Source organism: Bemisia tabaci, chromosome 4 (assembly GCF_918797505.1).
Source record: "Bemisia tabaci chromosome 4, PGI_BMITA_v3".
In the NCBI taxonomy this organism is placed as follows: Eukaryota; Metazoa; Arthropoda; class Insecta; order Hemiptera; family Aleyrodidae; genus Bemisia; species Bemisia tabaci.
The window spans coordinates 52,473,406-52,593,382 of record NC_092796.1 but is presented as its reverse complement, the minus strand read 5'-3'; the positions used below and the strand labels follow the sequence as shown (position 1 = coordinate 52,593,382).

Here is a 119,977-nt window from a genome sequence, read left to right as displayed (position 1 = left end):
CCGTCTTGGATTTTGCGAGATTTTCAGTTGGATTCACATGACGAGTGTGATCTACTGATGAGGTATAAAAAGACCCAAAATTATAGATCTCTTGACGTTACCTTACCTTAATATTCCAATGCAAACTGCCTGAGCTGAAATCTCTCCCCCCTCAGTTCTGTACTGATACTCATTGGAACTCACAATAATTGTTGACTCTGATCGAAAATTTTTGACCTCTTTGGCTTTGTTCCACCCCCCCCCCCCCAAAGTGTGGACCCAGTACTATTTTGCCACCTTTTTACACAGTTCGGGTCACGTGTTCAGAGTTTTTTCTCTTTTTATCGTGATTCTAGGGAAAATGGTAGAAAAAATCACATTTTAAGGGCGGAGCTGATAAACTGCTGTTTCACAGGATTAAATCAAGTCTAGGAACAAATGACATATGTTTTCTAGCAGTAAATTTTACGTTCTTTTCAATGAGCATGACAGTTTTTTTCTCAGATAATTGTGGCTGGAGGTATGAAGCAAAGTTTCTCCTAAAATCAGCAAAAATACGCCTTTTTTAAGCTAATTTTTGAAGAAAACGTTAATTTCACGACCAAAAAATTAAGTTAGAAAAAATAAAAGAGAATGATTTCTATAGGAAATTTTATGCTCTTTCCACTGGTTTTTTGGTTTTTTCGTGAGATGAACCGTTGAGGAGATATTTGCAAATATCTAATCATGAGTTTTCTTAATTTTGCAAAATTCAAAATGGCGGCGCCCTGAGGACCAGCCAATTTTCCTGAAGTTAATATGGCCATTTTCGGGCTTCTGTAGTACCTAGGAATCGAAAAAAATTGGTTTGGTTCGAAGGACGGAACCCATGTTGACCGGTGTTATCGGTGTACAAATAGTTAAAAACTCTAGACAAAATTGTTTAAAAAATAATTTGGTTTATGCCTCTCGTTATTGATGGGATGTTCAGAAAAAATTAGTTATCAGACATTTAAAAGATAATTTAGTTCAATTTTGAAAGTTCATGTTGCTTAACTGTTTACAAGCCCGGTTTTTTTCTTCTTCTTGCTTTGTTTTTTGTTCCTTTCCTTGGTAACAGCTAATTAGCAATATTCGCGTTACCAAGAATATCTTACATTTCTACGAATAGCTAGGTGCTACAAAATGCAATTGATTGTTTAGTGTTAGTGCTCTTGTTTATGAATGATAAGTTTATTACAAAGGATAAGTTGCGAGGCATCCTGAAAGGATCCTCTTCTAGTATTCTCCTTTGAACTATTTTCCTAATGCCCATTGAAAAGACTGAACCCAGAGAAAAACCAAAAACGCCCTAAATTCTTATCAAAAACCTGTGCTTGCTTCGTTTTTTTCCAAAAATGTACACCTTTGATGTGTGTATCATGTCGCTTTATAAACCTTTTCTCCTTTTGTTACTTTGTCTGTAAATAAAACCTCATTTTTATTTCTGCCAAAAAAAAGACAATCCTATCTCGTTTAGTGTAATCTTCCTAAAGCTACATAATCCTTTATTCATTATGATTTGCTATCTTGCCCATTAAATTTATGCTGAAGGGGGGGGGGGGTTCTTAATAGTTTGAAAGGTTGATTTAACCTTCATTTATGAATTCTACGACCCAATAAACCTGTAAATGGATACATATCTTGCTATTCTAAGGTCAAGGCTGACTGTATGATCCTGTAAGGGATAATTTCGGCGGCCATCTTGGATTTTGGACATCCCAAGGGGCCGGGGTGAGTTTTGAATTCAAGATTTGGATTCTACGACCAGAAATCTATGGGGTTCGATACGTCACATGATATGAGAAGCTATTATAGAATTTTTGGTTCCAAAATTTCAGCAATTTTGGCCGCCATCTTGTAATTTGAGGCCTTAAATGAATCGCAAAGGATTTTTTAAAATCATTTTTCGATTTTACGGCCCAAAAAATGGTATGAAAGATACCTCACATGCCATATAGGAGCACACGTGGCCGTTTGACTTTCAGGAGGGGAAATTTGGCCGCCATCTTGGATTTAAGGGTCTTTAAGAAGTCGGAGTACATTTTTAAGCATATATTTGAAATTTTCGACCAAAAATACATAGGAATCGACATACATGTCGACCATGGGAGTCACTTTCACCCACTTCACCCCCGTGGCGGCCATTTTGGGCGCCATCTTGAATTTAAGGGTGTTCCGGGAAAAATTGAGCCTGGCAGCATCGAAATTCTGTTTCAGGACATCAAGACGAAGAGATCAAGCCATCTCGCCAACTTGTATCATTGACGGTCCCACGGGACTACATGTGCTCCCGGACTATGGTTACCGAGGAAGACATGCATTCAAGTAGGCTCTAATACCTTTCGGTTTTTCAAATCAAAATTTTCAGTTCATGTGATCCAACTTAAGCCCAACTCACACCGTCAAACTTTTCATTCAACTCTTGAATGCAAGTTGTCGTCATGAAAAGTTGGGCAGTGCGATACTGACGCTAGAAAACGTCAATTTGATGGAAATTGAACGGAAACTTGAATGTGACGTCACATCCAACTTTTCGTTCAACTTTCACTGGCGGCGCTAATTGGGTGGAAATTTGAACGGAGAGTATTTGAATCAAACTTTTTTGCGTTCAACTTTCCATCTAACTTTTCATTCAATTATCTCGGCTGAAAAGTTTGATAGTGTGAACTAAGCTTCATGAACTGAAAATGAAGATTCAGTTACATGAATCAAATTTTCGGTCTATATGATCCAATTTATGAACCGAACTGAAAATGAAGGTCAGTGGCGTGGCGTGAATTGCGATAGATCGATTGTTATGCCATTTAAACCTATGAAAAAAGATCGATTATCAGGGTGTTCGCAACGAACACCTTCGTAATCGATTCTTTACCATAGCTTCAAATGGCGAGATATCGATAATCGATTATTCACGCCACTGATGAAGGTTCGGTCGAAAGTTCGGTTATGAAGAACCGAATCGTTCGATCATAGAAAACCGCGAACTCCGTTTCATATAACGGTTGTAGAGCTTTCCGATATCGAGTCGAAACCGGCGGGGAAAACAGACTCGCTCTTGGACCCATTCCGGCCCATCAATGCCAAATATTTCCTCTCCTAGATCCACCCATCCACGCGCTATTTATAGCGGAAGGCTACCAGAGCGCGTGAAAAAGTGAAAAACTGACAAATGTGCTGCCTCTCACTACATCGTCACTTCTTGCTTGTCGATGGCTATTTTTAAAGTCCACAATCTATTACTGTGTCACTGGGTTTCAGAAAAATTTTATCAAGCACGCTGATCAGCATAGCATTTTTCTAATGGATTCACGTCATCAAATATCGATGGTTAAAATCGAAAAATGTGCATCCTAATTGCAACGCTTAAAATTCGCCGATCGTGTTTCAGTATTTTTAAAGTGAACAAGCAAAATATACTTTGAAAGTTCCCGTAAATATTTTACCAGAGCGTGTGGAGAGACTTATTTCCAAAAAATTTCAGAAAAATCGCTCGTTAAGTTCTCTTTTCAACAAAAATAAAATAAAAGACAAGCGGAGATTTGCGATGTCAGAATCGGAGAAACGCATTATTCGACCTTTTGACAAAATTATGGTGCTCGGAATTTTTTAATTGATTCACGTGATCGATTACCTACACATTCTCCCCCAAAGCCTTAATCAGTTCAAGGTACAATAAACGTTGTCTGGTACCTGGGAAAACCAAGAAACACAAAGGTTCATCAAGAAATGAAAAATACGCGGAAAAACAAGGGAGCGACCCCTATTGGCTATTTTTCAAGTCATATTTAACTCTTGGTGAAATTTACTTCTCTACGGAAGAATTTTGTAAAAAAGTTTTTTTTTCTAAAAAAGGGCTATTTTTTTTTTACTAATTTTTGACACTTTTCAATCAATTTTAGTCTTTCTTCACAAATTATGCAGTTGAAACTTCAAGTTTTCTAACTTTCCCTACTTAAATTTTACCGCTCGCAAATGTGAATCTAAAATTAGGGATTTTTCACAGACTATTTCCGTAGTTTTTCAAAAGCTGCTTTTTTAAAATTTACGAGCCCCCCCCCCCCCCTTCAACAGTTGTTGCTACTAGCGTCTTCTTTGACACGGCGTCGTAGATCCGCCCATTTTGGGCACAGCTCAAAAGCCGATCGGTTCCTCTTGATGGATGCGTTCGGATGTGGAAACGAGGCGTCGTCGTATCGGACGTTCATGGCCTCATCGAGGGCCATTAATTTCGGACAAAATCGTGGAGTCACGGGACGTGGGTGGCGCAGGAATGGAGAGAATGAAAATCCAGGTTAATTTAATTTGGCACACCATCCGGCTCGACGCTCGCTCATTCCGAACCGCCGCGCGCCGCGCCGCCGTCTTCGAGCCCGTACAGTCGGCGAATAGTTGCTGTGATTGGCCCCCGAAGTCGGGAAGTCTTCGTAGAAAAAAGTGAGAAACAAATATATCGTCACCCCCCGGCCAAAGTATCTTAAGCGCCATGCGACGTATCAGAATTCCCACCGCCATTTTATTTTTTACAGAGAAATTGGACTGCATTTTGCAATTTGGACCTATAAATTCTGGCTCATCTGAAAAAACACTTATGTGCATAAGGAAACTAATGGCACATACATTGTTTTTAAACCGGGCCGGAATTTATAGGTCCAATTTGCCAAATGCAGTCCAATTGTTCAACGAAGCTGACCGAAAATTTCACCGAATGTTTTGCGTTGCTGATAAAAATCAGTGAAATTTTCAAACAGATTCAACCAACAATTTCTCTATAAAAAAATAAATGGCGGCGGAAATTTTGATTTCACATGGCGCTTGTGATACTTTGGCCAGAAGGTGACGATTATGTGGACTCAAGAGGGCTGTTCCCTCTGGCCACCACGCTGCCTGTCAGCCGGCCGGAGGACCGCTTAGCAGGGGCGGCACCCGATTCCCTCCCGAGATTCCCTCCCGGGTCCGATTCCCTCCCGCTAATGACCCCCGACCAAATCCGTTTCCGATTCCCTCCCGCTAATGACCTTCAATAAAATGAAGCGGCAACGTCGCATTAATCATTCAACTTACCATTTTCAGAGAGGTGCGCTGTTTCCCGTGAGTGTTTCAGGAAAATTAGTGTATATTCACAAAATTATGATGATTTGATGGAGATTTGCCATTTGCCGCCATTTTGTATGTTTTGATCATTTTGATTTATTATGTTCGGTTTATCGTTCGTCAAAATTTTGTGGGATTTTTTGCACAATTTTGATAATGCGATATTAATTTTAACGTTTAAACGCACAAACGTTTGAATGTCAATTTGATTGTAATTTAATTGAAAAACGGGCCCCTTAACCTATGTCACGTAGTCATGTGACACGTACTGAGGCTCATCGGAAATTTTCAACTTGTCCATACCTGTGTAAATCTACCTTGAAACTGGCCAAGTAGAACGAACACGCTTACGGCGTATTTTCAGACTTCAGGTCTGAATAAACAGGTTCAAAGTGCAGGTCAGGTGCTCCGTGATTATTATCAGCGCAATGGTATCAACGCACATCTGCTCGCTTTGATGAGGAGACAAAATAAATGCGACGTTGCCGCTTCATTTTATTGAAGGTCATTAGCGGGAGGGAATCGGAAACGGATTTTGTCGGGGGTCATTAGCGGGAGGGAATCGGACCCGGGAGGGAATCTCGGGAGGGAATCGGGTGCCGCCCCTTAGCAGACCCCCGTGAGCTTTTCTGAATAGCACGGGGGTATAGGCAGTGGTGTGGCGTGAATTGCGATGTATCGATTGTTATGCCATTTAAACCTATGGTTAAGAATCGATTATTAAGGTGTTCGCTACGAATACCCTGTTCATCGATCCTTTTCCGTAGGTTTAAATGGCGTAACAATCGATATATCGCAGTTCACGCGCCATGCCACTGATAACAGGGAGGGTCAGTACCGCAAAATTTGGGTTAGTAACCTACTTTATTGAGACTCTGCCACAATTGATTGGAAATGCCCATATCATCGATATCATGAGGGCGCGAGGCACCCTCTGGGGGGTTGGGCCGCGTAGCGGTCAGGGGGCAGGGCCCCCTAGTTGTGTACATCGACGATGTAAGTCGGCAATCACATAACTCGGTTTGCGACGTCGCAGACTTCCTGTCATACTTAATGTTTTAAGCGGAAAACTACTCGACGGCAATTCTTTGAATTTGCCGTGATTTTTCTTCTCCGTGCGAAGAAAATTCTGCATAAACTTCAAGGAATGATGTCAATTTGTTCTCCTTTAAAAAAATAATATAGAGGCGTAGATTTTCAGACAACACAAACGAGTTTTGTGATAACCGAATCACCGTCGATATGTTATCTTTTCACTATAACTAATACTACACATACTACATTTGAACAATGTCTTCGAAAAAACTCACCACTTTTTAAGGAGTTTCCAACATTTCAGCATTTATACTATTGAAAAACTACATTTATTTTATAAGAGTTTAATACCATTTTAAGAGCGTTTTACTTACTTTTTCACCTCCCTTCAAATGTACTTTAAAAATACTTAAGAAACGGGTTCCTAATACGAGCATTTTAACAATTTCTCCATGTTTTATTAAAACGTATATGAGCGTTTAACGATTTGTTAACAGTCGTTGCTTTCGGAATTACCACCTTACATTATACTGCCGTGCTCAGCAAGAACGCCGTAAATCTATCAAGATTATCCGGCGCTTTTTGGAACTTGACACTTTTTAAAATAAAACCTGTTTTACCCATGCACCTCACATTCTCAGGTTAAGCTCTTAATAGTATTTGCGAAATAATTATGTGTGAAAACATTGTTCTAAGGTGCTAACGTTTTTCTGATATGATAAATTGTTTCCAAAAAAATTAAAATGGCGTTTACGGCATTTTTGCGTTGTACGGCAGTATAGTTCCTAGCTTTTTCCGAGGAAAAGGTGCGTTTCGTCAACTGTGCGCTGTTGCCGTGCCGCAAGGTCGCCGAGCCAATGAAGCGCCGCCGAAAGTTTGTTTTTGTGGCGCTCTGTCAAGTTATTGTCGGCATGACAATACGCTCCACTGGGGAATTAGTAAGGGGAAAGTGAGGTAGGTCACGGGCGGCGGATTTAAATATCAGCTGGCACTCGAGCTATTCCTTTGAAGGTGCAAAAAAAGTTCATTCTAATTTACCCTCTAGATATGGAGGGGTTGGAGGGGTGTTCTGCATTGACGCCAGAGAAGAACCTCTTCCCCACAAAAATTTGGCAGTCAATTTTTATGATTATTTCGTGTATTCTTTGGAAAAAAAACACATTGGATCTAGAGTCCAGACTCTTGAAAACATTGACAAGAAAAAATACTCTTGATTCAATCGGATTTTAGCTTGAATCAAAACGAAATCCGCTTAAATTAAGAGGCTTGGTCCTTGATTTAAGCTAGATTCTGATTGAATCAAGAGTACTTTTTCCTGTCTATGTTTTTAAGAGTCTGGACTCTAGATCCAATGTGTTTTTCTTCCAGTGTTTTTTTTTTTTTTTTTTTTTTTTTTTTTTTTTTTTTTTTTTCAAATTAAAACTACAGAGACTGAATAAAAGAACAGAACTAACATCAAGATCTTTGGGATGGTGTTAGATATTACTCACCGCGGAGTGATATTAGTTGGAGGAGCACAAGAGCTTAATTGCATCACAACGTTTCAAAGTTGTCCCCGGCAACTTGATCTCGTCTGCTGTTTCATTAATTGTTGCATATTTATTTCAGCGACAACGACGGGAAATTTTCATAAAGTGACCTACAAAGCACTTGGCGATTCTTTTTAATAAAACATACTCCAACTACTCTTGAGTTAACGAACTAATTTTCAGATGATAATTTGCAAAAGTGTAATGCAATGGAGATGTTGCATGTGTGAGGAATTTGCGATTTGACTGTTGATTCTTTTATGAAAGTTCGCGAGAAACACGATGGTGCCACTGGTTTTCTTTAAAATCAACTCCCAAGCTCAAAAAAAGCTCTCAAGTTGAGGGGATATCCCACGCTATCCTGAGAGTCCACCTCTGCATCAAGACAAACTCTCCATGCAAAGATAGGGAGCAAATACATTGACAGGGCTGCCACTTTATTTGGGGACTCCAAAACTGAAAACACGGCGACCCTGTCAATGTATTTACCTACTCCCTATCTTTGCATGGAGAGTTTGCCTTTATGTAGAAGTGGACTCTCAGGATAGTGTAGGATATCCCCTCCATTTTGGCCTCAACTTGAGAGCTTTTTTTGAGCTTGGGAGTTGATTTCAGAGAAAACCAGAGGCACCATCGTGTTTCTCGCGAACTGTTACATAAGAATCAACAGTCAAATCGCAAATTCCTCACACATGCAACATCTCCATTGGGTAAGGTTCTCTGACTGTGGTTTCTCACCCCTTCGAATGACATACCTACGACAATAAACCTCGAGTAGAATTCGCTGTGGGGCGCTTGGTTTCGGGCCTAACTCAAAAATTGAAGGCGAAATATGAATGTACGAAACTCTCACACCCCTATCATGTTCCTTCCTCATGTTTTATTTGAAATTTAAGCAACTCTGAGTCACTTCCATCCGATAAGCAATATATTGCGTAGTGGGATTTAAAAAGCCAGGTAAGCAACAAAGCCAAAGATTGGAGAGACGTTTTTTTAATTGTCTCCCGAAATGGAACGACACTTTCAGTAGCAACATAGAGCGGAGCATTGCGAGTGCACGCCTCACGTCATCGCGCCTTCAATTGTTGCGTATACAATACGGACATCCATCGAGTACGAACAGTTGTATCTCTGCGCCTACAAACCTAAGTGGATACGTCACGCATTGCACAATGCATGAAGTATCCACTTAGGTTTGTAGGCGCCAATGCGCGGTTCGCGCTGGCCGCCGCAGGCGCGGCCGAATCAACTGTTTCACAACAGAGGTGTTGCACAGTATTATACGAAAATGAACGTGTTAAGAATGACAGGCATCCATTAAAAGTACAGATCTTTCCTCTCAAAACAAATCAAGATACTTATCGTACACTGGAAAAATCTAAGAGCCTTTAGCTGAGGCAAATATAGAGGTTCATCCGGTTCAGATATAACAAGGTGAGAAAATCTTGAATGATAGTTAGGTAAGTCCTGTTACACCAAAGAGGTGTACAGAGTTTTAGTGAATTTTGTCTTATGGAATTGACGCTCCCCCATTTTTACCAAAACTCTCAACTATATAATATTCTCCGTTGGACCAAACAGACAATACAAAAAAATGTAAAAATGTATGGTTAAAAATGTATAGAGCATAAAAAAGCTGAGAGTAGTGGTGTAGGTATGTGTATTAACGCTGCGTTCGATTTATTATTCGATATTAACGATTTTGCCTCATTCACCGCAGTGTAGAAATACTGTGAAATTCAAAATGTTTTTTGAAGTTTCTTTTTTTGGAGTTTCATTGCAAGGCCAACAAGTTGGTCATAAAGAGGAAAAATCTTTTTTCTCTTTTTTTTCATGTGAGAACCATTACCTACCATCAATGGTTCAATAATGACCTCTGAACATTGTTGAAAAGAACTAATGAAATCACTCTTGTAAGTTTATTTTCCACACTTTTATTAAAAAAAAATCTTATTCAAAAGTATAAAAATAATCCGAATCTTTGAAAAGTATTTCTTAAAAATGTATCTTAAAACTATTGAAAAAAATTTAAATGGAAAGAAAGGACAGTGGAATACGTATCCGTATATCCAAGTGTATCCGCTCCGCAACGCGTTTTGATCCTACGGGCGAACACGTTATGTCTATTTTTATTTATTGAAAATCTATGGCTTACATCTAATGAAGGTGAAAGACATGCTTGCTACCGTTTTAAATAGCTTCCAGTTCTGAGGGTAAAATTTTATTGAAGAAGAAAAAAAAACTCATCCTCAATGTATTAAAAATTGAGTTATGAAGTGGTTGAATTTTTAATGAAGATCCTAAATTCTTCCCTGACAACTTCATAAAGGAAACCTAAACTGTAATATGAACTCTAAAGCATGTAGAAACCTTCGAAAAAAAGTCCAATAAAAATCAGTAAGTACCACTAAATCAAAACCCTTTGTTGTTCTCAATCATTTACGGGGCACGCTTATGGCTCATGAGTATCATCACGCATCTATACAGGGATGATTCATAACTTCAGGTCAAAAGGTCTGATAATAAATGTTGTCAAACTACGCTTGATTTTTGTCAATCGGGGGACTCAATGCGTCATTTAATGCCGATGATAAAGCTCTTTTCAAAAACTTCAAAGTGTTCTGCTCAAGATTTCGATCGAGGAACATTTCCTGGTGCTGCTTTTAATTCTTACTCTGACTTGTGGTTCATTTCTTGGCACTATTTCCGCCAATGCTGCAGCAACCTCCCTCCCCCCTCCCCCTCAAAAAGATGTGCATGATTTTAATTCACTTCATATATAAGACAAAACATAAAAAAAAAAAAAAAAAAAAAAAAATGATAACATGGGTATATAAGAAGCCTGGGAAATAGTTAAGAAAATAGCCAGGACAATTCGGTCCAATTACATGTCCATTTTGAATTGGAAAAAACCTAGAAAATTATAGACATTGAAACATGATGTGAGGATACAACTAAACGAGGAAAGAATCAGCGCAAACTCACAATCAGATTCAGTTGCATGCTCATTTCTTTTTCTTTATATTTTTGAAACTTCTATCCTTTCTTCTCGTTGGAAAAGGGCCCAGTTGTTAATTGACCCGGCGAAACGTCCTCAGTGTAATTTCACCATTCTTTAGTCTTGTCATACTCATATTTGGATATAGTTTATCAGAGAGGAACCAACCCACATTTTCGAAAAAATTGAGTTAAGGATGTTTTTGAGTTCCCCCAGTCGTATATTTGCTCCTGCCAAAATCTCAAGGTCGAAAATAAAATCAGTTCGTGAAAAGAGGGTTGAAGTTGATTTTCTACATTGAGTTTTATGGAGGAATAACACTTCAAACCTCTTTTTCTCAGTTTCAACATTATGTGGGTTGGTTCCTTTCTGTTAAACTCGGTCCAATTTTCCCTTGGATTTTACCGTTGAACAGGACTGATTCAGTGACTACGACATTCGATACATCGGTATATTCGATGCATGGTTCAGTTGTAAACAGAAACATAATCTCAATCTCAAAAAATTCGACCCTCTGATTCAGTGGCGTGGCGTAAATGATCGACTATCGATACCTCCCCATTTGAAGCTGTGGTAAAGAATCGATTATCAAGGCGTTCGCTGCGAACACCCTGTTTATCGATCCTTTTCCATGGGTTTTAATAGCAGATGAATCGATCTATCGCAAAGCACGCCACGCCACTGCTCGGATTGGCCATTTTAATTTTTACCGCACTGTCAAAGGGCGGCCAATTTGAACGCGAGCCGATTGGATTTCGATTATTCTATCGCGATGAATCGAACGACGTCCACTAAATGAGTCTATCCACTGGATTCTTGAGACTGGAGTCGATGCGTCATATCGAATGGACGCAGGAGTTGGATCCGGAGACGGCAGAGCGGGAGACGGTGGTGGAGCAGACGACGATGCGGGACTTGTGACTCCGCTCGGCGTAGATGAGGATGATGGCCAGGAGGAGGAGCAGCTGGATGGTGAGCTTCCCGATCCCGGCCAACATGAGACTGCTCACCCGCTCCACGATCCACTCGTTCAACGGCTCGAAGCATCCCTGAAAAAGGACATAGCCCATTAGGTCAACCAATCAAGACCACGAGAAAGCCACGTTAAAGAGCTCAGCGGCTGATTGTTGGAATTGATAGACAAAGCTATAGACAAAGAAGACATATAAAGTATGGAGCGATCCTATTGGTTCATTAGGGTGGTTCTTATAGACTAAAGGAGAAAATGATGGACTAGCTTTTCACTGGAAAAAAAACACATTGGATCTAGAGTTCAGACTCTTAAAAACATTGACAAGAAAAAATACTCTTGATTCAATCAGATTTAAGCTTAAATCAAGAACCAAGCCTCTTAATTTGAGCGGATTTCCTTTTGATTTAAGCTTAAATCTGATTGAATCGAGAGTATTTTTTCTTGTCGATGTTTTCAAAAGTCTGGACTCTAGATCCAATGTGTTTTTTTTTTCCAGTGTTGGGTCCCTTGTGAGCTGCCGTTAGTTAGTCTATTACCTACCTTCTTTGTCCATTGCAATCACTCGCTTCCACCAATAGAGTCTCTCCATATCCTTTCTACCTTCTTTGTCTATAGCTTTGTCTATCAGTTTCAAAAATCAGCCCGCTGGCTGAATGTTGAAATTGATAGACAAAGCAATAGACAAAGGAGATGAAAGGTATATGGAGGGATCCTAAAAGGTCCCTTAGCAGGGGATCCTTTAGGAAGGGTTAAAACACGATATGGGACCGGTACGCACGAACTTTAGATATAGGTCAAAATGTTCATCCGAAAAAAAGAATCAGATGTCAAGTTGATAAACGGTGGAAGAACAAATTGAATGTCGATTACAACGGAACATATAGGAGGATCGTAATCGAGCTTCGTTTTTAAAATCTTCTTCCGAATCTGACTAACAACTCATCGGGAGTACTAAGCGGAGCGTTACGAGTTCACGCCTTGCGCCATCGCGCCTTCAATTTTGCAGATGCAACACGGACATCCATCAAGCACGAATAGTTGTATCTCTACGCCGTTACAACCCGCGTTAGTTTCTTTGCTCTATTTCCATAAATAATTATTGTGCTCGTTTCCGTTCGTCTTATTTGTAGAGATGCTTCAAGGGTTACGTGAGAAACACAACCGAGGGTAGGAGGTACATAATTGGGCCTCGTTTTTCAACTTTTCTCCCGAATCTGAGCGATGCAACCTCATTGATTATGTAGAGCGGAGCATTGAGAGATTGGACAAATTAGGTACCTAAAGAAGGGAAAATCCTCCCTTTGGTTTAAACACAAAGATTATATGATAGCACAAAGATAACACAAAGATATTTATACTAGGTATATATTGAAACATTTGAGAAAACAAAGTTCGTTCAAAAGGACCAAACTGTTAAAATGGAATGAGTGAACTGAATGTACCGGAGATTGTCGGTCGAGATAAGTCTTCAATGGTGCTAAACATTAGCGATCTTGATTGAATGATTGTTCAAAACCACCCAGAGGCACGCAAATTAGAGGACTTTATTTAGCCTTGATAAATGGTTAACCTATTTTATTGTCTTTTTCAACGATTTTTCCGTTGATACGAAATTTTGAGCTATTTCGTGTACTACATTCCTATCAAAAATACAAGTTCAGAGACTGAGATGTTGACATTATGTCAACGTCAATGCCATATTAGTGCTTGTTCTTGTGAAAAAAGAACACCCATTACAAAGAAAAAAAAACTCATAATTTAGGGAAAATTATTGTTAGAGTTACACTGTTTCACTGTTTGAAGCAACACTAGTCACAATCAATAGGAAATCCTAATTCCAGATTGGTCAATATGACCAAAAATTCCTGATATGTTTTAACCAGTATTTTTCCAACAGAGTATCTAAATGATTAAGTTTGATCTTAACTGGTTATTTTTCAAAAATCCTGATTACCGAATGGTCGATTTGACATAAATCCCTAATTGGTCGTAACTATTGTTGCTCTAAACAGCGCAACTGTGAAAGGGAAAATTGACTCTTAACGAGTCATGTCCCTTTGTTCGATTAGTCTCCACCATTCTTAATTGGACGTATTTCTATCAAACGGACCTAAGCGCCATAGGGTGAGGAAGGTAGAGGGGGCTTGGATTGGCGGCGGAATCGGGCGTCCGGCTTATTCCGTCCTATACTCGCAATGCTTTTCCATGGCGCTTAGGTCCGTTTGACAGAACGCGCTATCCGGGATTCTAAATTCCTCAAAAGGAACTCAAATTAGCGCTTAGTTCCGTTTTATTGAAACACGTCCAATTTAATTTATGGTTTTATTGAAAACATCATAAGTTTAATTCGGCCCTGATCTTTAAGAATTCGAATTATATCCAACATAATTTCTGGTGAGTCTTCTGGGGGATTTTGGGGCTGTTTCACAGGAACAGTCATCGATGGCTGTGCCATAAAAGTCATAACATTTCTAAGTCTAACCCGAGAGGGGCTTTATGTACATTCTGGTTCACCATAACGAAAAAGTTTGGTTATGACCAACAAGCCAATGATGGCGCGCTCAGTTCGGGCTTTTCAGCGGAACGAGCCGGCGTTTTTCCTTGTACGTTCAGCGATGACCCGTTAGATAGGACGGTGCGTTGACAATGAATTGCGTTCACCTGAGAATGCCTGAACTCGCGGTAGTCCTCGAGGTGCTGTTTCTGGCAGACGCTCGTGTCCAGAGGTTGAGGGTCAAGGTAGGCCTCGGGGTCCGTGACGTTGGTGACGCAGCAGGACAGGGGCACCAGGAGCGAGGGGGGCGCCAACTCCCGGAGCCGCCACCAGGACGCCTGGAAGTCATTCCCGCTGTTGATCCCGCAGCACTCGAACTGAAATCATCGACGACAACCGAGTATGAAACATACTGCCATGCAAAGGAAAAACGCCGCACGAACCTTCAGGCGTTGCCAAGTTTCCTCTGATAAAATACGAATTTACAGAGAAAGTTTTGAATACTTTGCCTCCAATTTTTCAGATAATTTCATTCGCATCCTGATCTAAATCATTGAAATTATTGCAATCATTGACGACAACCGTAGTATGAAACATACTGCCATGTAAAGAAAAAACGTCGTACGAACCTTCAGGCGTTGCCAAATTTCCTTCGATAAAATACGAATTTACAGAGAAATGGAGATGTTGCATGTGTGAGGAATTTTCGATTTGACCGATGATTCTCATGCAAAAGTTCGCGAGAAACACGATGGATGGTGCCACTGGTTTTCTCTGAAATCAACTCCCAAGCTCAAAAAAAGCTCTCAAGTTGAGACCAAAATGGAGGGGATATCCCACGCTATCCTGCGAGTCCACCTCTACATCAAGACGAACTCTCCACGCAAAGATAGGGAGCAAATACATTAGCAGTGCAGTGATGCCGTGTTTTCAGTTTTAGAGTCCCCAAATAAAGTAGCAGCCCTGTCAATGTATTTGCTCCCTATCTTTGCATGGAGAGTTCGTCTTGATGTAGAGGTGGACTCTCAGGATAGCGTGAGATATCCCCTCCATTTTGGCCTCAACTTGAGAGCTTTTTGTGAGCTTGAGAGTTAATTTCAGGAAAAACCAGTGGCACCATCGTGCTTCTCACGAACTTTTACATGAGAATCAAACACGTCAAATCGCAAATTCCTCACACATGCAACATCTCCATTTTTGAATACTTTGCCTCCAATTTTTCAGATAATTTCACTAGCAGCCAGATCTAAATCATCTGCAAATTTCGAGAGAAAATATTCATAACTTTCCTCCAAAATGATACTTTTATCGGAGGAACTTTGGTAACTCTCGAATGTTCGTGCGGCGTTCTTCCTTAGCACGGCAACATATCTGTTAGTGCTTAAAAATGTATTAAAACAAAAGGCCTTGGATTGGATCTTATGAAGCAACCCTCTCTCTCTTCTTCTCGTCACGGTCATGTATTGGAGGATATTTTTTTCAATGTCGTGAAGAGTCAGACAAATATTGAGCGGTTCGAAGTTGCTTTTGCAGAGACCAACGATAATCAGAAACACTAGAAATTTGATAAAACTGAGATCTTCTTATCAAATTTTGGTGAACTGTCATGGTGGTGGAACATTGCCAAATGAATTTCTTAGCTCTCGATCTGGCGGCATTTTAGTAAACTAATATCATGGTTCTTGGTATCGACAGAAGACATCGGAAATATCCGAAAAAAACGAGCAAAATGGAATAAAAATCATGTAATTTTTCGTAAAAAAAAACCCGGTTGAATCATAGACATGCAGTGCGGCTTCCAAACTTTGGATAGTATCGACTTACAATTAGGTCAAACGGAATGGGTAAAACTTATTGCAGCTGCATTTTTTCACAAAAGCACCTTTTTTAAATACGCTACACTACATTTATGTTTATAAGGGGTTTCAACGACAAAAATATGCAGTTGTTTTTTTTTCCATGTGAAGCCTTGTTCCTGCATTTTGGGGCATTTTGCGAAAATATGTTGAAATGAAGTTGCAATTTTTTTTTACAATGAAAAAATGCAATTTTTTATATTATTTATGCCAATTTCAAAAATGTATTACATGATCAGATGGAAGAAAGTCAATGCAGTACAAAGAAATATATTTCAATTCTATGTATCACCTTTCAACAAGGGAAGCCCCTTCAATTAGTAGAGAAGCAACATGCATAACGCTCCGATCCGCAGGATCAATTTTACCATGTAATCGCTCATTTTCTTTAAATTCTGCCTTTGCTTCTCGGACATTTATCAAATCATTTCCTTTACATCAAAACTTTTTTTGTTAAAATGTTTTAATATCTTCTTTGCAAAAGCTTACATGGCCATTTACAAAAACAGAAGTTTTTAGGAGAAACTTTGAGACCTTGTAATTGAACTGCTGCGGCTCGGAGCCTTTTATTTGGACTGCATTTTGCAATTTGGAGCTATAAACTTCAACTCATCTGAAAAAACACTTATGTGCATAGGGAAACTAATGGCACATACGTTGTTTTTAAACCGGGCCGAAATTTATAGTCCTTAATTGCAGAATGTAGTCCATTTGTGGTAAGGGTTTAAGGAAGCAGCCTGAGATTTCAGTGGAGTGAACTTACTCTTGTTTGTACGAGGTCAATGGAAGCCGTGAACTGCTCTTTGCCAGGCACCCCGTAGGTTCGTTGCCAGAGGCTCATCAAAGCATCCCTGCTCAAGTTCACGCCGAGATACTCAGGGAATATGACCGTAAGAATTCCGATCACACTCTCAGCCAACAGAAGCACCAAAAGCGCAAACAGGTACTGAAAATATTTAAAGTTTGGAATAAAACTTGGGAGCGTTTGTGACGAGATGGCAGAGAAAAATACTTACATATCTAAAAACTAATATTTATAAGTACAATCCAATGATGCACACTAGCGTTCGGTATACAGTGCAAATTTTATATTCTCACCGCTCATCGATGAGACCACTCCACGCTGCCGGTAAGGGATACCATGGCAGCAGTAGCGTGGCGTGAATTGCGATTTATCGATTTTTATGCCATTTAAACCTATGGTAAAGAATCGATTATAAAGGTGTTTGCTGCGAACACCCTGTTTATCGATCCTTTTCCATAGGTTTAAATGGCGTAACATTCAATATATCGCAAAGCACGCCACGCCACTGCATGGCAGATTACTACGATGATCATGGCAGTCATTACCTGTTCTTCAAAAAAATGATTGGTATATCCGCTCACATATTTAACTTCGATTTTCGGCGTATGGAAAGTTCTTATATTATTTCTTCTTGTTTGCCAAACTAAGCATACAGCTACAAATATTCAACAAACGCACGCTTTACTACAAAGTTCCTACCCGGAAATGACTTTGGTTTTTCTGTATTATGCATAAATGTTTCAGAGAGGAAATCATTGAAACCTAAAACATGAATTTTCCCCGAAAAATCCCCATTTTAGGAGAAATTTTAAGTTTTCCGTCAAAACCGTGTTTTTCCGCCAAGGTGCAGCGCTAAAGCAAAACAGACACATCTAAATAACAGTGTTCATCTCCTTTGGATGTAAACCAATACACATTTTCGCCTAAAATTATGTGGGAATAATCGCCCAACGACAGGGCCGGATTAAGGGGGTGGCACATGGGCCGCGGCCCATGGTGGCAAATTTTGCAATTTTTTTAAAAAAAATCGAGTTTTGAAAAAAAAATTACAAACGAGAAAATCTCTCATTTCCTGAGAGTATAGTAATTTCTAATTTTGTCGTCTTTTTAGTGGTACAAGAGACAGCACCTTTTATTAATCGAGTTAAGAGAGAAACCAAACACGCAATTTGGCCTGGAACGCTGGAACGGTGCGACTTAGAGAGAGATGATGACGAGGGCTTGAGATGACAAGGAGAAGCCCTCGGCAAGGCGGTCGGCATGTAACACATATTTCAAAAAAAAAAAAAAATGTAACACATATTAGCGCCTACAAGACTGCACGAATACTTCACGCATTGCGCCAAAGACAGTGCGGTCAGCGTGAAACGCTTATCGCCTACAAGACTGCGTGAATACTTCACGCATTGTGCCAAACACAGTGCAGTCTGCGCGGCGCGGCGGCGGAAGTTAAAATCATTAAACTACATTTATGTTTGTTCTCTCATAATTTGTTCGTTCATTTCTTATGAATGGAAGGCCTTGTCCACACAGAGATAGGTTTACGGAACTTAACTTTCGCGCAAAGTTCCGTGAACTTTTGCTAGTAGTGCGTTAACAGGGCTTTCCCAAAAAATATGTCCAACACGAGTAAACGAGTCTTATGCATCCCTCCCCCAATGGCACGTTTACTTGATGGTTTTTATTGGTATTTCAAAACGAATGAGAAGGGGGCGGAAAAATACAGGCGGCCCATGGGCGGCAAGTAGGTAAATCGGGCCCTGCCCAACGGGCAAGAAAAATTGCAACAATTTTCGAACTGGGATGAAGGTTGATTCTCCTCCAAAAAATTAAAATAGGAAATGAGATTTTGAAACACCGTTAACTGTTTTGCTATCCAACTCTCAAACGATGGAGGTCATTTTCGGAAGCAGCAGTGCTTTTGACACCCCTTGATATCAAATTAAAGGCTGTATCCTAATCATTTTAATAATCTAAAATTCTAAACTATCTCCTGCCTTCCTTTTTTCCATCCTTTTTTATATCATAATGCAGCTGAGGAATGACTCTGAAAAGAAATTATGAAACTCCTTACGAATGCGAGAAAACAGTAATTATCCAAATGAGTTGCCCAGCATCCGAGAATCGAGATGGAAACTATGACCAAGCCGATGCTCATCAAAACCAGAGCGACGTAGTAGAAAATAGGTTGCACCGATGACGGTTGGATCAGACGGGATATCAGTATGTAGTGGGTGTTGGACAGAAGCAAGATGCCGCCTGTGATCAGTAGTAAACCGCACAGCTGAAAGAAAACAAATGCTAAATTTAGAAAGAAGACAATCCCATGCTTATGTCATGTAGAGACACGATTCAGCGAATGCGATGAGCTAATCTCAACTGAATTTACACTAATCTGAGTGTGTGAACTAGGCAGGAGGCACGCTGTGCAAGACAGGGGGCTTGTCAGGGAAATGAAGGCGCCGTTATAGTACGCTCGGCAAGCGGCAACTGGCAAGGTGACGCGGCGGCACACAGTGGATCGAGTCAATGGACCACTAGACAAGGAACGAATTTAAACAATCTGATACATGTTCCTTAACAGGAATTTCACGTATATGTAGAACACGATTTGCGCAACGGAAATTACTGAAACCGACTCCTAACGAAGATATTAACCTTTTTATTTCACATTGGTTACGCGGATTTTGAACTGCCCGCTCACAAGAAACTCAAAGCTCTACGTGAGTCAAATCGAGCACTACAACGGTTTCAGCAATTTTCTCAATCGAGCAATGTTCATTTCCCACCAAGTGTTGCTCAAACTATAAGCAATTTGCTATAGCTGAGCCAAAGCGGCAAGATTGAGGTTGCCAGATTTGTATATCGCAGAGACTGTCATGATAACATTTAGCGCGCGATGTGAATTACGTAGAGCATTGAGTTTTCATGAGCGGGTGGTTTGAATTCACTCATCAGGAATCATTAAATATCTTCGTAAGGAGTTGATTCCGGTATTTTTCGTTGTGTGCATCGTGTTCAGCGTGATATTTTGGTTAAGAATAATGTATCTGAATGCTTGAATTCGTATCTTGTCTAGTGGTCCATTAAATCGGTGACAAAAACTGCAAATTTTTATGTTAATATCGTCACATTTTACATTTCAAAGGTGCTTTTGAAAAAAAAAATTACGAGGAAACGGTCGGAACCACATTTAGAACTTCAAAGTTTCATTTAAACGGAATTATAAGCGTTTGAAGTTTCCAAATTTTGTCCGACCTTCCTATTGACTCGATCCACTGTGCGGCAGTCTATGTGTGTTATAGTGCTTCTAGTTGGGTTCTTTATCGATTGTATGACCAAAAAACATTCCTTTTCGATTTCGTTTATTTAGAATCCACACTTCCGTCTTATTTTCTTAAAATTGGCCTTTCAGTTCCATCAATAATTTATTCATTCATTCCTTATTTTTAACGTCATTCTTTTCAATTAATATTACCACAGAAGGCTCCTCACAATAAGAATAAAAATCACTAACAATATTGATGCGTGCTTTGACATTAGATTCCTGTGTAGAAAATAAAGCATGAGATAGATCGTAATTTAAGATAAGGTTTTTTTCTTCATCGATGGATCGATGGGTACCTACTAGTCCCGGAATTTGATATCGAACTTGAATTTGACTGGAACCCCAATTCGTGCCCAGATCTAAACATCAGCGTTTTTTTTTTTTTTTTTTTTTTTTTTTTTTAGGAGAGTGCATGTACTTTTCAGTGATTTCACGATAATCACAGGGAACTACACAACAATAAAATCGCTTAAATTACCGAATCACATTTTAGCGGCTCTGGTGCTTGCACTAGAGCTGCTATTCCGGACGGTCCCAGCTGGGGAGTATCAATGGACCATGTTACATTGGAGAGACCGCGCGTTGGTTAATGGGAATCGGCGCCATTTTCGACTATGTACCTTGTCATGACTTTATTTTATTGCATATTGTTTTATTGTTAGCCAATGCTATGTTGTGTAGTGTATTTTTGGAATCATGGTGATACAGTCAATAATTCAAAACTTGTCTGTGCTTTAATCTCGTGATGGAAAAAATGTACTTTACGTTCAAAATTTGAAATTTTGAATTTTAAAGTTTTCGCGGTTTTTTGGAAGAATGCAGTGGTTGGAGCTTCCTAGGCATATTACTCGATATCAGCTGATAGCAAACAAAGGTTACCAAGGAAACCGACAAACGTCTGATGACGTTTGAGTCGTCATGGAGTATGGATGGATTTACTAGTTTTTTTTCTTCTTTTTCCGAAAACTAGGGATTTTTCCTTGACTAGGTTTGGTACTATGATGGATCTTCCCTTCGAATTTATAGGTTGGCAACGACTGAATTTTTCATGTGGGGAGGTTGGCAGCCCTTTCAAGCCCTACACGGCCTCCAAATAACGATTTTACTTATGAAAGTCTTCGAACCTATACTAGGTGTACTCTTGTTTCACTTCAATGGGTCAAGTAAAGGTTGGCAACAACTACAATTCGGTTTCGAATATTTCGTGGAGAAAAGTTGGCGGCCCTTTCAGGCTCTAAGACCTCCAAGAGCAAACTCAATCGTGATAGGCTCCCAACCCCGGTGCTTTATTTTCACTTCGATGTTTTTTTTTTCAACACATTTGATTGGTTTACGGTGATAGCCAACGTGACGTCACAGCTGAAAATGCTCCCGGGCTTTATTTGCACCACGCCGTACGTTATAAATATAGGCACCAGCGGGTGGATCGGGCAGTCCCTGGCCAGGACTCGTTGGTAAAGGTATTATGTGTTGCATGTGTGTTATATGTTTTATATGTGTTATTTGTGTGTTATATGTTATTTATGTGTTATATGTTTTTTATGTGTTATATTTGTTATCTATGTGTTATATGTTTCTACTGATGCGTGTTGCGTATGTGTGTTGCGTATGCGTGTTGCGCATGTGCGTTGCGGGTTGCTTGTGTGTGTTGCGTGTTGCTTGTGTGTGTTGCGTGTTGCTTGTGTGTTACATGTTCCTTGCGTGTTACGTGTTGCTTGTGTGCTATATGTTGCTTTTATATGTTACGTGTTGCTTTTAAACGTTACATGTTGCTCGTGTGTGTTATGTGTTGCTTATCGCATGCTAGTTCTAATTTGTTGTTCTTTTTTATTTTTTGAGGTTTCTTTTCTCTTTGTCTTTTAGCGATTTAACGCACTTCCCGGTGTTGGTTCCTCCTCTTTTTCTACTAACTTTTTTTTTTTTTTGCTTTCTAAAAGACAAAGAGCAAAGAAAACCAGTAAGTACTTGTAGATTCGCGTTTTAAAGTAGAGTCCCCCAACCCCTCCCGCGTAGTAACATAATTTCAATTATGTTACTTTTTTCTTTTTTTCTTTGTCTTTTGAAGCGTGCCAGTAGGGCTCGCTCTTTTTCTTTTCATTCTTTTTCTTTGTCTCCCCTCCCCTAACAGAGAGTGGGTCTAGGAATTTTAAATATTCTAACGCCTCGTAAATTTATAACAGGGGGCGTACGATACCGTAGCTTTGGTTCGAAGGATGCAGTGGTGTTTCGGCACTTCGTTCAGTCGGCCGGCGGCCATCGCTTTCCAATGACGGCTGAATCCATAACCAGGACCCGGTATGGTGCAAGTTAGAGGGCGGTAAAAGAAACCCTCGGCCATTTCGGCGAAAAAAAAAAAAAAAAAAAGATGGTCCATTAGTATAGGCGGGAGGATACGTAAAACTCCTTCATCCCTCTCTGTTTTTTCCGTAATTAGTCATGAAGTGGATTGGTAGGCCTACGGGGGAAGCAACCACTATAAAAAAAGAAATAGTGTATTTTCCGAAGAAAATACACTAGCAACGCGCCACTGAACTTACCTCCTGAGAAATTAAGTGTTTATAAAAGTCGGTCTTTCCCTGGTAAAAATAATCTGATGGCTATCACCAAAACACAGTGATGTCATGAGTTTTGACTAACATAAATTGTGTTTTGGTGATGGCCAACTGATTATCTTAACGAGGGTTTCTCTAAGGTGGTGTGGAAAGAGTTCCAATGATAAGAATCAAGTTTTCTCGTCGGTTTTTCCCAGTTCAAATTGATGAGTTAGCCGTCACCAAAACAAACATTAATTGAAGTCATATGTGTTTTGGTAACGGTTAAATCTTAATTTTGAAAAGGGGTTCTCTAAGGTGGTGTGGAAAGAGTTCTTCTGAGGATAAACCAGCAAATGGCAGGAAGTAATTGTAAGTCGCGAAATAGCTTTCTGAGATATTATGTAACACGTTACTTTCATTGAAGCGAAATAATAATATGGAAAACAGCTTTTTCTAGTTTCACACGCAGAAAATTCACTTGTCCTCAGTGTTTCAAAAAAAAAAAAAAAAAAAAAAAAAAAAAAAAAAACAAGAAATTAGAAAGCACATTGAATTGAACGTCTTTATATTAAAAGGAACCATATTCATTCTGACATAATCCCTAAGATCCATAAGAATGCATGCTTGGCAAGGCTTATGTCCCAACGGATGTAGTTTCTTTTGAGTCAAATGCGTCCAATTTTGGTAGAAGAAAGATTACTTTCGTTATAGAGCGAAATTGCTCGCTTACAGACAATCAGCAGCGATATACAAATAGCGGGAACGCAATAACCCGAAGCCCGAATGTGAATAACATCTAGCCCGAAATGTGACGAAGACAAAAAGCGCAAAAATGGGTAATCAAGGCTAAAAATTTGAATTTTATTGATCCTTTCTTACTCAATTTCTTTGATTTTTTATCCGTGTGACAGAAGGGGTTAATGTCGTACTGATCTCCAGACTTACTGGCCAAACGTAAGTCCTGAAAAAACGCGTTTTCACGTCGGTCTCTCTTTTATAAAAAACCGTACTTCGCATCTAATCCGGATCAGGGCGCATGGTGGAGACTCAACTCTGCCGTGCTTAATAAAAGGTCTTATCATTATTTGTAATTTTCCGAATTTCAGCTGATAGAGCGAGAATTTTCTAGAAAACTTAAGAATATTAGCGGCTCTGGTGCTTGCACTAGAGCTGCTATTCCGGACGGTCCCAGCTGGGGAGTATCAATGGACCATGTTACATTGGAGAGACCGCGCGTTGGTTAATGGGAATCGGCGCCATTTTCGACTATGTACCTTGTCATGACTTTATTTTATTGCATATTGTTTTATTGTTAGCCAATGCTATGTTGTGTAGTGTATTTTTGGAATCATGGTGATACAGTCAATAATTCAAAACTTGTCTGTGCTTTAATCTCGTGATGGAAAAAATGTACTTTACGTTCAAAATTTGAAATTTTGAATTTTAAAGTTTTCGCGGTTTTTTGGAAGAATGCAGTGGTTGGAGCTTCCTAGGCATATTACTCGATATCAGCTGATAGCAAACAAAGGTTACCAAGGAAACCGTAAACGTTTAACAACACTATCGTGGCCATCGGGGCGATTATTGACAAAATGTGTCTAGGCCCTCATTCTTGACTACAACTACCGTCGCCAGAGCCGCTTTCCGACGCGAATGCGTTGGAGCTTACTACTTGTTTTAATTGTAAGGTATTACACGTAATTTCTATCCTGCTTTGGCACGAAAAACATTGATCTAATACCGAGTTATAATTGTTAACAAACATGATATTAATTCAGATCTCGACAATTCTCTGACCGGCAATTCCGTCAAAAACGGCGACACTGATAAGTGCCAGTCAGGTGCGTTACCGAAGCTTTAAAATAGGTTATGAGATACGCTGTAATTGATTACTTGCTATAAAGGATGAAAGCTGTCTTGAAATTTTTCCTTCCCTTGAAATTTCTGGCTTGAAATTCTTCCCTGGTATGGCAGCGACACCTATACAGTTCATTATTACCTTGAGCATGTTTTCACAGCCTTTCTTCTGGCTTCGATATTGACTGAAAATGAATAGCTTCTGTAGGCTCCTTTCTAAAATTTTTCCTGAGTAATTAGAGTCAACCACTAGACCGCACAAGAGATCTCGCCGAAGAAACAGTTTCCATACAGATTAACTTTTGAGGCATTTTTTACCGCAACACCGAATGGTTATTGGTTCGCCTTCAAAATCAGACGATACAATTGTATGTACTCGGGAGTTTAATTTTTACCCATTCGTCCATTCCATTGTTCCAATGTTGATCCGCCTAATTTCCTTCGATTTGTATTCACCTTGTTAAGCTCATCAATGTTCCTTAAAATTGAACGGTAAACGCATGTAGGCATCGCATTACAATATGAGGGGTTCCACGTGGTCGTGATCCAGCCGCTAACAGCAACCATGCGTGATAGCACTGTCCACAGTCGCATCGTACATTTACGCAATGTCTTTGTTTGGAGATTCTCTTTGTTTACGCTTTATGCCGTTGTCACGGAAGTCTGATTTCTAGCCCATTCAAACTGACCATTAAAAATGGATCAAATTCATTCTTCTGCTTGAGGTTTGATAAATATGTATAGAACGTATACATTTTTAACGTATACAGGGTGGCGCAGACCTACACCGTACCAGGCCTTTTTTTCGGTTAATTTGGGTCGTACGAAGTCCAGGATCACGGGGATGAAGAGGGAATCGACCCCAAGGAATCCGAATTTCATAGTCCCAGAGCCCCCCTGGCGGCCCTCGGGGGAAAAAGGGGGGTCCGTACTTCAAAAGTCAGGGTTAATGTCAAAATTTTGAAATTATTTTATCGGAATCAGAACGTACGGAAGTTTTTAGCTTAAATTGACACCAAGAAATCCAAAATCGGCCCATCCGTGTCCAAAATACCGACCCCTAAAGGTAGGGAACAGAGCCCTCTTTCAAAAAAATTCAAGTTCGTTAAATTGACGTGGAGACTCGGAAAAAATGTGTATTCATGGGTAATCGATCCCAAGGAATCAACGTTTGACGGTCCCGTTATCCTCTGAGACTTTTCTGATGGGGCACAAGGACCTCCACACCGGTTAAATTTGAAAGTTCAGAGTCCCCATCAAAAAATTTCAACTTTTTTTTTCTCTCTTTCTTGGACGAAGACAATATTTTCTCTACCCGCGAGCGCGAGGGGAGCGAGAAAGTAAAAACATAAGCGGGAGTTTTCGAACACCTTAATCGAGATCGGTGCTCTGTTAGTTCCACCATCCGCAACCATTTAGAAGCTACCAATGCAGCTTTCAGTGCCACCGATCTGCGCAAAAGTCCACCAGCCTTGGTTTCAGACAATCATATTGAAATATATCCGACATTTTTATCGAAAATCATGTCATTGACATATGGGTGGATTTCTGTAGATTTTCATTTTGGGAATTTTTTTTCCTTCAAAAAAAATTTTACAGTAGGTAATCCACAAAGCATTTTTTAGAAGTAGTATACTATGTAGAATCATATTTAAGTGGAGGGGTCAACTTCTGTAGGGCCAATTTTTTTTTTTTTGCTAGTAAGTGAACGGAAAAAGTCTACTTTGTCAACTCCAGCCAGTCTCATTTCACATCCTGTATTTAGTACTTGCAAGGCTTCTTTCCTTCAACTTAAGGTTTTTTATTGCTTTTTCAAGTAAGAGAAGTCAAGTGAATAAAAAAATGATGAGGATAATACTTTAAAATGACTTACAAATGGTCATTTTTGGAATTTCAGTACGGAAAAGGCTTAATATTCTGAAAAACACACTTTTATTTTAATCCTCCTAAGAAAAAAAACCAATCGAAGATACTGAAAATGCATTAAAACTCTCAATGATACCCTTAATTAAACTAATCTTCTCATAAAACCGATTTGATTCTTAAAAAATTAGTCTTTACAGTCGTTTTTTCACCGATGGCCGGAGTTGACAGGTAGTACGGAGTTGACATGGATGAAATTACTAAACGAAGTTATTTGAAAAAATAACGAATATTTAACTAAAGACTAAAATCTGATGAACTGGAACAAACAATTGAACAAAAATATTACACGAATGTCAAATAAAGCTCAGTTTTACAACGTTAAACGTCATTGGGCCGGAGTCGACAAGGTCGGAGTTGACATAGACGAAATTAAAAAACAAAGTTATTTGAAAAAATAACGAATGTTCAACTAAAGACTGAAATCTAATGAACTGGAACAAACAATTGAACAAAAATATTACACGAATGTCAAATAAAGCTCAGTTTTACAACATTAAACGCCATTGGTCCGGAATCGATAAGGTTGGAGTTGACAGAAATGAAATTACAAAATAAAGTTATTTGAAAAAATAACAAATATTTTACTAAAGACTGAACTCTAATGAACTGGGACAAACAATTGAACAAAAATATTACACGAATGTCAAGTAAGAGCTATGTTTTACAATGTTAAACGTCATTGGGCCGGAGTTGACATAGGTGAAATTATAAGACAAAGTTTTTTGAAAAAATAACGAATATTTAACTAAAGACTGAAATCTAATGAACTGGAACAAACAATTGAACAAAAATATTACACGAATGTCGAATAAAGTTCAGCTTAATAACGTTAAACGTCATTGGGCCGGAGTTGACAAGGTCGGAGTTGACGCGGCCGGAGTTGACATTTGAGTGTTTTTCGCGGGAAAGAAAGTGTCCACGATGCAGAATACAAACAAAACCGATTGTTTTGAGGTTCGATCGTGCAGGTACATCATATACTGAATTATATCACTGGCGCCACTTCCCCAGTATGAAATTTTAACATAAATGGAGTTGACAGTTTCAAATTACCATTTTTAGAAATCTAAATATTTGATGCAGAAAAGGTTTACTTATGTTTATCAAAGCAGTGTTTCCGATAGCCCGGGACCTCCAACTCTTGAAAAAACACAATCACGATGGCTACCCTGCGCGCGCACTATCAGCTATTTGCTCCGGAATGCGCGAAAATAGCTCCGCCGGAGTTGACACCAAAGCTAGCGACACAACTTTCTATGTATGGTGCACGTTCCCCTGACTTTTAAATAGTTTTCTAACAATTTTTCAGTAGACCCCATCTATTCAACAATTTAAATAAAGCATCAAAATTGTGCAGGACTCCGCCAAAAAGTCAGCAGAACAGTTCTTGTGTTCGAATTTAGCCTGGCGACATTAGCCGGAGTTGACATTTGCACTATTAAAAAAATTCCCGAAAGTATGCTTCGGCATTTAAAGTAGATTTAACAATTTTTTAAGATTGCCAAGACCTACCGAAGTGTAAAAAAAAATAAGTTAGACATATTCCGTAGATTACCGCCTCGAAATCATCCGGCGACAGCAAAATGAAAATCTACAGAAATCCACCCATATTAATTAAACACCTGCCCTTAAAGTTCTATACTCGTGTGCGCCACTATCATGGCTTTATGCAATAAGTGCAATGGACCACTGAGGAGAATATGACACCTGCGGGCCGATTGTTGAAATTGATAGACAAAGTTATAGATAAAGAAGACAAAAGGGAGGGAGGAATCCTATTAGTTGAAGCGGGAGGTTGCAATGGACAGAGGAGGTATAGGTAACGGCAACCCACAAGAGGCCCTATGATTAGTCCATCATCTCCTCCCTAACTCTATAGGAACCATTCATTTCAATCAACAGGATCGCTCCATACACCCTATGTCTTCCTTGTCTATAGTATCTATTGTCTATCAATTTCAACAATCAGCCCGCTCAGGCACCACAATACACGTTTCCTTATCATTAAATTTTGCGTGGAGTATAGTGGACATTTTCAAATTTAAATTGAAAAACTTTCCGCTCAAAAAAAACAAGAAACAAAAAACAAAAAACAAAGTCTGTTTGAGTCACGCACCATCCTACTCGGAGAAAAAAATTGTACGTGGGACTTGGGTGCAAACTTCTATGGAGTCAACCACTGAACTGAAGTACATACTTCAGATGTGGAACCCGAACTTCGGCAGCTGGGCCTTCAGTTTTTGGTCGCACGATTCGAAAAACTTCAGAGCTTCAGAGCCATATAACATTAACTTCAGGTCCTATGCACGAAGTTGATTTCCCAGTGTCATTTCAGTGTGTTTTACGATGGAATTTTCCTTTCGTCCGTAAGCAGAATTGAAATTCTTCTCGATTAGTACAAAATTTCCATAGACTAGTGGAGGGAAACTTTTTTGTCAGACCATTTTTTTTTTTTCCCATTAAACGGAGTAGACTATTTTCATGGGCTGATTTGACGTGAGTTGATTTTGGGTTTTTTTCAAGCGGGAGGTTTGAATTTACCGATTCTAGCGTGAACTACAAAAATGTAGTTTTCTCACTGTAGGAAGTTTTTGATAAATGTGATCCGCGAGAAATTTTGATAAGGTAACGTGTATCGTGGTTAAGGAAGTTCAATTCTTACCCTATCATGTGGTCCATGGCTTGAGAAATGAACTCACCAGATACAGAAGGTTCATGAGGAAGAGAGCAAACTTGGTAAACTGGACTTTGGAAAAGCACCGCATGTTTGTTGCAGAGCACACATCTCCCGACTTGCTGAGAGGGGGGCAGACAGAACACTGGAACACCGACTCGGAAGGTATGAGCCGAATAGAAAGAGGAAATGGCCATTTCCACTCGGGTGGATTTCCGCTTCGGTGGACCTAACAGGTGGGGTGAGCTTCAGAGCTCAATGCTAGATGCTAGACATATCTCGCACGCACGCACACACAGGCTCACGTAAGTGCGTCAGTATTTTTGTCAAAGTACCATACTTCACTGAAAAAAAATTCTCGGCGTTTTTACCAAGGTCCGTTGGTACCTTTACCATCTCACTTTTTTTTTACCAATTTGTAATTTTACCAAGACAGACTGGTAAGCTTACCTAAAAACCGGCATTTTTACTGTTTTTTTTCAGGTTGAGAATACTACTTTTATTGGTAATCAATTCCCCGTAACTTTGCCATTTTATCTCGGTAATTCTACCACAGTCGATAAAAAATATTGGCGTTTTTACCACGGTCTAGTAAAATTACCGAGAAAGTTCAATTTCAATACAATTCCATACATTTTCAACAATTCCATAAATGGTAATTTTACCAAGAAAAAACTGGGATCAAATAGAACCCTGAATTCTTGGTAATTTTACTCTTTTCTTAGTAAAGATACCGAGATTTTTTTTTTCAGTGACACACAGGCTCACGTAAGTGCGTCATTATTTTTGTCAAAGTACCTACCATACTTTATGCAATCCATTTCATTATAAACCATGCGGGAAGGATTGACTGTCATGTCCGTTTTTGTCCATTGCATTGGGCATCTACCCCACGATGTAGCCACCCTGTTATCAACGTCTCATATAGTGGATCGAGTTAATAGGAGAGGTCGGACAAAATTTGGAAACTTTAAACGCTTATAACTCCGCTTATACAAAACTGTAAGGTTCTAAAAGAGGTTCCATTGGTTTCCTCGTGAAATTTTCTGCTAGGAGCACCCCTTAAATTTAAAATAGGACGAAATAAACTTCAGATATTGCAGTTTTAGTCAAAAAGTTCATGCCCGACCTCTCTTATTGCCTCGATCCACTGTGCGTCTGTCCAAAAATATTCGTTTCGATCTCATTAAGTTTTTAATTTTCTGGGTATGAAGTTTTCGATTTTTTTAAAAATTTCTGAATAAAGCATTCTCGTTGACCTCTCTACTTAATTTCACCACTTTTTCGTCCATTTTATCTTGTAATTTTTCATGAAAGGAATATTTGCGTAACGGCTGGCGAAATTAGGTCCTTTAATTCAACACGAAAGGAGGCTTTTTTTAAATCCAAAATTTAGCTCGATTGGAGCACTTTTCGAAGTGCCGAAATTGATTAGAGTATTTAAGATATCAATTCGCTGAAAACCGTAATCTCATAGAAAATGTTCATTTTCTCATCCACTTTCGCTTACCAAAAATCGATCAGCGTTCAACACATTTCTTAGGATGTGTTTTAAGCTCATGAAAAAACCCGACGAATAATTTTGATTTTTAGAGGTTCCAAGCAAATCAATGTGTGTTTTTCAAACAGATTACAACTCTTCGCGCTCTTTGGTACTTATGTTGCCTACGGATCAAAATTGAAGGCGAACTTTTAACAAACGATACTCATTAATAAGGTCATAAAAAAACAAGAACAAACTATTAGGTACAGAAAATTTTAGGAGAAAACTTTGCTTGCGTGTCTATTTCCACACATTTTCAACAAATTTTTGACGTGAAAAAACGAGTGGATAAAAGCGAAAAGCCTATTGCAAATGTAGAGAAGCTCGTAAACAAACCTCCTGTTACAGTAACTAACTTTTTCCCCCGGTTTTACAAGCACGCACAATAATAAGGTGTCCATGCGTTGAGCAACTCGCATTTGTCGCGGCACGCCTACTTTTCTGTGTTGCGTTTAAGTCTTTGAGCTGATTCCTACATTTTGCCCTCTTGATCTTATTCTTTAAAAGTTTTCTCATGCCATGAACAACATCAGCAGGGCCGTGGTGTGAACTTTTAGCACCTGGGGCAAGGATGTTGTCGGCGCCCCCCCCCCCCTCCCACCCCCTGAGGGAAGATTGTGAGGGGGGGGGGGCTCCCCAAAAAAATTTTGAATTTTAAGGAAGCATTTTTTTCTCTTTTTCGTTTTCTTCCGTCCTTTTTCCTCTTTGACTTTTTGGCGCCCCCCTCTCCAACCAAGCAACCGCTCCATCCGCCCATAGGACCCCACGGTCCTGCACATAAGAGATTTTTAGTTCTCCAGTGGCATACATTCGTTCATTGCCTGTAACTTCGATCAGAGGCGGATTCAGCAATTTGATGGCAACACCGGATTCTCACCATTTAAACCTATGTTAAATAATCGATTCTTGTCGGAGCACCTGGCCCCTCCAAGAATCGATGTAATTCCATAGGTTTTAATGGAGGAAAACAATGTTGCCGATTTGCGACTGCCTAAGCGGCAAAATTGAAGGCGAACCTCAACTGGATGATATCTGGCCATAAGTTCACACGTGGTCTATTGCCGAAAGACGAAAAAAAGTTTTTCAGCATCACCCGGCAAGAATGCAATACCTGACATCAGGCATCGGATATCGACGGTGTAAGTCGGCAATCACATAACTCGATTTGCGACGTCGCAGACTTCCTGTCATACTTTATTTTTACTCGACGGAAATTCTTTGAAACTGCCGTGATTTTTCTTCTCTGTGCGAAGAAGATTCTGTATTCGAGGAGTTATGTCAATTTTTTTTCCTTTAAAAAAATAACATAGAGGTGGAGATTTTCAGACACCGCAAACAAGTTATGTGATTGCGGACTTACACCGTCGATATTCGATTTAAGGGGAAAATAAGTAAATCGACAATAAAACGCCTGTACCACGCGTCTCGGTTTGCGACGTTGCAAGACTTCTTGTCACACTTTATTTTTAAAATGTTTTTAAATGGAAAGCTACCTCAACAGCAATACTATTCTGAAAAGCTTCAGTGATTTTACCAATCTGTCTGAAGCAGATTTTGATGAAATGTTAAGGAATGACAATGATTTATGTGTTAAAAAATAAAATAGGGAAAATTTTTAAGCACTGCAAACGAGATACGTGGTTTGAGAATTTCAACGTCGAAATGTTCTCGTATTCTAGCGCCGCGCTGATAGGCAATCCTCCCTGAATGTACGACAAATTGTCTATATAAAACCCGTCTGGCTGTGACATGTTCAATACTGACTGTGCTGCGATCTCGAGGCAAAAAATGTGTTTTCGCTTGTCCCTCCCACCTTCCCTTCCCCCTCTTCCCTCGTGCCCGTTAGCCGTGTTTACAGTGATTTTCTTTGGCCGAGTGAAATGTGAAATGTGTAAAAATGGCCGAGAATGTGGAGTTATTATTTTTTGATACGTTTTCGCACGAAAGTTGTGAGGTAACGGAATACCAGACAGTTTTTATTTTATGATTGTGCCCTTATTTTATTCCTTTTTTACCCTACGAAGGCTCGGCTAGTGAAGGCCCGACGTATAGGTTATGTTTATCATCAAATGGTTTTTTCCATTATTTGTCCGATTTTATTTTAGTCGAGTTTACAGAGTTTCCCGTGAGATGCTTTAATACTTTCCGGCTCATTGTTAAAGCCATTAGTGACCGGTATAGCGCAGTTAATGTAACTTTAGCTGCAGCCACTTCTTACCGTGAATCCCCTCGCTTGAAGTGGACAAAACAGCAGCGGGACGTAATAAATGACGATCATCCTTCCAAGATTATGAATATAATAACTGTCGCCAATGAGCAAACAATCATTTGCTAGTTTTTTTCTTGTCCACTAGATGTAGACCATCAGACTGTTAAGTGAACTATCTCACTAGGGTAATGCCAAGTCCAATTGATATGCCCCATGCCAAAAGAATGAAATCCTGTTTTGGCGATTTTAGGGCTTTACTCTGCTGCTTTATGTAGCTATTTTAATTACGTTTGGGGAATAAATTCTATCACCCCTCATGATTTCAACTATTTCTTCTGATAGGATGTTGTCTTTCCTTGACGCCATGAAACTATCTTAAACATGTTAAGCTCCTAGTTTTTTGTTCCTCTATTGATGAAGCACTTGGGCCTTCATTTGTTAAAGCAGAGCTGATCCAAATAGAAATCATATCCCATCCGGTAACGGTCCCATCAATGTTATTCATCTCTAACATTTAGGTTGCCCCCTATGAAATAGCTAAAATCTAAAAGTTGCTGCTCTAACGCCAAATCACTCTCGCTTGAAATTATACTTCATCATGTTTTCAACCATGTCAACTGGAGAGGTGTAAGTTTCTCTGCCTAACAACTTGTGGAGAAATGCCAAACCATTGCGTCGCATTAATATTTCTTCTGGAATGTTTTTCTGTGCAGGAAATAAATTTGGACCTAGTACAATTTCCCAAGCCAGTACTTCTGAGTGAATTAAGAATTATTCCATTGGGTGCCAGAGTTCAAGCTGATTTTCCTGGTGGAGTGCGACTTGGGTAAGCTTTGATCTATATTTTTGGCACTAAAAAAATTCATTTTCTGCAAAGGAGTTAGGGAACTTTCTCTCAATTCTTCTACATATTAATCTCCTACTAAGCAATTGAAAATTCACACCTTCATTTCATTGTTTCATGTACTCATTAATGACGAAACTACCAAATCATGAAATTCGGTTTGCCATTTTTGAAGAATGGATTTAAAAGAGAGTAAATATTGTCAAGATGCACAGTAAACATGCACGCAGTAAACATACGTTTTATGTCATTGGTAATCTGATTCAATCAAAATTTGAACATTTTTCCTCGCATGACCTGGAGGAATGCACGAGGTCTTTTGCTGATACTGCATCAGTTCCTTTTTAAATGTAATTTATTTTGAAATTTTCGGCAACATAGTTTCTAGGCTTAGATAGCTCTCCTGCTATTCTGCCTGTTCCTTTGGTCATCAAGAATAATCCCTAAAATTTTAATAAAAGGATGTGCAAAAGTGTTTTTAAAAAATTAAAACAATATTGAGATGTTTGGGGGTAGCGACGAAGCGCAAATAGTGCTCGCAAGATACTTTGGCAGGAGGGCGACTACTTGATACAATTCAGATGTGTGCAAAATTACTTTAGCTTATTGCCTTTGATTTTATCAAATTCCTTTTTATTATCTTTTATGTCCCCACAATTGTGCACCATAACTATTCCTTCTCTTCATTTCAGAGCTACAAATCCTTCGCAGTTCCGGATTGAATTTTTTGTCAACGATCTTAGTAAGGCTCCTGGGGCTGCTGTCTTTGAAGCTCTCGGAGCTTTAGATTATAATCAAAATGGAAATATTAGAATGGAACTATCCCATCGAGTAAGTGTCTCCAATAAATCAGTACTCACTTTCTAAGTTTGATCCTGTATCGCAACTCCATCATCTATGCATGCACTTTTAAGTAATTTGTCAAAATTTTCTTGGAGCCAACTTTATTCATGTCTTGTCAACCATCAAAATTAAAATGAGTTTTCTTGGTGATGTCAGTCTAGCACATAACCATGACTAGGAACTGAGAAACTTTTAAAGAAAGGGCAAATAATGCCACAAGTATCAAGTCTTATCTGATTCAGTACTCATAGTGTAGTCAATACATTGTCTTAAAAGTGCACTTCCACACAGTTACAGAGCATGGTGTTGTCTTGAATTTTAGCCTCTCTTACTGTAAAATTTTTGCCTCTGTGACTGTAAAATCAACAGTAATCAATTTGCAAAGCTAAACATTAAAAAAAAAGCTTTTTTCGATTCTTGACCTCTCCCCCCCCCCCCCCATTCCAGGTTTCTTCTTGCTCAGGGGTTTGTTAAGCAATCTTTGACCCTCCTCCCTCTAAGTAACTGAGACCAATTATAGGAATATCTTTAGTGCCACTTAAAAAAAAAATACTTCATCTACCCACAAGAGGAACAAGAAAGTAAGATTCTGTCACTGCCAAGATTTCTTCGTAGCTAAAACAAATTATAGATGTAAAGTGAGCCACAGAGTTTGCAGCGAAATATAAATGTCAAGCTTACCTACCCCTTCTTGTCAGCCTACCTCTTCAGCTCCCAGGTAATGGTCTAGCAAGGGGCAGATATTGCTGATAATACATTTTTACATCTAGATTGTGAAAGAAATTAACTGACCAAGTGCCTTTTCTTTTTTTTGCAGCCAATTCCAACAGATGGCTTGGTTCTCAGGGGTTGGTATTCGACAATCACGCTTGCAGTCTATGGCTGCCTTACGAAAACAATTCAAGAACAAGCAACTGTCAATCAAAGTGCTCTTCCATCATCAACGATATCCACTAACTCTCGAGCACCCGGGCCAGAGGTTACGACCTCAGCAACTGCTGAATGGGTTCAGCAGCATGCCCAGGTGAGAAGTCAATCATTGCTAGTTAATATTTGAGTATGAAATCATACTGTCAATTTTCTTTATTTTGCATGATAATTTGTCATGTTAAGTTGAGATTTTCGCCCACAAAGTTAATGGAGGACTGATAAAATAACGTCAGAATAACCTGAACTCAGCAATTTCTTTCTCCAATAGAATCACTTAATTGATTACAAAATTCGTTTTTGGAGGGGGAGGGGGGGAGTGCAAAATCGAGTTAATTTAATAATTTTAGATGTGTCAATTTTTCCCGATTTTTATTCCTTAAAAATATGTAAGTATAAGAGGATGGTGAGTTTCCCTGTAAAGTTACTCACTACCAATTAGCTGCAAAGGTTTTTTTCTGATGGCTCACACATATTCCTGAATTGCTGTGGTTACACAATTCATCCAAACTGGACATTACTTTTATTATTCTGCAAATTTTTTATTGTATTTTGATAATGAAAGATTGTGTTAAAGAAAGAAACGTTTCATTCTTTTTCCAGGTGGGGACAACACCAGCTGATCACAATGTATCCACTGAAAATGAAGAATTTGAAGGGAAGTACCCAAATCCACCAACCACGCATTATCCGTATCAAGAAGATTGGCCATCATCTGCTCCTGCATCTGTAAGTTCCAAAGTCCTTTATTTTGCTGCAACATATGTAATGAATTTTATGTTGACGATCGGAATTCTAAAATTAAATAATTGAGATTTTTGTGTCCTTTTTCACAACATAAGTAACAAATCGTCATCTGCTCTTGAAATGAGTTGGTTATCCCTGTCCTCAAATGTCTTTTCATAGTTTATTCTTTTCGATTAATAACCGATCAACAATCAGACATCTACAGAAACTCAATTTTGAAAGTATTTTCTGATCTTAAAATTTTAGATTAACTGTGTGTTCTAAAAATTTCCAACCAAGGAATGCTCAAAATTTTTAGCCTTCTCATTTTGTAAACTTCTCATTTTTTTCTCCCTCTCCCAACCTGCGATTTTGCGGACAATGGAAAAATTTTGCAATCACATGGATTGTTCTACCTTATCCGCATGCCCCCTTTGCATGGCCTCAAGGCTTTATTTTCATCCAAACTGCAGAGGATTGTGATAAACCAAAAATTTTCTCCATGGAATTCAAAAGGCAGAAGGAAAAATTTCTGTTCTCAATATGGTTAAGAATGTGACAAGTTAAAATAAACTTCACGGCCACAACATTAATTCTTTTTTTAAGGTTGTCAACCTGAGTGACGGATATAATCACGTAAAAAATGAGCCACCATATGAAAACTCACAAGCAGAGTGGAGTGAGGATAAAGGATTTTGGGATGAGGATAAAGACAAAGAAGCACGTCATCGTGACAGGATATCCCCTCCAATGGAAATTAGTCGTGACCTAACTACAGACTTCCGAGAAAGAGGGTCTGACGATGGAAGGCTTCGAGGTAAGTCAGGACATTTTTTTTTTACAGTTTCCTGTCTCAAGAAATAAGGGTACGGGTTATATATGTACCATGTTTTTTAAACTGTCTAATATGGCATGAGTGATTATTTCAAGTGATTTCTCCAGGTAAAAATACCTTTAAATCTCATGCGTTGTTATCTGTGGTCATTATTTTTCAATATTTCTACACAGTGTTCTTTTCCAATGTACATTCCAGAATCACAATGATTAAACCATCTTTGTTGTATATAAAGCAGTCATTCCACTTGGTGCCTAGTTATTAGTAAGAGTATTCATGCTCCTTGAGCAGGGTTTTTTCTGCTTAGCATCCTGGCTTCCTGCTACACAGCTCATAAATCAATGGTCATTAGTCTGTTGCGTCAACACTGAAAAGTAGTGTGAAATGAAGCCAAAAAAAAAAAAAAATCTGATAAAACTTGTGTATCTCTCTGAAATTGAAGTGAGTTTTGAAGATGGTTGCCGAAATGAACTTGAAGCTGTGTGCCGGCTTCTTCAAAATCTGTTACTATTTCCTGAATTAGATCATTATTGACAAAATATTTATCGTTCCAGATAGGGAATACTATTCAAGTAAGTCAAGTTCATCACAGTTCGCACAAGTTCACAGTTCGTGGATGGAATGGGAGGGTTTGAGTAGTAGGAAACGGCCAAGATCTCCACCAGTGCAACCTCGCACTCCGCCTCCTGAAGATAGTAACTCAGGCTCCGTCAAGAAAGGTAATACTTACTATTTTACATCATTGAATATGAATGCTGGTTACAAAATGTTTTTTGGCTTATTTTATATTTTAACCCCTTTCCTTTCATGCAGGGTGTCTACCTGTCCCCTAAAGTCCCCAATGTCCCTGATTATCTCCGATTCTGGAAGGGTGTCCCCGATGCTCCTGAAAGTCCCCAATTTTCTTGTTCAGGTCCCCAAAAAATGACAAAAATCGTCCTAAACACTGGCATTTTCAAATTTTCCCGCCAGGAAAAATTTTTGCAGCGCGGTATAACCAGGAATAAAAAAAGTGTCACTTGGTTTTTTATGTTTTCATCGGTTCAACATAACTTGTAAAATTAGTCGTATAAAATATGCTTTTTAATGCTCCTAGTAGCTCCCTTTCTCTTACTAAGTATTTCGGGGAGAAATGTCCCGGATTTTCTTGAAAAAACACCCCTGAAAGTCCCTGAAAATCACTTAGTGAGATATCTGTCTAATCCATAGGAGAGCTATTCTATCTCTTTAATATTCCCTACTTGGATGTAGTTTTTTATGTTTTTGAAAGTGGCTCATTGTTCTAGAACCATGCAAAACCAAGTTAAAGTGATAAACTGATGTGCAGCCGCTCTTGATAGAATAAAAGTGAAAAATTTGATCAGAAAGTGCTTATTTCCCTGTGCCAGAGCTTGAAGGCTGCAGGTTCTAAACTGTTCAGCTCTGCAACCCATGTGTAATGGGAAACTGAATACGAGGGCTGTCCCAAAAGAAACCGGACTTTTGTCATAGAAGGCGAACCAAGCGTCATAATGAAGTTTTCTTGGGCTTGTTTGAAAGCTATTAAGCTATTGAAGATGCTTGTTTTTACAGAATGCAAAAATTCGTCTTGGTAAGGAAACTACAACGCTTTAGGAATAAAGGAAAGTCAAACTCGAGTTGCGATTTTGTCTTTATTTCAAGAAAAATTTAGATACAACTTAAAAGAAACCCAGGTTTTATGTTAAAAATTCGTGGCTCTCTTATTCAAATGCTTAAAAATATGGAGATTAAAATTTTAAGCAGCTTACCAAGTCATCACCTATCCCCTTCAAAATACTCGCCAGCTTTGTCGATGCATTTTTTCCACCGTTTCTTCTACTGGGACTACTGGGAGAAACACTGTTGGAAATCCTCAGGTTTGAATGATAGCAATTCCTTCAAGGTGACCTGACCTGGCTCCGTGTGATTTTTTCTATTTCCACGACTTAAATCTACCTTGAAAGGTCGACGTTTTCAAACCATTCCGGAAATCCAAGAGAACACCTTGTAGGAATTGCGATCATTCAAACCTGAGGATTTCCAACAGTGTTTCTCCCAATTGAAGAAACGGTGGCAAAAATGCATCGACAAAGCTGGCGAGTATTTTGAAAGGGATAGGTGATGACTTGGTAAGCTGCTTAAAATGTTAATTTCCTTATTTTTAAGTATTTGAATAAAAGAGCAACGAAGTTTTTAACTTGAAACCTGGGTTTTTTTAGAGTTGTATCTAAATTTTCCTTGAAATAAAGACAAAAATCGCAACTCGAGTTTGACTTTCCTTTATTCCAAAGCGTGTAGTTTTCTTACCAATACGAACTTTTGCATTCTGTAAAAACAAGCATCTTCAGTAGCTTATCAGCTTTCAAACAAGCCCAAGAAAATTTCATTACAACGCTCGGTTCGCCTTCTATGACAAAAGTCCGGTTTCTTTTGGGACAGCCCTCGTATAAAGACAGCAACTCTATAGTTGCAGAAGTCAAACACTTCACATGGTAAGTGAATATGAAGATGAAGTTCCTGAGTAAACTCATGGTTATAAGGTAGAAAAACTTGTTCTTCATCAGTTGTGTTTATCTGCTGTGCCCATAGAATGTAACTCTCCTGCCTTTGAAACGTTTTCTCCTGGAGACGTTGAAAGTATATCAGATGGAGAAATCTCTGAGCCTGGAGAAAATGATGCTTTGAAAGAAGAAAAAACTCCACCGCCCCCTGTAGAAACCATCACTCCAAAAGCTTCTCCACAACCTCCTGAAATTGATCTTGAGCAAAGCACCACTAACACAGAACAGTTCGAGCCAATTCTCAGTGATGAGGATATTCCGGATGAAATTGACGTTCAGGTAAAGAGGGTTATACAAAATCGGCGATTTTACCCCCCTCTTGGATTTTGCCCGGAGTTGGATATGTTGTTCCCTATCACAAGACACGCCTTTTTCCGGCGTTGGCAAGTTCACCCGAAATTTTTCCCGCGCGCTACAGCGTTGCCAAGTTGAAAACAGGCAAATTCCGTAAGTGGCGTTAAAATTGAGCTATGAAGTTGCGGTTTTAACGAAAATTCTCTAAAAATTACGTACTTTTAGGAAATGACCATCAATTTAATGTCGCATTAATTTTAACATGCATTGTTGCCAATTTTTTCGATTTTTTAATTCGACTAATTTTACAAATCCGCAAATACCCAAAAAAGCTATCTTCAAATTTGAATAAAAAGTTGTCTAATCGATAGTTCGTTTGATTCCGCATCCATCGATATATTATGGCTCGCTGGGAAACTTTTGGTTCGCGAGATATCATCATTTTTGTAAACAGCTTTATGGAGCGACGACGCTTTTGAGTCCGGGCGGATAGAAATTTTAGCCTCCAAAAACACAGGTCAGCATTAATTCCATGGTTTCCTATGTAATTTTTGGCGTTGAATCCGAATTTCACCATTTCATAACAAAATTGTCACCAAGAAGTTGCCAAATTGGGCAAAAATGGCCTAAAATCGGCCTTTTTGGCGGATTATAGCCAGTGACTTGCCAGGAGTTGATCAGACGACAAAATTGGTTATTTCCACAGTTAAAACTCGTTGATTTTTCTACAAGCTGAGTCAAATTCTTCCTGCTCACGGCAAAATTAAACGCCGCGACAAGCAGCAAACTGAAAAAAAGACACCAAAATCGGCGCTTTTTGCGGTTTTTGTCCTAAGTTTCTTGTTTTCCGATTAAGAGAATGTTTCTAGACTAAACTAATGAACAACATGAGCAGAATTTAATAAAAATGAACAATAAAATAAAATCAAACGTATTCCGATGTTGCCAAGCTGAAACAAAATACTTGAATTTTCGCTGTGTTTTTCGATATTTGGTCCTATATTCTTTGTTCACTTCTTATTTTTAAATTATTTAAATGTATCTCTCGTGCAAAATAATAAACTTTTGCAGAATAATTTAATTTTCAACTTAGATATGTCGCAGGCAATTAGCAATCGCCGGCAATTTTAAAGCCAGTGATAAATAAAAGTAGAAAAGCATAAAATTCAAAAAGAAAATAATAAAATTAGAGCGCTGATGATGTTGCCTTTAATGTGAGTAAACACTTTTCCCACCGTAAAAACAGTAGAAATAGGAACTCTCAGAAGAGCGTGTAGTGAACTCTGTGACATTAGTTGGGTTGAGATCGGACAGGCAACTAAACTAACTTCGAGACAAAGCGTAGAGTATCACAAAAAATGAAGGCGCTCCAAGGCGAGTTGATGCTTTTGAAGACCATAATCCTTAAAAATCATACCATGTCGATTCGCATTATTGCGAGTTATCGAAACAACATGTGAACTGCTTGCAAATTGCCGGCGATTGCTGATTGCCTGCGACAGATATAAACTAATTACGAGGATTTTTATTCCAGAGAGGAAAAATTCATAAAACAGTGAGTTTTGTCGAATCATGTCAAAAAATCACATTTTGAAAACAATAATGGAAAACTTTCTGCTAAAAATTAATGAATAAAATGTACTCCTCAGAATGACTTCATTAAAACAAGACAAGACGCATTGCAATATTGCCAAAATTACGTAGAATCGTTGAATTTTGGCGGCATTTGACAGTTATTATTCATCGCCCTATATTCAGTATACAGTTTTTATTTTATAATTCTGAGAAAATGGAGTTTAATAGAAAAAAGTAACAATACCAAAGTGAAAAAGCCGCCTAGGAAAGGGCAATAAGGGGCTTAAAAAGGAACAAAGGAGCTCCAAATTACTGAGGACCTGTGGGAGGACAAGGAACTATGGCAGTTAGGCGTTGCGGGGCGCGGGACCACTGTTAAAGCAGCTCCTATCTATGTATGTAACAATACAATAGTTTGTCGTTACACTCTGTGTAATTCAGAATTTCCTAAGAAATGTTCATTCCGTCGGAAAAACAAGAAACTTAGGACAAAAACCGCAAAAAGCGCCGATTTTGGTGTCTTTTTTTTCAGTTTGCTGCTTGTCGCGCGTTTAATTTTGCCGTGAGCAGGAAGAATTTTGACTCAGCTTGTAGAAAAAATCAACGAGTTTTAACTGTGAAATAACCAATTTTGTCGTCTGATCAACTCCTGGCAAGTCACTGGCTAAAATCCGCCAAAAAAGGCCGATTTTAGGCCATTTTTGCCCAATTTGGCAACTTCTTGGTGACAATTTTGTTATGAAATGGTGAAATTCGGATTCATCACGCCAAAAATTACATAGGAAACCATGGAATTAATGCTGACCTGTGTTTTTTGGAGGCTAAAATTTCTATCCGCCCGACCTCAAAAAGCGTCGTCGCTCCATAAAGCTGTTTACAAAAATGATGATATCTCGCGAACCAAAAGTTTCCCAGCGAGCCATAATATATCGATGGATGCGGAATCAAAACGAACTATCGATTAGACAACTTTTTATTCAAATTTGAAGATAGCTTTTTTGGGTATTTGCGGATTTGTAAAATTAGTCGAATTAAAAAAACGAAAAATTGGCAACAATGCATGTTAAAATTAATGCGACATTAAATTGATGGTCATTTCCTAAAAGTACGTAATTTTTAGAGAATTTTCGTTAAAACCGCAACTTCATAGCTCAATTTTAACGCCACTTACGGAATTTGCCTGTTTTCAACTTGGCAACGCTGTAGCGCGCGGGAAAAATTTCGGGTGAACTTGCCAACGCCGGAAAAAGGCGTGTCTTGTGATAGGGAACAACATATCCAACTCCGGGCAAAATCCAAGAGGGGGTAAAATCGCCGATTTTGTATAACCCTCTTTGAATTTTTCTTTCTCAAGGAGATTTATTTTCAAAGTTTCAATCAGACTTGATTTTAATAAAATTTAATGAACCCTACCCGAAAACTTGGCAGCAAAGAAGCAAATGCAATTCAATTTATTCCGCCATAGATGCATCAATTTTTTGCTGTGCCACCATGACTGCTGACTTGTAAAAAATGAAATTTCCACCAACTTTTGAGAATTACAAGTGATTTTTATACTTATTTATGTTCCTTTATCCTCCCCTTTGACCATCATATCGTAGCTGATAATCACCTTTCATGTATCAAAAGTGAAACTAAATCAATTGTATCTTAATTCGTAATGTCGCAAACTTCTTACATCTTAGTGCTGGAAAAATTATCCTTAACTTTTGAAATTCACCATAATTTATCTTTAGCTAAGTTTTAAAGAGTATTTTTTTAGTTTTGGAAATATTTATGAAACACTATCACGTGGTTTCTTTCAGAAAAAGGAAATGAAAATAGAAACTTTAAAACGCTGCAATCAAGATTTGTATCTTTCTCGATTCATCATCAATATGTTCACACTTGACCTGTATTGACTCAATTTCCTAATTGCATCTTTCACTCTTTTTTTTTCACAGGACATTGATTTTGAATTTGCTGATTTCGCTGACAACCCACTAAAAGTTTTCAATCCTTATGCCTTTATTGTTCAGCCACTCTCAGTAAGTTTCAAATCAAAATCCAATTCACCAAAATTTGCCAGTCAGATTGCTAATACTTTGTATACCGCGTATTATTTATTCATATCAAAGTTTTTATAATAGTACTTCTTAAACCTTTCCAAAAATTTTACCTTTTCTTGTCCTCTAATACAAATTTAGATGACATCAAAGTTCCTGCCAGACAAAGTGAAATCTAAAGGGGATAGGAAGACTCAAATTTGAAAATTATTCATCATTGAATAAGGAAAATACTGCATAATTCACTTCTCAGCCCCATTTAACTCAAGAAAATGGCGCATATTTAGTTCCACTTTAAGAGCTCATTGTGCTCAAGAGGCTGTAAGGTACATCATATGAAATACATAACATTGAAATTTAGCCAGGTGTTAAATCTTATGGTACTGTCTTGGGCTTTTAATCAATAATCTTGCAGATCACAGATTTTCCTTTGTTTCCTGGCTTAGTGTTTCTCTCACAGAATTTTTTTTTTTTAATTTTTCAGTATCTCTCTGACCCATCAATGTCAGAATATGAATGGAAGGTCTCTCATTGCTCTGAAGAATATTTAAAATTCAAAAAAGTGCCTGAAGCAACACAATTAGAGGAAGTTTTCAATAACTGTGATGATTTTAGTGATTGTAAAAAAGAATCTTGGGTTATCGGTATTGAAAAATTAGTACCATTAATTCCCAAAGGACTACCGCACTCGGAAAGTAGAGAAAGTAAGTATATTTTATTAACCGGAAACTTTTTCATTGCTCACCAGATTTTTGGAAATTCGAATTTTTCACAACGTGTTCTTTCCTAGAAAAACTTCATTTAGGTTTGAAGGTTCGTCAAGACCTTCCAATTTCAATCACGTGGGAAATTTAATTGTTCAGTTGTGATTGTTTTTATGTGCAAAACTTGGAAAATTCCAGAAGGGTCCCCTCTTGATTTTGAAATTCTTAATGTTTAATTTAAATTGAAAGGAATGAGCTGCACTCTAATGGGACATGGATGAAACAATTTGGACTTTAATTATTTGACGGGAATAACCATACATTGTTCAAAAAATTTTCCCTAGTATACTGGAAAATTATTACTCCTCAGAGAACATGCTTCCTTCCTGTGGTAGGTAACTAGGTCTGTCAAAACGAGTTGGATGCAGGGACCGTCACAAAATTTTGAGAAATAATCAATTGCATCCATTGAATATCAAAATAAATAAGTCTGAATATCAATGAATTTTTGCTTTATTTTTCAGGTATCATTGAGACTCTGATTTCATGGGTGGACACAGGATTAAATTTTGAAGATGCTTTAACGCAACCTCAACCTGCCTTTAAGATTAGGCACATAAAGGCAGGACTGAGACTAGCTGAAGTTTTATGCAAATGTAGTGAACAAATAACACTAGACTTGATTGAAAGAATTAGCCTGCATCGAAAATTAATAGACTTGTATCACATAGAATATATGGCCCTCTCTATTAAGTTAATGATCCTTCGAACTCTAGATTCAAGTCTCCGCTATAAAAGTTGCGTTGAGCTATTTCTGAACTCTGAAATATTTTCTGTCAATGATGAAAATATGAATGAGAATGTAAACGGATACGTAAAAATTGTTGACATGATGCAAAGAGATCAACTGGCCCGTGTCAAATTTGCTCTTGCAAGTCTTCTTCGAAAATTTCACATTTACGAAATCTTATCTGAATTCAATCAACTCATTTATAATTATGATAAAAAACTAAAGTCCAAGGATGGTGATACACCCGAAGAGTTTGATATGAATTTAATTTCTATTTGTTTAGAAGAGATCATCAAGTATTATAAGAACGCTCAAACTATGATTTCACATCCTAAAAGGTTCCTACCTGTGCACTCTCAGTTTGATTTTGGTGCCACATTTTCCTGCCCAGAACCTTATGAAACTTTATTTACTTTTTTCAAAAGCCATCTATTAATTGAAACAATAGTATTGATTTTGAATTCTCCAGAAATGGCAAGTGATTGGTCACTGTTGTTACTCATTCAAGAGTTTATTAGCAGTTTAATTGAAACACCAGAAGGGATGCGCTTTTTGTGTTCATCTATTGATACCATCAATCCAATAATTAAAATTTTGATCGGCACCACAACTCCACCAACGGTAGATGAAAATGAGGTTGTCTCACTGGGCATCAATATCCCTTTGGGACTGACTTTGGTCTATCGGCTTCAAGCTCTAAATTACACCGATATCCTCTTTAATTTTTGGGAGTACCAAAGCGTTATGAAACTGGATCCTGATAGCTCAGAAATCCTTGATATTCTTCACAACTTACATTGCCTAACGATGCATCCTATTGGTAAAAGTGCAGTCGTTTTCATCCTGTCTCGTTGCGATTACATACAGCCAGTTTTGAATTTTCTGAAATTTCACACGAAGCCAGAGGACACAACTAACTCAAAAAAGAAATCTCCGTCTATTCTCTATGCAAGCGATTTGATCTCAACAGTTGTCAAATTTTCAGACTATGTGCCGTTTTTGCGAAAATATGGCCCCGAATTATGTGATATGATAGCAAAAGAACCTCAATTGCCAGAACTTCAAGCACTCGTTCCATGGCTGAAACCATCTCAGAACTATTCATTGTTTCACTACGAAGACATCTCCGACCTTTGTGAATTAGTGAAAAAGAATTTAGACAGTTGTACATCTCAACCAGGAGAGTTGATCACAGGGCTGCGAATTCTGCGCCAACTTGGCGTGCAAACTAACGACAAAGATCTCCATGAGGTCAGTGATCCTTTAAAAGAGGAGTATGTTGAGTCTAAGTACAAATATGTCATATTGCAACTTTACTCGTATGACGGCATGTCTTTTTTAACATCAATACTCCAAAAATTCATTGAGCACTATGATGAGCCTTACCTAAACTCTCACAAATTTCTTCAAGGAAATAGCGTGTTAGTTCTATCGATTATCATGCCGTGTGTTCAATTACTACGCCGAATGTTAATATATGTCATTCAGTGTCAAAACACAGACTTCAAAGATCTTACAGCCATCCCAATTCTCCTATCTATTTACAATCTAATGTGCTTTGTCCCCGCATCATCTCATGCATATTTTGAAGCTCAAAAAGTGCGTAAAGACATAGTTGATACATTGCTAGCTTATACGTTGCCTATCTCAAACGAGACATCGTCTGAGTCGGAAGCTTTGAATAAAAGTCTTTGGACATCGATGATAAAGGAAGTGATAAAATTTATCACTGCCAGCCCATACACATTCCAAAATGGACTACTTATCCTTTCAGAACTACTACCTCTACCGCTTCCGATACAAACCAAAGAATCTTTGTCAGAAAGTGAAATCAGCCGAATTGTCAACTATCGAAAACTATGGTCAGCTCACCTGCACTCTCTAAGTCAGTTATTACAAGACCTCATTGTCACTCTATGTGAATCAAGTTATCAACCTCTGTTGCATATCCTGCGAAAAATCTGTGTTCAGCTCTCGGACCTAGCAGCGCCAACTGCGTTGATTGTTGTTCGGAGCATATTAGATGCTCTCTTTTCTAGTCTTTCATTAAACCAGAATGTTGCACCTGTTACGCCCCGCACAGTGCGCTTATTGAACTTTTTAGCTTGTCTGTTAACATACCCATGCGTCAAAGTGGCGTTCCTCCATCTGACAGTAAACAACGCCTCTGTCCCGAAATCAGAAGAGAAATTCCTGACCTTGATGGATACTCTTTGCCTGATCATTTCAACGCCTTCAGATGATGTGAATCATCTACAAGCTCAAGAATGTGTCTTATCTATGTTTCAAGCTTTGTGTTGTGCAGATATAACGCTATTACCACGGTTGAACGATCCATCGCTAACGCTAAGCATCGAAACATATTTAAGTAACTCGTTACCTCCAAAACAAACTCTAGTACCAATGTGCCTTGCCTTACTGGATCATCTGTCTCTTAAAGAGAATAGTCTCACTACTACTCTTCAAATATTGAGAATACTCTTGACATTAAGTGAGCATGACTTCGGTATTTATCATCTGAAAAAGTAAGTACAACATAACTTTTTATTCAACTCTTAATGGAGTTCATTAACTTTATGTTTTTTATGATGTGCAATTCCCCATTAAAAGCCCCCCCACTTGATCATGGGATCCTATTGATTGGACTCATCTCGTTATTTATCTTGATGATATTCCCTCCGAGTCAAATTATTATTGTTTGAATTTATTCACTTAAAAGGGTGGATTTAAGTATGTTAATTTTTAAAATGCACATCACGCTTTGACTATCTAAGCTTCCTTCCTGCAGCTTAATTGCTACCAACAGGTTTCAGTTTTTTTCTGCAAAGCAAATCTCCTTTTAAAAAAATGTTGACGGAAATTAATGAAAACTCATGACTACATTCAACCCTCCTGCCAAAAATATAATTTTTCCAGGGTAGAAATCCAAGTTTAAGGTTGGTAGTGCACAGTTATTTGATCAGAATCAGAATTTTTAAAATTCTCTTTTTCTTTCCAACTGATCGAATTATTTTTCCTCAAACAAAAACTGTAGCATCTTTCAATTACATCTAACTTTGTTTGTCTTTTTTTTTGTTTCAGTTGTTTTGAGAGTAAGAACAAAGCTGTGTTTTGTGTCCTCACGAAACTTGCTGAGTGTTGGAGTAAAAATATTCTGGAGTGTGTTCCGATTCTGATGGTGCTAATTGAACTTTTCAAAGAACTTTCAACCCCTGTCGTAGAGGTCAAGAGTGAGAATGATGAAGGCTGTGGTTTGCTCAGTTTAGGTCATTCGATAACTTTGTCTCCAAAGGAGATTGCAGAACTTTGCCTCTACAAAAGACCATCCGAAGTCATCAAAATGGAAGTTAATGGAGATTCAGAAGTCACAGAAACTAATGATATTCATCCTTTTCATCAGTTAAGCAGTATTATAAAGGTACGCCAGCCAAATCATTACATCTGCAAAATAGATCTTTTTCGGCAATTGTGTCATTTTTGCTCACTAATTTTCTCAGTCTTGAAACATGTTGTCTTTAATCTCAATATCCTAAACTCTAATATTTGTATGCGTGCCCAAGTCTTTTTACTGTCAATTATTCTGTATATCACAGATAAAGTAAGTATGTACCTTTCAGTCTAAACAGATAAAATTCATAGTATGATTTCTTTTATAAACTTTTGAAACTTGTTTAGTCAGGACTACACTAAAACGTTCAACATGGAATATTGCCCTCTGCACAGAAAATAAAAACATGAAGTCATTCTCTCACTTTATAATTAGCGGCGAATTAAGCTTAACCACACACATTTTTCTGCCACTGCCATATAATGGTATTACATCAATGGCCGAAACGCAAAAACCTCGTATCTTTGTTTGCAACGTTGCAGACTCCCTGTCATGCTTAATTTTTTTTTTTTGGAAAACTGGTCAACGTAATCTTGAAAACTTCCTCTACTTTTCCTCACTGCTAACAGAATATTCTGTATCAATTTTAAACCATATAGCTGACTTGTTTCTCTATGAAAAAAAAAAAAAAAAAAAATAAGAATGGGAATTTTGAAATACCCCCAATGGAAATACGTCGTTTCGTACCGTGGCCATCCATATAGTCTTTATTTAACAGCCAGCACTGTTTTATTTTAATGATATCCGTAAGATTCCAAACTGGGAAGTGCTCTTGTGCAAGAATTTTCAATTTTTGGATATACTTGATGGTGAACAAAACAATACAAAAAAAATTCTTTTCAGTACCTATTTATAGCAACTACTCAAATCGGCCTTTCCAAAGCCAAGAGATGTTTTTTCAGGATATTACAGGTGTAATAATTAATTATAACTGTGTTTAGTTTGTATCGCTGCTGCTTCAGAATGAAAGAATATCCTATGTTGAAAAATTAGTGGAAAGAACATTTGGACCGCGGTAAACAGAAAGGAACCAAGCCACATCAGCTATTGCCAAATTTAATTGGGCAATTTAATTTTTAACATGAAAACGATTGCGCGGATTTCCATGCAAATTTCAATGAAAAATCTCCATAGTTTGAAGAAAATTTCTTAAAAATTTCAAAGGAATCCGCACAAACGTTCTCTCGTAAAAAAATTAATTGCCTGGTCAAATTTCGCAATAGCTGATGTGGCTTGGTTCCTTTCTGTTAAACTCGGTCCATTTTTTGCTGAGAAATATCTTTGGAGTTATAGCTTACCTGTGCAGTGAAAGTCACTCCTGGCCCAAGTCATGTGGTAGACATGAATTCAATTTTTTTTTCATGTATCTAGGACTATTGCAAGATTTTTTTTTTTTTTTAGAAAAAAAATCGAGTCTTTTGTGCAACTGCTATTTGGCTGACTTTGCTAAATGTGATTTTGAATTATCTTTTTTTAGGCAAATAATGCGGATCTGGAAAACTTTCCTGGTGTAGAGCCCAGTTTTTCAGAGTTCATGAAACTTCTAGATGATAGTGAAATTAAACCACCCGAAAAGAAAGGTATTTTTTATCTTGTCATTTTACTCCCTATCAAGAGTATGAAATAAGTATTGAAAGGATTCTGTTCTCCGGGGACTATTTATCAATAATTCAGCAACTATATTTTGAATGGGAATAGACAGATTCTTTTGATAGTTTCTATTGATTCAAGTAATTTTTTTCTATAACTTTTGATGCATGATGGAAATATTCGATCATTTCAATGTTGACCCCAGACTCTAGACTCTGTTCGTAAGGTGATCAGAGCCGTTTCGAATCCATGAAATTAGTCTCAGAGTTTGTGTCATTCAATATTAAGATTTGCCAAAAGACTAGCATGAAAGTTCTGATCATTGCGCATATTGAGAAATTGAAGTTGCAATTTAAAGTTTTTTAAAAACTTTAAATTCCAAATCCATTTTTATAATATCAATATTTCATTTTAAAGTTAGAAAAATTGATCCAATCAATGTTTTGCACTCTTACAGAACCTATTGTAGAACCAATTCTACCTCATTGCGATCCAATTTTGGTTCAGTTTATGTCTCGTCCTGTATCTGTGATGCTCGGTAGTGTTGATGACGACCGATTAACTCCTGCCTATTGGCTCTCTGCGCCACCTGTGTCGGAAGAGGCTGACCAAGAAATGGAGCAGGTAAGGTCTTGTTTGACTTCAGATTCATTCTAGTAGTTCAAGGTGTCAAGGTTTATCTTTTGTATCAATTGTGTCAGTATTTGAGCAACAGCATGTCGTCCGATATTTTACGGCTGAAGTTCAACTATTATTAAGTCGTGTGGTTACAATGAATGATAGGTGTAATAGCCACATGCTGAGGCGCCGCATGGAATTTCCGTGTTGTCTCGGAGAAAGATGAGTTCAGAAAAATTATTTTTTCTTCAGTTCCAGCAAATCAAATTTAATGTTCAATAGCTCGCTAGAAAGCGAAAAGTAGGAGCTACAAAATACATGCCACCGATTTCCTCTGTCATCCATATTAATGTAAAAAATATAATGTCTTTGAAGTTTTAACCTAGATTCTTCATGACTTTTGTAGATTAATTGACCTCAGTGTCAAATATACCATGTTGACTTTTTCTTTTGTCACCTTATTTGCTTATTATTTGTATAGTTATAAAGGATTTTATTATATCTCCTCTGCTTCTTCCTCAGATCCCTTGTGATATTTTGGAACTAGCAAAAAATTGTTTTCCGAAAATGAATTTCCTAGAAGAGTTAGAAAATCTTTGCAAGTCGAAAATCAGCTCTACTGATGTTGACCAGTCACCAACACTTAAGAAACGGGCGAAAGAAAAACTTCAAAGCTCAAGTGTTGGCTCAACACCCACCTCAACATCTGCATCTTCGAGTTCACCTGCGGAGACAAAAGCAAAGAAACCCTTTGGTAAGCCATTTTTCCACTCTCATGTCTGAATTTTATAAAAATCTATTTGTTACTCGGAGTTCAGAAAATTAATAAACTCGTAGCACTTAAGTTTTTCTAACCTGATGCCCGCCTGATTTCACTTTGACTCCTTTATCAATGGATTTTGACTGTGTACTCCTAATGACATTGGAATCCATTGCTAAAGAAGTCAAGGTGGACTGAAAAACGCATTTGGTTATGGAAAATAAGTGAGTTTGCCTTAACCATTTTTCCACTATAAAAGGGCTCCTGAAATTCACTTGTCATGTCAGTCATTGCAATTTTTTGTGCACCAGCTACTGCAATAACGTAATGACAATAAAATACCTTATTGGAAGAGGAGTATATTGCGTGTGGTGTTATGAGATGCACCGACAGTTCATGGTTGACGTTTTCATGCTTTTTCAAGCTCAAATATATGCCCGAAAGGAAACTTAACCTTGGCCCAGTCGAAAACAATTGGAGATCGTGTGAATGAACCATAACCTTAAGCGCAAATATCTGGCAACAAAGGTATTTGCATAATCCCCTCTCATCCAGCAAGGTCTTCAATTAAGATTAATTTAACGATTTGTTTGTTTTATCACCCCTGGTAATTTTTCTTTCCACTTCAATCCTAATTTTTTTCATTTATTCACACATTGTAGTTACACCAATGCGTGGGAGGGGTGCTTCGACATCTCGCTCCTCTTCGCAGCAGCAGAGAGGGGATTTATTTAGAACGAGACTCCCAAACACATCACGACCTCCATCACTTCACGTCGATGACTTTGTTGCTCTGGAAACTTGTGGTCAGCAGCCTACCGGACCAACTGGCTACAATAAAATGTCAATGCGAGCTGCTCAGGTAAATTATGGGAACTTAACCCATTGACTTATGATTTAATTTGACCCTGCCGGGCCATGAATTACGATTTAATTTGGCGAAAATCAGTAACTTTGAACACTTCAAAATAATCCAGAAATTCTTTCTCTAAGGGTGAAAATTGACACAAGCAGCATTCACAATACAGCGTTTGAGAAAAATGGTGAAAACTTTGAACGCAATGATTTTTTTATTGTGGTTTATAGCTGTCAAAGTCGCAAAAATCGCAAAATCAGCGAAAATCAGAAAATTTTGAGGTTATTTCATGTGCAAACGCACAGTAATATGAAAATACCGTAACAAAACAAGAAATTACCGTTTACAATAAATCATAGGGTGGCCACACTACTCATATAAACATTGATGAGAACGCAATCTACCGGAGAATCGCCGAAATAACGCAAATGATCGACGGACGGCTCTGAGCCGTCTCTTCAGATCTGGCCCAGCGCAGCGCGAATGGCTGGGAGCCGTCGGTTTAAGTCAATGGGTTAATGGAAATCTTGGTTTTTTCCACTCAGGTGGAAAGCATTTTTAGAATGACTTTTTCGCCACCAAGTCTAAATGCTAGTTTTGAGGAAATCTTCTTTTTCAGTCTCAAAATATTGAAATTCGCCTGTTTAACACACTCAGTGAGATGCATTGAGCTGCAAAGACTCCGTGGAAATACTTGTTTACTCATTCAGCTACATCACATTTTTTTATTGATTTTCCCCATTGAATCAAAAAGAAAAGTTGAAATTTTGGAAAACTTTTTTCATTTTTAGATTTGAAGAACCAAATTTCATTACCAGCTTCCTAACACTTGGTGTGAGATACATTGAGCTATCAGGACTAATTGGAGACTTAAGATCCTTTACTCCGTTCAACAGCATCTTTTAAATCAATTAATCAGCCTCCAAGCAAGAAACCTAAATTCTGAGGAGAATTCTTTTCGCACTGCCTTAAAGTAGCAAATTCTTTATCAATAATGTCAAAGCAGTTGGTGAGATTGTGCGCAGACTTTTAATCCTTGCCAGGATCCTATCCTGATAGTGGCGTTTCATAATCCAAGTTTGTTAAATTCTTCAGCTTCTCAACAAGTATTCTTAAAACTTAGATTTATCTATTCTCATAATCAAGAACTTCTGGAGAAGATCACAATTGCTCTCTCAAAACCTCTGAAAATGACCAGAAGTCAACTGATTGTAACATGGCGCAGAGTAATATTTCGAAAATCCTCAATATTTGACATATACTGAAAACTATTTTCCCCCTTTGAATTATCAAACCTCAGCTTGGCAACAAATTTTATTTTTAACACGTATTCTTTTGCATCACTTAATGTTTTTCTTTATCTCTCTTCTTCAGGATCTTCGAGTGCGAGGACGAGCCAGAGCGTTCGGATTGGACAGAGGTGCTAGGTTTTTTGGAGCTCTTTCTTTTCGACCAAGACCAGGTAAATCGCATCTCTAATTATAACCACTCACAATATAGTGTAAGAACTTCTTTAGAAATATTATAGTAACAATATTCATCCTTGTCAAATATATAATCTTAAAAAGTATTCAGTTATTCATCAATAGTGATTAAAGGATGCTCTTTACTGCACCATGCATAAAATCTCTTTTTGCTCTTTTCTTTTCCTTTTTGTTTTTCTGTAATTAAATTTCTCTTTCATACATAGGGTGTCCCAAAACAACTGAGACCAAGTCTGTAATTCGGAAAGTATGATAGATATCGAAATGCGGTTTGTGAGAGGTTGTAGTCCATACTATTAGCTATCAAACCTCAAAATTTGAGCTTATTCGGTTGAAAACTCACCGAGTTATAACATTTTTTCGGGGACGAGTTGAACAGAACCCTCCACTATTTTCGAGTAATATTTTTCATTTCGCGAACTGTTCGTGAGTGGCGCCGCAGATCGCGACGCTGTGGATCAGGTGGAGGGATGAAGTGGTCACTGTTCTGGATGCAGATTTTATCCTGTTAACATGTGTTTTTATCGCAATCGTCCGCGGGAAAGCTCAGTGCAGCCGAAACCGTCAAGCGTGACCGAGAGTTTTCTCGCGAAGCGCAATGAGTTCACCCGCTGAGTTGAAACAAGCTGCCGACTCTCGACCCTCGGAAAATCATTTATGCCAACGAAGAATGGTACTTTTCCCAAGTCGATTTAGCCCATAAGCAACTGTCATCTCATTTAAAGTATCGAAGTCAGAAAGGCCACGGCGAACGCAATAGCGAATGGCATAACGTTGTTCTTGTTTCAACTCAGCGGGTGAACTCATTGCGCTTCGCGAGAAAACTCTCGGTCACGCTTGACGGTTTCGGCTGCACTGAGCTTTCCCGCGGACGATTGCGATAAAAACACACGTTAACAGGATAAAATCTGCATCCAGAACAGTGACCACTTCATCCCTCCACCTGATCCACAGCGTCGCGATCTACGGCGCCACTCACGAACAGTTCGCGAAATGAAAAATATTACTCGAAAATAGTGGAGGGTTCTGTTCAACTCGTCCCCGAAAAAATGTTATAACTCGGTGAGTTTTCAACTGAATAAGCTCAAATTTTGAGGTTTGATAGCTAATAGTATGGACTACAACCTCTCACAAACCGCATTTCGATATCTATCATACTTTCCGAATTACAGACTTGGTCTCAGTTGTTTTGGGACACCCTATGTATTATGAAATTAGATCATGTTAGCTTTTTTTCATTCATCCAATGGCAGCATTTTGGAACAGTTAGGTTCAGTCTTAAAATTCCTAAAATGTTTAGAACCGTAGTCCTGAGTGAGACAAAGGATGCGAAAAATCCTCCATCACGTAACCGGCTAGTTGTGTCCAAAATTAGGAAGGCCCTAAAGATGGATGTCAAAAATGAAACAGCTGCTGTGTATTAGAGCATAAATTGCAAATATTCTGCATAATTGAAGTTGAAAATCGATTTTTGTGCAACACTGCAAGCATAGCCGAGTTCCTTTTACAAAATCCTGGCAATTTGTTCCTTTAAAGTAATACATACAAGGTTATCATTTTGAAGTTTTTGAGCACTGCTCACTTTTTGCAAAGTTCTTGCAAGCTGCAAAATCGATTAATTTTATGTCAGCACCTACCTCTTCTGTTTTGCAAAACCGCACTACAAAATAGGTCAATTTTCAGCCAGCATTTGGATTTTTCTTTTCCACAAAACGTTTTGAACACAAGAAAAAATTTTAAAAATAATTTCGAGGGTCCTTGTGAGTTAGGAGAGAAAATTTTCTCTGCCCCTCTAGCACTAGTGGTAGCCTTATTTCATTTCAAAAAAAAAAGTGAATCAAATTCAATTGCAAGAATTTTTTCATCAATCACATTCGTGCCTTTTATTTTTATTCATACATCTATGTTGTCTGGATTAGGTTGGCATCATTTAATGCCAAGACAAGAAGGAGGAGGACCATCAGGACAGCCACCGTTGCCACACGCATTTCGAGGACATGAACCGCACCTAAGGCCACCTTTCAGAGGAGGGAGATCATTGTGGGAACAAAGACCGTTCCCTCCACCTGGAATGAGAGGTGTTCTTTCCCACCGCTCTGACGCACGCCTCTTACGTCCATTCCCCAGGTAGGGGTACCCTCGGGTGGGTCACCCCAGCACAAAAAAAAACCAGCCTGTAATCTAAATATCTTGCTCACGTCATACGAAAGAAAGATTTTTATATTCAATTGACTGTTTTCATGTTTTGATTTGGTCCTTTTTCTAACTGTATAAATGATCTAATCTGGTCGAGAAAAATGTTCCCCTGATTATTGAATTGTAAATTTGAATGAAACGAGTAGCTTTAGGCCTTTTATTATTAAATATCCCCACCAAGCAACAGAGCAAACTCTGCATAGCTAGATGACACTTGCAGAGAATTTTTTCTGCCTCCCTTTTTGTAATCAAAAAATCATTTTTTTCTCCACCTTGAAAGGTATATTTTATGTTATAACTTTTTTTAATGGTGGAAATGTACAGTGTTGTGTTTTGATTTTATTCAGTCACATGTAGATACTAATTTATTTTTTGAATTTTTGTTAAAGAATTGTGAAGATTTGTGAATAAAAGTATAAATCTTATCACAGTGTTGTTTGTGAATTCAGTTTGAAGGAGAGCGCTGTCTCCTTGACTTTTGCCATAGTTTGGGTGATATTTCTTTGTGGTCTATATTCCAAGAGTCAATTTTTTACTTTAATTCTCCCCTTACTGTCGTTTTTAGGAAGTTCAAGTGTGGGTTAGCACAGTATATCCTGCGCTATTATAAAAAATGGGATACAAGAATAAATTGTTTGCGTAGAGTGAAAGTTAGCGTGAGCCCTTTGTTGAGAGTCATGAGCTGAATTTCTCACCAATCTAGTACATATCAAACTGGCTCCTCTAAACAGATTTTAAAGCACTTCTAATCTGCGAGACTTCATTTTGCCAGTATGGTTCAGTTACCTCTACAAAAGAAAATAAGAGGGATTCATCTTACAGGTCATCAAACAATCATAATGTTTATGACTTGGTATATTTGCAAATTTTTATTCAAACAAATCGCATGCATACAAGATAGAGCATAAGAAATAGAGTTAATACAATGTAGTCCTCTATTTTCCAATAATAAAAAAAAAAAAAAAAAAAAAAAAAAAAAAAAAAACAAGATAGATAGAATGCAACAATTTATTCAGAAATTGAGAATTTCCATGTAATGGATCCAAATTCAACTTCGAAAAATTGAAAGAAAAATTACAAATTTCAATGTAAGTTGGTCTAATATGAAAGATTCAAATAGAAAATCAGTCTTTCGACGGTTCACTCAAACGTCGTTCTAAGTCCAAAATCTAGGGAATCCAAAAAATATCCAAAGTCCAAATAATAGAGAGAGAGAGATGCAGTGGCGAAGCCAAGAGACGGAGACCAGAAAAACAAGTGAGCCGTGGCCAAGCCGAGGCTCCCGGCCAGATTAAAAAACGAGCATGAGATAGAAAAAGGAGTAAGCGTTTTGAAGCTTTATCAATCTCACATTAAGAATGAGAAATGCGGATTTTCAATTATGATAACAAGTTATATTTCTTATCTGGTTATCTCACTCACTTAAAAAAAATAATGGACTAGACTTAAGTTGTTGTTTTTTTTCATCCTCTTAGAAGAGCTTAGCACGTAGATTTAAAAAAATCCATTTTTTCCATCCAGAGGTAATGATTTTGCTCTTTTGGGGATGTAATTTCAAATTTTTTTAATAATTCTAATGTTGAAAAGTGAATTGCTGAAAAGAAAGTGTTTCGGAAATGGAATTTCCTGTGATTTAAATAATTTATAACACCCAAGAAAATAAGAAACATGATAGAATCTAGAAAGAGAATGCAGCTTGAAATTTTTTCTCTGGAAAGAAAAGAGGTATCGTGTGAATTTTATGGAGAAGAAGAGGGATCAAGCTTTATAATAATTTTTTATACATCATCTTATCATCAAATGAAGTATAAACTTTCGATTGAACTCTTCTGAAAATACTTACATACTCATACGTATGTATACGTAATATTTCAGGATAGTCAAATGACCCGCCAATTTTGTGTAAGGCAAATTGCAGCGCTTTCAGGGGCTTCCGGTGCACTGTCCTACCCCTATCTCTGCCGTAAGCCTTTCCTGTGTGGTCCTCAGTGGTTTATCATTTTTATCTTGATCATCCTGTTGTTGTCGTTTGTCGTTGTCATCATCATCATTCATTCTGCGCCTTCTCCTGTTTTGTTTCATGTATTTCTGGCATTTTTTACTTAATATTTCGGAGTAATAACAATAAACTAAAATGTAGCCTTACAGATCAATGGAAAGATAAGCCGCTGCTTCCTTTTATCACCTGTTTTTATTGTTCATGGTAGTTTGAGCAATGGCAGAGTTTATCAGAGGTGGAACTGGTGTAGTGATCCACAAGGAAAAATTACATGGATCCCCCAGCACTGGAAGTGAGGAGGGACATGATGGTGTGGTTGGAGAAGATTTTGACCCATTCTTGAATGAAAATGATGAAGCAGACGGAGCAAACACTCTAGCAGCTCCCCCTGAATCTCAGTAAGTGTCACTCTTATCGGCTCTTTGCATTTAGAAACGCGATGCAAAGAGATGTTTACTCATGTTGCAGCACTCAAATAGATTAATTTATCCCCCTCAATTGGAAAGGAAAATTGATACAGAAAGTTTACTCTAGTTTAAGATACTTACCCTCCGAGAAACAAGTGTTAACTTGAGGCACCTTCGCACTGGAGCTGTCAGACGTGATAGGAGGGCCATGGTTAAATATCAGAACCATCAGTGACATAGTATGCACTTAAGCGACAAAAAATTCAGGGTATTAACTGCTGGGTTAGGCGCTATCAGACGACCAAAGCCTTAGAATCTCTATGACGTGCGTATTCCAAAGGGTGAATGTCAAGAATACCGGATACGAACAATTAGGAAACAAATTGCAGATAAAGTTAAGTTTGTCCTCATGAGGGTAACATACTGGAATTTTTGAGCTGTAAGGAACATTTTAAATGCTAGCCTGCTCTTCTTTTAGCATGGGTTCCTGTCAAGACAGAACTGACACTCATGAGCCAACGATCAGCTGACGCAAACAGTGATATTTTGAGATTTGAACCTCTTGAAATCTATATTGACAGTGAAACTATCTGACAAACTATCTTGGTTTGCGTTGTTGAAGACTTCTCATCATACTCTATTTTGAAACTTTTGAACTTCTGAGTGGCAATTCTTGAGAAATCACAAGATTTTTCTTCTCTGTTCGAAGAAAACTTCAAGGAATGATATTGATTTGTTCTTATTGAAAGAGATGAAATGTGAACAGAGATTATTAAACACCGCAAAGGAGATACATGGTCTTTTAGTTTCACCGCCGATATATTGCATGTTAGAATACATTTGCACTTTTTCAAGAACTCATCAACCAATTAACATACATAACGCAGGTACGATTCTACGAACACTATCTGAACATGAGTGTGGGTGAACTCTTCCGCTAAGAAGCCTCAGGATGATAGGCAGACCATTTTTCGTGGAGTGTTATACCATCTTTTCTCTTAGGAGTCCAATAAAGTTGAACGATTATAACTTTCTCTGAAAGATGGCAACCGCACCTCCCAGGGATCCCCTTTCCTACATTCCTGACAACCTAGAGATTAAATACCTGGTTTAGTTTGAGCTCAATCTATAATTTGGATGATTAATTAAATGTAACCAACTTCATTCGTAAGTATTTCTTCGGAGCCTCCTGTCTCCATTTTTAGTAAGTCCTAACAGCCAACTAAAAATGGAGGAAATACATCTCGCAAATGCACAAGCTTTCAAATATTTAAGTGAGAAGGTTGTCAAATGAAGGATATTTTAAATGAAAGAGCTGTGTGACATCCTTGTGATTTTGAAAAATCAAAATTAAAGTTCAGCAGTTGTAAGGACGTCCATGGCCCCGATATGAAAGCGAGAAAATGAGCTCTGATGGTGTTCAATTTTTTCACAAAGCACTCATGGTAATGTGTATCACTAGGAATGTTTAACAGGTTTCGCATTTTAAAGTTTTTTAAGAAATGTGAGTCATTTATTTTAACTATTTAGTTAATGTTTCATCTTTTAGGTGAAATAAATAAATAATTTTCCTCTCCAAAACAATGTGTCAGGCCCCAAAATGCAAGAACATGCAATGAAAGAGCGTAATTACTCATAGCTGTATCGATCCAACTCTTAGAAAGTAATTCAAGATAATTATGCTTAAATTACATCCATCTCATTTAAAACAGTAAGGAAGCCTCATTCTAAGGGGGAAAAAACAATGCTTGCCTTTTAGAGGTACTTAGGTATGTGCAAAAAAATCTTTTCTCTCTTATAATGAGTCCAAAGATGATACTTATTCCATCAAATGATTTTCTGCCAAAATGATTTTTTGTTAGAGGTCACCTTTATAAAACTACTTCAAAAAAACTAAGCTAAAATTTTTTGAACAGTTTTCTCTTTGAAAAAATCGAGATAAAGATGAAGAAATAATGAAGACTAAATGTCATCAGTCACTGACCGTTTCAGCAATTAGGACCTCCATAATCACTTGCAAAAACAAAAAAAAAAAGCATGAAAAAACTAATAAAAGCTAAAATCGATGAATGGATTGCTACCTATTGTTGAGTCTAAAAAGTTGCAGTATTCATCAATAAAAGAAAAATTAATACCTTGTTATTTGATGATTGACCATCAATTTTTGCGGCACACATGGGTATTCTACATCGGTTATTTCAGTATTCGTAAATTTTTTCCTTTGTCCAGATGTTTTTTCCAATTTTCATTATTTTCTGGTCTTGAAAAGAACAATTCATACGACCAAAAAAGCTGTCGTAACCAAGCAAGTACTATATTTCATTATTTGCTAGTATGGATACACAAGAAAAACATCTTAAAACCTGTTTCAGAAACACTCAACCTCAGAATTACATATCATGTATTTATTATAACAAGACTTGAATGGTGGTTTTTTACCCACCTTATTTTAAACTAGAGAGAGGAAGTATACAAAATGATTCTCATAAATATCCTTCGAGTAAAAAAAGAGTAATAGCACAATAATTTTAGATACAGGTACGTTTAATAATGCAAGCAGCTTTGAGCTGTGTTAAAAGAATATTTTTTGATGAAGAAGTCAATGGTCACAACTCTAAGTATCCACTAAATAAATCTGAAATTGGTGCATTTGATGTGAGGTTTTTGCCACATCAATGGCAACACTGTCAATGAGATGATAATGTGATGATGCTCTTATCAAAATGATATGTGTGATTGCTTTAGACCAGGATCTAGCTGAGTCAGTTGGCCTCCATTTGTTCTTCAGATGTGTCTTCTATGCCCTTCCTAAGTTGATTAAATTGCTAACTTTTCAATCGCAAAGTATTAATTTACTTATCTACGAATACTTCGATAAGAGGCTTGTTGTTTTTTGTCGACTGGTCAAGTTATATTTTTGACACATCTATCAATCTACACTTATCTAAATTAATTTATGTGGTTCTCTCAGAATAGAAAATCAAGGTTGATTTTCATAACTTTTGGTCTCATAACTGGTTTTATTGAGGTTTGACTTTTAATGGTGGTTAAAATGAACTGAAGTTGACTGTACTGCGCTCCCTATTTGTTTTCTTCTCTCTTTTTTTAAAAGAATATGACAATTATGATGATTTTAAAAGTAGGAAACCACAGGAATAATTAGTTAGAGATGAATGTATATAAATTCTCTCAAGAATTAATATGTTCAGGGGCTATATTTTTAATTTAGACTTTGATATAGAAAGTTCTGAGACTGTGCCGAAAGACGATTGCAATGACAATCCATTGGAGCACATTTATAGTTCGATTGAAAGTCTTGATAGCAATAGGTAAGCTCTTGTATTGCCTGTTAAGTACTTTCTATTTTATTTTCCTCAAATTTCCCCTTCAGATAATGAATACACTTGAATTGATTTCTTTTGCTTGACGAAAGGCTGTATCTTAAGAAGCCATAATTTCTATCAATCTTTTATTTGAGATCTGTGCATTTTTCCATGAGAAAGGAATTGCGAGTAATTTTGCCATTAGGAAATTGAAGCCTGCACAATTTCTTATCTTACTCTATTTTTGAACAAGCTACTTGTTCACCAAGCTGATGGTGGAAACTGGCGAGGAATAGGTATTTGCATGCATCAACTGGAGATTTGCCTTATCTGCATAATCCAGTAGCTGTGTTGATCGGAAGAAATCGTGTATAGATAAAAATCATCTTAGAAGTTCTTAATTCATTAATTTTTAATTTCTTTTCTTTTGTTGCTACAATAGGATTAAGCTACTGTGTGAAGAAGGCATTTTGGCATCTTTTACATCTATCCTTTAGAAGCTCCGATTTTTTATATTCCGTCTATGATGATGAGCTAAGTTTCAGAAAAAACTAATTTCATTCATGCCCTTCACATCATCTTAATAATGCTGAAGAGTCAATTATACTGTTCTTTTTCTCTGTAGTAATGAGGAGAATAATTTTGGGTTTAAAAATAAAATTTTACAGTCCGAAATTCCAAAGAATATTTCTTTTGATACACCGTCCGGACTATTATTTAAGATTCTGTTTGGTTAGCGCTCTCCTTCTCTTCCTTCCTTACTTACATGCAATTCTACTCAAAAATACACAGAACACCATTTCTCCATTATTATTTTTCTTTGTAATCATAACACTGATAGAACATTATTTTTTCTTCCAGGTGGTATCATGGACGTTTGGACAGGTATTCTGCAGAAGAGAGACTGTGGTTGGCTGCAAAATTGGGCAGTTACCTAATGCGTGAAAGTGATAGAAAGCCAGGATCTTATGTATTATCATATCTCGGGCGGACAGGGATCAATCATTTCAGGTACTTAGACTATGCGAATTAATTGTAGGTATCTAATGTTTTGCATGTGCCTTTTTTTCCCATAAAAATAAGTTTTTGAGTTTGGAATGGGGAATATACCCTCTTCATTTCCATTGTCCTATCAAATCTAATTGCAATCTATAGATATTTAAATTGTACAAAGCAAGCGTTCATTACCTAGCTATCCAAAGCTGTGCAGTGTGCACAGTAAGTCTCTGTAGACAAAGGATTCCTGCTAACATTCATTCAGAAATTTGTCATGCTCATTCAAGATAATTACTCATTGATTATATTCTTCAGAAACTAATTGGAGGGGAGAATTTGATATTCAAATCTATAAATGGCAGTGGTGCTGACCCAACCTGTCCAGAGGCCTGTCTCTACCTTGAATGACAAATGACACTTGTAATGTCCCCTTTAATGGTGCTAATAGAAGACACCAAGACTTATGGTTTCCTAAGAACACATACGTGCTTTTCGCACCAATGCATTCTTGCAATTTTCAAATCAGCAGAAACTTTGTGCCCCTGATCAAAGATTTGGATTCTGCTCAAAATTTTGATGTGACTCGATCCAAACTCCATGCTGATATCGCAGTTTAACTCTTTTCACACTTGTTGTCCTTCAGTATACGCATCTTATACAACCTTAATGAAGTGCAAAAGAATGTGTCATACCTACTCAGATTTCAGCACACAAGTGAAAGCTATCTCTTTTCACTAATATTAATCAATAATTTAGTGGCCAATGAATGATCTCTGTTCTTGATCTTGGTTCAATATAGAATCACTGCTGTTTGTGGAGATTTTTACATCGGTGGAAGGCAGTTTGATTCCCTGTCGGACCTGATTGGTTACTATACTACCTGCTCTGATTTACTGAAACGAGAACGACTCATTCATCCTGTTGCTCCACCAGAACCAGTGAATGACAAGAAGCGGATCGTTGCCATTTTACCTTACACTAAAATGCCCGATACAGATGAACTCAGGTATTGTATTATAAGGCCATATTCGTAATAAAAGCAGATGTTGGGTTTTTAAGTTTTGAAAAAATCACTTTTAAAGTTTTGAAAAACGCACTTTTGATCCTTAAGACACAGAATGTTTGGTCGGAGTTTTATCATAGAATAAATTCTCCTTTAAACAATTGTTCCTAGAAATTTAAATTTGAAGCAATAGTTAATGAGCTACAGGAAATTTAAGAAAAAGCAACATCTGCTGTTTTTAAAGAGAACTTTTTTTCATGCATGAAACCGTGTCTGAGGTGGGTAATGCGAGAACGACTCATTCATCCTGTTGCTCCACCAGAACCAGTGAATGACAAGAAGCGGATCGTTGCCATTTTACCTTACACTAAAATGCCCGATACAGATGAACTCAGGTATTGTATTATGAGGCCATATTCGTAACAAAAGCAGATGTTGAGTTTTTAAGTTTTGAAAAAATCACTTTTAAAGTTTTGAAAAACGCACTTTTGATCCTTAAGACACAGAATGTTTGGTCGGAGTTTTATCATAGAATAAATTCTCCTTTAAACAATTGTTCCTAGAAATTTAAATTTGAAGCAATAGTTAATGAGCTACAGGAAATTTAAGAAAAAAGCAACATCTGCTGTTTTTAAAGAGAACTTTTTTTCATGCATGAAACCGTGTCTGAGGTGGGTAATGGAGATGAAACGATCAAAGTACCATAACTAAGTCAATTCTAAGTCTTTTAATAAATTTAAGTGAAACATTAAACCTTTTGTAACTTCTAAAGAAAAGAGTGATATACATATTATGAAACCCGTCTTTTGAAACCGTAATGTACTTAATAAATCCTCTGCCTTCTATTGATAAAGAAATTAATATTGAGAAAGTGGTTATTCCACAGCAGTGATGTCAAGGAGGACCTGCACCAAATCAATAAAGATTATTAAAGCTAGTATTCAATACTTGTTAATTTGTTTGCCGCTATTTTTACATGTAATTTGACTTCCTTTGATTTTTAATTCATATTTCACTGAAAAATGTGCAAGGAGTCTGAAACTTTGCACAAAAATGTGTTAAAGTTCGATAATCAAAACCTGCATCATCCACATAAATGGTGGATGGTTGTGTCTTCTGCTGGTACAAATACGGCCTCATATGCCTTTAAAATCTTTCTAATGATCCAATAACATCGGAAAGCTGATTAGTAAACAAAAAGTTTTTTTTATCATCTCGGAGAACAGGCTCATTTTCAAAAATGTCCATGCATAATATCAAAGAAATAGGTTGGTACGAAGAGGCTGACATAGGTCAATTTGAAGAGGCTGGTCAAAGTTCCCCCCCTCCCCCCCCTTAAGATTTATCTATTTATTTTTTCAAGTCAATCATATATGAATTTCTTTGGTAACAGTTTTCAGAAAGGTGACATATTTTTTGTTCATAATGATATGGGCGATGGATGGCTGTGGGTGACTGCTCATCGAACAGGAGAGCAGGGACTGATTTTTCGTGATTTAGTTGATGATCTGGATGAAAACATCGATCCAAATACTGTTTTCAACTGGTTCCATCCAAATGTAACAAAAAGTGAAGCTGTTGACATGCTTGTTAAGTGTAAGTTTGAAGACATTGAAAATTCAATCATTTCTTTTAAATTTTATGTCTGTGAAGCTGAGTAAAGTACCATTTTGTAGGTATTAATCATAAATTCTTCAGTGACAGAAACGATGAACAGGGTATGTTGTTTTAGAAGGTTGTAGTAAGTAACGCATAGATGTAAAACGCTCATTTAATTTGACCCAGCGTATTGTGATCTACTGTCAAAGTTACTTTCTGGTCACACGAAATAAGAAAGGTCACAATTAAAACATCACAAGGTAGAACATATTTTACCGTAGTCACAACAAACAAGAATGAAGAGGCTAAACTTCAAGTCATGTATGTTGAATGCAAAATTTCATTCATTTTTTCTATTTGAAACATGGCTTTTAAGTGCCAGAGGGTTTTATTTTTTGTTTTTGTCTAGTGTTGCTCTCAATTTAATTCTCTCATTTTACTTTTTAGCTGGACCTGGTAGTTTCTTAGTTCGCCCCAGTGATAATTCTCCTGGTGATTATTCTCTATTTTTTCACATAAATAATCAAATCCAGCGATTCCGAATAGAAAAGAAAGGTGTCCGATACTTGATGGGCGGCAGAACATTTGAATGTTTGGACGCTGTGATCAATCGATATCGGAAGGAACAGATAGTCGAAGGGCACACTCTAGTCCTACCAGTTAGTCGTGTAAGTTTAAAGTTTTGTTCTGTTGTTGACCATTTATTCTAGTCAGATTTAAAACAAAACCGCTTTTAAGCGAAAGTTTTGAAGGTCAGAAACCCATTCATAGTAATTGTTAAACTGATTTATAAGCAATTTTCACCAGTGTCTTCGCGGCCACAGATTATAAAAGACGCAAGATGGGACGCAATGGAACGCGCTTACTGGTTAAATAAGACGCACGATAGAACGCGTCTATCAACCAATCAGAAGCCAGCATTTGACGCGGGAAATCTGAATTCGCCCGCTGCGCAGCAATTTTTATGATTTCTTAATGCGTTTATTTGACAAACAAGGTTCTTATCAATATTTTTTGAACTATAAAAATACATTTTAAGCCATTCTTTTTTACAAACGAAAAACAAGATTTCAACATGCTAAATTATTTTGGATGTGAATGTTTGAAGTTATCGAAAAGGTGATGTTTGGAAGCACATCTCACATGCATTAATGTTTGACAGTTTTAAGATATGTTAGCTAATGGATTGCAAGTGGGTTCATAAGTGCAATTCTTGGAAAATGTTAGTTATTAAGTTATTGGTTGTCAAATACAACTAGCCCAGGAATAAACCCTGTCAAAATATTCAAATGTAAGCTCACGTTTTTTACGGCAAAATGTGAGTTTCTACTTTCTTAGGCGGAAGGCTTCATTTATGTAATTTTAAAATTTGAAAGTAAAAGTTCTAAAAACTTTTCTTGTATTTTAATTAGAATTGGCAATAACTAACACCAAAGATACACATATCTTGTTCCAGGTTAGGTCACTACATGAGGGTTGCCCTTAGGGCTGTGCGAGTACTCGAATTTCGAGTCGAGTCGAGCCGAGTATCGAGTACTCGACTCGGCTCGAAAGTTAGGTTAGGTTCGAGCGAGTACTCGAACTCGGCTCGAGTGTCAACAACACGAGTTTTTTCGAGTATTTCGAGTTTTTTTGAGCCGGAAACGCCGAAAGAGTCCAACTTCCAAATATTTCAATCATACTTAAACTATTGTTAGTTTTGCCATCATTTTACGATTGAATAACATCAGAGTCTCGTCGGCAAATTTCTACCATCCGCAGCGCCAACACGCTGCCGCCCGGCGATTTCCTGCCGCCCGCGGTTTGTAACTACACGGAGTCATATGAGCGCATTTATGCGCGCGACAAATTTCAACCTGCGGCGGCGACCGCCGCTTGGAAAACTGAAAGTGAGCACGTGTTTTGGACCTTTTGCGCTCCAGAAAAACGGTGTCGCGGCGGCAGAAAATGGTGCTGCGGCTACAAAAATATGGATCGCGCGATTCCAAAAAACGTCGCGGCGACAACTGCCGCCGGCGACACGGCGACACGAATTGCGTGCATAAATGGGCTCTAAAGCCTTCACTTGTGCCGCCCGAAGTTCCTTTGATGTACCTACGCTGCGCCACGCCGCTTCTTGCCAAGTTTGGTCCCCTTTTCAAATTAAACCGCGGGAAGTTATTTTAACGCGTTACTGCCGAACATTTTGTAATTTTAGTGTAAATCCTTCCTAGTGTGTCATCGTCAATAATTATTAATATCATATTATGAGTCTTGTTTGGAATTATTTGTTGTAGAAAATAGATTAAATCACGTTTTAAAACTCGAAATTACTCGAACTCGACTCGAGCTCGACTCGGCTTGAGGCTCATTTTCAAAGCTCGAAAAAGCTCGAACTCGGCTCGACTTAGTGAAAAAATACTCGAACTCGGCTCGAATCCGAAAAACCAGGCTCGCACAGCCCTAGTTGCCCTTGCGTTGCCGCCAGCTGTCGGTCCCGGTAAATTAGTGTAAGGCAAAAGCGAAAAGCCTAGGGAACTAAATACATACGAGGAAAATGTGATATTTGTATACTTAATGGTGCATTTTAATCATCAAATTGTAAAAGCTTACAATTTTTGAAGAATTATACGCAGCTCTTGGCTGAGTAAGACGCAATTAGACGCAAGACGCACAGTGGGAACGCCAAAGTGTATATAAGACGCACTGCGTCTAATTAGACGCAAAACGAGACACTGGTTTTCACTTATCTTGATGTCCACTTGTTTAAAACTGGTGAATATTCCCTAGTGTTTTACCATTGAAGTCCTCTTTTTTCATTTTATACGTTCTTGCTTGTTTTCAGAATTTATCTGATATGGATGGATCAATCAAATCAAAAGAGGTGCAACATGCAGAAAAAATTTATGCCACATTAAGAGAATGTCGCGAGCAGCAAGGATTAAAGAAAACTAAAGGTTTGTCTTTTATAACTTTTTTTCCTTTTAGGAATGATTTTTGTTTATCAGTAAAGTGACTTCAACATCCTGTAACTGTCCGAAAAGCCACATACTTTTGGTCAATCAGGAGCTTTACCTTTACAACATGAGTAATGAACTCTCCAATTGATGGAAACTTTCAGTAATTCAGTAGCCATGGTTTTGTCATATGATCTATGGAAGGAGCAAATCCTTCCATGAAGAAGGTCCTCTTTCCCGTTATTTTAATTCAAAGATTTTTCAATTTTGATTGCCCTTTTTTCCTAACAGTCAAAGCCAAAAAATCTTTTAGATAAATTCTAAATTTCATTTTGAATTTTTTTTCTTCTGCATTTTAAGGTATCACGAAGATTTCCTTTGGCCCTGTAGCGTGAGCCAATTCTTCAGCCAGCTTTTCCTTTTTTTTGGTCTTACTTGGTTCACAATGTCTCCAATAAAAACAGTGGAAAATTATAAGGGCGCAATGAGAGTAGCATACTATGTGGTCAATAATGTGAATGAGATCCATGTTTTTCTTCTTTTCAGGTATCAAAATGCAGGGATATTTAAACAAGAAAAGTAAAAAGAACAAAAAATGGAAGTGTCTTTACTTTGTCCTCATAGTTGATGGGACGGACACACATTTGTGCTTTTATGAGAATCCTCGAGTAAGTATTCATTTTTTGTATATTCAACGCTACAGTTTATTAAATATTAATTTAAAACACTTTTAAAGAAATAAAAAAAAGAGAAGACGCCTCACCCAATACAAGGTCTCACCTTAGTGGATGTTACTTTATTTGCCATTTCTTATTATTCTATGAACATAGCTTGTTCGGAAAGTGTTTTAATTGATGATAGAATAGTCCACCATGTGTGTATTTTAATGACGCTTTTAAAATCTTTTTTCACTAATATCCTCTCCTCTTTCTCCGTCTCCAGCGCACAAAACCAAAAGGACTGATAGACTTAAGCTGTGCATACTTGTATTCAGTACACGATAGTGTCTTCGATCGACCAAATTGTTTTCAACTCGTAGAAAGAGCATTACCATGCTTAGCAACGATAACTTACCTTTCCACCACAACTGCGGATAGTGCTCAGGTGAGTGATCATATCATACATCAACATACATACATAATTTATCTCATTGCTTGAAATTTTCCCCCAGATGAGGAAAGAGAAAAAGTTTTTTCACATTGTACGTTTTCCATATTGAGTTTCTCCTCAAGTCAGAACTGGAACATAATTTGCTTGAATCCTTTGCAATCCGCTTGTTAGTGATGATATCTTCTTAAAAAAATGGGCTGTTTTATTTTCTTAAGCTCTTGTCCTTGATTGTTATTGGTTTTTAAAAGGCTAAAAACAACCGATTGATTTTAATTTAAGTAAATAACTTATTTGCGTAGATTAAAATCAATCGGTCATTTTTAGCTTTTAATAGAACCAGTCTCTATCAAAGACAAGAGCTTGAGAAAATGAAGCAGCCCATTTTTTCAAATGAGTTGGTATTACCTGTTACTATGCAGAGAATTTTAGTATCCTATTTATCATGCTAACCAGTAGCATTTTAAGGGTCATAAAATACATTCCATTTTTCTACTTTCCTTCTGAATAAAAAGCTGATAACTGGAAAAACTTGTTAATACGTTTCAACTCTCTTATTCATTTGTATTGTTCTTCTATTACAGGATTGGATCTCAGCTCTAAGACCTTTATGTGTGACTCAAATGACACGGTCGCCTAAAGTTCAGAGACTACGTGAACTGCGATGTCTTCAGCTTCACGTCCTCAACGCTCATAGGTAATGTCCAATCAGGCAAATAATATCCCAATCCCTAATGAAAACCCAAAATATCTCTTAAATTACTAAACTTATGTACGAATAATATATATCTGGTATGTTGTGTTTTAATTCTGTAGTTTAAAGACAGAATGCGTTCTTGTAATAAAAAAAAAAAAAAAAAAAAAAAAAAAAAAAAAAAAAAAAAAACACCATTGCATGATCATTGTCAATGTAGATTGTGAAGTACACCTCCAGTATATTTCTAGAATTTCAAGAAAGAACTTTAAGACAGTAAGTGTTTATCAGAAGCATGTTTGTTCGCTCATTTTGTCTGATACAATATAATGTAAATTCAATCTTAAGATTCCAAAAATGGCTTTTTTTACAATCCTCACTGAAATAATAATAATAAAAACTCAATTCCTTGCAACGTATCTATTTCCAAGGACGTCTTGGCGAGCTTTTTTTTTTTTTTTTTTTGCAGTAGTTAATACCTGTCAGTAGGTCTAGATCAAAAAGATTAGAAAGATCAAAGAAAGTATGAAGTACAATGATTTATTTAAATGCAGACAAGGCTTGGCAACCATGCCATTATACAATATGTATCTTTGAATGCTTCTCATTTACCATAATAATCTGTGTTGTTCTCCATTTCAGGTTACCATATAAATTAGTCCCAAATCCTTTTTGTATTATCTCTTTAAATCAAGTTAAAGTTGCAAAAACCAAAGATAAATCAGGACCGGATCCAGTCTGGGATGAAGAATTTGTTTTCGAGTGAGTACATCTATTTTTACCTGTTTATTTGTTGTTTTTTTTAAGCTTCCCTTTTTTTCTAATGTTTGTGGGCTACGCGAGTCGTTTTATTAGTGCCTAGAGATCAGCCAATTTGTATTAATGAGATTTCCGGCTAAATCATGAGTTTTCCCATGAAGGAAGCCTCTTGTCACTCCCAGACTCTTGCTGCTTTTTCAGTTTTTCCCCCGTTCAAACCCATGTAAAATATTCTCATTTATTTGACAATCTGGCAACGGTTCAAATGTGGAAAAAAGAGTGGAAAAAAATGGAATCCTTCGAAGCTTATATTAATGTTATTATTTTGCTCTCTCCAATTGTACCCTGTAAAAACAATTCGGATCAAAGAAATCCTAGAGATTTTCTTTAATTGAACTATCTTTTAATTTTCAGCGATGTACCCCCTGATGTTCTCACTTTCACTGTTTCTATTTACAACAAAGGAAAACGCTCCAAAGACACAGAAGTTGCTGAAGTCACTGTAGATTTTAACTCTTTAACCAACGGAGATGAGGTAAGTCAGAATTTCAGAGAAAGGAAGACACTTTATTGTGGCCTCCGTTGCTAAGTAAGGAATAATTTTTTCTCTCCATAGAATTATGAATGAGTCATTTACGACTTGCCTTTGAAACTGGGATCAAGGATGCAAAAATTTTAAAGCCTTTTTATTTTAAAAATGTTTTTCCACCAAAATTTTAATAGTTTCGGTCCTCTCAATGCTGACAAAATACAAAATCTTTCAATGATTATTTTCATGTAATAAAGAACAAATGGGTAAGAATTGAATGTAATTTTCATGTAATTTAGAATGTTTTGGTGGAGTGCCTTGTTAATTTTGAAATTCATCATTTTGATTCATCAAAATAAGCTGAACTCTGGTAATTCTTTCACTGCCTTTCCCCAATGGAGCTCTTGCATGAGTCAGGGATTTGCGAGCTGAGTGTTTTTTCTTTTATACAATTTTGCAAGAAATATGGCGGTGTCACTAGTTTTCTCTGAAACAAACTCCCAAGCTACAAAAGAGCTCTTTGAGGCTGTAATGAAGGGAATCCTCCAAGCCACACTGAAAATCCACCTCTGTATCCAATCAAATTCTGAATGCACAGATTGGGAGCAAATACAATAGCAGAGTTGCCACTTTGTTTGCGAACTCCAAGGCTGGAACCATGGCAACCCTGCTAATGTATTTGCTCCATATCTGTGCATAGATAGTTTGACTGGATGCAGAAGTGGACTCTCAATGTAGGGTTCTCTCCATTGCAACTCAACTTTTAAGAGGTTTTTTTGAGCTTGGGAGTTGGCTGAAAAAAAAACCAGTGACACCATTGTGTTTCTCGCTAAATTTTGTAACAGATTATGTACTGGAATTGCAAATCTTATAGCATGCAAGAGCTCCATTTTTGTCAAATTTCAAATATTCTTTTGCACATTTTGGCAGGGTGAAAATTGGTATCCACTCTCAGGGATAACTCCGATTGGTGAATGGGGATCCCTTCGACTGAGAACTCGCTACTTGCATGACCTTATCATGCCAACTGAAGAATACTCACCCATGCAACAGCTTATCTTGGATCCAGATTTAGAAGCTGTCAGAGCACTGGCAGATTTCTGCCATAACGATAGAATGCCTCTCGCTAATGCCCTTCTACGAGTTTTCAGGTTTGAGAGTTAATACACTATTACGTAAGCTGTCCCACAGAAAATTAAAAACATTTAATTTTGCTTTTTTAATGTAATTGATAAAATGTTAACTTTTTAATTAAAAAAAAATTTGTGACAGAAAATAATTTGAACTTTTAATTAGAATCAATTTAACTTCATTAGATATTGCCTAATTTTTCCGATGTTTTATTTTTCAAACGGAAAAGTAAACAAGTTGTTGGGGGCAACACGATAGTGTAACGGTAGCGTGCCAGTAAAAATTCGATGTAATTAGATTATAATTCATTCATTTATGAATTCCAAAACTGATCTATTTAATCCATCACAACACAGTCTGTCTATTGCAAGTAGTGACAAGGTGTGGTTTGTCACGATACGATTCATCAGCCATATAAACCTTTGGAAAAGAATCGGTCATAAGGGTGTTCGCAAAAAACTTTTCAATAGTCCATTCCTTACCATAGTTTTGAATTAGAAAATATTGATAGCCAATGATTTATGCCTAGCCACTGACTGCAAGATGTACTCTCACTGCGATGGTCAGTTGTGCAGGCATCGATAAGTAGCATCTCATTAGTATGCAATTTTGACAAGTTTCGCTAGTAATCTACGTTGTGATTTTTGAACTTTGAAATTGAAGAAAAGTTTAGGCCATCTACAGGCGCCTATAGTACATCAACAGCTCCAAACATATGCTCAGCTCTTGACAACAACAATAAATCAGGAGCCTCTTTCCATGCAAAAAGCACTGTCCATTTCGGGTTGCGCATGAATTGTTCACAAGTATCAGATTTTTGTTTTAGTAATGCAGAAATCCTTTTTGAATAAACTCCACTGTTGCACATCTTCAGAAGAAATGTGGAAAGTAACACATATCTTTTGTTCAAATTCAAGGTATGAAAGAAAAGAAGCTGATCTCTTAAGAACTTTAAATGATGCAGAAATCGAGAAGGAAGAAGAGACATCAACTCTGTTCCGGGCTGCTACTTTACCCACTACCTTGATGGATCTGTACATGAAATCCGTTTGTACAGGGTTCTTGCAAGCTGCCGTGCAAGACACAATCCAAAAGCTATTGGACTCCAAGCAATCTTGTGAAGTAAGTCTCTCTCTGACAGCGAAATGTTTTTTATAGAGATTGCAGAGAGAATTTGACTAGAAAGAAAGAAATGAAGAATATTTTTGAATCAAGTATTTCAAAATACTTATCTTTCAAAGTAATTGTCTTGTCCATTAATGAGACTTGTGAGCTAATACATCTTAGTTTCATATCACATTTTTTTCTCCCTTGTTTTAATGAAAATCCATCTAATGACAGTAGTACACCATTCAGATTTTTTTTTCCTTGAAACTGTGTTAATAGGAATTAATTTAATCAGTTCACATATTTTGTTTGTTAATTTTCATTTTCATTTTTTGGGTGAAATCATAGTTTAATTAAACCATCTCTTTCTCATTCTTTGAACAGTTGAACCCGTGCAAAATGGAAACGTTAGAAGAAGCATGTGCCAATGCCGAATTCTTACTACAAATTTTAGATGATATAACTCACTCTATTTTTATGTCAGCTGAAGCGTGCCCTCGGTAAGTTTTCTTTCCCCCTTTTTTTTCATCTTGCGAATACACAGATTACACTTTAACGGATACCCCAAAAGGGAATGAAAACCAAGATTGTAAAGTTTATAAAAAAAACCCAAAACATTTTTTTCTTAGCTTGAATTCTAGATAATTTATATTCCTAAAACGGTCAATTTACAACGCTTAATTTATCTGCCAACACCAGAAGTCTCAAATGATGAGTTATCGATCATACAGTATAAAAATCTTAAAATAACTGTTAGATTTCAGCATTGGTGCAACCAAAGATTTTAGCATTGGTACAACCAAATCTGTAACTCATCATGAAGGGTCTACCTTATAGTAGATGATGTTGATGGCCAAAGTTTGAAACCATGCATCACTATTGCGGAGTTTAAAAATTTTTGTTTCTATTTATTTTTTTCCCAGAGAAAGAAGCCGAATTTTGAGCTTTAAGTATTTAGAATACTCTGCTAAAAGAGAAGAAAAATCAAGGAAGTTTTCACAAAGTTACATTTAATAGTTCTCCAAAGAAAAATAAAGTATGACAGGAAGTCTGCAAAGTCAGAAACAGAATTTCGTCATTTTGCATTTTGACGATCAATATTCATTTTACTCAGATTGTCCTCGCAGCTGCCTCTCGACTGTACTATTAATTTTCCTCCCCCTTTCTTTGGTTTGAAATGGATTTTTTCACAATCTGTTCCATTTTACTTGATTTGTGTGCTTATCTGTTTCATCTGCAGAACTTTAAGGTACATATGTGGCTGTTTGCAAAGATCCGTTGTCAATAAGTGGCCTCACGAGAGGTTCGTGAAAACCAGAGTTGTCAGCGGCTTCATTTTTCTGAGGCTTTTGTGTCCTGCTCTATTAAACCCTCGACAGTTCAACTTAATTTCAGGTGTGTGCCTTGAAGATTATTATTTATTTTCAACTATTCGTTCGCCTTGTCATTTCATGTAATGTAATGAATGGCCTCAGAAATTGAAGCAGTAGGTATAGGTATCATGTAAAAATTCACAAATTAAAAACTATTTTTACTCCTATGTTGAAACCAAATGTGGATGGAAGTTTGAAAAGTTGTACTTCAAGGTACATATTTTTTTTATTTCATTAAATATTCTCACCCTCTCCCTTTAATTACGTCCCCATAGAAAAAACTAGAGAGATATCTCCTTGGCCCCCTTTATGAAATGGGAGGAATGAATGTGTGCGCCAACGATGTAAAAACTTTAGATTGGTGATAGCCCACTCAACATGGATGACATGGTGTACTCAACATGGATCATTCAGTCATCAGCTAATAGTAGCTAGATTTCATCTATATCTCAGCTAAAGTCAGTGTATTCAAAAGAAAAAAATCTAAATTGATGTTTTGATCAAACGTCTGAAAAAATCTAGGAATTCAGCAATTTTGAGGTTAAATAATTTGTTGATCAAGCAGTTGAATCCTCTGTTGATATACTAGTTGAATCCTCTGTGGGTTGTCTAATAATCGAGTAATTAATCGTGAATGGTTTGAGCTAAAAGTTCAAAGTTTAAACAATTTTGTTTTAAGAAAAAGCTATCAAGAGCTCTGATCTGTAATGTTCAGGCCACGGAATTGGCAGATCATAATACAACTTGATGCCCTTTTGTGGTACAAAAATTAGCCGAAGGGTACAAAGTACAAAAAGGTTTCCCCCAATGTTAGCCCCTTTCATCAAGGCCTTTCACATACAGTGTTGCACTGCATATTTTGGTGTTAATATCTAACCCCTGTTTTAATGAATCCTTGCCTTCCACCATATTGATATTTACATTACTACGTTATTTCAGAACCACCTCCTCCAATGGCAGGCAGATCCCTGGTGATGGTCGCCAAGTGCCTACAAAACCTCGCTAACCTTGTAGAGTTTGGTGGAAAAGAACCCTACATGGAAGTTGTAAACCCATTCATTTTGAAAAACAAAGAGAGAATGGTTGTATTTCTTGATCAACTTTCTGTAAGTAACTACTGAAAGTCTGAACATCTTTTTTATTCTTTCTCTCAATTTGTATCCATCCCAATGAATATTCTTAGTCACCATATTCTTCATCTGCATAATCAAATGAATGTTAATTTTTCTACCATCGTTTTCAGTTGTCTTTAAAACATACTTTGCCAAGGCGGTCAAAGTGACGGCTTTTTGTTTTTTGTGCTACACCAAAATGGTCTTAGGGATCATGTCGTGAACAGTGCATTTTCATTACACTGCTGTGCGATAGAGGCGCTGTCTAGAAGTCCGGAAAGGAACAAATTGTCGACTACAAACGTAATAAGTCAGTATTGTCGCAGTAACATAACTTATGCAACCAATTGGAAGAGTTAACGTCACAGCAATTGACGAGAAAACTGTCGAAAGAAAGACATGATAAACAATACTCCAAAATAGAAAGGAAAGGGCATTTCAGCTATTTTCAGAGATTAGTGAAAATTTCTTCTCATCGCTCAATTTTTTTTTTCAGTTCAGTTCATTAAAACACATGAATTATCTTTCGTAATTTTTTTTACAGAATGTGGTCGAAAGGCCTGAATCAGAAGGTGATAGACAGAAAGGGGACCCTGCTAGAGATCTTGGTACTTTGCATCATCTTTGTCTCACGCACATCAAAGAACTACAAACTCTAAGCAAAACACAGGTAATGAAAAAGCTTCCTTCAAATTTGCATAGCGTGTATGAGGCTCCTAAGTTGAAAGTTATGCTTCAATTTTCACAGCTAGAGACCTATGAAAAGAAAATAATTTTTTGAGACCATCAAACCTTGAAGTATGTGCTCTTACAAATTCCAAAACAATATCGGCTCTTGAATATTAGGGTTAAAGCAAATCGAGCAGTGCTCCTTTCCAGCCCTGTGTTGTTCTAATTGTAAACATCCTGCAAAGGCTGAATCGGATCACCAATATTGAGGCTGCCATATTTTCATACTCCGCAGTCCTAATAACGTCTAGCTTGTGATTTAACTCAAGTAGATCAGGATTTTTTTTATGAGCTGGAAGTTTCAATTTACGCATTGAAAAATGGCAATATATTTGTCAGAAGTCACTTTCAATAATTTTTTTTGCCTAAATCGTGTTTTACGTGAAATTTTGACGAGAACAAGTACAAAATGCTTAAATTTGAACCTTGTTTAATGATTAATCAAAAATGAAAAATAAACTGCAAATAACGAACAGAAAAGCCTTTTACACAGATTAAGCATTCTTCTACATAAATAAATAATCTTCTTCCTTTTGTTTCAGACTTCTTTGAAAAAATTAGTCACAGTAGCTGAAATGCTCAGCAAACACAAGCAAAAGTACCTGGAAATGATCCGATAATATCAGGACGTGTTTTGTAGAGTTTGTCAATGCATTTTTACGGGAATCAACGTAAGATATTGTAAAAATGTAATTTCGGCAGAAACACTAGTCCTTGTGCTTTTAATTTTAATATTATCTCTTTCCTCAGTTGGTAAGCAAAACTTGCTTTTTTTTGTAAAGTTGGTATTTTTTACTATGTATCAAAAGATTTTTAACTTCTCACTTTTTCTCAGTGTTAGAGGAAACACATCTAGCATGTGACTGGTAGAGAGAATTTGAAGAATTCCCCTCACAAATAGAAGGGAGAAATTGTTGAAATGAGTTGCCAAATTTACGGTTCAACTAGTCATAGAACAAATGTTTTTTTTTAATCTAAATCGTTTTTAGGATGTAAGTCAGTTCTTTTTTATCCAATTTACGCAGAAGGTCAAGTATTGGCAAACTACTTATTTCCTAAGGAAACTCCAAGAAAAATCAACATACTGGAAACGCACCTGACACAATACAATTCAACTATGTCACAGGATGTGGGGTATTATGTCAATGACAGTGCTTAAAAAATGGGACCTCCATGATAATTTTTGGGTTTATTTTAAAGAATACATTCTCAGAACCTGAAAAGTTGATTTTTACCCATAATAAAATATTCTCTGTAAGGCCTTTGCCGTGGCAATAGTTGAAAGAATGAGTCAAATCAAGAGTTAGTTGGAAGAGAAGATAAAAATTAAAAAAGTGTCAGCTGTGATTTTTTTTCTGTTTCTATCTATAATTGATTTTGTAATTAACTCCTGTGTCCAATTCCGATGAAAATCTATGCATTTAAAGTTTTCACTCCATATTTAATCCCATACATTGAGTCATTCCATCGTAAGAAAATTATCTTGCTATGTAGGATCTGCTTGCAGTTGTTGCATATTCTTTGAACCTTGTTGATAGGCACACAGTTCGAACCCAGGCGATCAAATTGGTGTTAGAATCCTAACTCCAACTCACAAAACAAAACTAGTTTCGGCAGTGGCTCTCAATCAATACACAAAATTGTACATAGTTTTGGTATTTTTCTTGCAATGTCTACTGAAAATGGAGCTTAGAACTATTAGAGATAGAATAATCAAGGAAGCTCCATTTTTCTTTTGGTTTGCGCAGAAGCAACCAGGAATTTTTTTTTTTTTTTTTTTTGTCTTCAAGACATGGCAAAAACAGAATTCTTAGAAAAGCGTTCGTATTTCTAAATTGATAGGTCGAGTTTTTAAAGAATGCAGAAGATTTGATTAATTGTTTGCAAGCCAGAACTATCATTATAAGAATGGAGGTGAGCAGAAGCATTTTTCTTGTATCTTTTTTTACTATTCCTTATTGACGAAGAATCTAACTCTGAGTCAAAGTAATAATGGAAAATTTAAAATCTGAATGCCCTCCGCCAGGAGTAAAATTTAGGATCAAGTTTTGTCAGGCAAAACCCAAAGATCACATTATATTAAAATTGTGTGTCACTCGAATATCATTGAAACGATGTAGAATTACTGTAACCTAGGGTGCTAGAATCAAGGTACTGGTATCCACTTTCAAAATTTATTTGGGTCCCTTGACAGTGTTGACTTTTTAAAAACAGTTCTTGTTGAAATCAATTCTGATGATTGAGTTTTTGTGGTGCTGTGCTTAACTTCCGACTCTGAAAGTAATAGAATGAAAAGCTTATAACTGGCAATGTGAAGATACAGATTTATGATATCTAAATCCCTCAATTTGCATTTCATCTACATGCCTCTCAAGTTTCACGATAGCTTACACCTGTATTTTGAATGGAATAATGTTCAATGAAAAAGTTGACTAATTGAGAAATGCATTGGACAGCGTTTGTCAATATGCAACTATAGTATTGACCTATTTAAGTAGGCTTTTATTTGCACATTGTAATTAGTACCCCATGTGCAGTTTTTAATGTTATGTATGTAGTCAGAAAAGTTGCCTCCTTTCGATATGCGCAATCCAAATATTTGTATCTCCTTGTTTGACTGATTTTCATAAGCATTAGGGAAACAGTTTTCACAAATTATTTGATACGGGATCAGAGATATCCTTTTATTAATTGAGAGCTTTCTATATCTGCTCAAATTTAAGGTATATTCTTTCTCACTTTGTTATCATGAAAAGATTTATCAAATGGATTTGAAGGTGAACATTTGTAAAATCGTGCTTTTTTTACTGCTCATTGTTAATACTTTAATGACTTTTGCCCTTCGTGAATTCTGTCAAGCCAAATGAAGTCAATTACCGTAATCATTGATCCTTTTTTTTGTATATATCTTCCTTTTTTCAACTTTTCAAATTTTTTATTCTCTTGTAAGTTATTTATTTAAGTGCAGTTGAATCTTGAATAAATTTTCTTATGAACATTATTGAAATCTCCTCTCATTAATTTTCTCTCTTACCAAAATGTTAGTATTTTTTGTTTTAGTATGACAGTATTTGTCGACTCGAATTTAAGGCGGCAAACTCATTAAACACATTGTTCATTAAAAGGGAAACGTTGATATTATTTTCTTTAACAAAGAACCACATTTCTAACAACTGCTGTTTTGTTTAAATTCCATTGCTTGTTCCAAAAGAACGCAGAAAAAAATGCACTGAGTGCAAGTTTGAAATCATTTCTACATGTTTTTGTCAGCATTTTTACTGGGAGAGAACAAAAAGGACACGAGAATTGTTAAATTGTTAGTTCCGGTGTTCCAGATCCACCAGAGGTAGCTACCCAGTAGGGGAATCAAATGAAATAAGGATATCAAGTTGACTGTCAAGAAATTTATTTTGAGATCTCAGGGGAGCAATTCCATAAAACTGCGTTCTGAAATTGGCATTGTTGAATGAGAGAGTGCATCAAGTACAATGTTAAATATTTGAAAAACAACCTGGCTTCAAATGGATGTAGAGAGTTGTGAAAATGAAAAATCAAACTTGTGAACTAGGTTTTTAAAATTACATTCTTTTAAAAGACTTACGAATGCCAGCATATATATCACCCTTCCATAAAATTGTCTATCTGCATCAATTTTTGTGGAAATAAGCAAATCTTGTTTTAAATTGGAAGCTCAAGATCTTATGTTTAAGATGAGCCATCATGTTATGATGACAGTAATGTATCCAGCTTTAATAGCTTTGAAATGGCAGTATCAGTCTACTTTCTTCTCGGACGAGCTGTGTACCAAGATCAGATTTTGTCTTGAAACAGGAGCTTGCACTGTCGATTGTTTGAAAGCGCAAGACTCGACTTAAATGGAATCAGGAATTCTGAAGAAAACATTCTAGTAAGCTTGTTCTTGAATTCAAACTTTGGGGTCATGAATGCACAAATAAATGGTGCCTGGTTTTTCGACTAGCAACGCAAACAGCCTATATGTAGTTATGTTCTAATATACTGACTTCCGTTGGAGGATAAACTGCTAGATGTAAGAAAAATACTTGAATTTATTCCATTTCAAAAGTAACAGAACATATGTATCTTCTTTTTCAATAATATTTACTATCTTTGTACAAATCAGAAATTTGGCAATCATGGGTGTCATCTTTTGCTTCTGAGGAATTTCAAAGCAAGTTCTTCGTCTTCTGTTAAACTAAGTCCTGTATCCATTGGTTCAAACTCAACATTAGGATCTACTTTCTTCCTTCGTTTCATATTTTTTGAAGTTGCAGCTTCCAATTTTCTCTTTTGTGATCTGAAAGAGAGCGATAGAGAACAAAATTAGTTTCATTCATCAAATCTGAGGTTAAATTTATCCCACTGAGTGATAACAATAGAAAAGTTATGAAATAAATAAACCTTGCTGAGACTAAACATTTTATAGGAATATTTATTTGAGAGCAAAACCTTTCAGAAATTTATTTAGCTTCTCTCTTCGAATACTAAATTGGGAGAAGCATTTCATGGATACTTAAAAAAAGAAAAGTTGCAATTATTAGTCCTGGGATTAAAGGCTTCTTCTTTCTTTGACTGGGTCATATGCCCTGTTTGCCCGACCCCCCCCCCCCCCCCTCCTTCCAATCACCATATGCGGCATGTGATAAAAGCCGAAATAAAATAAAAGTTATGTACGTATCCTAGCAGACAAACTTTAAAAAAAGATAACACATTCAATCATCTGCAGACGAGAGCTAGCCCTGTTGACTCCTCAGCAGTCGTCCAGGCAATCTTCTTTTCTGCAGTAAAAACCCTGTCTACTCAAAGACGTCAGAAATATAAGTAATATTGATTTTACCACACACACTGCAGGGATATATATAGTATTTTGGACAACACTCACCCATAGAATTCTTCTAAATCTTTCGCTGAAATATGAATATCATCCGAGTCATTAGATTCCTCATCACTGCTACCACTTTCAGGATATTTCCTGTCAGAATCATCATCATCATTGGAGTAGTCGCTATTTTCATCTTCATCACTATCGCCTTTGGGACCATAGAGTTTATCCGGATCAGGAAGTGTTGATAAATCAGGCCCATCATCACTTTCACTTTCTCCGAAATCATCGACCTCTTCAACTTCCGCTTTTTTAGCTTTGGCCTTTTCTTTTAAACGCTTAGCTCTAATTTTATCACGGAAGAGTTTCTTATCAACTAGATCCTCCTCTTTCATTACTGCAACAGCTTGGTCAATATTCAGACCACCTTCGTTACTTGCTTCATACTCAAGGCCTGCTTCAGTAACACGTTCTCGAGCTGGGTTTGTTATTACCTGGAAAAAACCGGAGCCAAAAAGCGTTAAAAATTGTTCAAAAAGAAGCAACTAAAGATGAAAGGAAAAATTTTGAGGTCTGTCAATAATGTAATCATTGAAGATAAAGATTTTACATTAAATATATGGTTTCAGCCAGCTTGAAAAACAAAAGTTGACAAAAAAGATTTTCAAGGGTCAGAGTAGTTTCTAAGGAAAGTTGAGCATTTCTAAGTACATAGCTATGTATTTAAAAATAATTAAGCATTTTCACCGACTCAGTTAAAAAAATTAAATTATAATTTTGCAAAGCTAAGTGCCGTTGACACATAGTGCAGCAGTTAGTCAGTCTAAATTCTTGGTATCCAAGTAGATGGCTGAAAACTATGCTAACTAACATGCTTTTGTTTACTTGCTCACTTATTCTGTACAAGGATTTTGTCTACTTCGTCTACAAAGATTCAAAATACATATCTTCAAGCATATTTTGTAACTCAGTCAGATTTCAACTCTCGGTGAAGTTACGGTGAACGACAACGGAAGCCGCATTATCGACGTTTGCGAGCAGAGGGAATTAAAGTATTGAACGGGTTCTACCAACACAAGGATATTCACAAATATACTTGGGTCCAACCTATACGCGGCTTAAGATCTATCATTGAGTACGTGCTCGTTAAACAAGTAACAAACCTGAAGATCCAGCAGGTGAGAGTATGTAGAGGACTCTCCTGCGGTAGTGACCACTTTTTCCTCAGAGCAGATGTAGCCTTTCCCGCTCGGGTGTCGCAGAACGATCGAGGCGACAATCAACAACCGGAGCGACAACGCGTACATCAAGTTCAGTACAACATCGATAGCCTAAAGCACCTGAGTGTCAAGGCTCTGTACGCAAAGCGCCTGGATGAAAAGTTAGGAGATGCGTGCGATGGCAGTACGGAAGAGCGGTATGAGTTTATCAAGAATTGCGTTCACTCGGCAGCAGCAGAGGCCCTGGGGGTTTCTGATCAAAAAAACGATAACAGAAAACCGTACTGGTGGGATGCGGAGGTAGAGGAGGAAATAAATGTGAAAAGGAATAGGTATCATCAGTTTCTCTCTTCCCAAAAGTTGGATGATAAAATTATGTACAGACAGGCTCAAGCAAGAGTCCGTCGAGTAATCACTCGGAAAAAGAATGAGGCTTGGGAAGAAAGCTGTATGAAGATAAATACCTACCTTGGAGGTCGGAAAAGTACGGAAGGCTGGAAAGTGATCAAAGGGTTGCGGCGGAATAAAATGCGCGACATCATATCTCCGATACCAATTGACAAGATGGAGAACTATTTTAAAGATTTATTAACGGAGAGGCGACCCGAGTTTCAAGGCGGAGTCATAGGCACTAAAGAAGATTCCAACGTGGAGATCCAGCTCCAAGATGTAGTGAAGGCTGTGAGGGAGTTGAAAACTCGCAGAGCTCCTGGACCTGGGGGTATACCGGCGGAGTTGATAAAATGTGGCACCGGTAAACTATTTGAACATCTTCGGAAACTTATGCAAGACTGTTTGCATGGTTCCGAAATACCAAAGGATTGGAAGGAATCTTGGATTACTCCCAGTCATAAGAAAGGTAGTAAACAAGATTGCGATAATTACAGAGGTATATCGGTCACAGGAACCTTGAGCAAGGTCTATGGTAAAATTCTCAAGGCAAAGGTCGAAGAGTTTTGGAGCGGCCAGGAAGCCGAAGAACAGGCTGGTTTTAGAGCCGGTAGGTCTACCGTCGACCATCTGTTCACCATCACCCAGGTCATCGAGAAGAAAAGGGCGGTCAGCCAGGAGCTGCACTTGGTGTTTGTGGATCTTCAGAAAGCTTATGACAGCGTGCCGTTAGTGAAGCTTTGGGAAGCCTTGGAAAAAAGGGGTTTTAGCAAAGGACTTGTGGGGGCAATTAAATCATTTTATAACGGGACGATAGCAAGAATTAAATGTCGTGGAGAGTTGTCCGGAGGTTTCTTCGTCACAAAAGGACTGAAACAAGGCTGTTGTTTGTCACCAACACTATTTAAGGTATACCTAGAGCACGTTTTAGAGGAATGGAAGAAGAAGGTTGCAGGAATGGGCGTTCCACTCCTTGATGGGCAGACCCTTTATACTCTATGCTTTGCCGATGACCAGATCGTTGTAGCTCAAGATGAGGAAGATGCAGATTACATGACGCGGAAGTTGGTCGAAGAATATCGGAAATGGGGCATGGATGTTAGTGTGTCCAAGACAGAGAAGCTGGTCGTGGGAGCAGCGCATCAACGGCAAAGCATAGAGCTTGAGGATGGACGGCGCATCGAAGAGTGTGATGAGTATAAGTATCTCGGTGTCTGGCTTGATCAGGATGGAAGGATGGATAGAGCAATTAAGGACAGGATCATCCAGGGCAGGAGAGCCATCGCGATGCTGAACGGGGTGCTCTGGGATCAGAGCATCTCAAAGGCAAACAAGCACCGGATATATGACGCCATCGTTAAAAGTATCGTGCTCTATGGTAGTGAAGTGTGGCCTTTGACGAAAAGAACGCAAGAAATGTTGAGGGCAACTGAAATGGATTTTTGGCGGCGATCTGCCGGCATTTCGAGACGGGACCGTGTCCGTAATGAGAGAATTCGCCAGGTGATGAAGGTTGAGAAAGATATCGTGCACGACGTCATGTCCAGGCAGTTATGCTGGTATGGACATGTGCAAAGAATGTCGGAGGAGAGGTTGCCCAAACAAGTTTTGGATTGGGTACCACCTGGGAAGAGGCGACGGGGACGTCCCGTAAAGGGTTGGCGGCAGGGCGTTGACGAAGAGATGTTGCGGTGTCAGTTGCCCGAGAACCTCTGGGAAGACAGGCATATGTGGCGTTTGGGTGTCGTAGAACGCCAGAGTGCGTTATAAAGCGACTTTATATATATAGTCAGATTTCAAGTTTTTTTAGATGCAAAAAAAAGCTGAAGAGGAAGAGGTGGAAAAACCAGGTGGACTCAAAAAGTATCCTTGCAATCCATAAAACAGACATGTTTCCTGTTCGTTTTTTTTTTTGCAGAAAAAGTCTCTGGGGGTGTAACAAATGCAAAACTTGTGAAATAATGCTGGGCCCAGTCTCCATAAAGAAAAACATTGGAGATGCAAGACTCAAAAGTGAAATAGCTTCTAAAATTAGTAGTATCATTGTTCAGTCAACTTACTTGGCCATCGTCATCAAAAACAATCTTTTTGTTTGGAATAATTTTCTTATGAAGAATTTTCTTTGCAAGGGATGCTTTGGTAATAGGCTTCTTCTTTTTGCTACTCTGATCATTGGATGGTGGATCAGGAACTAATTTTTCAATTTCATCCTCTAACTCGTGATTTCTCCGTTTTATAGACATAAAATCTTCATCACTCTCACTACCACCTATGGAAAGAAAATAAAAATCCAATTATAGATGAATTGATGGTTTTACCATCTCACTACAGTTTCACCATCAGCTTGCTATATCTTGAAAATAACCTTACAGGATCGTTCAGGCTTAAAAAAATAAGTAGAAAAGGAGGATTGCTGAAAATGAGCAATAGTTATTATTTCTAGGCAATGAGAATGAACCCTTTCAGAGACTAAAAGAAGATGCAGAATGAAGAAATGGAAAAATTTCAACGAACTCCTTATATCTTTTATCTCTAGAGATTTTTTTGCCAAAAAACCTGAAACCAGTATTTCCTTTGCCAGAGATATCATCTGTTCAATGTCTCTTAAGCCCGTGTCGGTTTTTTTTTGTTAGTTATCTTTATTACTGTTCTTTTTATTTTTCATTTTTATTTATTTTATATTATTTTATTTTAAAACTTGTCGAGTCAAACTTGATTTAAGTCAAGTAAAATTAGAGATAAATGAAGAAAGGAAGAAAGAGAGAGATATTGAACTTACTGTCATAAAATTTGTACACTTCTTTCGTCAGATCTTGCCTCAATTTTCTCTTATTTACATCTGAATCCAGCTGAAATTCATCAGCTTTTGAAAACGCTTTAGAATCATCTTCTGATTCTACCTCTGTTTTGGCCCTTGCATCAGCAAGTAGGCATTCGACCTTGACTTCCTCTGACTGATCGCTGGATTCCTTCTTTATCCTTTGCAAGAATCTTATCCTGGGAGGCATAGCTAATCCAAGAGATCTGCAAAGATAAAAAGTTAGAACCAATTCACATTGTCAACTTTTTTTTTTGAGCTAAAAAATTTTTCTGCAGAACGCTGAATTAATGCTGAAACTACAAAATTCCTGCCACCAACTGTTACACTTTACTACATTGAGGGATGGTTAATCATTACATTCCATGAATTTCAATGTGTTTCTTTATTGCTATTTCAAGAGTATTCTCGGAGGATCTCATATTCAGGTACAAAAAAGTCTGAATACTCTTAGGAGCCAATGCCTGCCATACCGGTTGTATCAACCAATCTTGAAGGATTCCGCTACTACAGTAAGACCTTCAATTATCGGATCGCGATTTAACGGATTCCGTGATTTAATGGATCCATCCTCCGATCCCTTCAGCGAGACCGACTAGCGCATTTAGCAGATTCTGCGATTAACGATTCGGCCTCCGGTCCTGTGAAATCCAATAAATCGAGGTCTTACTGTACCTTTGACCGCTTTCGTTGAATGCTACCTTGCGGCCGAAACCGTGTTTATGGCTCACAACTGGTATAGCTCTAGCGGGAGAAAGCATCTCCTTTCTTTTTTTGGGGGGGGGGGGGGGGACACACGCAGTGGCGCTGAGGAAGTATGTACCCAAAGCTCTATGACAGGCAATTTAATAAAATAATTAAGAGATAGTTGAAATTTGAAAACCTACAAGACAGATATAACTCTCAGCTATGCAAAACAAATTGGCACCTCAGATTTGAAAGGGTGCTATCTACAAATTAATTTATTACACTATTTAACAGGGTCTCTCACATTACGCCCTGAGGTGTGACACTTTCCCAACATTATCAAGAAGATTACATATTTTTTTCTTTAAAACCCTTGAAGATCCTTCAGTTGGAAACACTGAAGAATCTGACTAAATGAGATCCAAGGTATCCATTGTAGATGCGCAGGAAGTTGCAAACTAGAAGGGATATCATGTGTTTACCTTGCATAAGCATTTGTATCCAATGCATGAACATTAAAAACTTCTTTGTTTTTCATTAAAAAAACAGACTTGACATACGCCACGAAAGCTCGCTGAGCGGTCTCTTTCAAGTTTGCATCACGAGCCAGAGCAGCTTCCACTGATCGTTGGATGGATGTCATCTTATTGGTGTTGATCCTAGGGAGAGATAGACAAAAGTTGAGCAAAGTAGAAATCTTGAGCGTTATCATATTGCCAACTTCAGGAAGAATACCATATGAAAATTTGGAGAATGTCTTTCTGATACATGTGAATTCAGATAATTTCGTTTGCAATTTATTCAATTATACCTGAAAAATTGGTCTCTTGAATTATGCCTAGAAGTCCTCAAAAAGATCCACATAGACTCTGTTATTAGGAAATACATTTAAATAGAAAATAATTTTCAACAAAAGGTTGCAGGAATATCAAAGCAATGGCAAGTTAGACGTAAATTATTTGTATGTTATACATATTTATGTATGTTATACATATGAAATAGAAACACTAAAACGGGGTACAGGCTGTGACTAAAAACAATTCGACAGGACGTTTCAGGATTAACATGCCTTTTTTCAACCGCAGATAAAACAAACAAAAAATTAAAAACCACACATGTATGAGCCGCCGCTTAACAACAAGGTAAGACATACCTATGTGTGTTATACATATATTATACATGTGTTATATAAATATATTATACATAAGTTGGTTCATTAATTTTATTCGTGACATTCAGCACCTCAGGCTGTTAATGTTTTTACAGAAAATATGAGGGGTGAGTGCAAAAACAAAAATTTAGATTCTTGTATATATATTATATATATGTTATAATGTGAACTTGAAATAGACTGAATTTATATTTTTACTTACTGGATTTCCTTGATTGGTATTTTTTTCTGTTCCAATTGTTCAAGAAACGGTTTTTCAGAGGGCAACAGCACAAGCAAACTTTCACCTTTTTTATTGAATCTTGCAGTGCGACCTGCGCGATGAATGTATTCATTTGCATTTTCAGGACAATCCATTTGTACAACCCAATTCACAGCAGGAAAATCTACAAAAAAAAATAGGAAAAATATTGAAGAACAATAATTATTCTTGACATCACACTTTAAAAACCTATCAAAATTCAAATACAGTGCTCTCTCTTAGTAACGAATTGGCAACGGGCCGACTGATTTTTTATTATGGAGAGATTCACAATGTAGCAAGCATCGTTCAACAAGAATACAGAATTTAAGGGACCAGACGATTCCTTTGTTACAGAGAAATAAGAGTACTGTAGAGCACAAATAGCATTCTGAGGCACAGAATTAATAATCAATTTATTTTAAATAAAACACATTTATTTTAAAATTAATTGAAATAAGCTGGAATAAAACTGGACCTATTCTCAGAAAATTGTTGAGAAATTAATTCCGCAAGTGGTACTAGCAACAGGTTACTTAGGAGCAAAAGCTGCTACATTCTTACCTAAAGAAAAGAAAGTATCTAACTTAACTTGAAAGCCTCCAATTTTACAGCAGGGCTACTTTTCGTCCTACGTGAAGGCTAAAATCAAGACAATGGTAGAAATAGAATACTTGAAAATCTACTTGTCCTGAGACAGGTAAAATCTGAATTTGTTCCAATGGGTCCCAAATAATTTGGATCAAATTTGGCTGATAGAAATTTAGTTCATTACAACACAGCTTTGGTTATCAATGGTGGAACTGCAGAGATGCATATCTCGGTTTGCAGACTTCCTGTCATGCTTTATTTTCCAAATAAAAAACTACTCGCCTTCATTTCAAAAAAACTTCAGTGATTTTTCTTCTCTATTAGAGATATATTCTGTGAAAATTTCAAGCCATGGCGTTGATTCAGCCTCTTTGTAAAAAATAAAATAGGAGCAAAGATTTTGAAACACCGAAGTCAACATTCACATTTTTGCAGTTTCACCGTTGTTGTGCAACTTCATTTATCTCTCAAGTAAGCCTTGAAGTTTAAACCAATGTCCGCTCAAGTCTACTTCCCTGTGAACTCACTTTGACTACATTTTAGGATTCGAAAAAAAAGTAAGAGCATTGGACCATACCTAATCCACGGGCTGCAATGTCAGTGGCAAATAATATGACTCTCTCTTTCCGATGAAATTCATCGTAGATTTTCATCCTTCTCATTTGGTGTAAAGATCCATAGAGGGCCAAAAGACTTGTACCCGGTCGAAGACGGCAGAATAACTCATAAATGTATTTGACCTAATTGAAAAAAAATTTAAAGAATAAAACTGTAAAAAATACATGTTTTTACGTTGGAATGGAATAGAGTGGAGCAAAACATTCAGATTCAGATCTACATTGCAATGTTTCCATAACTCATCTACAACCATTAAATTCGCTTTTATGATTATGTATTTATTTTTTACTTCCAAAATGTCATCTCCTATTTTAATTTTTTTTAAGGAGACCAACAAACATTTTTGTTTAAGATTTTGTGGAAATAACCTTTGTATGGGTGAGGAAGATTACAATTATTTTTGGGTGAGGATGTTGGTTGCTTTCCTTCCAAGAAATTAAAACAAGATTTTCTAATAATGCAGGAAGATTAATTCATTTAATACCTATTGATGGCGAAAGAACGAAACCATGTAGTACCTCTGTTTCCGACCTTGTAGACTTCCTGTTATTTCTTTTCCCCCTAAAAAACTAGTCAACATAATGTCTGAGAACTTTCTTGCCTTTTTTCACTGTTAGCAGAATATTCTGTATGAATTTCAAGCTTTTAAGTTGGCTCTTTTATGTTTAAAAAAATAAAGAAAGAGCAGAAATCTTGAAACAACACAATGGCGATGGTGGTTTCTGACGTTGACCATCAATAAGTGAATAAGACATCCATCAGTCTGCGGAATATTCATTGCTTTAAAAGTGAAGCGCTTGAAAGAATTCCTTCCTGCCTTAAAACTAGATATATCATCTTGTCATTTATGTTTACTTTCCTTCACAAATTTCTCTGTACCTGATCAGACAGTGGCTAGTGAACATATAATTGAGCCGCAACTGACAAAACTTGCAACCTTTTTAGGACTTTCGACTGGAGTCCTATACGACTAACAGACCATTTAAAATTGAGTTTAAAAATGACAGGAAATAGTAATACATCCATCCGTTTCTTTTGAGTAGCAGAGAGAAAACTATCAGAGGTGAGACAGGCATGGAGAGGGATGGAATGTAACAAAGAATTACCTGCTTGCAACTGGACATGAAAATCAAAATTTTCATTTTCAAATGACTCTTGATGAAAGACCACAACATGTTGAGCTTTTCGTGCAATTCACAAACAACATAACTCTGGCGAAGGCCTTCAGGAGTACTGTGCTGCTCTTTTTCATGTACGGAAATGAACTTGGGATTTTTCAGACTTAGCCGAGCCAAATCTTTAACGGATCTGAAAAATTAGATTGCAGCATTGTTAAGGAGGCCAAAAAAAGTAAAAAGTTATTGAAGACATATTGCAAGGGGAAACTGGGGAACGATCAGGGGAAAATTGTTTATTCGTACTATGCAAGCCTTTAAAGAGGCAGCAAAGTGAGCAATGGCTCTTTTTCTGAGAGTTAGCAAGATATAAAAATATGAGACAAAACACAGAAATATAACTCATTGTAGGTCTATGTCTGTGACCAGATTTCAAATTTTTTTTTGTTTCAAACGTATGTAGAGATTTTTTCCAGTGAGTTCATTTTGGTATCTTTTCAAAATTTACTGAACGAGTTAAAGCTTAAATTTCTGCCAGTTGAAAAAATTGTGCCACTTATATGAATAATTAAGGTGATTAGCGACAGACACTTACGTAGTTTGAGTTGCTGAAAAAAGGAGGGTCTGCCTTTGAGGTGGTAAATTTTCGATGATGCTATTTAAAGTCTGTTGGAATCCTAAGTCTAAACACCTATCAGCCTCATCCAAAACAAGCATCTGTGAACACAAAAAATAAATGAATGATCCTAAGTCTTGTTCTTCAAGGAATACTACTAAAAATGCAGAACTGTAGGGTGCTTTCAGAAAGGTAGGAAAAATTAAAACTCGAGAGCTATTTCTTTGAAAAATAATGTTGAATCGTTCCTTTAGGGAAATTTCATTTGATTATTTGTTATTTTATTGTAACACCAGGTTGAGAAAATTTGGAAGCTCTCAGAATTTTACAAAATTTTAGCATGAAAACACATACTCACTCCTCGATACCTAATTTTCCACCCCTTACAACCAAGGTGCAAGGCTACATTTTTAATTGGTTAATTTCATGAGACTTTAAACTTTTTTTATATGTGGGTTAAATCTAACTTTCTATTTTGAGTTGTTCTATCTAAAACTATGGAAAACAAAGCAAAAATGAAAATATTTGAGGTGGCAAAGGCAAAAGAGAACAAAAGAGTATTGATAGGTATGGATCAGCATTGAATACTGAAATGTGCATTTTGACTTCTTAAGGTCATTGTCAAACTTGGGATCTGGCGAGAGATCCAAGAATTGTCTTCAAAACTGATGTTCCTGAGGTAAATTTTAGCGAGAAACATGTTTCCGAAGTTAAAAGACTCAAAACCTCTTTATTCTTTAAAGTTGGCCTGAAGCTTATAGCATCATACGAGGGAACGACTCATGGTTTCAACCACCTTAAATTCCAATGCAACATGGTTGCTGTTCGATTCATATCAAAAACAAATTATTTCATTTCAAAAGAACAACAAAAATATTCAGCTTTTTCTCTCCGTATTGAGAATTTCAGTTGAAACAGAATTTATCGCAAATGGCAAAATCACCACTTTATGTCTAAAAATATTCACTTCAAATAACGATAATATTGCAAGTATGATCAAGACCATGGTTTCTCGTGACAATTGCGACCTGACAGTGAAGAAGTGATTGCAGGCTGAAGAATACACAGCCATAAAAAATGGGCTTTGGTCTTTGGCTACTTTGCAAGTCTCTTTCTTACCTGAAATTGGAGAAAATGTGGAGAACAGAGGAATACAAGCATTCCACTTTTTTACCTCCCGACTTCCCTAAAGAAATTTAAAAAAAAATGTGTAAAAGCCCCAACGCTACTTCTCAGTGAATATGCTTAGATTACAGACATACCTGAAGGTTTGTGCAGTCAAATAAAGGATTTTCATCCATATGCTGTAACAGACGACCTGGAGTACAAATCACGATACTGCATTGATCCATTCTTTTCCGCTCAAATTTTAAGTCTTTTCCTCCTGTAACAAAGTTTTTACAAGTTATAAAAGATACTGCAGGTAGAGAGGTAGAGCATCTCAAAAATTTCTCTTGAAAAAAAGAGTGTAATTAAAATTATCAATACATAATCAAATGCTAAAAATCATGACTTACGTTATCTGAAATCAATCATAATACTTATATTTTCTTCATACTGGCATTAAATGAGTGTTCTAAGAAGGACCATAGTAATAATTGGCGAAAAGATGGGCAAATTGTGAAGTTAGATCGACTTACCAATAATCAGACCAGCAGAAAAATTGTGATGGACTCCAACTTTCCTCAGAGTTTCAAAAATCTGATAAGCTAACTCCCTGGTTGGTGTGATAATCAAAATACCGACATTATCTAAGTCTCGTGACCACTTTTTGCAATACAGGCGTTCCAGGGCTGGAATTAAAAAGGCAAGCGTTTTACCACTGCCTGTTTTTGCAGCACCGAGGATATCACAGCCTTGCAGACTGAAAGCAATTGTTTGTCGCTGAATTTCTGTCATCTTATAATATTTGTTTTCTGAGAGCCCTTTTTTAGTATATTCTGACAAAGGTAAGTCCTTAAAAAGGGTGACTTTCGAGACATCGATCTGAAAGAAAAAATGACAAATTATTGTGAATAAAAAAGTATGAAAAATAGGATAAAGCTTTGCTAGAAGTAAAGGCACAACTTCAATAGGATGTTAAAGGTTGAAGTTCCTGAGAAATAAAAAAATCCTCAGGTAGACTATTTGAGGGGCTCAGAGGACAAGACGCGTAAGTGCAGTTTTTAAAAAATCTAGATAATAATGATTTCAAGTAAAACTAGCCTTAATGCATATTCTGTGAAAGATTCGCTCCTAAATTCGAATTTTCAAGCATTAAGAAGTCAGTTTGAACTTTCTTTCCGTCATGAGGATACATGTAAGTAATTCCGCAACTTCAAACACATATTTCTCAAAATAGCCAAACCTGCACTTACACGTTTTGTCCTCCAAGCCCCTCATTTAATAATAAAAAGTATTATGTGAATTTTAAAGGTTAATATTCCTGTGTAGTAAAATAAATCTTCAGCAAGACTATTTACTAGAAAAAAGACTATACACTGGTTTTTGGCGCTGAGACTTAAGTATACATGGACTGGGCTTAGCTTTGCAAATGCAACCACTGAGAATTCAGCCCCAGTTACTTCAAAATCGGAATTTCTGTGGACTAGGAACTAGAACTTTTGGCGCCCCGGAATTTTTAAAGAGATTTCCAGAATTCTCACGCACTAGGTTTTTGTTGATGGGTCAGCACACTGCTCTGATTAAAATTTGGTCAAAGCTTTCAATAATTTTGCTATTTTGATTCCGATTGTTGCACAGATCAAATTTTTAGCAAGAAACAAATATTGCTGACAACGAGGGAAACCTGTCAGTGTTCGAAGTTTTCGGTATTTGGTCACTACCAGCCTGGAATGAAGCTTAAAATGCCAGTAAGTAAAAGTCTAATCATAGCAAATCGCGAGGGAAAATCAATTGAACTTACATCATTGTATGCTCCGGTGAGCCTTTGAATTTTATCATCCTCGCTGATGAGAGGTTTCTTCTTCTTATAAAATTGAAGCTTTTTCTTTTTATCTTGCATGATATAATAAAACTAACAGGGCAAATGGTCGCACTAGATTCAAAAATTGGTATTGGTTGCAAAATTTTAATAAGAGCACTTTCTTTACCCTTCCAAAAAACAGAAATAGATCTCATTGATCTCATGCAGTCCAAAAAATAAACTTGAAATAAACACGAAACATGCCACCATGTGGAGACCTAACCTAAAAGCCAAACAATCAATAATGCCATAGAGAAAAAAAAGGAGGTGTTTGCATCTTGAGGATTTGTACCCACCTACGTCATCAATGTAAACAAGACGCTCGTTGAGGGTTATGTTGATGTACCGTAGCGGTTAGCTAATAGATCGGCTTTTGCCATGGCTTTTGCGGGCTTCACTGGGGATAAACGGGAGGAATCGCTTAAGATTAAATGAAATCAGTAATCAAAACGTCTATTTCTTATTAAGTTATGTGTTCTTGGACTAGTTTTACAATTTACGCGAATCAATTCATCATACATACGGAAGATGTGGCTACCTACGTGTGTACCACATGCATGTACTTATGAAGCAAATTGACCAAGAGACTTGCAGCACGGCACACATCATCATTCAACTATATGTAGCTGTTCCAATGAGGTAAAAACAATAAATTTCTTTCAAGAATATCATAATAGTGTTCATTTTTCACGTGTTGGCTCAATGTGTAAGAGAGAGACAGCAGTCTAACAACTGCCTCTCACACATTTAGTCAATGGGCAATGTCCAATATCGTAGTTTCAAACATAAATTTTCAATGAATAATTACAAATTTGATGTCATTCTACTCAGTTTTAAAGCTACTACATGTTATGGATCAGTTCCTTGCATTATCTTGTACATTAAGATAATTATTGCTTCTCTAAGATGCTAATCATCAGGCGGCACCATGTGGTGGCAGATCTTGTCCTCAGATCACATAGAATCACTTTAATTTACCTATAAGAAAGAGCACCGAGTCTGAGAGTGAAAAGATCTTTTGTGAGAAATTTGACATGCTCAGTTTCAACTTAGACTGATTCAATGAAGGATGCTGCTTTAATAACAACCCATAGTCATACAGAAGAAAGGAGGTGTTTGCTTTTTGGGCATCTTGGACTTTTTTGATGACGTTGGTCGGTACGACAACTTTTATCATCGATTTTCTTGGTAATGGTGTAGTTTATAGGAAAATGTCATTCTGTATAAAGTGTTGGAAACTATATTCTGAGTTGATTTAAGCCAAAAAATCGGACGTTGTGGTCTGTTTATCATACTTCCAATTCTGGATTTTGCTGGCCACGTTGTACCGACCTACGTCACGGGGTATACAATTCTCAAGATGCAAACACCTCCTTTTTTTCTCCGTAACCTGTAGTTAGAAATCTCATTGTGAGTCTCAGAGGAATGCATTTATTTAACTTGCATTAGCTTATGCCTACAGGAACTCTCACCAGATACTTCATCTATTTATTATGTTCCCTTTATTTTTCAAATAAATTCATTGCTATTCATTCTTTTTCTGCAGATTGATACTTATTATAGATTTTTGCAAACAAATGTTAAGCTTAATCGCTTTTAGCTGGAAGGAGGATGATTGGAACTGCACAAGGTTCAACATTATTTGAAGTTGTAAAACTAATTTCTCCTTCGAATTTTTCGTCTCGCTCGTCTCCTTGCTGCAATGTGAATTCTCCATGAAACCTGGTAAATTATCATTTGCTTGCTCTTGATTTTATATGGGGTAAAGAAGCTAAGGATCAATAAAACCGACTGCACTAATAGGCTTTTAAGGCCTGCTGGCGGTAATTCCGTTAACATGTAGTGGAGAAACTTAGAGTGAAACTTCCATACTTTGATACAATATAATATTCATAATGATATTCTTAGAAAATTGTAATAATATATAAAAAGGAATGACTAACAGAGACAGATTATAATAGAGAAGCAGTACTGAGTATAACAGTTCTAAGATTGGTATTATCTCAAGGTGTAAATGATTGTGACCAATCAAAATTGAGTTTGATAGCGCGAAATTTAAAAATGGACAATGCGGAGGGGGACAAATTTATTCACAAGATCGTTTTCCTTTCAATTTAATCATTTTTCAATAGAAAAACAAGAATTTTTGACAATTCTTGGCTTTTTTGTAGATACCTAATGATGCACAATTTTTACAACATATTTTCACGTTGGTTTCTTCCTGCTAAATGAGATTTGACATATACTTAGTGCCATTTGAAGCGATTATGTAATGAGGAATACAAATTAGTCATAGTTGGACCAATTTTAAGAGTTATAAGAATCAGAGAGGGGCTATCTCTTTGAGAGGGAGTGGGAGCACGGATGTGGGGCGGATAAATGCATAAGCAACTATTATAATTATAATTATAGAAATAAACACAGTAGTTATTAGGGTCCTATTACATTGGTCTATGTATAAAACTTAAATCACTGACAGGGAGTCTTTTTTCATTTTTCTCTTTTGATTTCATTTGACTTGAGTGATAGCCTCTCTTTCAAAATGGGTAGGTAAGTTATACAATGAAAAACAACAAAAGCAAATTTCACTTTTTCTTATTGTTGATCCTTAAAAATTCAGAAAGACATGAAACTCAATGGTTACTTTAAATCGAGGGTAAATATTTAAGTACACATAGATTTACCTAAATGCTGTGATAAACAAAAAGTAATGTTTATTGGCTCTTGTGGAACCATATGTAATCATATTTATTTTCCTGTTGCAGGACACAGCATTATTTGTAGCTTGCAGGAAGTGCTGATGACAACATTCACATCCAATGGTTACATATATCAGAATCAGGACGTAATAATCGTACATAATGTAACTGTATCAGTTCTTGGCGTGTAAGTTTTCTTCTTCTTTTACTTAACATTGTGTGCATAATGTTTTGACACCTTGGACTTTCTTTTCACCATTCTTTCTGGTGCCCTATCTGTAGCTTCAGGGCCTAATTTCCCCACAAGCCGATCAAGCCGCGGCTTGGGGCGCCAAATTTTGGGGGGCGCCAAATTTTGGATTTTGCTGCCAAGGATGAGAAAGGAGAGAAAATAAAAATATTCTCCAACCGAAGCGGCACAAATTGTGAGGAAAAATCTGAGCGCCCCCTCGTTGGGCTTCAGAACAATGAGAAGAAACGCCACTTTGGCCGAAACCACTACTTGCCTGTATGCCCGGGACAAACGAAATGGCAGGGATGAACCTGTCTGTTTGCGTCTGCCTGGAGGCTGACTGGTCAAGGTCAAGAGCGATCGCGAGATCTTTCACTGCGGCTCCAGCGTTCTGTTGTGGTGGGGATAGGCGCGGGACGGGTGGAGGTGCACGGGAGCAGACAGCCGGTCAGGTGTCAGTTTTTGCAACTTTTTAATTACTGCCGGGCGCGTGTCATTTCCATTCTTATTTGATTAGAATCTTTACATTAAGGTAGTGCGTGTGTCTTTTTAAGTTCTTTCCTTTGACAATGTACAATGTTTGCGGATGTTCTGTTATTATTTTACCTACAACCTACACGACATGATTTAGTAATCATGTGAAATGAAAACCGTAAATTTGTGAATCCTCTCTATTTCGTGTTCGCTGGTGATCAAATGTTAATTCGATATGGCAGTTCCGTTTCGTGTCACTTCGTGCTGATTCTGTGCTTCGATGTTGTCCTGTCACCTGTCTTTACAGTGTTCCCGAGTTTTACGTTTGCACAGTATGGATGAATTTTCTTTAATATGCACTGCTCTACTGTTTTTGGCGATGGTACTTTTTCGTAACTCTTTTATCTTTTCAGAATAAATTACTCGCTTTTTGTTTGATAGTGTGGTTGTGGTCTCTGGTACACGGCGCGATTTCTTATCTTTTCTTTCTGCTTAAAAAAAAAAAAACTAACAAACAAAAACCAATTTTGTGTAGAGAAACTAACGTATAAGTGCTGTTCAACATGTGCGACAAACCCAGCGGCTCTGAATTCAGAAAACGCGCAAAAGAAACCATCGTAAAGAATGAGAAATTGTTGGCTAAAATTCCAAAACTAACTACATTTTACAAAAGTCAATCCACTGATGTCTCAGAAAGAAATCTTGAAAGTTCAGAAACTTCAACGACTGAGCAAACAACAGACCCTAATACGGCTCCAGAAAACGAAAAAGGAGGGGGAGGGGACTGTTCAAACAATTCGGTGCCGGCAACAGAAAATTCCGCGACTGGCCAGCTTCGTGCAGTACAACCTCAACCGACTCAGATATCTAATGACCCTGCTTGTTGGATCATCAATGAAGAATTAAGAGATTATATAGCACAGAATGGTCTTAAGCAAAATGACGATGAAGATTTCTCAAAATCGGCACGGCATTACCCAGATCATCGACGACATTTCTCTAAAAGTCATTTTATGAAGAAAATGACGAATGAAGAAACAGTCAAACGGAGTTGGTTGGTGTATTCGCCCTCTAATGGGCATGTTTACTGTGGTCCGTGTAAACTTTATGGAGGCTCCTCTTTATTTGCTACAAGTGGGTTCAACGATTGGAGAAATGTCGGTGGAATAGCTGGGCACGAAAATTCGCGTGACCATCAACAATGTTTAGTTAAATTTATCACTCGAGAAAAAAAGTTGGAAAGAATTGACTCCCAAGTGCTCAAACAATATGATAAAAACGTTGAGTATTGGAAGAAGGTGTTGGAGCGAGTTGTTGAAACGTTGAAATTTTTGTCTTCTCGTGGATTACCCCTGTTTGGCGACAACGAAAAGCTTGGCTCTTCACGAAATGGCAATTTTCTCGGCTGTATTGAACTCATTTCAAAATTTGATCCATTTATGGCGGATCATTTAGTGAGATATGGCAACAAAGGGAGTGGCACACCATCTTATTTGTCTTCTACCATCACTCGGGAAGTTCACTTACTGCTTCATGATCAAGTGAAAAGTAAAATCATAGAGGAAATACTCATAGCCAAGTATTACTCCATAGTGGTGGATTCAACGCCTGATTACTCTAGAAAAGATCAGCTGACTTTGATTATTCGTTATGTCTTGCCTGAGGGATCACCTGTGGAACGTTTTATAACTTTTATGGCTAATACCGGTCATAAAGGCATACATATGTTTGTATCAATTGTTGGTGAGATCGAATCCTTAGGTATAAGTATGAAAAATTGTCGTGGTCAGAGCTATGACAATGCTAGTAATATGTCTGGCTGCTACCAAGGATTGCAAACGAGAATTAAAGAAATTAGTCCCACAGCAGATTATGTGCCTTGCTCAGGTCATTCATTACAGCTGGTTGGAACGGGAGCAGCTGACAGCAGCCCAGAATCCGTTGAATTCTTTTTATTAGAGCAAAATGTTTACGTTTTTTTCTCCGCCTCCACTGAGAGATGGGCAGTGTTAATACGCCATTTACCTGAAGATGCTTACACTGTTAAGGCACTGTCGGATACTAGATGGAGTGCTCGTTCTGACGCAAGTAAAGCTATATTCAAGTCTTACCGTGAAATAATTTCTGCGTTGACCGAAATTGGAGAAAATCCAGACCAGCCCTCAACTGCACGGGTTGAGGCAAATTCCATCGCTAAGCAACTTCAAAAGCTTGAAACTGCGATACTGCTGCTTTTTTGGAACAAAGTTTTAGACAAATTTCATCGTTACAGCAAAAAACTTCAAACAGAAGGCTTGGACTTACAAAGTGTGCTAAACTTGTATGTTTCCTTAAAAGCTTTTGGGACGTCTTTGCGTAATGAAAATGAATTTAGTAAGATTGAAAAAGAAGCTAAACAACTGTGTGGCTCCAATGAATACAAAAAAGATCAATCCAGGTCGACGAAACCAAAACTTCCATTCGGTGAAAGTACCAAAAATCATACAGAATTCTCCGGTCGAGAGTCATTCATTTTCAATGTATATTATGCAGCTCTCGACAAAATCTGTACCAGTTTGTCGGACAAGATAAAAATTTATTCAGATCTTAATGAAGATTTTGGATTTTTATGGAATCTGCTGAATTTACATAAAAGCGATATCTCAAAGCATGCAAAAAAACTTCAAGAAAAATATAGCGACGATCTTGACAAAACTTTTCCGGAGGAATGCGTCTGTTTCGCCTTTTTCCTGGAAGAATACAAAGAAATGGATCCAAATGCTGTCAAAGATTTTGGCAATCCCCAAGCTCTTTTGAAGTTTCTAAAATCAAATCGAATTGAAGACTATCCAAATGTAAATATAAGTCTTCGTATCTTTTTGTGTATGGCTGTCACCAACTGCACTGGTGAAAGGTCGTTTTCGGTTCTTAAACGAGTGAAAAATCATTTGCAGACAACCAAGAAGCAAGACTTTCTTAATTCCTCCGCTCTGCTCTATATTGAGAACGAACTCTTACAAACTCTTGACTTTAGTGGTATAATCAGTGACTTTGCAGCAGCTAAAGCCCGAAGAAAAACATTTGTTTAGGTAAGCGTCCCAAAAATTACATTTTAATTTGAATATCTAATACCTTATGTCGAATAAGTGCCTATTAAACTGTCATTTTCACATAAGTTGAATTTTTCTTCTTTCTCTGTCGAAGCTATAGAATTTTAAACGATTCCATTAATCTAAGTTTGTCAATCATTTCTGAGAGGAAATTGGGAGAGAAGGGCAAGGGGAGGGAAAGGGGTGTAGTAGTGGAGAGTTGGTTATGGCGGGGGAGGGGTGGGGGGAGGGGGTGGAAGTGAAGGAGATGAGGGGGGGCGCCAAAAAATCATCGGCTTGGGGCGCCGTATGACCTAAATCAGGCCCTGTGTAGCTTTCCTGTTAAATTGTTTTACTTTGAAGAGAGTGAGAGTCTTAATAAAAAATTTAAGAACCTCATCAGGTACAGGTATAAGCTTCCCTACACGGGGTCTTATAAAAGCAAAAAATCTATCTAGCACTGATGCTTCTCTGTCAAATTCTCTGCCATGAAATGCTTCTAAATACTCGTACACGACCGTCATTTCCCGAACAAAATCGGGTGCCGGAATGGTTAGATTTGTGTGTTGGCGGTATTCTGTCCAGTGTTTAATCATTTTTTCTCCTTCTTCCACTCCTTTTGCCACATCTGCTTTAGCTTTTTCTAGGTCATCTTCATCCTGCTGTTCACTGCCTGCTAATGTTCCGGCTTCTGATGGTATCCTCGGAGCATCTTTTTGTGCGTTATCTCTCCATTCTTCTCCATTCTGCTCAGTTCTCTTATCATTGGCTTTTGGCTTCAGCTGCTTCCTCTTCTTTTTTTGGGGTTGCTCAGCTGACTTGGTGGTGGACTCAGGTGCTTGCAAATGCGGGTAGCGCAGTGCGTATTTATAAGCAACGTATCCGCAAAAATCGCGAAGCGCCTCCTCCTCTATCTCGTCGCTTATTTTCTGCGCCAACCAGTCATCGGGGTCATCTACTTCTGGCAAAGACGAGGAATCTAGATTGAGGAATCCCAACATATTCGAGGTCAAGACAACTGCGTTATCTCGCTCGTCAGACATTGTTTCAGTTGTGTTTTGATCACCTTCAGGCACTGCTTCTGGCTGCTCGGATAGTGCTTGCGTGTTTCTGAGTGTCTTTGGCGATAGGAGAAGTTTCTCACCTGTGCTTTCCTCAGTGTTTCGTCCTCTAACGAATATGGCTGTTGCTTTACGACCAAGTATGTAATTTTTCATCCTGTATTGTAATTCATTAGAGGATGGTTTTTCGTGACGCCCTGTGCCTCTCATTGTCGAATTTAAGTTTTCTATTGTATCCTGATTCACTCGACGTGTTATTATATATTCCTGGTTATAATTTGCTGTCCAATCATGATACAACCCCTTTAATGCATTAATTGAAAGGAGAATTCCTTTTTGAAAGGGGAGTAAGCTGTTTGACACTTTGCCCTTAATCGGTCGAATTCTTCCAGCCACTTTATACATGTCATCAAGGGCTTTATTTTGAAGTTCAAGGTATTTTCCATATGCACACCTTTCTTTGGTTGAATCAAATTCAGAGTCTGAATTCTCAACATCAAACCATTTGTTGACTGTAAGGAATAAAAAGCTGGCCTCTTCATAGTTCCGATAAGTTATCCAGCCTTTCTCACCGTAGTATTTCACTGCTGTTCCAAATCTGTGAGAAAATAGCTGAGCCGCTAATTTTACGTTTTGTCTCTCATTTTCGTTGCAGTTTAAATGCAGAAATTTAACTTTAAAGGTTGGATCGAGGGGACCTTTTCTTGGTTTTGCCTGCAGCATTTGTTGTACAACCTGCTTGGATACTGTTGTGTACTGTGGGTCACTAAGCGGCTGGGGTGACAAGACATCTTGCGGAATCAAGTAGCCTTGATCAAGGAAATGATTCCGTAGTAACTTCAACATGTGAGGCGCATCAGCAAACCAGTATATTCGTATTTTTGAATCGCAGGGATGTTCAAAGTAAGGTTTTTCTATGCTCACCTTATATTCAGATAGTAACCCTTGGTTGTCGCCGCCTAGATCACAGCAAACACTAAGTACTATGAATGAAGCGTTGTACAGCTCTGTTATCGCATTATCAAGAATTGATTTCTTCATAGGCTGATCAAATTTATAATAAATTGGTTGTTTGAAATTACTTTTGATACCTCGTACCATTATAATCTGGACCTTTGAGTGAGGTCCTATAATTCTCTGCTCTTCAAAATTAAAATCGACGAGAGGTCTTACAGACATTTCATCAAAGCATAATGCAAGCAGGCGATCTGCCTCCTCCATCTCTTTTCCTTTCATTTTCACAAGCATCATGACTCTATGCATGAGGCCCTCTCTAATGGGAAACTTCCGTCCCCACTGTACAAAGTTGCCATGTCCGCGTATGGGTGCTTTTTCACCAGCCTGAAATAACGGTAAGCTTTTGGGCTGATGCTTCTCAATGTTATGAAATCTGCAATATCTTCAGGTGACCAGTGTAAATTTTTCTTAATACCTTTGCTCTGTAGTATTATCTTCTGTACCTGCGTTGGTGCAAAATAATCACTCAAGATTTTCTCCAGCCTGTCGTCCTCCAATCTTTCAGGTATTCTAGTCTTATCCTTTAAAACTTCCTCTGTCCTTCTTCTTTCTTTAACTTCATTTTCCAGGTATGCATTGGCTTCCTTTAGTTGCTCAATATGTTTACTTTTCACTGTCAGCTGTTGTATTAATTCCGCTCTCCTCAACCTAACAATCAACAGGAAAGTATTAGTTTTGAAACATAGCAATATTTTGTATTTTCATTTGAATTCATAAGTGGAAAAAACAAATTTCTGGCTACAGCTTAAAAGTATGAAGTGAAGTTGAGACCTTGCAAATTTCTCAACATGCCTCATTTTATTGAAAGGCTTGTGTGAAACATTTGTAGTAGAAATTTCCTCTGATTTTTCTACGCATAGTAAGAGAATTTTCTTTAAAAATTTCTGAGAATAATGTTGGTTTTAAATTCTTCAAAAAATTGAAGTAAGGGTTCAAGTATTGTAACGAGGTGGTAAAATAGTGTTGGGTTCACAGCTGGAAAAACAAGGCCGAAAATTTCAATCAGAGTAAAAAATGTTGTGCTCTAATGAGTACCAGTACAAAATTGAGAGGGAAAGAGTTCAGCTCAGGCAGTTTGCATTGGAATATTATATATCTCTCTCCCTCAGACTTGCACTGGTGCTCATTAAAACTCAAAATTTTTTACTCAAACTGAAATTCTTGAACACTTTGGCCTTTTGGCTTTTTTGTTTTCCCCGCTAAAGAGTGTGGACCCAGCACTATTTTACCACCTTCTCATGTTAGGTTCAGGCCACGTCTCTTAGTGTTTTTTTTTTCTTGTTTGGGTGTAAATCATAAGAAGCTGGAATCAAAACCAAAGTTTTGTATCTTTTATTACCCAGCAATACGTAGCATTGTTGATGAAGCACCTATTTTCATCATTATCTACTTCATTTTATCCACTTGCAATAGGGATTCTAATGAAAGAATATCCATTATCATCAAGCGAAAACTAAGTAATTTCTCTTTAATTCAGTCCCAGGAACTTATTTTTACCAGTTATTCATTTATATTGCAAGCATACTACAAATCTCTCGGGTCTAGTTTCAGGTAGTTTGGGTTCAGTAGGTTGAGATCGTTCAATAGATTAATTGTATAAATGTTTGTGTTCCACAGCAGAAAATGAAGGTGAAAGGAAGATGAAATGGAAATTTGAAATTACCTAGCAAAAGGATTGCCTTTTGGAATTTTTTCTGCCTTTGAAGAGTCTTGTGGGAATGCAGGCGATGCAGCAGTTCTCTCTGCAACTGTCTCTAAAGGTGCTGCCAAATCAGTGAAATCTTGCCTGAAAAGTAAGTAAGCAATGTAGTGTGGCAAACCTACTCATGTATGAAGTATGTTTTTTGGATCTTGTAATTCTCTTAAAACTACTGTCTCGAAGTTTACAGTGCTCATCACTGTACTTAACTTTTATAATCCTAAAAATTCTGGTGATTAAGGAGAAAACTCTTTAACTTAAATAAGGGTGTTTTTTGGGACTAACATCGTAGACAGATAAGTTTTTTTTTTCCCTTCTTGTCTGCTAAAAACTTGAAAATGGGTTCTTGACAAATTTTTAAGTGCTTTATCCCAAAATAACATCTGCTTCTCTGAATCATTTCGGTTTAGTCCTGATAAATTGAACTTTTCACACCAAAAAATGAGTTTTTCTGGTGATAATTCGATCTTCCAGGATTTTTCGGTGCATAATGAAGAGATTCCAAAGATATTTCAATTCTACTCGAAATATCAGTTTTGTACGGCATGTAACTGTTGATGACAAACAGACCATCTGTTCATGGAGGCTTGGCCAATTAATCAGTTCAACTTCTCCGCTTCTACTTGTATCGCTTCAAAGCAAAGTATTGCTAATATATCAGTACTTTTTCTCAAAAATCTCTCATTTTCCCCCTTCTTTTTCTGACCTATTTCCAAATTTGAATCCAGGTACAAGTGGTATTCAACAAATGGGATAGAATAAGTGAATAAAATGTTTTTTCCTTGGTAATGATATAAAATGCTTCAATGAAGGTATGATCAAAACGTTTCTGGAATTCAGAAACAAATCCATTCGCAAATAAGGGAGAAATAGACAAAGGATGAAGACCTCTTTTCCCTTGTTGACTGAAATCTACTGTTAAATGTGCAAATCTTTTGGAGAGCAGTAGTGCTCATTCAATGATAGAACAATATCTCACCAGTCTTCCTCTCTTGTTTCATCAATATCAGAGTAATCAGGTTCAGGGGTGGCCATGCGTCTTGCCTGCTCTGCATCTAGATCTTCTAGAATTTCCCTATTTTCCTCAATGATTCTGTCTATCTTCTGTATAGGGGTCTCCAAAAGTGGAGGAGAGCTTGAGATTGCAAATTCCTCTTCTTTTCCATGTCTAAAAGCAGTGAACAGAGATAAAATTAGAAGCATTACAAATCAGGCATGAAAATTAATTTAAGTTTTTAAAATTTACCATACTTATTCTCCTTTAAGTCTTTTAAAACTTTCAGAATCAGGTGTCAGTATTAGCTCAGTTGAAAACTCACAAATTGCCACAACTGTTTCCAAAATTCTTCTTCAACTACCTGCAATTCATCAAGAATGTTGAGCTGCCCTGTTTGTTTAGATAACCATACCTTAAAGCAAAAAAGTCAAAAGCAAACTTTTCAATTGGCCATTACGTGGAGAATATTGCCTTTGCCTTTAGAAATCGTAACTTTAAATTAAATTGTATTCTTACGTTTCAGATGAGCAACCAGGAAGGAGGAGGCTCGGCACAGCTTTTGGCAGAAGCTGCCGCCTGTTCTGTGGAGAGAATCCAGTTTGGGTTTCAGTTTGTTTTTTTTCATAGTCTTCATCTCGAAAATGTATCGAACAAACTCTAGCTGTAGAAGAAGAAAAATTTTGTGTTACCCAATCAATTAAGACAATGATCAAAAAGTATTTGTGCATGAGTACAAGGATTTTTCCTCTTCTGGCATGGAAATAATTTCTTGAACAATCTTAATGTTGTTTTTAAAGGATACAGAAAGTTTAATAAAACTCATTCTCTCTTATCTGTTACATCATGTTTTTTCCTTCAATTTTTCTTGCTAATGAACGACCATTGGTATTATATATCTTTTGTATTTTACACAATCTTAAAATCTCTCAGTGTTTTTTGTGGTCTGATTTAAACTGCTATGAGTAAGAATCATTAAATTTCATATGATTGTGGATTAGGGTTGCCATAATTTCTTCATCTTCAAATTCCCTGACTCTTTGCTTTCTCCCCGACTATTTTTGCTTCTCCCTGATTCCAAGATTTCCTAATTTCTTGCCTTTCCCTGACCCTTGAGCAAAATTCCCACTTCTTTCTTAATACGCTGACTTTTGCCGAACTTAGTTCACAATTTCCCCTTCTGGAGATCAAATAAATAATGGAAAAAAGCATTCAGTAGCTGGTTAAAAGATGACAAGTCTTAAAGAAATGACCAAATAGGGTGAACAGTTGGAAGATCAGTGAAATGTTTCAGTGATTAGTAGATATGTCACTTTTCCTGGTGTTAGCAAATTCCCTGACTTTCCTGGATTTCTAGACTGCCGGCAACCCTGAATTGAATTTATTTCCAGTAGCTGCTGTGGATTAGTTTAATTCCTTGAGATAAGCATTTGAAGCAAAAAAATGATCTCATACATAACAAATCATCCCTTGATATGCAATAAAATCTGCGCAGTTAAATTCACAGCAGTAATGAGTCATAAGATTGCCATCCCAAAATGAAAGTAAAGGAGGCTCTACTCTCTTTTGTATCCAAGATAGGTATGCTTATCTCTCTAGGTAAGTCAACCTGCGTTATCCTTTGTTGTTTCTTTCAATAAATTTTCTATGATTGATTTGAAATCAAGATTGATTCCCCAAGTTTTAATGCTTATAGTAAAATATTTTTATTTAATTATCTTCTATAGTTGGCTGAACGATGGGCACATCATTGTTTGGCAAAATTGTTGAAGATGAGTCTCCAATAAATTTCCATAGTTTCACCAGCAATTAATGTATTGCTTCAACGCATGGTTGCATAGTGAAGATGTTTTTCGAAAGTTGCATCATAGTAACATACTTATAATGCTATTCCACTACATTTGAGGCGTTGGATGCGAAAAGGACATTTTGTGGTTGCGTTGTTTAAGAATCTCTTCTGCTAATTTATATGCTAAAGAGGAAACTAATGGGTGAATTTTCTGAAATTTTTCGTTTTTAGCACTGTAAAATCATGTAGAAAATTCAGTAAAAGTCTCAACGAATTCCATGCAATAGCTTAACTTCTAAGGGATGGAACACTAGCGGAGATTCTGAGACACCGCAATTAAGAAATACTCATTTTGCATCCAGCGCTTCATTTCCTCCACTCCTTGTGATACATCAACATATTTTGTCTAGGTGGGATGTGATGCAGTGAAATATGGATACCCACAATTGAGGAGCTTCCCATCTAGAAAAAAAGGGAGCTTTGCTTCAAAAGAGCAGATAGAAGCTCACACGCCCCTTTTTTGGACACCGCAGAAATGGATCATTAGCATCCTGATGTATTTGCCCCGAGTTTCAGCTCGATTGATCAACTTTTGGAGTCGAAATAAGAGACCAAGTTTTGTGTGGCCAAATCAGGAGTCGTAGACTATTTCCGGAAAAAGGGCTGCTAGCGTAAATGCCCTTTTTCTGGGAAACTGCGGTTAAGCAAATTTTCCGTGGCCATTTAAGTATGTGCTAGTGCAGCTGTAATGGTAGCTGAGTTGGCTGCAAACCTCTGTTTCACAAAATTATCTATTTACCTCTATGGGTACGGCCGGCGATAGCGCGCGGGCGGGCGGGAATACTTTTACCTAACACTAAAGATTTCTTTCATTTAACATCCTACAGAAAAAATGAAGAAACTTCATTTTTGTTTAGAAACCCGCTTAAGTCCCAGAAGTCCAGCTTCTTAAGTCATAATATATGACCATTGGTCTATTTCCGAAAAAAGGGCACATATACAGCGGAAAATTTCAAAAATTCCTCCCACAACAGGAAAAGAAGTGTTAGTTTTAATGACAATTACTAATGCTCGTTATTCATTTTAGGGGTGTACGTATACTTTGATTTTAGGTGTCCAAGTTCCGATGTAATTCACCGCAGTGGCCATACAAAGTAATAAATGAAAACTTCAAATGCATTTTTCTCACAACGCGATTTTTTCAAATCAGTATGTGCCCTTTTTCCGAAAAGCTCCTTAATTAATATACCTCCTGAAAAAAAGTACAGTAATTTTCGAAAATTGCTTACGATCTTTTAATTCATGAGCTATTTGGCAAATAGCTAGCCACTTGCTTCGTAACGATTCCGCCTTTGGAATTCTAAAATAATGAAGGTTTTCATGAGCATCTCTTCTGGAATCTTTATTGCACCCTTGGACGGCGCACTTTACCATTTTAATGATATTTTTTAAAATAAAAATTCACATGTCACATGTGGTCACACGCCTCTTTACTCACGAGTACTGGGTACAGGGCGGAAACCTATGGGCGGAAACGGCATAGCGGAAACGGAAATGCAAGGAACAAAGGAAAACAATAAGTTGTTCAAAACTGCCGCGCCGGCGAAGGGGAACCTTACCGGTGTAGAAATGCTACTAGAAATGATTTGTTATTACTCATATTAAATCATATAAAGCATTGATCGTGTGTACAAAACCTCAATTTAACAGGTTGTAAAGAAAATAAAGAATAAAGTACTTACTTTCTGAGGAAACATACCAGCAAAATCGTTCACGTAAGTTGAGTGTACCAGAAAATTCGAATTTCGCGGCAACTCTCGTACCCACCTACGTCATCACGAAATCCAAGATGCCCGAAATGCAAACACCTCCTTTTTTTTCTCTATGATTCCCAAGTATAAGTTTGCATTTTTCAGATGGTGAAGGAGTCAAGCAATAACAGCATAAAAATGTCCATCTCCACTAATCAAGCACTGAATAAAATGAATTCACTTCTCGCCGAACTTCAAGTGCAGAAGGTAAGTAATCACCGAGGTTCGGTAAGAATGTAAGATCTTTCACGACCCATGTTTTGCTGGTTCCATGGCTTTGATTTTAGTACCAACATCTGTGAGATTTGAGAAGGAGTGACAATATTGAGTAAGCGCACTTTTCTTACCGTATTTACGTTGTTAGTTTGTTTCGGAGCATCAGCATTTGTTAGACTACCACCACTATTGAAATAATTCTGATAATCGAAGGAAAAAAGACTATTGTGAGAGTCAGCTCCAATCTGCAAGGGCCAGTACTATTCAATTGCCCTACATGTATGATTGACTTAGCTTCATGTGACATAGCCGTGGCCGGATTCATTTAATATCCGCCCCTAGGCCGTCAAGATTTTGACACCGCATGGGGTGGGTGGTGCGGAGGGGGTTCATTCTGTTCATGAATTGCATACCCAACATACTTAATTTGTATTTGCCTTGATGGGTCTGCTGGGTCGCAAGGAATGGGCAACTTTTTGGAACATTTTGCATCCCTGACTTATCGTAATTATGTTGCAGAATCTCGTGCGGAACTTGAGAAAAAATGATGAAAATCTCTCAATGGAAAACCTAGCATTAAGGCAGGAGCTGGAAGTTTTGAGACATCAGCTGTCAGTTACTGAGAAACAAATGGATATTTTGAAGGATACTGCAGCAAAGTTGCAGAATTTAAATGTCAGTACAACCCTCGATCAAAAAGTGGCTTACGAGGCTAAAGATCGAGAAACAATTGCCTTACGAGAACTGAACTTACAGATCCAGGTTTGTATTCTATCGATTTTAAGTTGAAAGGTTTTACTTACCTTTTTCACCTCATTTTATATCCATCATATTTATACTTTTGTAGGCCCCAAGTCATAATTCTTGGATAAATTGGACATTCGTGGAATTAAAGTTTAGCTGCCGAGAAAGCTTTGTAAAAATATCTACCTAAGTAAATTCAGCAGAAGATTTGGTGGTAAGGAATATATTCGGAGAATTGGTCTTTCTCCCGAGTAGCACAGTGCAACAAAAATATTGAGAGTAATTTGCAATTTGACTTCAACAAAATTGTCATTTTTTTACCATTAAATTGCAATATTTTTACATTATTTAGTCGATTCATGCTGATTTTAAACAATCAACAAAATGAGCTACATGTGTCAGAAAGATAGGCAGTAGGTATGCAATGCAATGAAAAATTGCAACTTCTTTCAATTTATTTTGTTGCAACAAGTTTCAACAAATGAGGCCCCTTCAAATAGGCACTAGGCAACATACACAACACTCAGTGAAATTGTGATATTTTTACTATGAAATTACGACTTGTGTTGTTATTGAAATCTGTGCTATTTGGGTCAGTGGCTGCAAGTATCAAAATTGTTTAGGCATTTTAAAATTGAGAACATTTAGAATTTGGTGAGAGTAATCTATCCTCTTCATGGACAAAATCAAATTAACCTGGAACTTATTTGTAGTTCTACCCATGCTGGTGAATTTCCAGACAACCAGGAGTTCTTCAGATGGCATGTTCACCGGTGCCCCTGCATACTCGCGAAAGCAATGGGTCTGATACACCTCCATTACGTGAAAATCCTGCAGAAAGAACTACTGGCCCTCAAGGTTGGGGGACGCAGGGGTTTGAAGTTTGGGTATGAACTCACGAGCTGTTGAACACGGAGCAAGCTTTAGTTCTCTCCCTTCTGGCAGATCTGATTGGTCATGCCAATAGGGAGTGCAGTCGTTTTTATTAGCTTTTATCCCTGATATCCGAACAAAAAACAAAACCTGGAGCTATGAGTACCAAAATCTATTTGAATTATATATATATACCAAGAAAAGTTAGTTCGTTAGTTAGTATAATTTTAAGACATCAAGCGTCTCAGGCTATTTATTAATGTCTTTACAGATAATTTTGAAAATGGGAGTATATACGAAAATTTAAATTTTTAAATTAAGAGAGGTGAAGAGTTTTAGAATCTTGGTACCTAGTAATATTGGGTTCATCGCATGTAAGTGGGTTTGTATTTCTGTTGATTGTAGGGGAGTAGATCTGTGATTGGAGATTTTTGGAGGGCAGAGCAGTCCATAAGTATGAAAGCCTTTGATCTTATTGCACAACTATATATGGATGCTTGAATGTTTTCAGAGAGAAAACATGAAGTTGAATCGCCAACTTGAGGAATTAAAGGGAAGTAATATTGCAATTCTGGAAGGAACATCACAACTAAAAAGAAAAAAAGAAAAAAAAGACCATAATACATCTGTCTTAAAACGGTGAGTCTGAAACAGTTTCCAGTGCTCAGTTTATAAATTTAAATAACTCAAGACCTTCATCAGCTAAACTACTTAAATCCTCAAATGCTCCAGTTCTTAGAGAACGGTTTTTTTAACTTAGACATTGTTTAATGAGAGAGAAAAAGTTGGAATTGAAATAACTTGTTGAGCGGTCTACTACACTACCTGACGAGATGTATTTAGCCAAACTTTCTTAGCAAACCGTGCAACTATCTTTCACCTGTCATTATCAGCCAAAGAAAAAGCTCAAATAGTCGCTTGTCAATCATAATTCAGGGTCGTCCTTAAATTAAGTCATGCTGAAATTCAAAATTTAAAGCCCCCCCCCCCCCCACCCATCCTATAAGTCTGTCCCCCTGAAAAATTACATCATTCTCTGCTAAACCTCCCCTTTTTTTGTCAGTATTTTGACCAAATATTTCTATAAAATTTTTGAATGATATCAAGCAGATGCTCTCTATCCCATACACCCTCTCTGCAACAAGAACTCAGCTCCGCTCCCTTTAGAACAAGACATAATTTATGGGTGACCCCGTAGGTAAAATGCACCTATTACTGATCCCTGACATTGCTTGGATAGCTAGTTCAGGGTCTCTGAAATATTTTATCTCTTGTCTTCCATATTAAAATCTACTTTGGACCTCCATATTTCAGTGAATTTGAAAATCTGAGAAAAAGTCATGCTGAAGTGATGAAAAAATGTGATGCAAACAAAGGACACGACCAAAAGACAAAGATTATTGCAGAATGTCTTAGGAAAAAATGCGACGCCCTTCATCTCGAAAATGAAAAGCTTCAAAAAGAAAATGTATTACTCTCAAGTAAGTAAATATTAACTCTAAATCAATGAGTCCTTTCTGATGACTTATTTTTTTTAAATTTAAGAATCACTCAATCATATTACATATAAGTATTTTATGATTTTTATGTAGATTTTGAATGCAGTTGAAACTTAGGCGGCTTATAAAATATAAAATGAACAGACCTTTGTGGTCATAGATGGGTCATTTTAAGTAGTTTTTAAAAACGCTGCATGAGCAGTCTATAGGTAGTCTAATAACTACAGCATATATTATGAGTGCTTTTCTTATGGTACAAACGCCTTAGAATGCAATCAGAAAATGTTATGCAAAGTCTTGGTCTCAATCGCAGTGCTCTACTGCTTAGGAAACTCATATCTCTAAATTCAATTCGTGGATTCTATAAATTCAGTCATTCTGACCAATTACCAGTCTATTTTTTGTCTAAAAAAATCCCGCTTGTATTGACAGTCTCATTTGGACGGAGTGTGTATCCTATAATTTCATTGAGAAAGTTCAGGTAATTAGTCTTAGATGATACAAATACTTAAAGCTAAGTTGGGACAGGATAAGCAAGTTGCTCAGAATTAGTGTTTTTGCTAAGAATGCGCAAGTTGGTGCTCAAGTAACACCTCAGAGAGCCAAAACTTTAAAAGAGTGACATGGGATACCTAGTGAGTGGCCCTATATTTCTTCTCTGATTCAGGTGAAGTTCAATTGCAGAGGAGAAAATTAGAGCAAACTCTTGATGCCAAAGGGACAAAAAGAAATTATTCAATGGTAGAGGTGAGTAGCAATTTAACCATTCTAATTTAACCTTACTGTTAACTTCCTAAGAATCTTGTCTAATGAGCGTCTGGAAAGGGTAAATATGGCACATCACAATCGAAAAAGAAAACTCAATTTATGATTCAAAACGTAAAGTCATCTCCCTTTTTTCGCTATTTAAATTTGTAGACAACAGTAACCTGTAAACAGCATAATGCTTAAGGTCATACTTAGCGCATTAGAGCATTTCATAATCCATTATGTCTCATGATTAATGAATATGCATTTTTCAAGTACAACAAACTCTGCACTTTTATTCATCTTATATTATTCAAGAGACTAAGGTGGATGAAACAATGCCAAGGTCTATTGCAGTGATCACAATATCATGCGCACCAAGTATTTCAAAGGGCATTATTCCTCTTAATTTGAAACGCATAAATTTGGCATGTGAATTATACAATAATTATTGGTGTAGTTCATCAAAACGTAATCCGGTGACTCAGAAGTGTAAAAACTAAAACCAGCAAACGACCCAACCTTCAACCTAAGGCTAACTTTATAAAAAGAAAGAAAAGAGATTACAGAAGGATCCAAAAGCCTGATCATCCTGTCTGTGTAATGAGAGGAAAGTGGCAAGCCTTAATATTATAATTATTTGTTTATTTATGTTCTAATTTTTCTGTGTCCAGAAACAGGATAGCTCCAGATGTCAAGAGGAGCTAAAGCGCCAAAGTGAGATCAATAGCAAACTGCAATTAACCGTAGCTGAAGCCATTAATAAGAACAAGAAATTAAAACTGCAAAAGCAAGATCTGGAAGCAGAACTACTCAAATACAAGGACAAGAATTGAATCGTCATGAGCTGTCTTCCAAGAAGAAACCAATTCCTCATGAAACTATTGCCTCATGTCATGTTTTTTCAGTCTTAAAAAAATCACCCTATTAATTTTATAATTTAACCAAAGAATCAAAGATTTTAATCAATTTTTTCCTCTTGAATTTTGAAAAATCTGAAACTAGAAACAAAAACAATAAAGACGTAGAAACATGATTGTCGATCACATTATAAGTTTACATAAATTTTCGCCAATTTTGATCAAATAAATCCACCTTAAAAATGTGTAAAAAGTGCATTGGAAATAATTCCTCAGAAATACGATAACTAACTTTATTTAATCTTACTAACATTTTGAGGAAAAGGGAGGGCACAAAAACTCCAGTTATTGATTCTCTTGATAAAATAAAGGGGAGATACCAACATTCAAAGTTGGGATCCCTCTCAGAGTTGTGAAATTATTCTATTGAAATTATTAAAGTCACATAGGACTCATCAAAATCAGTTCTAGTTCCTAATTTGAAAATGAAATCCTTGATGAGCACCATCGGTCATCTTCTTTACCAAGGGATGCCATGAGGCCGTGTTATTGTGAAGCCAGAGAAAGGAAAATTCTGCAGATGGATACTTGATGGAAGATATTTGAAAGCCCCATTTACCAAAAGTGGCATCTTGGATCTGTTTATCCATGAACGGTACTTTACCTACAAAAACGCGAGTTGAAAGAGACAGTGAGTATTATCGTACTCATCGATTTACTTTAGGGGGAAGAACTGCTTTAGATGATTTTTTTTTTATTTGTATGAGCTTCAGAATTTTTGCGAACAAAATTTGGGACCTTGGTAGCGACACCAATCTCTGATGTAAGTATACCACTGACTGTACCTCTTATTTCCAAAATAGGACTTAATCCTTGAGTGAGAACATTTTATGAGCACCCTTGGCATCCTCTAAATATCTTTGAATACTTCAGGAAGAGAATCTTTCCCGAAGACATGGAACAGTATGCTTTGTAAAATTCAGCTCCACAGTGGTTTTATTTGGCTTTCTTTCACTCTACTTTGACGCTAAATTAAATTCAAATGGAGGAAAAAGAACGCATTAATATAATCAGGAGGAAATCTTAAAAAATACTAGAGTTGTTTAGAATCAACTGAACGACTTTAATAAAATCTGTTGGTACAAAGACAGCTTTGAAAAAGCTACAATTGACAGGCCTCTTTTTTTGATACTAGTCTCTGAGTTTGGAGAATTGACATACAAGTGATGAGAATAACATGCATTTAACTGCGTACAAATTGAATAGAAATTCTTATGAATACTTATTTGCTAACCTAATAAGGCACTGGTAGGCTTACAGACAGAGCAACCTACCGGCTCAGCATGAAAAGGTAATTGTTGGAGTAAAATTTTTTATATTTAAACAAAGAGGGTTGAGGAGTGACATTGATGCACTTCAGTAGATTGGATATTATCATTGAGTAGAGTAGTTACATTGAGAAAAAGGAACACCAGTACTTGAATTTTCGCTTATAAAATCACTATCCAATAGTCACTGTACAAGTCCACAAGCTATAAATTCGGACAATTCATTGAAATTCCATATTCAGTTCTCTGATGACATACAGCGAAAATATCTTTGAAAAAAAAAAAACAAATACATAAAAAATAAACCGGAGACAGAAACTAATAGCAACTTGAGTGTGGGGGGGAGGGGGAGGATCATCATAATGATGATAGTATATGTATCGCCAAAATCTGGCAAGTATTACAAAGGAATTTTGAATGAGTGGTTTTGGTATTTCCTATTCATAGGCAGGAAATAAAAACTTTAAAAGTTCATCTCATAATAATACCCAACTAAAAAATGTTCACATAAAGAAGATATAAATGATGGCAATAACAATGATTATAATAGTGATAGTTAAAACTAGTGCTAGGGATAGAATCTATTTGATTCTTTTTTAGACCTAGAAGAGAGCAGATGGGTTAAAGTATTTTCATCGACTTCCAGTTTATGAACACAACGAGGTCACATAAAAAATGGCACGAGAAAAACATTTTGTAGGAAAAATATTAAAAGAAGCCCTTAATTTCATTGTTTCTTTGCTACTTGTGATGGAACTCTTATTCAACACTAAATCTTGACATTCTAATCCTTCAATTTTAACACTTTATTTAATTTTACAATAAAAAACAAAATTCTGAGATGTAAAATATAAAAACAAACACGCGTATATTAGAAAATAAATGAGTACAATAATGGAAGTAACCGACACCTGGGAGACCAAATACATGGCATCCACCACATACATTTGAAAAATAAACTTGGAACCAGTTGAATGTGAATAATTTGGGGATGTAAATGAACTATGTCAAGAGATTTTTGACCCCCTTCACCTCCTTTTGGGTTACATCAAATATCTCTAGACCCTCTAAAAAATTGTAACTCCTTCCTCTTTAGATAAAAAAAAAAAAAACAGAGAAAAACATTTTTTTCACTACTCTGAGCTTTAATTTACTTCAACTCAATTTTGGGCACTTCTGGTTTACCATAAGTTTTAAAGAAATATTGGAACAATATTGATACGTCTGGCAACATAGCTGCTAAGCATAAATGGCGCTTGTAAAATTCAGTCAGAAGGTGAAGAATTAAGGGAGGACTAGAATCTCTTGCCTAAAATCAAAATTAGAATTTGCTTCCTTGGGCTCAAAGACAAATGGAACAAATCACAATGACTTCATACAGGAATCACTGAAAAGAGAGGTCGATCAGTGTTTTCAAACGTAAACTAGGCAAAAATTTAACACAAAATTACCATTGAGCTCAGGAAGTGAAAAAAATTTAGTTTTTAAAAGAGAAAAGATTAGATCTGATTGTAAAACAGAACTAAAAAACCCTTAATGGTAATCCCTTTACAATACAACCATTTAAAAATTATACAAAATGCTAATATCATAATACTTGTTTAGTAAAATCGATATTTAAGAAAAAATAGAATCCCTAGAGAAATCAAATTCAAATTTTGCAGTAGATTTAATTTTATACCCCTCTGTGACAATTTAACGCAAGATGGCCCTTTCATTCTGATTATTTACAAACTTTTGTTTTGTAAAATTAAGTATAAGATCATTTGGCATGAGTATCGTACATCTAATCTTTGAATCGAATAATTTTTCAATGGTGAGCAAAACTAATACATGTATATGTAAAACAAAACCTAACATTCCATCTGCATAATCAATAAATGAAGAGGCATTAATAAAATCAACCAATTGTAAGCAGTTCAGATCAAAATAATTTATGAGTCAACTTACAAACTTAAACTAAAGATTTGTGATTTTCATAATCACAGCTCACTAATTTCTTGGGGCAGATCATACCTAAGTTTTTAGACAAGAAAAATTCACCTCAATAGGAGGAAAAATTAAGGCACCTGGGAAATATCTATACATGAAAAAATTTTAGTTTCACCTACTCACAGTATTTTGGGATGGTCTCCATGTGGAACATAAGAATGTTTCAGAACAATGTAAACTACCTTTGCTTTAAATGTATATACAGGGTGAGCGAAAAGTCCCCGACCCCCCCTCTAACTTTTGAACGAATTGAGCTAGGGAAATGAAACTTTGGGAATGTTCCTATCTCAAAGGGGACCATCTTTTGAGGGGGTCAAAATTTTAGTCCCCCCCTCAGGGGGGGACAGGGGCCCCCCAACTTTTTTTTTTCAAATAGCAACCCCTATCTTGTGATACCTCATTCGAAAGAGCATAAAAAACTAAGAATTTTGGCGCAAACCGCAGATCAATATCTCAATTTTTGACCGAGTTATGATAGGTCAAAGGTCAAATTTGACCTATTTTCAAAAAATCATAACTCCGGTTCAAATTATCGTAAAGAAAAAAATAAAACGGGAAAATTTACCAAATTGTGTTCGCTTTTACGTAAAAATTTCAGAAATCACTTCGATTTAATTTTAAGGGGGGGCTCGGACCCCCAAATACGTCAATTCAAAGGTCATTCAATTTTCCCGCGAAATAAGCCAATTTCCTCTGGATTTGCCTCCACATTATCTCAGTAAGGTCAAAATCAGTTCAACATTACGTTGGCAAGTCCCCAAATTTCGGGAAAAGTTAAAAAAACGAAATTTAAGGTGATTAAATTTGACCGTTTATATTTCGTTTTTTTAACTTTTCCCGAAATTTGGGGACTTGCCAACGTAATGTTGAACTGATTTTGACCTTACTGAGATAATGTGGAGGCAAATCCAGAGGAAATTGGCTTATTTCGCGGGAAAATTGAATGACCTTTGAATTGACGTATTTGGGGGTCCGAGCCCCCCCTTAAAATTAAATCGAAGTGATTTCTGAAATTTTTACGTAAAAGCGAACACAATTTGGTAAATTTTCCCGTTTTATTTTTTTCTTTACGATAATTTGAACTGGAGTTATGATTTTTTGAAAATAGGTCAAATTTGACCTTTGACCTATCATAACTCGGTCAAAAATTGAGATATTGATCTGCGGTTTGCGCCAAAATTCTTAGTTTTTTATGCTCTTTCGAATGAGGTATCACAAGATAGGGGTTGCTATTTGAAAAAAAAAAGTTGGGGGGCCCCTGTCCCCCCCTGAGGGGGGGACTAAAATTTTGACCCCCTCAAAAGATGGTCCCCTTTGAGATAGGAACATTCCCAAAGTTTCATTTCCCTAGCTCAATTCGTTCAAAAGTTAGAGGGGGGGTCGGGGACTTTTCGCTCACCCTGTATATTTAGATTGCTACGTTTACAAAAGTATGGCTGCGGTGTTAAGGTTTACGGGACTAATGAATTATAGTAATGATTAAAGAGCTACAAGTTTCAAAACTTAAGAGAGGAGGTTTGAAAACTTGGGAGGCATCCTTCTCTTGCGTTGGAGAAACTTTTTTCAACACAAAATATGTCAAAAAATCAAAGAGAGAAACTCCATTATAGTCATGATACACTGATAAATAGACCCAGAGTCATTTTCATTCTTGTTTAGAATAAATTTCCCTAATGGGTTAAAATTTTAAGAGTTTCATCCTTTCATTGAAGAATATTTTTTCTGAGATTTTTAAAGACTAGACACAGCTACTGAGATGAAACAACCTTTTGTATTACTTTCTAAAATAACATAAATAAATGAATAAGCAAAGATATCTTGAACTCGGCATATAGAAGATCTGTTTGCAACTTAAGAAGTAATCCTACTGATTGGTCTAGGAGATGTAAAAATTTGGAAAGAGAGGGACTGAGTGCATCTTAGTGTTGTAAGCATTGTCCTATCTTTTCCATTTTGGAGGTTAGTGTAATGGTACAAACAGTTTTTATGCACAGAAAATTTTAATAAAGCAAAAACTATTTTATAGATTTTACTTTCTTCCTACTAGAAAGTAGTTTCAGTGTCTCAGCAATATTCCAATGCACTTGGTTCCTTGTTGCTCAGCTTGCTTTGGATGAATCTTCAGGGGTTGTCTCAAAAAAATTCACCGAGTCGTACTGCTGAAATCTGACTCCAAGGAGAATCATTTCTCTCTCAGAATCATCTCTCTCGCACTTACAGGCATCCCATAAAAGAAACTGGGATCAAGTTTTAGCCTTTATTATGTAACTTACAAAGTTTGTGTTCCAAACATTCCAGACATATGCTGCAAGAACTTATGGGTCTTAGAGTTCAATATATCTGTTGTAATTTTTAATAATTATGGATTTCGGAGCTGGATTCTAGCAGTAAGACATGTTAGATTTTACTGGAACTACAGCTGAGGATTCACCTTAAGCTTTTGTTTGCTTTCTTTTTTCACACCTGATAAAAGAGGTTAGAACTGTTAATTCTCACTCAGAAAATATTATCACAACCAAATCAAATCATTCCTTACTCAGAAATAGGGATCTAATTTTGGAATAATTACTTCTGTTATAGTGCTTTGGAAACTCTAGTTGAAATACAGAGAATTTTTACAACAGTCAACTTTTTTTATGAGGTTTCAGTAATAGATACAAATTAAACTAACCTACATCTTCCCAGCACCAGGGCATGCATTTTTTGATTTTGGTAATGGTACAATAGTTACTAATACAGATCACTGAAATTTTTTTTAGACTTGAGACGGTATTTTACTGTAGTTCAATCAAATACCTACTGAATTGTCTATAATTTAAATCCCATAAGGCTGATCAAGATGATTTTCTCACAATAAAAACTTTTATGCTTTTGTACTTATTAGGTGATAGAAAATTTTCAACATCATAT

General features: G+C 37.1%; 6 protein-coding genes and 1 long non-coding RNA gene across 8 annotated transcripts; 5 read left to right on the top strand and 2 right to left on the bottom strand.

Annotated features, from left to right (window-relative positions):
* Positions 1–10,505: 10,505 nt before the first annotated feature.
* On the bottom strand, positions 10,506–29,320 carry LOC109042398 (CD151 antigen). Its single transcript, XM_019059099.2, has 5 exons — positions 29,126–29,320; positions 18,856–19,065; positions 16,740–16,922; positions 14,288–14,497; positions 10,506–11,702 (listed from the first exon to the last, which is right to left on the bottom strand). The coding sequence occupies exons 1-5, from the start codon at positions 29,189–29,191 to the stop codon at positions 11,490–11,492; spliced, it is 882 nt and encodes a 293-aa protein (XP_018914644.2). The 5' UTR covers positions 29,192–29,320; the 3' UTR covers positions 10,506–11,489.
* A 3,129-nt stretch (positions 29,321–32,449) lies between these two features.
* vir (VIR_N domain-containing protein) lies at positions 32,450–56,313 on the top strand. Its single transcript, XM_019059290.2, has 18 exons — positions 32,450–32,597; positions 33,566–33,678; positions 34,389–34,527; positions 35,357–35,563; positions 36,070–36,195; positions 36,799–37,009; positions 37,582–37,746; positions 39,617–39,867; positions 43,401–43,484; positions 43,987–44,206; positions 44,731–47,521; positions 48,078–48,414; positions 49,862–49,964; positions 50,432–50,598; positions 51,115–51,346; positions 52,015–52,214; positions 53,583–53,670; positions 55,612–56,313. Exons 1-18 carry the CDS (start codon positions 32,541–32,543, stop codon positions 55,821–55,823), a joined length of 5,703 nt encoding a protein of 1,900 aa, XP_018914835.2. The 5' UTR covers positions 32,450–32,540; the 3' UTR covers positions 55,824–56,313.
* Positions 56,314–57,736: 1,423 nt separating this feature from the next.
* LOC109042476 (ras GTPase-activating protein 1) lies at positions 57,737–79,693 on the top strand. Of its 2 annotated transcripts, XM_019059241.2 has the most exons (18): positions 57,737–58,285; positions 62,479–62,628; positions 63,413–63,619; positions 65,010–65,212; positions 65,663–65,883; positions 68,040–68,151; positions 68,698–68,819; positions 69,094–69,255; positions 69,843–69,955; positions 70,595–70,714; positions 71,126–71,246; positions 72,171–72,391; positions 73,289–73,493; positions 73,863–73,978; positions 74,719–74,873; positions 75,791–75,957; positions 76,508–76,633; positions 77,235–79,693. In XM_019059241.2, the coding sequence occupies exons 1-18, from the start codon at positions 58,104–58,106 to the stop codon at positions 77,310–77,312; spliced, it is 2,781 nt and encodes a 926-aa protein (XP_018914786.1). In that variant the 5' UTR covers positions 57,737–58,103; the 3' UTR covers positions 77,313–79,693. The 2 variants fall into 2 exon arrangements, with proteins under 2 accessions (XP_018914786.1, XP_072156142.1); XM_072300041.1 differs by lacking the exons at positions 57,737–58,285; positions 62,479–62,628; positions 63,413–63,619 and adding an exon at positions 63,910–64,011.
* A 388-nt stretch (positions 79,694–80,081) lies between these two features.
* LOC109042477 (probable ATP-dependent RNA helicase DDX10) lies at positions 80,082–94,140 on the bottom strand. Its single transcript, XM_019059243.2, has 12 exons — positions 93,905–94,140; positions 92,640–92,985; positions 92,262–92,383; positions 90,979–91,100; positions 90,375–90,576; positions 89,228–89,390; positions 88,021–88,204; positions 87,130–87,306; positions 85,922–86,166; positions 85,203–85,411; positions 81,593–82,026; positions 80,082–81,007 (listed from the first exon to the last, which is right to left on the bottom strand). The coding sequence occupies exons 1-12, from the start codon at positions 94,001–94,003 to the stop codon at positions 80,854–80,856; spliced, it is 2,457 nt and encodes an 818-aa protein (XP_018914788.2). The 5' UTR covers positions 94,004–94,140; the 3' UTR covers positions 80,082–80,853.
* Positions 94,141–94,284: 144 nt separating this feature from the next.
* LOC140224531 (uncharacterized) lies at positions 94,285–106,050 on the top strand. Its single transcript, XR_011899801.1, has 5 exons — positions 94,285–94,603; positions 95,511–95,689; positions 96,730–96,850; positions 104,133–104,308; positions 105,735–106,050. It is a non-coding gene; the product is annotated as an uncharacterized lncRNA (long non-coding RNA).
* LOC109039167 (zinc finger MYM-type protein 1) lies at positions 96,952–100,691 on the top strand. The gene has a single exon (XM_072300040.1). The coding sequence runs from the start codon at positions 97,933–97,935 to the stop codon at positions 100,435–100,437; it is 2,505 nt and encodes an 834-aa protein (XP_072156141.1). The 5' UTR covers positions 96,952–97,932; the 3' UTR covers positions 100,438–100,691.
* A 2,833-nt stretch (positions 106,051–108,883) lies between the features above and the next one.
* LOC109042505 (uncharacterized) lies at positions 108,884–115,004 on the top strand. The gene is made up of 6 exons (XM_019059291.2): positions 108,884–109,015; positions 109,544–109,786; positions 111,153–111,280; positions 111,956–112,122; positions 112,808–112,887; positions 113,562–115,004. Exons 1-6 carry the CDS (start codon positions 108,914–108,916, stop codon positions 113,721–113,723), a joined length of 882 nt encoding a protein of 293 aa, XP_018914836.2. The 5' UTR covers positions 108,884–108,913; the 3' UTR covers positions 113,724–115,004.
* The last annotated feature ends 4,973 nt before the right edge of the window (positions 115,005–119,977 follow it).

Bases quoted from the DNA above. Each gene is read 5' to 3' on its own strand.
- LOC109042398 (XM_019059099.2), bottom strand. From the start codon at position 29,191: ATGCGGTGCTTTTCCAAAGTCCAGTTTACCAAGTTTGCTCTCTTCCTC. The intron at 19,066-29,125 runs GTGAGTTCATTT...GTTTTCTTTCAG, and splicing joins TCATGAACCTTCTGTATCTG to CTGTGCGGTTTACTACTGAT. The intron at 14,498-16,739 runs GTAAGTTCACTC...CGATGATTTCAG, and splicing joins TTGACCTCGTACAAACAAGA to TTCGAGTGCTGCGGGATCAA.
- vir (XM_019059290.2), top strand. From the start codon at position 32,541: ATGGCCGAGAATGTGGAGTTATTATTTTTTGATACGTTTTCGCACGAA. The intron at 39,868-43,400 runs GTAAAGAGGGTT...TTTTTTTCACAG, and splicing joins CGGATGAAATTGACGTTCAG to GACATTGATTTTGAATTTGC. The intron at 48,415-49,861 runs GTACGCCAGCCA...ATCTTTTTTTAG, and splicing joins AGTTAAGCAGTATTATAAAG to GCAAATAATGCGGATCTGGA.
- LOC109042505 (XM_019059291.2), top strand. From the start codon at position 108,914: ATGGTGAAGGAGTCAAGCAATAACAGCATAAAAATGTCCATCTCCACT. The intron at 109,787-111,152 runs GTTTGTATTCTA...GAATGTTTTCAG, and splicing joins AACTGAACTTACAGATCCAG to AGAGAAAACATGAAGTTGAA. The intron at 112,888-113,561 runs GTGAGTAGCAAT...TTCTGTGTCCAG, and splicing joins GAAATTATTCAATGGTAGAG to AAACAGGATAGCTCCAGATG.
- LOC109042476 (XM_019059241.2), top strand. From the start codon at position 58,104: ATGGCAGAGTTTATCAGAGGTGGAACTGGTGTAGTGATCCACAAGGAA. The intron at 63,620-65,009 runs GTATTGTATTAT...CTTTGGTAACAG, and splicing joins CCCGATACAGATGAACTCAG to TTTTCAGAAAGGTGACATAT. The intron at 69,256-69,842 runs GTGAGTGATCAT...CTTCTATTACAG, and splicing joins CAACTGCGGATAGTGCTCAG to GATTGGATCTCAGCTCTAAG.
- LOC109039167 (XM_072300040.1), top strand. From the start codon at position 97,933: ATGTGCGACAAACCCAGCGGCTCTGAATTCAGAAAACGCGCAAAAGAA.
- LOC109042477 (XM_019059243.2), bottom strand. From the start codon at position 94,003: ATGCAAGATAAAAAGAAAAAGCTTCAATTTTATAAGAAGAAGAAACCT. The intron at 89,391-90,374 runs GTAATTCTTTGT...TTTTTCAATTAG, and splicing joins TCATGTCCAGTTGCAAGCAG to GTCAAATACATTTATGAGTT. The intron at 88,205-89,227 runs GTATGGTCCAAT...TTTTTTTTGTAG, and splicing joins CATTGCAGCCCGTGGATTAG to ATTTTCCTGCTGTGAATTGG.